This window comes from Muscardinus avellanarius (genome assembly GCF_963383645.1).
Source record: "Muscardinus avellanarius genome assembly, chromosome: 3".
In the NCBI taxonomy this organism is placed as follows: domain Eukaryota; kingdom Metazoa; phylum Chordata; class Mammalia; order Rodentia; family Gliridae; genus Muscardinus; species Muscardinus avellanarius.
Genome location: NC_137788.1, coordinates 18,994,105 through 19,135,522, shown reverse-complemented (window position 1 = coordinate 19,135,522; position 141,418 = coordinate 18,994,105). Strand labels below are relative to the sequence as shown.

General features: G+C 53.1%; 3 protein-coding genes across 3 annotated transcripts; all 3 read left to right on the top strand.

The window, feature by feature from the left end:
* Positions 1-45,099: 45,099 nt before the first annotated feature.
* Positions 45,100-68,312, top strand: IFNLR1 (interferon lambda receptor 1; the record flags this gene model as incomplete). The annotated part of the gene is made up of 8 exons (XM_080691350.1): positions 45,100-45,157; positions 49,704-49,827; positions 54,847-55,031; positions 56,650-56,798; positions 57,358-57,517; positions 57,710-57,840; positions 58,616-59,403; positions 68,252-68,312. The coding sequence occupies 8 exons, from the start codon at positions 45,100-45,102 to the stop codon at positions 68,310-68,312; spliced, it is 1,656 nt and encodes a 551-aa protein (XP_080547476.1).
* An 845-nt stretch (positions 68,313-69,157) lies between these two features.
* On the top strand, positions 69,158-82,838 carry IL22RA1 (interleukin 22 receptor subunit alpha 1; the record flags this gene model as incomplete). The annotated part of the gene is made up of 7 exons (XM_080691179.1): positions 69,158-69,200; positions 73,380-73,506; positions 74,163-74,341; positions 74,765-74,940; positions 76,838-76,976; positions 80,422-80,543; positions 81,888-82,838. The coding sequence occupies 7 exons, from the start codon at positions 69,158-69,160 to the stop codon at positions 82,836-82,838; spliced, it is 1,737 nt and encodes a 578-aa protein (XP_080547305.1).
* Positions 82,839-92,499: 9,661 nt separating this feature from the next.
* On the top strand, positions 92,500-141,013 carry MYOM3 (myomesin 3; the record flags this gene model as incomplete). Its single annotated transcript, XM_080693059.1, has 36 exons — positions 92,500-92,657; positions 93,007-93,087; positions 93,668-93,827; positions 94,369-94,526; positions 99,113-99,208; positions 99,910-99,998; positions 102,777-102,821; positions 103,273-103,413; positions 104,729-104,890; positions 105,747-105,888; positions 106,948-107,147; positions 107,707-107,760; positions 108,043-108,170; positions 111,848-112,031; positions 114,375-114,549; positions 116,180-116,301; positions 116,643-116,830; positions 117,117-117,243; positions 118,476-118,654; positions 120,182-120,296; positions 121,696-121,852; positions 122,916-123,025; positions 125,221-125,265; positions 125,671-125,807; positions 128,882-129,026; positions 129,133-129,192; positions 129,421-129,488; positions 131,297-131,407; positions 133,748-133,835; positions 134,318-134,356; positions 134,586-134,694; positions 136,319-136,482; positions 136,677-136,713; positions 136,867-136,889; positions 139,364-139,419; positions 140,750-141,013. The coding sequence occupies 36 exons, from the start codon at positions 92,500-92,502 to the stop codon at positions 141,011-141,013; spliced, it is 4,317 nt and encodes a 1,438-aa protein (XP_080549185.1).
* Positions 141,014-141,418: the final 405 nt, after the last annotated feature.

Sequence of the window (141,418 nt, the reverse complement as noted above, 5' to 3'; positions counted from 1 at the left end):
GGTCACAGACCCTACTCTGATCCCACTTAGCCGAGGGATCCTGGGCATGCTACATAATCTATCTCTCTGTTCCTCGGGCTTCTGGCTTATAAAATGAGGACCAGAAGCCCTGCCTGTGGAGATGTAGTGAAATCCTACTGTGCTCTACACACAATCTTCCCGTAATGGAAAGAGTGAGGCGCAGGTAACCTCGCTGCTTGACTCTGCCCACGACAGACATTGCTAATAGATTACAGAATGCTTCCCCAGCAAACCAAACGCATTCAGGGTTCCAGATGCCTGTTTGAGGTGGCTGTCCCAGTCAGCCACCTCCAATAGATCAGAGTTGACATGTGTCCCAGTAACCTTTTACAAAGTTGGTGGCTTAAGACAGCATTTATTACATCTCATGATTTTGTGGGTTAGGAATTTGGGGAGGATCAGCTGGCCAATACCTGGGCTCCACAGGGCATTGCCCAAGGTTGCTTGGTGCATGTGGCTGGCTGCCAGGCTCATCTGAATGGCCACTTGCTTCCTTCCCACTGTGGACAGCCTGGGCTCAGGGAGGCCCTCTGTTTCCTTCTGCTCCCACCAGCCAGAGTCTGCTCCTCACGAGGGAGTCTAAGCCTCCAGGGGCAGGAAATGGGGCTGGGTCTCTCTGGGCCTGCATCGGGACCTGGCCAGGGTCATGTCTTGAGCTAAGCACTCAGAGGTTAGGTTGAAGGGAGGCCTGTAAGGACGCTGCAGCCATCTTCAATCATGGCAGCAGGAGAGATGATCTGCGTGTGCCCCTTAAGCAGTCGAGGAACACCAGGCCCCCCTTTCCCTGGACACCTCACACCCACCTGCATTTATTCAGAACCTTCTTTCTGCCGTGTTCTGTAGAGTTCTGGAAATAAGCCGGACTTGCCAGACGTGGTGGGCACACCTGTGATCCCAGTACTTGGGAGGTTGAGACAGGAGGATTGCAGGTTCAAAGCCAGCCTTGGCAACTTAGTGAGGCCCTCAGCAACTCAGCAAGACTCTGTTTCAAAACAAAGAATAAAAAGAGCCGGGGGTCTAGCTCAGAGGTAGAACACCTCTGGGTTCAATCCCCAGTACCAAAAAATAAAAAAATAAAAAGAAGCAGGACCCACCTTGCCCTCCAGGAGACAGGCCTAATTCTGTAACGTGCTGATACCACGGCCAAGCGGCTGAGCCCTGGGAGAGAAGGACTGGGTTCTTCCGGCTGGGGAAGGGCAGGGGCAGGTGACAGCCGGCTGTACACTGAAGATGGGCAGTCCTGGAAGCTGGGCCGTGCATCCCCGCATCCTCACTGGATGCCTACTAGATGCCGGACACTGACTTTGGCCCCAGGTAACAGGTGGGCAGGGTGGGGTCCCTGGCACGAGCAGGTGACCGTCTGGTCAGGGAAGGCTACAAGCAGGTGAAGATGTAAAGAAAAACACAGAGCGGAGATTCCCTGCGTGATAAAAGCTGCAGAAAGAGCAGGATGGAGAAACAGAGGGCCGTGGGGTGGGGGAGCTGGAGGAGGGGACCAGATGGGCTCCCCAGGAGGTGGAGGGAGCAGGGACACAGGAAGTGCCCATGAGGACAGGCATGCTGGGCCAGGCTGAGTGGTGAGTGGCGTGGTGAAGGAGTGGGCCCGAGGGGCGGGGTGGGAGCGGAGCAGTGCGCAGGCTCAGCAGCCTCAGGAGTCAGGGAAGGGCTGCACTGGGCTTGGGCTCAGAGGCAGCACCCAAAGCACAGGGTGCTGGTCAGAGGCAGGTGTAGAAATCAAAGGAAGCTCCAGAGTTTGGGGCCTGGCTGGCCTGGCTGGGCAGAGGTGCCAGCGGCTAAGGTGGGAAAGCGGGGTGGAGAATTGCATCATACTGGTATAGATGTAGCTTTAGCTTGTCAGGCACCAATTAGAAGCAAGAAGTCAGAAGCATTGGTGCATACCTGTAATCCCGGTACTTGGGAGGCCGAGTCAGGAAGCATCAAGATTCTCAGAAAACTGAGATCATTTCAAAAAATAAAGTCAGGTGGGGCTAGGGGTATATTGCAGAGGTAGAACACCCTTGGGTTCAATCCCCAGTACCACAAAAAGAAAGTGTGCATGTGTGTGTGTGTGTGTGTGTGTGTGTGTGTGTGTGTGCACGCAAGCACGCAAGGCATGGTCCTTCACAGCAGCTCTCCTTATAAAGAGCATCTGAGGCGTCTTTCTCGTGCTCGCTGTGCAGCAGGGAAGCCCAGGCCCCGTGGGCAGCCCCTCGCAGTGCCCCGGGGAGCAGAGCAGAGCTGGGCTGTGAACCCCCTCCCGGACGCTGTGATCACTGGGAACTGTCCCTGAGGCACGAGGCACGCTTGGCCCCGGCTGCAGACACTGCTGATTGTCCAGCTGGGGCGTTGTTACTGGTCTCCAGTGGGTAGAAGCCGGGGCAGGGGGCTGGACATCCTAGAGTATGCACAGGGTCTCCCCTGCCCCAAAATGAAGAGTACCAAGGCTGGGAAACCCTGCCATGGACCATCCAAAGAGGCGGGAACAGTGGGGTGGGGTGGCGTGGGGGGACAGTGCCAAGGCCCTGGGGCCAGATAGCCCAAGTTGGGGTGGGAAGGGGAAGTCCAGGCTGGCTAGGGGGGGCCTGCGGGGCACGTGTAGTGAGAGCAGATGCCAATGGGGCAGCCAGGCCAAGGAGCCTGGACTCCTCTCAGCTCTGAGCCCCGGGGAGGGCGGGCTGATGAGGGACAAGCCACAGAAGGGAGCGTGCCACCCCGTCCTGCGCTATCTCCATTTAACTAGGGCAAAGTCTTAGGCTAAAGAAGGGAGCCAACAGTGGTGGAATTCCTGGCACCACGAGGTTGCGTCTGGGTGCAAAAGGTGGATAATCACAGCCAGGGACAAGGAGGCTGGAGGCTGGGGGCTGGAGGCTGGCGTAAAGAAGTGTCACGGTTCTTTTATCTGCAGCGCCCACGGTGCACCCAGGACTCTGCCCCGCACAGGCCCCATCGGCCCCACAAACGCATTGCAGGTGGCTTCTGCTGTAGGAGAGACCCCGGGAGCCGGTGGAGCCAGCCCTGGAGCGGGCAGTGCCGTGCACTGAGTACGCGTGGCCTGCTTGTGCCTTTTATTCAGGCCACCATCGCCCTCATTTCAGTTTAGGAGACTGAGGCCCCGGCGGGCAGGAACTTGCCCGCGGTCCCCGGGCAAGTGGGCTGCAGTTGGGCTGCAGTGGCCTGGGCCGCTCCAGAGCCAGGCCAGCCCCCAGCCCCAAGGAGAAGCTGGAGTCCAGGGCTCCCCGCCCTGGGGAGGCTTCCTGAGCTGCTCCACCGGGGACCTCACACACCGGGGAGGGTGGCCTGGGAAGAGACCACGGAAGAAGATGTAGGACACATTCTTGGCTCCAGGCCAGTTGTGAGAGTTGAAAAAAAAAGCCTAGAAACTCCCGGCCGGCTGCGCGGTCTGCAAGGTATCGCCTTTCTTCTACACTGCGTTTGGCTTTGCCGAACTGGAACGATTTTCTCAACCACAGCACCCTAGGGAGGCCCAGCTGTTTTCTGGGGAACAGAGTCCCGGCAGGAGGGAAAAGGGGTTCCCCCATCCCCGCCAGCTCTGCATCACCCCAGGGGCCTACCTAGAGGAAGGGCTTTCCCAGAGAGATGGGGAGCCCAGAGCACGAGAAAGGCAGAGAGCACTGGGCTGGGAGTCCTTGTCCCTTTCTCAGCTGATTATTCCCTACTGTGCGCCTCTGGGAAGTCGCTCCCCAGCCAGCCTGGACTTCTCTACCACTCGACCGGGCTGCTTGGGTATCTCAACAACACCCCACACTGATCCCCCCAGACTTGCTCACGCCCAGCCTTCCCATCCCAGCAAAAGGTGGTTCCCACCCAGTGCTCATCCCAGCTCCTCTCCTTCCCGCAGGCCCTCGCCCTGTCCATCAGCAGCCTCTGGGGGCTACTGTCAATAGGTCACCCCTCCCCCAGCCCAGCCACCTCAGTCACCAGTCACTTCTAACCTGCCGCCCCGGCCACCCTTGTCCCTGCCCATTCCCTCTGCACGGCAGCAGCCAGAGCAGCATTTTAAGAATGTGAATCAGACTGTAGGACGGCCCTGCTCAGACCTTTCCCCGGGCTCCCTTCATGCTGGCAGTAAAAGCCGCTCTTCTCACGCCAGCTTCCAGATCCTATCTGCTCTGACCCCTGCCCACCTCTCCTTCTACATCAGTCTCCCCTGTCCGCCCTGTCCACCAGGCACTAGGTGCTCGGCCTCCTGTCTGCCCACTGAATTAATCATCTCCTCCCTCTGGAACACTCTCCCCCCAGAACTGCCCATGGCTCCCTCCTTTCCACCCTTCACGTCTCACTCAGCTAAAAATGTCTTCCTCAGAGACGCACCCGCTGATCACATCATCAATCACTCCTTTTCCTTTTTTTTTTAAAGGCGCAGTGGCACACACCTGTAAGCTCAGTACTTGAGAGGCTGAGACAAAAAGATCCTAGGTTAAAGGTCAGCCTCAGCAATTTAGCAAGGCTCTCAGAAACTTAGAGACAATCTGTTTCAAAACAACAACAACAATAGGGCTGGGTGTAGCTCAGGGAGCCGGCTGTGGTGGTGCACACCTGTAATTTTAGTACTTGGGAAGCTGAGACAGGAAGATCACAGGTTCAAGGCCAGCCTCACCAATTTAGTGAGACCCTCAACAACTTAGGCCAATCCTGTTTCAAAAGAAAAAAATTCAAGCCAGGCCTGGTGGTGCACACTTGATATCCCAGTACTTGGGAGGCTGAGACTGAAGGATCGCGGTTCTCAGACAGCCTCAGCTACTTAGTGAAGCCCTTTGCAACTCAGTATGTTTCAAAATAAAAGATAAAAAAAAATAGGGCTAGGGTGTAGCTTGGAGGTAGAATGCCCCCGAGTCAATCCCCAGTAACACACACACACACACACACACACACACACACACACACACTTCTTCAAAACACATATATTCTGAAGTCGTTTAATTTATGCACTGTACTGTCTCTCCCCTGTAGACTGTCACCTCACTGCAATCGAGAACTGAGTCTCTTGTTGCTGCCGTGTTCTCCGCGCTGAGGAGAGTGGGCAGCAAGTGTCAGGCCTGCCGCGCGCTGCACTCACTGGGTTCATGAATGCACTTTGAGGGGTCACCGCGAGCAAGCCGGGGGCACGCAACACCCCTAGCATCTGCTTACGTTGTTCCTGATCTTACTCCTTCCAACAGCAGCACAAGGAACATCTTTTACACAGATCTTTGAGCTTTCGTGCCAGCAGCTCTGTGTGACCAAACTGTCGAAACAGAGCTGCCTGACCGGTACATCTAAACATTCACTCAGATGGCCAGACGCTGCCTTCCTGCCTTCCTTCCTTCTTTCCTTCCTTTCTTTCTGGGATTGAACCCAGGAATCCAGGGGCATTCTACCTCTGAGCTACACCACCATCTTGTTTGTTTATTTACTTATTTATTAATTAATTTATTTGAAGCAGGCTGTCACTACATTACCCAGGAACTGGGCTCGAACCTGCAACCTGCGATCCTCCTGTCTCAGCTTCTAAGGACTGGGACCAGGCCACAGGAGTGAATACCTTCCCAGTTGGAGGCCCAGGCGCCCAAGGCGGAGCCTGGTGGTGAAGGCCCGCCTTCTGGTTCACAGATGGCGCCTCTTCCGGGTGGGCGGGCGTTCCAACCGGACAGGAGGGGAGGGCGCAGCAGCAGTCTGAGGCTTGCTCCCAAGGGCCCTAAGCAGTGCTCACGAGCACTCTGCCCACGATCTGATCACCCCCAAAGCTCCCCGTATCATCACACTGGTGCTCAGTCTCCATCGTGGGACCCTGGGGAAGGACAAACCCTCAGAGCACAGCGAGATGGCTTCCCCATCAAGCACCCTGCTACACTCCACTGGCCTTGCCTCTCCAGCACCCCTCCAGCGCCATCACCAGCCCCTCGCCACTGCTCACCCCCACTCACAAAGCCAGCGGTCAGCAGACTGCTTCTCAGTCCGGGCTTTATGTATTTATCTATGTGTGGTGCTGGGGATTGAACCCAGAGACATTATACTTCCGAGCTACACCCCAGCCCTTTTTGTATTTACATTGTTTTGTTTTGTTTTGGTGGCACTGGGGATGGAACCCTTCTACCTCCGGGCTACGGTCCCAGACCTATTTTATATTTTTTATTTGGAAACAGGGTCTCTTAAGCCAGCAAGGGGCTTCGAACCTGCACGATCCTCCTGTCTCTGCCTCCCAAGCACGAGGATTACGAGCACGCGCCACCACGCCCGGCTTGTACTCACCTTAATATTACTATTATTATTATGGTTTGAAACAGGGTCTCGCTAGGTTGCCGAGAGTCTCGCCGAGCTGCTACGGCTGGCCTCTGTCTTGCGATCCCCGTCTCAGCCTCTCAAGTCCTGGGATTATGGGCGTGTGCCATCACATCCCATTTAAAGTTCAGATTTTAGAACAGCTCTTTAGAACACAGACATAGAATATGAGCCACATGTATATAATTTTAAACATTCTTAGAGCTACATCCAAAAGCAAAAAGATAAAGATGAAACTGATTTATATATATTTCATTATATATATTTCAACATAGCTAAAATATTTTACCATATAATCAGCACAAAAAGCTCTTTACCGCATAACTAGAACAGAAGCTGCTCTTCGGTCACACCTGCCTCCCCACCCGTGTGTACTGTGCGCTCTCAGCACGTCTCAGCGTGGACTGGCCCTGTCTCCGGTGCTCAGTCTCCAACGTACACGGGACGGCGCAGCTTCGCGACCAACAGTGCAGATTCGTCTCCCAGCTCTGCGGCGTGCCCGTGGGCCGGTCACCCAGCTGCTCTGAGCTCAGTATCCCCATCTGCAAGAGGGACTGAGAGCAGAGTCATTGTGAGGACAGAATGAGTTAACACGGGTCCGGCTTCTCCTCCGTGCCCGGCACGTGGGCAGCTGCAGACAATTAGCTGAGTCCTTCCTCCAGAAACCTGCAAGAGGCCCGGGGTCCTGGCTTCACAGGCAGAGGGAGGAGGCTTCGCAAGGGACCAGAAGCGCTCTGAGCTCTGTGGAGGAGAAGGGGATCCAGTCAGCTCTCAGCCCGCAGGGAGCACCCGCGATGGAAGAGGACGGTGGGAGACTCCATGGAGGAGGGAGAGGAGGGGAGCAAGGTCAAAGTGGGCCCTGGGTGATTAAGAAAAGGTGTTGGTTGAGCTACAGAGGAGGAATTGGGTAGTGCCAGACGATGGGAGGGGGGTGGAGGAGCAGGGAGTTGCAGCACCCTCATCTGACACACTGCGGTACTGAGGCGGGCCTTAGAGACACAGTGAGCACCCCCCCTCGCCATATTCGCTGCCCCGGTTCAGTGATTAGCTCCCGTCTGTCCACCTCCTACCTCTGAAGCTGGATGACACCTCAAGCCAGCTGAGCGGGGCAGGTGTCGCTTCTCTTCTTGACCATGCAGAAGGAATCGTGTGACTCCCCAAGGTTCCAGCCCAGGCTCTGAACACTCCCAAGAAATGCAAATCTTCTTTAAATCAAACTCAAAGGCCTCTAGCTGCAGTTAACAGCGAATGCTTGTCTCTTTGCAGGGCGGGCAAAGAAACTGGCCTCAGGTGGCACTGGGCCTGGACCGTGCAGAGGCAGGAATTTATTTTTTTTTAATTTTTTTTTTATTGGTGCATTATATTCATACAACTTATTGGGGTAAAAAACTTGTGTGTACAAACATGTACTCATCGCTGATTTAACCCCTACCCAAATCCCATCCCATTCCCTCCCCGTCCCTCCCTCCCTTGCTTGGCTTAGTGATTGACTTCGATATGTTTAAGTACATTGTGAGCTTTAGAGATTTTCCTCTTCCCCCCTCATTTCTCCTCCTTTAGGTTGACTTGTTTGCTCCTCTTTTCTCCCTAACTCTCACATATTAGGGAAAGCATCTGATTTCTTATTTTTTGTGCCTGACTAATCTCACTTAGCATAATGTCCTCCAGTTCCATCCATTTCCCTGAAAATGATGTAATTGAGTTTTTTTTTTTTTGATGGCTGAGTAAAATTCCATTGTGTACATATCCCACAGTTTTGTAATCCATTCATCTGTTGATGGACATCTTGGCTGGTTCCATAGTTTGGCTATGGTGAATTGTGCAGCTATGAACATAGATACACATGCATTAGTTTGGTAGTTTGGCTTCCTATCTTTTGGGTAAATACCCAGAAGTGGTATTGCTGGATCAAATGGTAAATTTGTTCCCATCTTTCTGAGGATTCTCCATTCTGTTTTCCAAAGTGGTTGCACTAATTTGCAATCCCACCAACAATGTCTTAGAGTTCCCACTTCTCCACATCCTCGCCAGCATCTGTTGTTGTTTGTGTTTTGAATGATTGCCATTCTAGTTGGAGTTAGGTGAAATCTCAGGGTAGTTTTGATTTGCATCTCTCTGATTGCCAGTGATGTTGAGCATTTTTTCATGCATTTATTGGCCATTTGAATTTCTTCTTTTGTGAAGTGTCTATTTAGTTCATTTGCCCATTTTGTCATTGGATGCTTTGTTTTCTTAGTGTTGAGTTTCTTGAGTTCTCTGTATATTCTAGATATTAGTCCTCTATCAGTGGTGTAGGTGGCAAAAATCTTCTCCCATTCTGTTGGCTCTCGATTGAGATTCTTGATAGTTTCCAGAGGCAGGAATTTATTAATGCCAAGGTTTCCGTGAGCTCCGTTCTTGGGTCAGTAATTAACCAGGTCTCATCCGGCAGTGAGAAGCATGCTGGGCCCATTAGCTGGGAGCATGCCGAGCACACCACTCCTCTAGGGGTCACCCCCGATGATCCAGGAAGTGGGCAGCAAGCCTGGACAGGCTGACCCCCACCCCCAAGAGTCCGGTCCTGAGGCAGGCACTGTCTGGACGGAGGACCCAGACTTCCGGTGACCTGGGCCGTGGGCGGGAGGCAGGCAGCTCACTCACCAATGGCCGAGGCCATTTTCACTGAGAGGATCCTGGCTGAGGCCCCTCAGGGGCAGACATAGCTCCTGGCTGGGAAGGCCTTCTGCAAATGTCACCCAGAGGGACTGCTGCCTGCTTTTACCATTTGGAATAACCTGCCTCCTGTTTTCTAAAGTGTGCACGTTCTTTCCAGAGACCATCTCACAATGGATAAATACCTTTTCAAAAATTGTCTTTGTCAATGAAGTATTTTTAGCAACAACACAAATATTTTTAGGAATTCTTCATGTTGACTTAATATGATTATGATTCACTCAGATTATCTGAGTCTGGTGAGGAGATCTCTTTCTCTCTCTGTTTCTCTCTCTCTGTTTCTTTCTCTCTCTCTCTCTCTCTCTCTCTCTCTCCCTCTCCTTCCTCCCATCTCCTTCTCTCTTTCTGATGCTGGGGATGGAACCCAGTAAATACCTTTTGTGTTGATTATATGGTAAGATAATATTTTAGCTATATTGAAATATATATATATATATATATATATATATATATATATATATATATATATATATATGGCTACACGGCCAGCCCCAGAGCCGTCCTAATGCATGATAGTAACTCAGACCCACAGAAGCTCAAGCAGCAGCTCTGTAAGGCGTGACAACCAGTGTAAGACTGATCCAAGTTCTTGCGGGGCCGCCTGCACAGGCTCAGGACGTTGCTGAGTTCTAACTGGCTCAACAGCTAGGAAATCTGGATATTGACACTTTCTGACTGGGTAACAGCCAGGGATTTAAAAAAGAAGTCAAGATCTGATTGGTTGACAAGTACAGATCAGCACATTGCTGAACTCTAATTGGATGCCCTGTACAGGAACAGTTCATGCTAAATCCTGATTGGTCAACCGTACTTCTGTCCAGGTATCCCGGTATCAAGGCATGAAGTATCTCTACAGGGTGGCCCGCTGCAGAGGCCAATCAGACTCGAAGCTTCTCCCGGTCATATTTCTCATAATATGTTTCATTTTCAGTGTTCTAATAAATGTATAATGTCTGACAATATCTAGACAAATTAACTGAGTAAGTAAGTCCAAAACCTGTATCATCTTCCTCAAAAACAGGCTGAAAATAGCCCACCATTTTGTTGATAACAAACACTGACTGTTCTTACTGGTGAGAGCTCCCATTTTTGTTTGTTTTCATGCATTTTCTTTTTATTTTAGTAACTTTTTCAAGAATCTGCAAAGATAAGATCAACAGTGGGTAGTTTTAGGTTATTCTGGCGAGCCAAGGGTAAGGGGTTCTTTCTCCTGAAACATCTTAACTCTGCAGGATGGGGGAAGAATCACAGCTCTGGGCTGACCGGATGTGTCCAACTCCAACTCACCGGCAGATGTACAAGGAATATCAGGCTGTAAGACTGATTTTTTTTTTAAGTTTTTATTTAAAGATAACTATAGATTTCACAGGAAGTTGCAAAATAGTACAGAGAGATCCCGTGCACCCTTCAATTAATCCAACCCCCTGCAATGGGTATGTTATGTAACTACGGTACAATTTCAAAACCGGGACATTTCTATTGGCACATGTATGTGCATTACCCTTTGTATTTTATCACATGTTGATTCACAAAACCACCACCACAATCAACACGCAGCATTATTTTGCCACCACAGTTACCACTTGTCCTGCACTTCATCACCATGCCTACCCCTACTGTCCCCAGCCATCCTTAAATTCTGGAAACCGCAGATCTTACCCATCATCTTACCACTTAGAGAATGTCCTAGAAATAGAATCACTAAGTATGTAATCGTTGGAGACTGGCCTTTTAAAGCTCAGGACAATGCCGCTGAGAGCCATCAGAGTCACTGCATCTATAAACAGTGTGTTCCTTTGTTATTGGCAGCAGTAGTCCATGATGTGACCATACCAGGCTTTGTTTAACCACTTGGTCCTTGGGGGACATTTGTTTCTATTTAGAGCTATACAAATAAAATTGGCCACTTACATTTAATATAATTGTTGAAACGCTAGGACATAAATAACTTTTGAGGTTTCTTTTCCTGTTTATTTCTGTTTTCTCTTTTCTGCACACCTATGCATAACAGAAAGATTTGTTAAAATTCTACTTTATCTGCAATGTTTGAGTAGATTTCTCTAAATAAATATTTTGTATAAATTTCAGCTGTCGGAGGCATCTCATTATGTCTATATTAACGTCTCATAAGCCATGGGTGTCCACTTAGAGGGAAAGGTAGAGACTGTAAGCCTTTTAGGTAGTAACATTTTTGTCTTTACCTATATGACTATAAACTTTCTGAATGTCCCCTCTACCTATAGTTTAAAACCACACCAAATATTTTAAAGAGTCATTTTCACACACAGGCAAAGTGAGTCCATGAGGTAAGTCATGCACTTTATTATCATGTCATGCTTGGGCCACACTGCTTGGCTCCCAGAACGTTTCCTACGCCACTCTGTCTTCTCCTGACTAAAGACCTCTCTTCAGAGTCCTTTATTTCTGTTTGCTGATTAGAATCCATGGTCTTGCCATAAACTGCTCTGAGAAGATGCTGAGTGCACCCTCCACTCTTGCTGGGCATCTGTGGCCATGGAGCTGGGTGAAAACAAGCTGGAAGGAGGCCTCTCTCGGGAGGAGGATGTCCTCCTCGTCGTGTTCATCTCTTCCTGGGCCCGGGGGCATTTCTGCAGGCAAGGCCCATGCTGGTCCTTCTCCATCTTGGTTCTCCAGCCTCTTGACAGGATCTAGGAACGTGTGCATAGATCCTCAGAGTTCCTCTGCCTTTGGAAAGTGGCTTCACTTTGTGTCTAACTTTTTCCACTCGGGAGGCTTGGAGCTGCCAGGGTGGTGTCCAGCAGGTTGTCACTGAGCCCCACTTCCTGGAGCTCTTTCTTCAGAGCACCCGGGAGGAGGGGGGGGCACACTGTCCAGGTGGTTCAGGCCCACATTCACGGTCCCGCTCTGTCTGAGTTGATTCAGCACCACTGACAGTTTTCTGGGGTCAGACTGTTGCTGAGGTTAAGGCAGTGCAGGGTGGCCCTCTGGTTGAGGGACTCAAGGAACTAGTCAATGTAGCTGCGTGCAGATCCAGAGAACTAGTCAATGTAGCTGCATGCAGATCCAGAGAACTAGTCAATGTAGCTGCGTGCAGATCCAGAGAACTAGTCAATGTAGCTGCGTGCAGATCCAGTCAGTGGAACCTGTAGATCCAGGGATTCTCCTGATTGGACTCTGGCTAAGATTCAGCTCATCCACATCCCTGAGTCACAGAATACACCTGGGAAAGGTGGTGATTCGCATCTTGCTCAGATCAGAGTGACGTCGAAAGTCACTTTGATGCAACTTTTGGCCACCCTGAGGGTGTTCTTCTAGCCCTTGGAGCCTTTCAGGCCGTGGCCATGCTCTTTTAGTAATGAAGTTTTTCTGTTTTGTTTTGTTTTTGTTTTTGTTTTTGTTTTGCATTACTGGGAATGGTACTCGGGGGCATTCTACCTCTGAGCTACACCCCCAGCCCAATTTTTTTTATTCTTTATTTTGAAACAAGGTCTCATTTAGTTGCAAAGGGCTTCACTAAGTAGCTGAAGCTGTCCTCGAACCACAGTCCTCCTGTATCAGCCTCCCAAATACTGATTACAAAGCACGCATCACCAACACCTGGTTCTAGTGATAAAGTATGTTTAAAGAATGTATTTGTGATTGGATGGTGGCCAGTTCGAGAAAGAACGCATATGAAACTCATAGATGATAGACCCTGCCAGCACAGTGAACACTGCTTATCCAGCGCTACTCACACCTCTGCACTCAGTCCGCGTGGCCCAGCCTCTGGCCCTAGGAGTCCGCACTGCGCATGCGCCCATGTCATTGCGCAGGACCCTGCCCCTAGCCTCCTGATTGGCCCGTGTAGCAGCCCCGCCCCTGAGAGCTCTCAGGTATAAGGCAATTACCCTAGGCCTGAAGCAGGGCTCCCCTGAGGTGCGCACCCTGGTTAACCCCTTGTTACAACAGAAGTTCAGAGAGTGCCAGAAGCTTGCCCAGGGGCTAGGAAGAGTCTTCCTCTGGGATCTGTACACAGACCTGCCTGATTTCCAAGTCCTCACTCTGGTCTTTAGGCTTTTTCTCAGTTTGCAGATGAAATCAAAGCGTGAAGCTGGGCAGTAACCCGCATTGTGGCCCCGTGCCCGCTGGCAGAAAGGACGTTTATTGTGGTTCAGTCAGGGTCTCAGCACCCGTGCGTCTACAGAGCTGGCCAATATTGAAACCCTAACCAGCTGCTTGGTAAACAGTCTGTGTGTTCTAAGCCCCCAAGGACCTCTCTTCAACCTCCTTGACAAGCCAGAGTTACTATCCCCAACCCTCAAGCCTCTAGACCCCCCACACACAATCCAGTGAGTCAGAAGCCAATGCCCGGCCCCTCCAGGGACCTCAGGAACCCAGTGCATTGCTCTGGGCTCCGCTTTATGGGCCCATAGCTATTTGAATATCACTCCTAATAATAGCTTGGCAAGTTATGGTCAATTAACTCACCCAAGTGGCCTGGACACTCTCCCTCCCAGAATGACGCGCATCTCACTAGTTGGTTTGAGAATTTGCCGAGATCTAGCATGCGAAGTCTGACATGGAACAAGCTCTCAATCCGCGGGAGTATGTTCTGTTCTTATAAGTCATTACTAAGCTGGGTCTGCCCTTTCTAGAATATTTTGTATCCCAACAATTTTCAAAGGATGCTCGGTAGCACTCTAGGCCCCCCATGGGGGGGGGGGAATATATATATATATTCACACACACACACACACACACACACACACACGTATAATCTCCAAGTAAATTTGTGAAACTGCAGATGCTGGGAGATTTACAATGTTACAATGTACCTTAACTATTCAAGGATGGGAGAAGGTCTGCAGTAAAGAAATTGTATTAGCATCAGTGAAGCACCACGTTGTGTGATCCTAGATCTATTTAACTCCAGGCCTCCCTTGTTCTGGAGGCTGTCAGGTGGCTAAAGGATCATCGATGGACATCCTCCAGAATTTACTTTGGAAACATCTGTTCCTAGCCAAAACCAAGATAGGAATAACAAGAAATGATAGGGGGGTGCGTGTGTGTGTTTTACTTGCAAACTGGTCCTGAGGGCCATTTCCCAACAGTGGCACTGAGCATGGGCTGGTGGGCCTTCGGGCTGTGTTAGTTTGCAACAGTGAGTTCACGCCATTCTTAGTCTTGTCATCCCCCACCCCATCTTCCCTTAAAGAGGATGCAAATTGATGCCAGGCAGGTGGGTGGGGTCAGCCAGAGAAGGCTTCCTGAAGGGAGAGTGTGAAGCTGGCTACAGAGGAGGGTAGGGCCCAGGTGGCGACGAGGAGGGCGGAGGCGAGATGCCACACCCCGGGACAGTTGGCTTCAGCACCGTGCAGTGTCCTGTCAGACAGCTGTTGGCGCTGGGCCCGGGCACTAGCTCACGGGCTCCTTCCTTCTCCTCCTCCCCTCCCAGGACTAGAGCCATCTCCTGAGTCAGCTCTGGGCTTCCTCCTGGGAAGGGGTCAACCCTTCCCTGCCGAGGGATGCCAGGCCAGCTTCGGGCCTTCCTCTGGGGTAGGGACACTGCACAGCCCCAGGGGAACAGAGAGTGTGGGGCTATCTGTAAGCTCATCATGGGGTCCAACTGAGATGCTGCGCTATCTCTTACAACCACCTACCTATGAGAAGGGGCAGGGGTCTGGTACTCAGGACTAGGGGAAAGCCCCAGGAATGGGACCCTGTAGAGCTTGGCTGTGAGGTGAGCTGGGAGCGGCAGGAGGTGGGAGAGGCAGCTAGCAGGGCTGGCCGCTCCTCCGCCCCAGCCCAGGGGAGCGGTGTGGATCCCTCCCTCCCTCTCAGCTGACAGGGCAGGGCCCCGAGCATGCAGGGACCTGGAACCGAAACTGTCTCACCTCAGGGACCCTCGCCCAGGCCGAACCCCAGCAAGCCTCAAACTACTATGGAGCCTGCCCCACCCAGGGCCGTGCCTCCCCGGAAAGGGGCCAACGTCCCCATCACAGAGCCATCTCGGAGCAATGGCAGAGAGGGAGGCCATGGGGACAGACAGACGCGGTTACGGAGTCCCTGTTACATTTCAGGGCCTGGGCTTGGTTCCAAAACACAATGGGAGACCCTAACCAGACTTGGCTTCTTACAGGCTGTGTGACGTTGACCAAGTTGCTTTGCCTCTCTGAGCCTCCACCACCTCTTCCACAATAGGGGCTCCAAACCCTCTATTGCCTGGGTTGCTTCCAGAATTCCATGACCTAAGCCTTGTGCTGTAAGGGATGTGACACCCTGCAAAGAGCAGGTGTGCCACAAAGAAAAGACTAAGACAACATGGACTGAGCGGAACCAAGGTCCCTTTGCAGAGGGCCGGCTGGGCCCTGGCTTGCCCTCTGCTGTAGCCAGAGCTTAATCCCTGTGGGCTCTGGATGACCCCAGCAGGACCTGCCCTGCCCATCCTAGTCCTCAGTTTCTTCCCCTTAGAAATGGGGTCACAGCTCCAGAGCTGCTAATTCCTAGGATCAAACAAAAAGGACTTTAGGCCCTTAGAAAGGGCCTCTCCCTGGGTGGGGGCAGCCAAGTGGCGGAGCGCTTGCTTAGCACGCTCAAGACCTGGGGTCTGATCCCCAGCACCACCAGAGAGAGTGGATTAGAAAACAATATATACAGTATGATCTCATTTTGTATAAGGAAAAAAAAAGTGCATGGTATGTGTGCCCCTCCCAAGGTGTCCCAGAGATGGCTTCCAGGTGGAGAGTGACAGGTGCACCTTGGCTTCTTGTTTGTTATAATTATCCTACCGCTAATGTGTATTACTCTTATGGGAAGAAAAAAAAAGAGACATTTCTATCAACATCAATAAGAGCCACTACCCACCTCGACTGACTCATGTGACCTACTAGGTCAACACGTGGGCTGACCCCAGGCCGCCCTCCCCAGAACCGCCAGCTGTGTCACTGTGGTTCAGGCCACGGTGGCACCAAGGAGCAGCCCAATTTTCATTTTGTGTTTCTTCTTTGTTCACAGTGACAGCGGAAGACCACTGGTGGCATTTTCTAGTGTGACAAACACATGCTAAAGACCACATCTTTCAGGCAGGGGAGGGTGGGACGGCTCACAGATGAGCCATAATGAGCCAATGAGCCAGCATCTCCTTCCTACACAAACCAGGTCGGGCACAGAATGTGGAGAAGGCCGGGGACAGGGAGCCTTGAAGCTTCCAGTACCAAACCAGGAGGAGGGATGAAATAAGTGGAAGGGGTGGAGGGCAGTGGAGCAGGAGGGGTGGGGAGAGGAGGAGGGGTTCAGAGCTGGGCCCCAAGTGACTGGCCCTCTGCCAGGGCCTTCCTCTGAGGCCATTTCATCCTAAGTAGCAGGAGTGTGTGTGTGTGTGTGTGTGTGTGTGTGTGTGTGTGTGTGTGGCAGGGGAGGCAGGAAATAGATGCTCTTTGACCAAGAGAGGGATGCCAAGGCTTTCAGGGCAGAGGAGGAACTCATTTTAAACACCGGATGTGGGGAAAGGTGGACGCTTTTAAAAAGGTACAAGCTGCTGGGTGTGGTGGTGCCCTCTCAGGTAATCCCGGCACTTGGGAAGCTAAGACAGGTGGATAGAAATTTCAAGACCAGCCTCAGCAACTTAGTGAGACCCTGTTTAAAAATTAAAAAAAAAAATAGAAAGGTTTAGGGGTGTAGCTTAGAGGTAGAACACTGAGCACTGGAGTTCAATCTCTAGTACCCTCCCACACACACACACAAAAAAAACATAAATAAACTAAGTAAAATAAATAAATTAAAAAGGCACATGCTTTAATGAGGTTGTGGTCTCACATGGCACCACTGGCCATCCTGCTGGCCAGCACACTGGTCACCTATAGCACAAACAGCACCATGCGTACCCTACCACGATGGCACCCTGTCACCCACTCGAGCCGCATCTCAGCCTCCCGGGCCTGGCACCCAGTCTTCCTCCCTCTGGCCTTGCCAGGGCTGGCACTGCCGAGAAGCCGGTGTGTGGTGCTAAGCCAGGGACCGGGAGGTCTGAGTGGCAAGCGTCTGACCTGTGCCTCAGGTGGGGACCGTGTTCTAGTTCCTTATCAGTTTGCCTGCGAGCCGGGCATGGGTGCAGGATATGGGACACGTGCCTTCCTTTGGTTCCATCTGCACAGCGGGGCTAGCCCTACCTCCACTCCATCTCCAAACAGGAGCAGCCTCAGGGAAGGGCGCCTACAGGGTGAAGGGGATGCAGGACATATTCCAAAGGGCCACAGCCTTTGGGAAGGCTGCCCCACACGCGCCTGGTCACTTTGGGGAAATTGGCAGCAGCCGGAAGGCAGGGCGGGAAGGAAATGGTGGCTATGTGCTGAGGGCCAGATTAGGTGGCTTGGCTTGAGCTGATGAGCAGGAAGAGGCCACGAACCATGTCCAAGAAGAGAGGTGCAAATCCGTGGAAGGAGCTGGACTCTGTGGTTTGGGAGGAGACTGGAGTCCAGTTTATTGTACCGGGAAGGAGAGCCAGGCAGCTGCCAGGACGATCATCGGAGGGCATGGCTCAGGGGAAGACTGCTCCCCGGTCCCAAATCTCTTCCAGAAATAGGGGGGGAAATGGCAACAGCACCTCCTGCTGAACATCCCAGTGTTACACAATCTGTTAGAGAATTCAGAAAGAGCCCTAGATCACTTCTAGGGTGTGTGAGCTAGAAGAACACAGTCCAGCAACTGTTACGCGGCTGTGGCCTTTATTGATTAAATGACTGCTGTGTCCCTAGAACAAGATAACTACTTTCTTTGGATGATCTCATTTAATCTTTGAACAGCCCTATATTGATAAAAACATTAATTCCGTTTTTCAGATGAAGACACTGAAAAAGGGGGGGGGCAAATCTTTTTTTTAAGATCTCAAATTATTTGGTAGTAAAATTAGCTCTCCAGCCAAGGTCTCTCTGACTCAGAAGCCCATAGTATTAAGCACATTCCTGGGCCTCCCATGAAGCCCAGGCTGCCTGGAGCTCTGAGTTGAGAAGGATCTTGAGCGCCACAATGAATTAGTGATGTCTGCCAGGAGCACTGGAGGGGATGTGGCTGAGTATATATCAGGTTGGGATTTTTATATATATTTTTTAATTTGGAAACACGGCTGGCTTCGAACCTGCACGATCCTCCTGTCTCTGCCTCCCAAGCATGGGGATTACAAGCATGTGCCACCATGCCCGGCTATCAGGTTGGGTTTCATCTCCGATCTCAATCAACCTGTCAGCTATTGTGACCCTAAGTAAGGGATCGAGGCTCAGTCCTCTGGCCTGTTTTCCATATTAACCCAGTGGCCTAAAAGATATCTCAAATTTATTGTATCCAAAGACGAACTTTTACTTTGCACCCTAAACCCATCCTCGGGACAGAGGTGTTAGTACCTCCTTGGTCTTCTCTCTTCTCCCTCTTTGAACTGAGATCCAGAACCCAACCACTTCTGGTCACTTCCCAGCTGCCACCACCTGGGCTTCGCAACAGCACCTTCCCAGCCCGGGACGTGCACCTGGCCCCGCAAATTAGGGCCAACACCATATACTTCCTTAGCCCTCTCGAGCTTTCAAAGGACTTTTACACACACACACACACACACACACACACACACACACACACGAGCAGGACAGGGAATTCTCACTTCTAGTTGACAGGTGAGTAAAATGATAATACAATTGGCCCAAAGAGCCACAGCGGGACATCTGCAGCACGGGTTCTTAACCCCAGTGCTGTATGCCACACTTCCCAGCATGCTCCTCTGACTCCCAGAGCTTCCTGCGGGCACATCTGAAGCCCCCCCCCTCCGAAAAAAATGCAGGAGGTAAGGTAAGAAAGATGTCAAGGAAGCAGAAGAGATTGTCTTCTCTGTGTCATGGAGGGCCCAAAAAAGGGCTCACAACATGGGTCACTTTCCCTTGGTGTGTGGCGCCCCCTCGTGTGCACTCTTAGGAAATGCAGTTGGTTATTAAGGCCTTTAAGAGAGGGGCAGGCCTTTGGAGGAGGTGGTGGTGGGGTTCTCTGACCACCCTCTCTAGCCAGAGTGGGTGTCCAGCGGGTGAGGGCCATGCTAGTCCTTTTGAAACTTACTACTCCATTACTTCTCCTGGAAATCCAGATCGGAACAGACTTTCTGAAAGCAATATTTACAAAAATAATAAAACTAAGATTTCAAAAATGATTTTCAATGGCACACTCATTACATATACTAAGTGAAAAATTAGCACAAAGTGCTTATAAAATAATATCTATGTTACACGTCTTTTTTTTTTTTTTTTTTTTGGTGATACTGGGGTTCTTGGAAGCCCTTCTACCTCCGGGCTACTCTCCCAGACCTTTTTTTTTTTTTTAATTTGGAAACAGGGTCTCTTAAGCCAGCGCGGCTGGCTTCAAACCTGTGTGATCCTCCTGTCTCCACCTCCCAAGCGCAGGGATTACAAGCGTGCGCCACCGCACCCGGCTATGTTACACACCTTTTAAGGCTACACCAACAAAGGATGACCGGGAGTCTCTCTGGGGAACATTTTATTTTTATTCTTTATCATTTTCTATGTTTATAAAATTTTCTGCACTGAACACATTTTACCTTTACCTTTTTTTTTTGGTGATGCTTGGGATTAAATCCAGGGGCATTCTATCTCCGAGCTACACCCTCTTTATTTTGAAACAGGGTCTCACTGAGTTGTGGAGGGCCCCACTGAGTAGCCGAGGCTGGCCATGAACCCACAATCCTCCTATCTCCACCTCTAAAGTACAGATTTATAAAGGGAAAAGTCATAAGATCCAGGCGTGGTGGCACACGCTTGTAATCTCAGCATTTGGGAAGCTGAGACAGGAGGATCCTGGTTCGCAGCCAGCCTCAGCTACTTAGTGAGACCCTCCAAAACTCAGTGAGACCCTGTTTCAAATTAAAGAATAAAAAATAGGGCTGGGGGTGTAGCTCAGAGGTAGAATGCCTCTGGATTCCATTCCCAGGACCACACACACAAAAAAAGAAGATGAAGAAGTCATCCTAAAGCCCTTCCCAACCGTGTCCTGCCCCTTTTCCTGCTGTGAACTGGCTGGACCATCTGCTCCAGAGCACTGTCCAGTTAAAGGTGTGACCTCCAGTGGGCACTTGTGTGTATTGCAGGGGCTTCTGGACACCCTGCTTTACCTGGGTATCTCACCGACCCTGCAGGTGGGGCCTGTGGGAAAAACCGGCTCCTCTGAGACAAGAAAACAAGGAACCTCAAAGAAAGTTCATGATCACGACGCATGGGCAGAGAAGCACGGGATGCAGTGATCGTGTGAGTGCGTGCGCCCAGGACCAGGGAGGTGACTGGCTGTGCCCAAGATCACACCGCAGATGGCAATATAGTTGGGTCTAAAGTCCAGATGGACAAATCTCACTTCCTGAGTTCTTGCTCCCACGCCAACCACCTGAAATTTCAAGAAAACGCCCATGAAAATACAAACTACCATAACAATTTTAATTTGATGAGCTTAAAGGTTGACCAGGAGCTGGGTGTGGTGGCGCACACTTGTCATCCTAATACTTGGGAGACTGACACAGGAGGATCACAGGTTTGGGGGCCAGCCTCTGCAACTTAGTGAGGTCCTTTAAAACATAGGGAGACCCTGTTTCTAAATAAAGGATAAAATAGGGTTGGGGGTGTGGCTTAGAGGTAGAGTGCTTCTGGATTCCATTCCCAGTACCACCAAAAGAAGAAAAAAAGAAAAAAGAAAGAAAGAAGGAAGGAAAGAAAGAAGAAAAGGAAGGAAGGAAGAAAGAAAGAAAGCCAGGCATGGTGGTACATGTTTATAATCCTAGCATTTGGGAGGCTGAGACAGGAAGACTGCAGTTCGCAGACAGCCTCAGGTACTTAGTGAGGCCCTTTGCAACTCAGTGAGATCCTGTTTCAAAATAAAGAATAAAAAATAGGGCTGGGGGTGCAGCTCGGAGGTAGAATGCCCCTGGGTTCCATCCCAAATACAGAAAAAAAAAAAATGGTCAGGGTGTTGGGAAAAGGATGTTTTCATGTGTTGAACTAGTAGGAATTAAGTTGGCTGAGCCACAGTGGAGAGTAATTTGCAATATCGGTTAATTTTTAAGTATGCACGCCCTGTGAGCTTGCAGGTCACTTCTCAGTCTTATCTACACCAGAGAAACAGATGCCCAGGCGCGCGGGGGCCGAGTACAAAGGTGACCACTGGTAAGTTTTGTCATCATGAGAAACTAAGAATACTCCACACATTCACCAGCTGGGGAGCAGTTAACTAAAATATGCCACCAGGGAGCCATGGAAGAGCGTGAGCAGTGGAAGAGTGGTCCCACGGTCCGATATGGAAAGTTCTCCACGACAGCGTGAGAACACCCACGTGTCCAGAAACAGGAAGCAGAATAACACACGGGCGTATGCATGGGGGAGGTCCAGGTTCCATCCTGAGACTGCAAAAACAAACAAATACATATATAAATAACAACCAGGGTGAGAGAATATGGCATAATTTACACAAAAGCCACACACAGAGATATGTCATGTGCCATTTTTTATGGGACCGTGGAAAAGCCACTTCCGAACTGATAAGAGCAGGTACTTCGGGGCTGGGGAAGAGGAGAGGGGAGCCAGTGACTCAGGACTATATAACATGCTAAAAGAAACGTGTCTTTATGTATAGCTAGAGTCATTAAAAAATCATCATTAGAAATGGGGCATGGTGGAGCAAGCCTGTAATCCCAGCATTTCAGAGGCTGAGGCAGGAGAATCACAAGTTTGAGGCCAGCCTCAGCAACTTAGTGATAATCCTTTTCAAGATACAGTATAAAATACAGCTGGGAGAATGACTCAGAAATAGAATGCCCCTGGGTCAACTCCTGGTACAAATTTTTTAAAAAAGTATTAGAAATATTAGTGGTAAGGGGAAGAGAAAGAACAAATAAATGGAAGGCAGGAAGGAGATTCCTGGAGGCTGCAGCACACAGTAGACCCACAAGGACCAGGGCACAGGGACCGAGGCCCCCTGAGCTATGGAAGCGGGGACCAGAGGCGCCCGGGCTCCAGGAGTGCACATCTCGGGCCCCAGCTGCTGGGTTCCAGCAAGGCCTCGGCTCTCCTGTGGCCTCTGATCCTGCAGGGTCTGTCCCTGCTTGCCTGCTCCACGGCCAGCACACCTGGGGACCTGTCAAGTGCCCGGGGGCTTTCCCAGGCCTGGAGTAAGAGATAAGGTTTGGAAAGTGTCTGGCTATTCTTACTGGGAAGGGAGAGGGATTTTTTTTCCCAGCAGAAAATGATCCTCCCCCTCCTCTCCCATCCACTCTGGGCCACAGTTGGAATCCTCTGCACCAGGGCCAGGAGGGAGTGTCCCACCCCACCCCCACTGCACCCCAGACTGAGGCCAGAAACTAAGAAGGAAGAGGCTGCCCACGGTCAGGAGCTGAGCCAAGAAAGAAATCGCAGGCTCTTCCTAGGCTGTCCTGTATCACTGAGTTCAAATCCCAACTCCACCAATTCTCAAACTGTGAGCCCATAGGCTCCCCCTTTAACTAAGATATTAATTCAGCTACCATAAAAAAGTACTTTAAAGTACCATTTTAGCCGGGCGTGGTGGCGCACGCTTGTAATCCCTGAACTTGGGAGAGGCTGAGACAGGAGGATTGCACGGGTTTGAAGCCAGCCTCAGCTACTTAGTGAGGTTCTCAGCAACTTAGTGAGACCCTGTTTCCAAATAAAATTTAAAAAAAAAAGGTCTGGGAGTATAGCCCGGAGGTAGAAAGCCTCTGGGTTCCATCCCCAGTACCACCAAAAAAAAAAAAAAGTACCGTTTAATATAGTCACAAAATTATATAATCACTACTATCTAATTTGAGATCCTTTCCATCACTCAGAAAAGAAACTATATACCTACTTTTGGCCACATCCCCTCCCCTACCTGGCTCCCGGAAAACACTAATTTACTTAGTAGTACCCCCATAGGTTTGGACATCCCATATGGACGAAAGCTAGCCAAACGTGGTCTCTTATATCTGGCCACTTCTGTTTAGCACAAAGTTCTCACAGTCCCCCCACGTTGACCAGCGTCCGTACTTGACACCTTTCACTTCTGAGTAGTATTCCATCATATGGACAGACCACAATTTGTCTGTTCATCAGTTATGGAAGTCCGATCGCTTCTACTTTTTGGCTATTTGAGTAATACTATGTGCGCACTACTAGTACTCATAGCGCTGATTCTGTGAGTATTCATGGATGGTTTTTTAGTAGAACCTATATTCTGAGATCTCTTGAGTATACCCCGAGAGTAAAATTGCTGGGTCATGCGTGAACTCTGTCTAGCTTTTTGAAGAGGCTGAACCAGTGTACATTCCCATTCCATGTTTTTCCTGAACCCTTGGAACCTCAGCTTCCCTTTGGTCAGGCCTCAGATATCGATATCCGTCTTACAGACTGGCTGTAAGAATTAGATGAGGTCAAACCAAAAAGGCATCTCACACACGGCAGGTACTGAGGAGGCAATGTGATCGTGATGATCTCAGAGCCTAGAAGAGCCCAGATCTACTCCTTGCAGTTCTCTTCAAATTTGAATGAACATACATTCTTTATTCTTTCTTTTATTTATTAATTTAATTTTTTATGATGGTGGTGGTAGTGCTAAAGATTGAACCCTGGGGCTATATACCCTCAGGTCTATTTTATTTTATTTTTTTATTTTGTTGTTTTTGTTTTTGGTGGTACTGAAAGTGGAACCCAGGGGCTTTCTACCTCTGGGATATACTCCCAGATCTATTTTATATTTTATTTGGAAACAGGGTCTCACTAAATTGCTGAGAGCCTCACTAAGTAGCTGAGGTTGGCTTCGAACCCGCGCGATCCTCCTGTCTCAGCCTCCCAAGCATGGGGATTACAAGCGTGCGCCACCATGCCCGGCTTTATTTTTTTATTTTGAAACAAGGTCTCACTATATTACTGCACACTGACCTTGAAAATTTTTGGGGGGATGGTGGTACTGGGGATGGAACCCTTCTACCTCCGGGCTACACTCCCAGACCTATTTTTATATTTTTTTTATTTGGAAACAGGGTCTCTTAAGCCAATGAGGCTGGCTTCAAACCTGCGCGATCCTCCTGTCTCCGCCTCCCAAGCACGGGGATTACAAGCGTGCGCCACCACGCCCGGCCAACCTTGAAACTTTGATCCTCCTGTCTCAGCCTCCCAATTACTGGGATTACAGGTGTACACCCAGGACACCTGCCAATTCTTCCCTCTCACTTACTTAGTTCTTAAATTTCCCTTGATGGTTGTTTGAATTCAGTTTACTGTGTGTCTCAATCAACGTGCTCACTGCTAGAACCTGAAGTAACTGACCGCACAACTTAGAGGAAGATTTATTTTCTCGGTTTCCCGGAGATTCCAGCTTCAGTCCAGGTGAAGCTGGCGTCTGCATAGCTCAGCAGAGAAAGGGAGAGAGCAAGGTTCTGCTCTTACATCACAGAGGCTGGAGGCAAGAACAGGGGCTGGTGGCGCACACTTGTAGTCCTAGTACTTGAGAAGATGAGACAGGAGGATCGGGGTTCGCGGCCAGCCTCAGCTACTTAGGCCCTCTGCAACTCAGTGAGACCGTGTTTCAAAATAAAGAATAAAAAGTACGGCTGGGGGTGTCACTCAGAGATAGAATGTCCCTGGGTTCCATCCCCAGGACTGCAAAAAAAAATTTTAAAGCAGGATGGAGGGAAGAGGAGCTTATATAGCCCAAGACCACACCCCCAGGACCACCCCCCTTAGCAACCAGGCTCACTTCCAACTTGGCTACCTGTTTTCATGAGGGCCAGGGGGTCTAAATCCAAACCATCACCCTGTGGAATTAAATTCCTGCTGCCTGGGCTCAGGTGCAGGTGCGCACGTGGACACACACTGCGTCATCCCTAAAGGAGAGGGGGATGGTAAAATGCCACGTCCCAGACGCCTCCTTTCTGCCCCCCACCCATACCTGGCCAAGTGAAGGGAACAAGGAGAGGAGCCCGGCGGGGAAGGTCGCCGGCTCCCCCAGCACACTAGGGCCGGGGTGAGGGGGGAGCAGTGTCCCCTGCAGAAGCTCCTTCCTGGCTCGTGCTCCAGGCTGGTGCTCTCGGGCTGCGGCCCCATTAGCAGACTAAGCTAGCTGAGGCTGGAGATGTCACCGCTCCTGCAGCCGAGCAGTAAAACCGCCTCACTGAGTGGGACGGACGCAGACCCAAGGCCATTGTTGAGAGGACGCATGTCACCTGTGCGGCCGGCCACTGACGGTCGGGGCACCCTGAGGGAGAGGAGGCGCCCCTTGGCAAAGCGCCGGGAGGAACAGAGGTGCTACCTGGCAGGTCAGCCTGTCACCCAAACTATTCTGGAGCCATCACCAACCTCTTGCAAGCTTCCCCGGTAAGCCCCGTGTCCCACACGCCGTCTCCGGCACTTTTCTTGGCCTGGCTGCGATCTACCCCACCACCCTAGCACACCTGGGCTGTGGGTGGGACAATCGGCAAGTTGGGCTGGAAGCCAAAGAAGTCCCATGAGTCCCATGAGACTCCAGCAGTCAGCAAGGAGAAACTTGCAAGGCAGGGAGGGAGGGGACTCCCGGGATGGCCAGCTCTATGTGGGAGGAGTGGTGACCATTATGGGGCCCCCTTGTGATTATGGTGATGCATCAGACACCCCAAGGATCAGGGGAAATACTGTTACTTGTGAGCGAGTAACAGTCTAAAGAAAAGAGCTGTGTGAGCGGCAGGGGCACCAGTGCCCGAGGCAGCCGCAGGCCGCGCCTGCGCCAAGCGATCGCGGGAGGAGTTAAGGCTGCCACGTGAGGCACGGTTGGCTCAAGCCGGGCCCTCTGAGCAGCTCCTCGCTGTGCACGCGAGGGGCGCCGCTGGACACTGGGAAACTCTGGCCGGCAGCTTTGCCAACCTGAAAGGTGAACATTTAGCAGGAGCTGGAGTAAAGGACTGGGACCCCATAAATGGTACCCCTGAGAACTCAGCACCTCAGAAGAGGTGGAGGCCCAGGATGAGCCGCTGGAGGTGCCAGGGCCAGGGGCCAGAATGGACATCACTCAGAAGGTAGAGAGACCATCCTTGCCTGGCAAGAGGATGCTGAGGGCCGGCCCCTGGCCCTCGCACAGGTGTCTCCAGGAGTGATTACTCTGCAGCTGAGTTGCAGTTAAGTTCGGGGGGGTGGGGGGGTCACATGTCAACAGAAAACCAGGCAAAATGCTGCAGAATGCTGTCTTGGCTTTAGGCACCGGTGCTGAAGGCTTGCTCCTGTCAGGGACACCTGAGTAAAATCACCCTATCACCACACAGCCGCCCGCAGCGACATCTGTCTGCAGTCAGGGAGAACCGGGCCATCTCTTTATTATCTGGATGATAGCTGTAAAATGCTTGGCCCCATTTGGGGAAGTTAGCCTGCCTCCTCCCATGATGGCGATCTTGGAGGGAATTGTAAGTCAGTGAGCGAGGTGGTCCTGATAATGAAGCACCCACAGCAGGAATGAAGGACCCTACTCTCCGCACAGCTCCCGGGCAATGTTAGGGCTCTCTGAATCAGCCCTGAGCCCTGTCGTAGACCTCCCATTTTTGCAAGCAGCACAGGCTATGGCTGATAGGTGGAAACTAAAAAGAGTAAGACGCAATGTAGCCCGGCTAGGTGGCACAGGCCTATAGTCCCAGGGACTCGAGGCTGAGACAAGAAGACTGGGGGTTAAAGACCAGCCTCAGCAACTTAGTTAGACTCTGTCCCAAAATAAAAGATAAAAGAGGTTGGGGTTATTAGCTCACTGGTAGAGCAGACCCAGGCTCAATCTCTTGTGCCACAAAAGAGAGAGGGAAGCGAGGAATTCGGAGAGTAGATCAGAAGGAGAGAGAGGTGGTGGTGGTGGGGAACACAAGAGTTCCCAAACAGAAATTCAGGAGCAGCCGGCTCTCACGTGGGCAGGACAACAGTGGATTTTCAATGTTCTTCCGCAAGGACATTTGCACAGCCCCCTGCCCGTGCCATGAGATGGTAGTGGCAGATCTGGCCCAGTGGACAACATTTGACAAAATATCAGTGTCTCATTATACCGATGGTGTGATGTTAACTTCTGAGTTTTTTCTGCCCCTAGAGGAGATAGCTCAAACAGCAGTGGACTCCCCGTGGGAGGACCCAGCCATGCCGGGCACCCTGGGGCTATCTGGTAGGGCACTGCTGTTGTACATAAACCCAAGTTACCCCTCCTCCCAAATAGGCACAGGCCCTCCCAGGAGTGTGGAGATGCTGGTGTCCTGAGCACCAATGTGAAAAACCTTTGCTTGACTGAGCAGAGAAAAGTCTGGCGGGACTGGAGGCTGAGCGCCCTGCGGCTCTTTTCTCAAATAGAAATGGCCATAGAGCAATTGCGAGCCTTAGACGTATCTGTGCAAGGGATGCCCTGCGCACTGGGCGATTCCAGCTGCCCTGATGGCTTTGAGCAGGTCCTGAGGCAACAGCAGGACAACACACAGTCCCTTTAGGTCGCTGCTGACCGCTACAGAAGGGAACAAAGATACGGAAAGACGTTTAGAAACGACTGCCACCCTGGGGGTTTACCACGTACCGCGTGGCACCGCACAGCCCTGCTTCCCGGCCAGGCAACCGAGAAGCGAAAGACATACTAGAGTCACATGGCTGGAAGATGTGGGTGCTTGGCTCCACGGGGAGACGGTCACAAGAAAAGAAAGCTGTTGGCCATAGTGAAGGAGTGTGTGTGTGTGACTCTTCCTGTCCCACGCAGCAGCCGTGTGATGGGGTGTGCGGCTCGAGGGCGGAGACCCACACAGCCGTGGTAGGTGACCTCATCAGATCCCTGCCCTGACAGGCGTGGACGTCCACCCTGGACGACCATCGGCATGCACTGGCAGAAGCTCCTCACAGAAGACAAGCCACACATGGCCACAGACACGGACAATGACAAGAGCGCACACCCTACTAGCCACGTGTGCAAGAATGGCGGACAGTACTGATAAGCACCGGCATTTCCACTAACCTAAGGAAGATGGGTCATTTATGGTGCGGACCAAGTGGCCGGATGGCCGTCAGGACATCGGTGAACAGGACCGCGGCTGGTGCCCCCAAGCTAAGCATAATGTCGATGCCTTAAATAATACACACAGAGCCAAACTTTGCTTAATGAGGAAACGAACTGCCCAAACGTGGAAGGTGGTAGGCACTTCAGAGTAGGCACTCTAGACACTAGCTGCAGCCCGAGTAGGTGCCTAAACCCTCATTAAAACTGAACGTCATTTACGGGTGTGGCTTGGTGGCACAAGCCTGTAATCTCAGTACCTGGGAGACTGGTGTCGGGGCCCACTCGGCTGGACCGAGATGGCACCCAGGCTTGTTGCCAGCGTGGCTTCAAGATGGCGCCTAGGCTTGCAGCCAAGTCGTGAGACTCACAAGAGGGACGTCTCCTTGAGCATGCGCAGTGTGCCATGTTACGTGCCTGCAGTATGATCAGTGACGCAGCACCTCGTGCTACCACCAGCCTGCCTATGAGAGAGTCAGAAGTGTGCATGCCCTAGCTGTGGGAAGCTTGGGGTTGGTAGGGAATAGAGGGAGGGATTATGATGCTGATATATATTGTGCTTGCTGTACGCATTGAAAAGGAAGAAGAAACATATTATTGAGACATATTAAGGATCCATTAAAGAAGAATTCATATTTCAGCTGAAGAGGTGTCTGTGTCGTTCTCTAAGCCCCTGCGGGTTGGAGTCTTAGGGGACGATAGACTGGGACAGGAGAATCGCAGTTTGGAGACGGCCTCGGCAACTTAGCAAGATCCTGTTTCAAAATTTTAAAGAAGCCGGGCGTGGTGGCGCACGCTTGTAATCCCCGCGCTTGGGAGGCGGAGACAGGAGGATCACGCAGGTTCGAAGCCAGCCACGCGCGCTGGCTTAGGAGACCCTGTTTCCAAATAAAAATGTAAAAATAGGTCTGGGAGTGTAGCCCAGAGGTAGAAGGGCTTCCAGGAACCCCAGTACCACCAAAAAAAAAAAAAAAAAAAAAAAGTTTAAAGAAGTTGAAACTTTTTTTTCAAAACTTTAAAAAAGTTTTTTTTTGTTGTTGTCAAATGGCTTTTTATTATTTATTTATTTATTTATTTTTATTCTATTTTTTTTATTGGTGCACTGTATTCATACATCATAGTAGGATACATACTTTTGTAGACATACATGCACACTTTTCCCAGTCAGCCCCCACCCAATCCCCACCCCATTCTCTCCCTATCCCTCCCTCCCATGCTTGGCTTAGTAGTTGACATCTAGTATTATGGCAATTTATCTAAAATTAAAAATGATAATCTCACATAACAGTTTCATTTGTCTGATACCAAGCTTTTGATGACTTAAAGATAACATTTTAATATTTCTTTTTGCTTTCTTTCTTACCAGAGAATATTTTTTCTATTTTTTAGGTGAAACTATCATATATTTATATATTTATTTTTCAGAAAAAAAATCTATCCTAATATGGAATATGGACTCTAGGTACCCAAAACGATCTTGAAAAAGAACAAAGCTAGAAGATATATATTTTCTGATTTCAAACCATATAAAGCTACAATAATTGAAACAGTGTAGTACTATTCTAAAGGCAGATATATAAACCATTGGAGTTAAATAAAAGCCTAGAGCTAAATTCTTCCCTATATTGTCGTTATTTTTGACAAGGTTTCCACGAACATTTGGTGGTGGAAATATTAATCTTTTAACTAAATATTGTTAAAAAAAAATAATAATTACATGGAAAAGAATAAAATTGGACCCTTACCTAATCCCATATACAAATATTAACTCAAAATAGATAATAGACCTAAATATAAATCTTAAGACTATAAACTTTTAGGAGAAAATCTGGGTCATAAAACCACACAACACTGAAATTGGCAGTGATTTCTTGGATATGATTTCAATGGCACAGGCAACAGAAGAGTATACAAACTCCCTAAAAAATAAAAAAAAATTGTATATCCAAAGACAATGTAAACAGAGTTAAAAGTTACTAATAGAATGGGATAAAATATTTCCAATTGCTATATCTGAAGGTCTATTAATATTCCAACTAGAAATCCTAAAAATTAACAACAATAAAGGCAAACAATACCCTTTAGAGATAGGTAAAAGACTAACATAAATAATGAATCTCCACAGATAACCAATCTTAGTTGTCTGTTGGATGGAAAATCTTGTTTCTCTAGTTCTGGAGTGTGTTACCTATTTCTTCTTTGTAGTTGATCTCTTTGAGTATTATCTCTAGTGCTGGTTTTGAAGACATAAATTCCTTCAGTTTCTGTTTGTCATGGAAGCTTCTTATTTCTCCATCTAATTTGATAGAAAGTTTTGCTGGGTAGGAAATTTTTGGCTGGAAGTTGTTTTCTTTCAGAGTTTGGAATATGTTACTCCAAGCCCTTCTGGCTCTCATAACTTGGTTTGGGAAGTCTGGAGTGATTCTAATTGGTTTGCCTCTGAATGTCACTTGGCCCTTTGCTTTTGTTGCCTTTAAGATTCTCTGCTTGGCTTCCACATTGGTCATTTTGACAATTATGTGGCGTGGGGATCCTCTTCTCCGATCCTGTCTAAAGGGAGTTCTATAAGTTTCCTGGACCTGTGTATCGACCTCTTGCTCTATGTCTGGAAAATTTTCTGCTATTATTTCCTTGAAGAGATTGTTGATCCCTTTGGTTTCACTTTCTTTTCCCTCCTCTATTCCAATTATTCTTAGGTTAGCTCTCTTAAAATGGGCCCATATTTCTTCAATATCAGATTCCTGCTGTCGGATATTTTTTTCTAGATTAGAAACTATGCGTTCATTTTTGGATTGCTCATCTTCTAAGAGCGAGATTCTGTTCTCCATGTGTTCTAATCGGTTGTTTGTGCTTTGAATTGAGGCCTTTACTTCATTAATTGCATCCTTTATCTCTTTTTGGCTCTCTCTGAGTTCTTTTCGAAGCACCTCTATTATTTGTACAGTTATTTTCCTGATTTGATCTTCTAGAAATCTCTGATTTCTGTTTTATCGGGTTCTGATGTTGTGGGGTTGTGGGCATTTATTGCTCCAGTATTATTCCTCTTTCCCATGATTTCGGATGTTTGTGCCTTCTCTGGGTTCTTCCCTTGGGTCACTATGACTTCACTTAAGGTGTTCTGGATCTCGAGTCAGTAGTATCTCAGACCCCACTACTCCTTTACTGGGTTTTATCACAGAGTCTCAGACCCAGAGTCTATAGAGGCTGCTTTAGACTGTGGGGGGTGCCAGGTTGTACGTTCTCCTATGGTGTGATATCTCTGCCACCGCCCCTCCCCCACTGGGTCAAGTCCCAGGTAGTACAGTACTGGGATTTCTCCTCTGTGGCCCGCAATTTGACTCACTGTTCTTGAGTACGCAGATGTAGCTGTACTGGCCTCGCTGAATTCAGTGCTGCTGCCGCCGGTGGCAATATGGCACCGCTGCTACGCCCTTGGCTGTGGGGCTGGCGTTTTTCTTCTTGGTTTTGATCTCTACTCTGAATCCCTGTAGCGTGTGCTGAGCTCGGCCACTGGGAGCTTTAGATGCTCTCTGCGCGGAGAAATCCTGCCTGGCTGTTCCGCAGTGGCTCACCTCGGCTTGCTGTAGCCGTCCCGTGAATTTGCCGGTGCCACCGGCAATATGGCGCTGCTGCCGCATCTGCAGCGTCCTCCGGCGCGAGGCCGGTGTATCTCCTCTGTGGCTCTGTTCTCAGTCCGCGTTCTCTCTGGAGCCTGGTGATTTTTTGTTTCACTGGTGATGGTGTTTTCTGGCTATGAAAGGCGCTGATTTTGTGGTAATGGAGATTTGTTGTTAGCGGGGCTCTTAAGCCCCGCTTTTCTCGGTCGCCATCTTCCCGGAAGTCTAAAAAAGTTTAAAGAACAGGTAAAAATAAATAAATAAATAAATAAATAAATAAATAAATAAATAAATAAAATGCTCCTAGATTCAATCCCCAGTTTCAAAAAAAAAAAAAAAAAGAATGTTGTGTACAGGTCCCTGATAATGATCACAATGTGTTTACACCAGTTGCAATCCTGTAACACTGCCATAGGCAGGTGCAGTATCCACCTGCTCTGCTTGGCTACAGCCTCTTCCTCTCCCTGGAGGCTGCTGCCTTCAGTCCGCTGCCCTCACAGCACTCCCTTGCCTTTTGTCCTGCTGTCTGGGATTGGGTTATGATGTAAATCCTCATGTGCCCAGAGATGCTGTGGAGGATGGGCACCATAAGAGCACCTGTGAGGGCACGCAGGCACATAGACCAGGGGTGTGTGGTCCCTAAAGAAAAAGGGGACAGTAAAATGCTATGTACCAGCCGGTCCTGGTAGCACACGCTTATAATCCCGGTACTCGGGAGGCTGAGACAGGAGGATCAGCTACTTAGTGAGGCCCTCCATAACTTAGAACTTGTTTCAAAATAAGTAATGAAAAATAGGGCTGGGGTGGAGCCAGGAGATAGAATGCCCCAGGTTCCACCCCTAGTACCACACACAAAACTGCTGTGTCCCTGAATGCTCCTCTCTTTCTGTTCTCCAAAGCCTAGTCAATGAAGGACACAGTGAGAGCAAGCCTGGACCAGAAGGTGCAGACACGCGTTATCTTGAAGGATGCGGGCTTTCACACTGGAAACGAGGGCCGGCATCATCTGTAGAAGCTACAGGACAGGTGGTCCTTGGGGTCTGGTCACACAGGCAGATTAAGTGAGCTGATGATGTCACAGTCCCTGCAGCCATGCCCAGGGGGCTTCCTCAGCTCGCCTCCCCCCTCCCCCGGGCTCAGCCGGCCAGTCCTTATTGGAGCCTCTTCTCAGAGGACTGGAGGAGGCGGCTCAGCCTTGGAGAGAACCAGTCACCCTCTGGCAGCGCCGAGGCAGAGCATTTCCAGGAACCAAGGACTGCCTGCCACCTCCTCAGCGCTAGGGAACAGCAGGGCAAGTTAAGAGGACCCGTCAGATCTAAACTCTTCAGGTCTGCCTGGACCTGTTCTCATTAACTTTATTTATTTATGTATTTATTTTTTTAGGGTATTGGGGGGTTGAACCCAAGGGTGTTCTGCCTCTGAGCTGCATTTCCCAACCCTATTTATTATTTTTTTGAAACAGGGTCTCACTAAGTTGCTGAGGCTGGCCTCAAACCTGTGACCTTCCTGTCTCAACCTCCCAAGTTCTGGGATCACAGGCATGAACCATCGTGCCTGGTTATATTCATGTCTGAGGATTTGTTGTTGTTATTTGTTTGTTTGTTTGTTTGTTTGTTTTGGTGGTACTGGGGTTCCTGGAAGCTGTTCTACCTCCGGGCTATACTCCCAGACCTTTTTTTTTTTTTTTTTTGGAAACAGGGTCTCTTAAGCCAGCACGGCTGGCTTCGGACCTGCACGATCCTCCTGTCTCTGCCTCCCAAGCCCGGGGATTACAAGCGTGCGCCACCACGCCCGGCATGTCTGAGTATTTTGAAATAACTTTTTGTGAAGAGACCAGTGTCGCTGGGGACTGTAGAGAACTCTCTGAAGAGCTCAAAACACCATGGAATCTAGGATCTTCCCATTCATTTATTCAACAAAGAGGTAAGGAGGGACTGCTCTGCGCCCAGTACTGGGTGGGATGTCCGACCTTGTCGGATGAGGATGAACAGGTCTTGCTAAGTTGCTGAAGGTCTCCCTAAGTTTTTGAGGCTGGCCTGGAACCTGAGATCTTCCTGTCTCAGCTTCCCAAGTACTGGGGTCACCACCACACCTGGCTATTATCTAGAGTACTTTTTTTTTTCTCTCTCTCTCTCTCTCTCTGGTGTAGTACTAGGGATTGAATCTAGGGGCATTATATCCCCAGTCATTTTTTATTTTTGTTTCAAAACAGGGACTTGCTAGGTTGCTGAGTCTTGCTAAGTTGCTGAGGCTGTCTTTGAACCTGCAATGTTCCTATCTCAGCCTACCAAGTACTGACATCACAGGCCTGTATTCCAGCTCTCTTTAACGGAGCTTACTACCCCGAGAATTCTGACGGATCCCTCCCCACCCTTTGCAACATAGAACCAGAAGCACAGGGAGGCCTAAGAGCCCGTGTGGAATGGACAGTGAAAAAGTGTCTGCAGGGAAGCCCTGGGGAAGGGTCAGAGAGGCTCCCCACAAGGCTCAGGAAGGGGGCTTGGGGCAGGGCTAGGACTGACTGGGCCAGGAGGATGGAGAGTGAGGCAGCCCAACAGCAGGGGTCCTGGAGAAAGGCAGAGAGGCTGGAAAGTAAGGAGAATTACCTGGTGGAGGGTGGACCTGTTGGCAGGGACTTGTCAGGGAGAGCAGGGCCAGAATGTAGGGGCCCTATGTACCAGGTGGGGCGGGGGAGCCCTGGGCATTCGAGGGCGTGGCAGCCTGGAAGCCCAGCCCCTGCATCAGCAAGCCTGAGTGGGCAGATCCTGCCGGGAAGCCTCTGGCTGGATGGGTGTGTCCACAGGAGAGCCGGAAGCACTCTTCTACCCTGCTTGGGAGCTCCACTGTTAAAGGGGAGGGTGAGGGCGCCACCCCGGGCCGCAGGATGGCGCAGTGAAGGAGGACGGCCAGCGTGCTGAGGACGCTGGACAATGGGAGGCTAAGGCCCACGCCGCCCTCCTGGAGCCCTTGAACCACTCTCCACCATCTTCGCTGTCGTCCTAGAGCCACTGAGCCCAGTCTGGACCCACACGCCCGGGCTGCATGTTCAGTAGTCAGTGTCCTGCCGAGGCCCCTGGCACCTGGCCATCCCACTGGAATCGAACACTCCAACAACTGGTGAGGGAGCCCCTCTGGCTGGCGGCCATGTTCCCACCTCGTGGGGGTCTTTCCTCCAGGGGAAGCCGACCCAAGAGAAATGGAGAGCTTTTACCATATCTGTGTCCCACTATCACTTTTTGGTTTTCTTTTCTTTTTGGTTATTGTTTTCTTTTCTCTCTCTCTCTTTTTTTAAATTTTATTGTTTTCTAGTTCTCTCAGTCTTTTCTTCATTTAGTGTTTTTCTTTTTAGTGCTTATCTATGTTTTTGTCACCAGGGATTAAACCCAGGGACATTATACTTCTGAGCTACTCCGCAACCCTTTTTATATTTTATTTTGGTACTGGATATTGAACCCAGGGCATTTTATCTTCATGGTACACCCTCAATCACCTCCTCCTTTTTTTTTTTTTTTTTAAATCTTGAGACAAGATTTAAAAAAAAAAAGATTTTTAAAGACAAGATTTTTTTAATCTTGCTAGGCTGCTGAGATTGGCCTAGAACTCATGATCTTCCTGTCTCATCCTCCCAAGTACTGGGATCACAGGCATGCACCTCCACACTCAGCTTCACTTAGTGTTTTTGAAGGAAACGTATCACTGCCATAAACAAAAAACCAGGATCATTTACTACTATACAAAATATATAAGAAAATATATAAATTGAAATCAATCTTGAAAATCAGTAACACCAAGTACAATGTGGTATCCCGGAATGGATACTGGGACAGTAAAGACATCAGTGGGGAAACTGGCAAAGAAACTCTATGCTTTTTTTTTTTTTTTTTTTTTTTTTTTTTTTTTTTTTTTGCAGGTCTGGGGATGGAACCCAGACCTCCGAGCTACACCCCTGCCCTATTTTTTATTCTTTATTTTGAAACCTGGTCTCACTGAGTTGCAGAGGGCCTCACTAAGTAGCTGAGGCTGTCCGCGAACCGCGATCCTCCAGTCTCAGCCTCCCGAATGCTGGGATTACAAGCGTGCGCCACCACGCCCGGCTGAAAGTCTATGCTTAATCAAAAGTCCAATACTAGTTCCTTAGTCTTGACAAATGTACTGTGGTTACATAAGATGGTAAGATTGGGAAAAACAGGGTGAAGGGATAATGACTCTTAGATAAGAACCCTCTGGGTTATCTTTGCAACTTTCTTGTTTATCTAAAATCCTTCCAAAATGCAAAGTTTACTAAATAAATCACAACACAATAATTATATCCTTATTCCATATGGCTGAAGGCTCTGAGCTAAGGCCAGCTTTCCTTCATTAAAAAGGTTAGCAAGCCAGGAGGGGTGGTATACACTGTAATCCCAGGACTTGGGAGGCTGAGACTGGAGAGTCACAGGCTGAAGGCCAGCCTCATCAATTTACAGACCCTGTTCTTCTTCCTCCTCCTCCTCCTCTTCCTTCCTTTTCAGAATTGGGGGTTGAACCCAGGAACAGGGTTCAAAACAAGGTCTCATTAAGTTGTGGAGGGCCTCACTAAGTAGCTGAGGCTGGCCGTGAACCTGCTATCCTTCTGGTGGCTTTTTTATTTATTTATTTATTTTTAAAAGGAGTCAGGTGTGTAATCCCCGCGCTTGGGGGGCAGAGACAGGAGGATCGCCCAGGTTCGAAGCCAGCCGCGCGCACTGGCTTAGGAGACCCTGTTTCCAAATAAAAATGTAAAAATAGGTCTGGGAGTGTAACCTGGAGGTAGAAGGGCTTCCAGGAACCCCAGTACCACCAAAAAATCAATCAATCAATCAATAATAAAAGGGATGGGGGTGTAAGCTCAGAGGTAGGATTCCCATGGGTTCAATCCCCAGTATCAAAAAAATTGTGCATTAATGTTTCATAATTAAGCATTAATGTTTTAGCAGCACCAAACTGCAGCCTCCACAGAAGAAGGGTTGAAGGAAGTAACTCAGCGTGTGAGTCAAGGTGCTTGCCTGCACGCGCAGGCACCAGCCACGGTGTCTCCTGCAGTGATACAAGTTAGAAAATATCAGGTCGGGGAAAGTGCAAAGCACTCTTGGATAAGAAGCAGGTAGAGGTCATCTCCCACACTCTGTGTAAGGGGATTAGCAGGTAGAGGTCATCTCCCACACCTCTGTGTAAGGGGATTAGCTCATCCAACTACAAAGTACTACCCAACACAGGAGCCAACGGCTTTCACTCCAAACCACCGCCAGCTCCAGCTGATGGTCCAGGTAACAAAAAGCTGTTCAGTTCTTTGGACCAAGGATGCCTTGGATACAGAAATGAGATCGTGTGGCAATGCAGCATCCATGGTAACCATGTGCCCTTCATAACACCCTCTACCCTGGCTGTTACGGTTCGGAGGTAGATGTTCCCTGGAAAACATCATGTATTGGCAATGCAAAAACATTCAGAGGTGAAATCATTGAATCAGAGTTCTAATCTCATCAGGAATAAATCCACTGAAGGATTAATACTTTGAATGGATTGACTGGGTGGTAATTTAGGCGGATGGGGCGAGGCTGGAGAGGTGTGGCCTGGGGGACTCCATCTGTTCCCGGTGGCTTCCGGCTTCCCTCTGTGCTTCCGGTTGCCATGAGATCAGCGGCTGTCCTCCGCCACAGGCCGCACCACCATGATGTCTGCCCTGGAGCTGGACTCTGAAACCATGAGCCAAGGAAACCTCTCCTCCTCTGTGTCGTTCATGGCGGCTACTTTGGTCAATGGAAAAGCAGACTAAAACTCTGGCCCTCCGCCGCAGCAGTGCCCCGGCCCTCCCAGGGGGGCCCCGCTTATTTCTGAGGGCGGTTAGGAGAGACGTGGCCATACGCAGCCTCTGGGCTGTTCACTCCCAAGCTCAGCACGACGGCATCACGAGGACCCTCTGTGGGAAGGGATGTGGGGCTGCCTTCAGTGTCACGGCCGCACACTCGGCTCCGTTCAACACATGGCCGGGCCCGACCAGAGCCCAGAGGCAGACAGAACAGGACTCAGGACGGGAGCTTCGCCCATTGGGGACTCATTGTCTGCAGCTCATCTCTGAATCCACATTGACATTTAGGCCCACAGTAGGGTGGGGTACGAGACCCAGCCGGGCCTGGCTCTGCCACCAGTGGCTCAGTGACCCTGACCGAGTTACTCAACCTCTCTGCGCCTCTCAGTTCCTTCCTCCGAGAACCAGGATGAAGTCATGTAAAGTATGTATGCAGAGCACGAAGGGCTGGTTACAAGGACAACACTCCTTAAGCAGTCTTCATGGTTATTTCTATACTTTCTGAGAAAATTGAGTCCAGTAATTTAGTTGTTTCAAACAACAGAATCCCCAGTGGAGCTTGTTAAAAATACAAATTCCTAGCTGGGTGCAATAGCGCCTCCCGTGTAATCCCAGTACTTGAGAGGCTGAGACAGGAAGATTGCAAGTTCAAGATCAGCCTCAAGCCGGGCGTGGTGGCGCACGCTTGTAATCCCCACGCTTGGGAGGCAGAGACAGGAGGATCGCGCAGGTTCGAAGCCAGCCGCGCGCGCTGGCTTAGGAGACCCTGTTTCCAAATAAAAAAATGTAAAAATAGGTCTGGAAGTGTAGCCCGGAGGTAGAAGGGCTTCCGGGAACCCCAGTACCACCAAATAAAAAAAAAAAAAAAAGATCAGCCTCAAGCCGGGCGTGGTGGCGCACGCTTGTAATCCCCCACTTGGGAGGCAGAGACAGGAGGATCGCGCAGGTTCGAAGCCAGCCGCGCGCGCTGGCTTAGGAGACCCCGTTTCCAAATTTAAAAAAATGTAAAAATAGGTCTGGGAGTGTAGCCCGGAGGTAGAAGGGCTTCCAGGAACCCCAGTACCACCAAAAAAAAAAAAAAAAAAAAAAAGAGAGAGAGAGAGAGAGATCAGCCTCAGCCACTTAGTGACACCCTGTTTTCAACACAGAACCAAGTGTTTGAAGTCCTCCCTCACCTTTTCCCAAACGCCTCCTAACGAGAGCAGCCAGCTCCTGACCTTGCTCCTCCTCTCTTCTCCAAAAGCCCCAAACTCTCTTTTCAAACCTAGTCCCAATGGCTCTTACTCTCTCCTGCTTTTTCTCTTGTCAGCCCAACGGGGTCCTCACCCACGCTAGGCAAATGCTCTCCCACCCCGCTGCACCCGGACAGCCCGGCACAGTTCTCTTGGTCTCCTGCTAGGCAGAAGAGGGAACGCCTGAGGATCCTCACACAGCAATGTGCTTCCTTCCCCTCCTTACACTGTATTCCTGAGGTCAGTGGAAGGTGGTAAAACTCAGCCGGGGAGGGAAGCATGACCATGAAGTCATACTTTCAGAAGAGATACTGAGGTCTTTTAAGCATGAGTCATACTCAAAGTTCAACTCCATAAACAGAATGGCTCCTGGGTGCCAGCGAAGCGTGGGGCTGAGTTGTCTGGGGCCTCTAGAACCGTGTTTGACTGCACCCCAGACACAAAAGGTTTGCTAGTTCACTATTTATATAGCCCTTAATTTACCGAGGATATGTCCAGGAAGATGGATACTATTGAACAAAACTTACTTCTAGAAAACTGTGATTAAATTATCACCAAAGAGACTGTTGTTACGGTTTGAACACGTTCCCCAAAATCCACATGTTGGAAACTGAATCCCCAAGGCAACAGCACTGGGGGGGTAGGGGCCAATGAGAGGCGTTTAGGGTTAATACTGCCAGAAAACAGACCTCTGAAGCTGGGTGTGATGGTGCACGCCTGTAATACCAGTACTTGGGAGGCTGAGATCGGAGGATTGTGGGTTTGAGGATGGCCTCCACATGCAGTGGGACTCTCATCAATGCAACGAGACTCTGTTTTGTAATAAAAATAAAATAGAGCTGGGAGTGTAGCTTGAAGGTAGAATATCCCTGGATTCAACAACCCCCAGTAATACACACACACACACACACACACACACACACACACACACGCGGGCTTGTTGGAGTGGTCTCTCTCTCTCTCTCTCTCTCTCTCTCTCTCTCTCTCTCTCTCTCTCTCTCTCTCTCTCCTCCCCCTCTCTTCTGCTTGTCTCCTTGTAAGGACAGAGCACTCCACCCCTCTGGAGGACCCAGGGTTGAGGGTGCCTTTCTGGAAGCAGAGAAACGGAGCCCTAACCTTTGGACACATTGATCTTGGGCTTCCCAGCCTCCAGAACCGTGAAAAATAAATTTCTCTTGTTTATAAATGACCTAGTTTGTGGTATTCTGCTATATATAGCAGCACAAGAAGACACGCAGAGATACCAGTCCCCAGGGGGATGGGAGCGAATCGCAGGTGGAGGAAGCCTCCCTCGGACCACAGATCTGAGGCTGGAAGCAAGAACAGGGGTGCACTACAAGACGAGCCGGAGGTGAGCCTGCCCGGGAGGTGGAGTCAGGCCCAGGGACCAGAGTTGAAAAGGCCAGGGGCATGAGAAAGAAGGGGACTGCAGGACCTTGTGGCTGGACCACCGGACCCGCAGCGGAGCTTCAAAAGATGGGCAAAGCCTTTGCTGGGGAGAGACCTGGAGCCTCGCTGTGGACCAGAGACTTTGAGCAGGAGCCCCTAGGCCCCTGAGGATTAGGATGTGGTTTGTTTTAAAAGGGGAAAACCCATTTACATGGTGCCTCGGTTGGGGGCTCCTTTGACAGTGAGGGAGAGGGGCTTCTCCCACCCACCCAGTGGTGTGCTGGGACTGGCTCACATGGGCTCCAGGGACCAGGCTGTCCAGGGACCCAGTGCTGACAGCTTCGAGGCAGCCACAGTGGGGTGTTCCCACCCCAGAGGTTCACACCAGTGGTGGTGCTCACGCCACAGACACAGCCAAGTGGTGTTCCACCCACCTGGCCTCGCACCACTGCTTCCGACTGACGTCCATCCCTGAAAGGAGGCTGGCTCTCCAGCGCACGCTCTGCCAGTCGAGAGAGTTTAGTTCCACAGTCTTTGCAAAAGAGGAAGTAATCGAGATTGGGGGATTTCCTTCTCATTTGCCCTTAATTGTCTGGAGTCTGAGTAGCAAAAATTTTTAAATCACACGCTTTGCGGGCAGACAGACCAGGGGCCAAATGTCAGCTGTCACTATAATTAGCTGTGTGCCGGAGCAAGCCGTGAACCCCTTCTGAGTGTCATCTATTAAAAGGCAACATTACAACCAGCGTAGTGGCACAAGCCTGTATAATCCCAGTTCTTGGAAGGCTGAAACAGGAGGATTGCAGGTTTGAGGCTAGCCTCAGCAACTTAGCAAGACCCTGTTCCAAAATTTAAAAAAATTAAAAAGGGCTGTGGAAGTAGCTCAGAGGTAGAATGCCCTTGGGTTTAAAAAAAAAAAAAAAAAAAAAAGGCCAGGGGCAATATTAGCAATATTCACTATTGAGAATTAAATCCTGTAACATACGCACTGTGGCAGACTGCAGTGTGGCTCCATGCCAAGGACTCAATTCAAGAACTCATAAATGCTACTGGATGGTTTCAATAAGGAGGTGTGGATGGAGATATATTCCAAAAGGGATTTACCATCTGTGTTTGAGATGCGTGGAAGGGACTAGAGCAGTTTACCGAGGACCAAGGCAGAGCCTAGGCCCTGCAAACTGGCTGCCGTTTCCTGCCTGCCATCTATACGACGTCTTAAAAAAGGGTTTCAGAGCCGGGCGTGGTGGCGCACACTTGTAATCCCTGTGCTTGGGAGGCTGAGACAGGAGGATTGCACAGGTTCGAGGCCAGCCTCAGCTACTTAGTGAGGCTCTCAGCAACTTAGTGAGACCCTGTTTCCAAATAATATATTAAAAAGGTCTGGGAATATAGCCCGGAGGTAGAAAGCCTCTGGGTTCTACCCCCAGTACCACCAAAAAATAAAAAAATTTAAAAAAAAAAGGTTTTCAGAGATCCAGCTTGCCCAAGTCTGCAGCCACAAAAGATCCTTTGAAGGACCAAGGCATCCGACGCACAGTCTACCAACTTGAAGTTATGGGGTGAGGGAGGGGAACAAACCTCCCAGGAGCCAGAAGCCCAGCACTCGTGGTAGCGATGAAGACACCCCTGTCCCCCGTCCTCCGCTCAGCGGGGTTCCCCCCTGAAAGGGGTGCAGCTGCTGGGTGGGGATGAAGTTGGAATTCCCAAGAGATCCCAAGACCCCGGTTCCGTTTCCAATGAGGCCCATTCTATCTTCCAGGCCTCAAGGCAGGGCCCACGTCTGAGCATGACCTCTGTCCACGGCTTTTCAAGCATTGCCTGGGTGGAAGGCATGCCACAAGCTCCAGAACCATCTTGCAATGACCAACTGTCTGTTGCCCCAGCCAAAATTACAAGCAACATTCAGATCCACCAAGCCCTGTAGAAACGCCTCCTCTCTGAAAACTGGCAGGATCCAGCAGCTGGCTCAAGGGTCAGGCTCCCTCCGCTCCGTGTCTAGACTTCATTTATGGCTCGGTCACACACCTGACCAACTGTCACAGCTGCCCAGAGAAAGACCAGAACCCAGGGGGTAGTGTGGTGTCAGCATCAGACAGGCCAGTGAATGAACCCAGAATCCAGCTCTCACTGACTGCACGAGTTCACTGGGCTCTCAGAGGACAGTCTCCCTCTCCGCAAAGCAGAGGCAATATCATCTTCAAGAATTCAAAGTAGAGGTAGTATCTCTTTCAAGTAAGGCTGGGCGTGGCGGCCCACACCGCAATCCCAGTACTCAGGAGGCTGAGACAGGAGGATCACAGGTTCATGTCCACCTTCAGCCTCTTAGTAAGAATCTCAGCAACCTAGCAAGACCCTGTTTCAAAACCAAAAATTTAATAAGGGCTAGGGGTGTAGCTCAGAGTTACAATACTCCTGGGCTCAATCCCTAGGACAACACACACACACACACACGAATTGTTTGAAGACAGAAAATATATTTAATAAATGAAAGCTAATAAAAGAAATTTTCTCAGTGGTATAGAACTTGCCGGCATGCATGAGGTCCAGGTATCCAACCCTAACATCACCAAAAAAAAAAAAGAAAGAAAAGAAAAGAGAAATTAAATATGTAACAAAGAATACTATTACATATAATTATAATGCACCAATCAAAAATTAAGAAGATGCCAAGCAAGGTGGCCCATGCCTGTAATCTCAGCACTTGGGAAGCTGAGACAAGAGGATGGCAGGTCCTAGGTCAGCCTCAGCAGCTTAGGGAGACCTTATCTGAATATCAAAAATAAAGTAGAGGTATAGCTCAGAGGTAGAGGACCCTGGGGCTCAATCCCTGTACCACCAAAAAGAAGGAAAGAAAGAAAGAAGAAAGAAAAAGAGAAATCTAAGATGCCTTAAATTTAATTACCAAGATCCATAGGATGGGGGGTAAAGAAGTGAAGACAGTTAACAATTCAGGCAAGACTAAGAAGTTTCACCTTCTCGGATGTCTGGGATGACTGGGCCTGTTTACATATAAACCTTCTGGGCTGCTAACCCTAAACAATTCGGAAGCAACACTTTCCCTCCTGGACTGTCCTATCCCAAAGCTCTCCTCGCCCTCCTACCCATGGCCAAGGTGGGTTCAGTGTAAACAACTTACAGTTTCCTTCCCCAAATTTTCATTATAAACATATTTGTCACCTGCTATCCAGCCTTGCTGCTGGTAACTTCTGGAACCTTCCCAGGACCTGATCCTTTTCTGGCTGACATCTATAATGGCTCAATAAATATTTTGTTTCAGAGATCCTACAGTCTCCAGAGTTTTGGTTTAACACAGCTGTGATTAATTTTAGAATAAAGATTACTTCGCCAGGCATTGTGGTGCGTGCCTGTAAGTAATCCCAGTACTTGGGAGGCTAAGGTATGAAGATCTCAAGTTTGTGGCCAGCCTCAACTACTTAGTGAGGACTTCCCCAACTTAGTGAGACCCTGTTTCAAAAATAAAGAATAAAAAATGGGGTTAGGGGTTTAGCTCAGAGGTAGAAAGAAACTTAAAAAAGAAAACCTCCATTGCCCAGAGAGAACAACCATTAATGGTATTCTTCTATACCTGTATCTATGCACACACATGTACACATACTTTCATGTATGTGTGGTACTGGGGATTGAGCCAGGGCATTCTGCCTCTGAGCTACACCCCGACCCTATTTTTTATTCCTTTTTTTTTTTTTTTTTTTTTTTTGCAGTACTAGGGATGGAACTCAGGGGCATTCTACCTCCGAGCTACACCCCCAGCCCTATTTTTCATTATTTATTTTGAAGCAGAGTCTCACTAAGTTGCACTTAGCAAGGAACTGCCAGATTCTGGGTCTTACTAAGTAGCTGAGGCTGTCCGTAAACTGTGATCCTCCTGTCTCAGCCTCCCAAGTACTGAGATTACAAGTGTCCGTCACCACACCCGGCTCACACACACTCTTTTTTTTTTTTTTTTTTGCAGGTCTGGGTATGGAATCCAGGGGCATTCGACCTCCGAGCTACACTCCTTGCCCTATTTTTTATTGAGACAGGGTCTCACTGAGTTCCGGAGGGCCTCACTAAGTAGCAGATCCTCCAACCTCGATCCTCCAGTCTTAGCGGAACCACACTAGAGTTTCCGTCACCAAACTGAAACTAAGCTGTTTACCTAACCTTTCAAGAAACCAAGAGAAATGAGAGAGAACGAGTTTTCTCAAGCTGGCCAGTTTTAATCGGCAGGATGATGACGCTCCCTCTGCTTAAACCTTACACAAAGCAAAGGCAGCCAGGAGTCATCTGATGGTCAACGAATCAGTCATTCTTCCATCTTGTTTTCCTGTCCCCACCTTACAAGGAAAATAACTTCGAAATGACCTGTGTGGTCTTGGGTTCTGCTCTCTGGAATACCAACGCGTGCTCTCTGCTCCTGAGAACCCTTGCCCTCTTTTACAGGAGGAACTGCCAGATTCTAGAACCAGAGTAAAGTCCCTGTAAACTACACTTGGGAATTTGTTTCAGGACACTATTGCCTTCCGCAACATCCTTTTAAATGGTTGCCAATTATTCCGCGTGGCTCGTTCCATTCTGTGGAAGCTATTGCTATTGTGCGGGTTTATTCCTGTCCCACACCCAGCAGCGATGACTATTTTAAGGCCCCAGGCTCTGGTGGCAGAAGGTCAACATCCCTTCCCCCCATCTGCACCAAGTTCCAGAAGCTCCGGATTCTTTGGGAGATTAAGACAGAAGCGCAAGGCTGGGTTTCTGCGCACAGGACAGACACGCTTGGACGCCGCCATTGGTGTCTACGGTGCTGGCCTCAGTCCGCAGCCCTAAAGGTGATTTTATGGAAAGCTTCTCCCCCTCCCCCCCCACACCGGTGCAAAACAACTCCGGGGCGCTGCCGCGGGGCGGCCCCTCCCGCGGGGACGGCCCCAGGGGTGTCCCCGCCCGCCCCGCCTCCCGGGGGCGGCGCCGGCACCTGCGCCAGGTGCTGGAGCCCGAGCCCGGCCGCCGGGCCGAGATGTGGGGGCCCGGCCGCTGGGCGCCCCTGCTCCTGTGCCTGCTGCAGGCCGCTCCAGGTAAGGGGGGACCGCGCGGGGGCCGCGGCCCAGGCCTGCTCCCGGCCGAGCAGACCCCAGGCTTTGAGATCCTTCCGGGAGGAAACGTGTCCAGTTTCAGGGGAAGGGCGGTGGCAGCCGACCAGAGAATATATTAAGAAAATGCTTCTTCAGATGTCCTAAAGCGCTGTCCCCTGCGTCCACGCGGCCCCTGACCCCCGGCCGGGCCAGCCCCGCGGCTCCGCGCCCACCTCCGTGGGTCAGAAGCCCCACCCAGGCGGCGGCGGGTGCGGCTCTGGCCGAGGCTGCAACGTGTAGTTGCAACGCGGCGACTTCTCCCCGCGCCCCCACTGGTAGGTAAGGTGAGGGTAGGAAATACCTCCAGCGGGGGCCCAAGGCCAACCCATCCAGGGAGGAGAGGGCCCCGAAATTGCCCACCCTGCCCCTTTCTTCCAATTTTAGACTCACAATTAAAACAGAAGGGAGGCTGAGACAGGAGGATCGCGGGTCCCCCGCCAGCCTCAGCTACTTAGTAAGTGAGGCCCTCCCCAACTTAGGCCCTGTTTCAAAATAAAGAATAAAAAATAGAGCTGGGGGTATAGCTCAGAGGTAGAATGCTCCTGGGTTCAATCCCCAGTACCACAAAAAATAAAAAATAAAAAGATAGAAGGATCCTTAGACATAATCAAATAATTATAAAAGCCAACGGGGTTTTTTTTTTAGCAACTTCTTTGCGCTGGTCATTACATTATCCTGCATCAGCTTTGCCACCCAGCTGTCCCAGAGGTAGATATTCCCCTTTCTTATTTTATGTATTTATCTATCTATTTATTTATTTATTTATTTATTTGCGGGTCTGGGGATGGAACTCAGGGGCATTCGACCTCTGAGCTACAGCCCCTGCCCTAGTTTTTATTCTTTATTTTGAAACCGGGTCTCACTGAGTTGCAGAGGGGCTCACTAAATAGCTGAGGCTGTCCGCGAACCGAGATCCTCCAGTCTCAGCCTCCCGAATGCTGGGATTACAAGCGTGCGCCGCCACGCCGCCCAGCTTGATGTTACCCTTTTTTAGGTGGAGAAACAGGCTCAGAGCAATGAAGGGCATTGCCCAAGGAGGACAGCAGAGGCTGGTGGCCACCCTGGTGGGGGTTGAACAGCTGGAGCAGGAGAGCATCCCCTAGGCCGCCCCGTCCCCTCGAACCTCCATAGCAGTTTAGCTTATACAACTAAAGAGGAGTGGTGCACTGAGGGCGAGTCCTCGAGCCCTTTGCGTGAATACACCTGCCTGAGGATTGTATGAGGTTTTGCATATAAAGTGGCACGCCGGTGCCTGGCACCCTTTGAAGGCTCAAAGTGTGGCCACTTCAGCTGTCATTGTTCCACATGGACAAGCTCAAACCTGGGCCTGTGCTGCTGGGGCCTGACACTTCACAAGTGGCTTAAGGACAGACTAGCCGCCTGCTGGCCGCCTGCCAGGCAGTCCTGGGCTGGAAGTCGTGACAGGGTCTGCCTCACCACCACCCGGTTTCAGCTAGAGGACACAGGATGGGTGGGGGGAAGCAGGCACCCACATTTGGATCTAAAATGTCAAGGGGAATTGTAAGCGGTGGTACACGCCTATAATCTCTGCCACTGCGGAGGCTGAGGCAGGAGGATCACAAGTTCAAAGCCAGTATGAACAAGTTAATGAGACTTCGTCTCAACATAAAAAATAAAAGGCTGGGGGTGTTGGTCAGTGGGAGAGGACCCCTGGGTTCTATCCGTAGTTCCACAGGAGCAAAAAAAAAAAAAAAAAAAAAAAAAAGAGTCCGAGAGGGAGCCAGAGCTGGGAAGCTGAGCTGAGGGTCATCAATAGAATTCGGCCCGCCCTCTCTACAGGGCTCAGAGTTCTCCCTGGACCATGAGTACCCATAGGGCAGGAGGTGGAGCTTAGTTCCCATATGAAACCTTTGACAAACCGTGGTCAGTGGAAGGAAGAATAAGACTGACCAGGCCCCGGGAGATGCTAGCGGAGGAAGCCGGTCAAGAGCTTTGACTATGGAATTAGTTCAGCCTTGGTTTGAATCCTGATTCTCAACACGTTAAGTGAGAAGGGCCTCAGTCTTCCCCTCCTGAAAATGTGATTATAATTAGCACCTGTCTCCTGCACCCCTGTGTGTCAAGGATTCAAAGAGAAAATTCAGGTACTGTGTTTAGCACAGCCTCTCTCTCTCTCTCTGCTATCGTGCAGCACGTATTAGCTACGATGATTATTTTTATCATCACTTCTTAGAGATGTCAAGGAAGATTCCCAGAAGAAAATGACATTGCATCAAATTTTTCAAAGATAAGATGCTGAACACTGGGCAGTCTAAGACATCTTGGTCCAAAGACATTCAAGGGAATGTGAGGGAATTGGGGGTATCAAGAAAGGAGCCTGCCCGCAGCCTGTGAGCCTGTGGGGAGCTGTCAGGGAGACGTCTGCCAGATGCCCAGGCTGGGCCCGGCCACGCTGGCCAGGCCCTCACACACCAGGATAAGGAGCGTGGACCTTATGCCAAGAGTGGGGAAAGGCAGGCATCTGGGGAGAGGTGTAACCAGATGCAGATTTCAGAAGAGGAGGGCCAGCAGCGGGAAGTAGGAGGTGCCAGGAAGGGAGCATAGAGGCCAGTAACAGTCAGGTCTGTGTTGCCCAAAGAGACAGTGACAGCAAAGAACACGACAGAAGCTGGCATGGTGGGGCTTTCCTGTGAGCCCAGCACGGAGGAGGCTGAGACAGGACGATTGCAGGTTTGAGGCCAGCCCTAGTAACTTTATGCGACCCTGTTTCAAAATAAGAAATAAAAAGGGATGGAGTCTAGCTCAGAGATTAGAATGCCCCGGGTTCAATCCCCAATACGAAAGAAAAGTGTGATGGACCTTGAAGTGAGCCACCCAGGCAGGCCTGCCTCCAGGGGGAGGACCACCCAGGCAGGCCCACCCTCCAGGGGGAGGACCACCCAGGAAGGCCCGCCCTCCAGGGGAGGACCACCCAGGCAGGTCCTACCTCCAGGGGAGGACCACCCAGGCACTGCCAGAGCCCTGGGAGACCAGTCCTGGGGTGCTCCCGAAGAGCCAAGGTCTGCATGGCTGCAAAGGGGAGAGGAGGGGAGAATCATGGAGGATGAGGACTTTGGAGTTCACCTGGGTGAGATGCCTGGAGAGGGTTTAAGCAGAAGAGGACCTAGTCTGACTTTGGGTTTTCTGTTTGGTTTGGTTTTTGTTTTCTGGTGCTAGGAATGGAGCCCAGGGCCTAGCCCATGCTCGGCAAAAGTGTGTCAGCCCTTTTGTTTTAACCCTTGCTGCTGTGTGGAGGGTGGATGAAGGGACAAGGTGTGTGGGAGCCCCCGCTACATCGAGGCTCCTAGCTTCATGGGAAGCGCAGGGAGCTGGGCAGGATTGCTGACCACGGGCCTTTGACGGGATACTTCCTTTACCTGGTGGAAGGCCTAAGGCCTAGTTGTCTAGACTTTGACCAGGGGCCCCTCACACTGGAGACTTGTTTATGCTGGCTCATGGGCGGCTCTTGTCTCACCCATGTTCAGCTTATGCCAGTCTGACCATCACCGCAGCACGGGGTGGTTCCTCAGATCAAGACACAAATTCAATATACCACCATGTAGGAAACAAGATCAAGGCTTCATCGCCGATGGATCCTGAGCAGGGAAGGCTCAGTCAGTCAGGAGGGCAGCCCTTCACCACCAAGCAGGAGAGAAGTGCAGAGCCAGGCAGAGAGAGAAGCGACTGCAGTGTATTAAGGAGAATGGAGTGGGATCCTCTTCAAGTTCCCAGGCAAATACCTGCACCGTCCATTTAAAGGAATCGCAAGCTGGGCGTGGCGGCGCACACCTGTAATCCCAGTACTTGGGAGGCTGTGTCAGGAGGATCCCGGGTTGGAGTTTAGCCTCAGCAATTCAGCAAGGCCCTCTGCAACTTAGCCAGTCCCTTTTTCCCAGTGAAAAATAAAATAGGGCGGGGGGCGTAGCTTGGAGGTAGAACGCCCTAGGTTCATTCCCCAGTACCACAAAAACAAATAAATAAACAATAAAAAGGAAATAGAGGACAAACAGGAGCTCAATCTGCTGGGTGGAAGAGATGCCTGTAAGTTCTTATCTCTGGCCCCAGCTTGGGTCCTGGGGGTGTATTTCTGCTCCTAACATCTGGGTAGCAATCTTTTGCAGTATTGCCCCAGTGCACCAGGTTAGAAGCAGGGAGACCAGGTAGGAAGCCTTTCAGTGGTCCAAATTACTGTAATATTTGTGAACTCAATCATGCACCTACAGTGTGCAGAGGCCATTCCAGGCAGGTGCTGAGGGGTCATGGGGGTGCTGCCTCCTGGGGTCTGCTCTGTGGTGCACTAGAACGCTCCGGTGCTTGCACAGATGGGGCACTGGGGCCTGGGAAGGAGGGACAGCGTTACAGCATTCAGTGGCTCTTGGATCCTCAGGCTCGGCGAGCGCTGGCCACCAGGTGATCCGCTCTCCAGCCCCAGTGGCCTGCGGCAGAACCGCCAAGGCCCCAGGCCTCATGACCTCTTTGTCCCCCACAGGGAGGCCCCGGCTGGCCCCTCCTCGGAACGTGACGCTGCTCTCCCAGAACTTCAGCGTGTACCTGACGTGGCTCCCAGGGCGCGGAAACCCCCAGAACACAACCTATTTTGTGGCCTTTCGAGGGTAGAGGGGGTCTCTGGGCTGCTGGGTGGGAGGGGGGTCTCTGCGCTCCGTGTGCCTCTCCAGGTCCCTTTGGGAGATGGCGTGTGCGTGGGAAGGGGCTTCTGATAAAGTCTGGAGGTGGCGGGATGGTGCCGAGGAGAGAAGAGCGTAGAGGTGACAGGCCTGTGGGGGATGGAGTTGGGGCTCAGAGCATCCTGGGAGCAGGGCTTGGGTGGGGCTCAGATCCAGGCGAGGACAGAGATAGGGAGCACAAGGTCCACTGGAGTAATTCCAGCTGGTTAATGAGGGCCAGTACTCTCTCCTTTGGAGCCTGGGAAGGGGTAGCCACGCTCTCCCCACGGAGCTGGACCGAGGCCCTTCTCAGTGGGGAAGCCCAGGCAGACACTAGTAACCCAGGGGAACCTGAAATGGAACCAGGCCTTGAAACATAGAGGGGAATCTATTGAGGTGTGTGTGTGTGTGTGTGTGTGTGTGTGTGTGTGTGCGTGCGTGTGTGTGCGTGCGCTGGTTTGCTTGGGGGTTTCTGGCGCTGGGGATGGAACCCAGGGCCTTGCGCACGCTAGGCCAGTGCTTTCACTGAGCTACATCCCACCTCTTTTATCCTCAATCCCTCCATCCCCTTTTCTTGTGGTATTAGAGATCGAACCCAGGAGCATTCTGCCTCTGAGGTACGCCTCCAGCTCTATTTTATTCATTTATTTTTAAACTGGGCCTCACTGAGTTATGGAAGGCCTTGCTAAGTTGCCAATGCGGGCTGCAAACCTGCAATCCTCCTGTCTCGGCCTCCTAAATACTGGGATCACGGTGTGCCACCACGCCAGGCTCTGTTTTTATTTTTTATTTTGAGACAGGAGGGTCTCACTAAATTGCCCAGGCTGGACTCAAACCCGCAATCCTCCTGTCTCAGCCTCCCAAGTAGCTGGGCTTACAGACTTGTGCCACTGTGCGTAGAGGCACCTATGGAGTTACTTAGGAAAATGTTAGAAGCAGATATTCAATCAGGGATATTAATCTAGACTTGGCGAAAAGGGAGAGCAGGAAGTGGAAGTTTAACAGCTTGAGATGCCATTGTGGGATCTTGTTCTTAGCTAGTTTAGAAAAAACAGCCAGAACTACACTTGTGTAAGCTTAAGCAGTTTTATTATTACAAAGGTAGAAAGAAGGGACAGAACAGTCAAAGCGCTGCGTCAGAGGGACACAGTGGAGCACCTTGAGAGGGAGGCACTGAGACGCTGAACACGTAACACTGTTCATATGAGTTCACTGTCTTCTCTCCCCACCTGCTTAGCCAGTTGTCCTCTTTCCAGCAGTTGTCTCTGCTGTGTGAGGCTTTTCTATTAGCCCTCTTTGTTCAACCTCACAGGGACACACGGGTCTGACACCACTGACCAAACTGTGCTACTTGGTTAGCAAGGCCGGGGCTGCATGTGGACGCTTGCTTTGTCTTTGGTTTTATTTTTACTCTTAAAGTTAAAGCATGTAGGCCGGGCGTGGAGGCGCGCGCTTGTGATCCAGCACTTGGGAGGCGGAGACAGGAGGATGGCGCAGGTTCGTAGTCAGCCTCGCTGGCTTAAGAGACCCTGTTTCCAAATAAATAAATAAAAAGTCTGGGAGTGTGGCCCAAAGGGAGAAGGGCTTCCAGGAACCCCAGTACCACCAAAATAATAATAATAATAATAATAATAAGTTAAAGCATGTACTGTCCACCTGTATCCTTAGTGCATTCTCAGCCTCTCCTTACCTCTATGTGCTAGAAGTTACTTAATATGTAGCAAACTTGTTTTATAATAAAGAAAAAAAGACACAAGAATGTAGTCTTTTAAAGCATAGGGGGTTGGGCTATAACTATTTTGTATTATTAGTAATTGATATTGGGTTAATATAGCTTGCTTTTTATCTTATAGCTTTAGTCTAAACTGTCGTGATACTCTATATAATTCTTTTCCTAAGGGCAGGTGTGTTGTGTGTGTGCGTTAACATTCAGTGTTTATCAGGGCTAACAGCCAACTTTTAGCTGACCAAAGTTGCAGCTCTCGGCTAATAACTTAGAGAGACAGAAAAAAAAGGATTTTATTGTTTTGCTTAAGTGTGAAAACTTGTTCTTATTAGCAATTAATCCTGCCCTTATAAGCACTCAATACAGGCTCAGTCTACATCAGGAAGGAGCCACTGGGTCCTCATGGCTCCTGATTGGTGCCTCAGGGGAAATATCTTACACCCCACCTCACCAGGAGGGCACTAGAGGGATGGAGATTGAGCTCAGAGCCTCATCCTAGGAGGCCCGTCATAGAAGCCTTTTCATCTGCAGTATTCAGTGAGGAGAAGGGGCTCCAGGCCTGGTCAAGGAGAACCCACAAGAGAGTTTTCAAAATCGAGGGCCTTACCAGGAGGCAGGAGGCATCTGACGCTGACTCTTTACTGTGTGTCGGTTCATGACTATTGTTTCTTGTTTATTCTTTTGCTTATTTTGTTTTTCTCTTTTTCGTGGAAACTAGCTTCCCCCAGCCCTATTTCATTATTTTTATTTGGAAACAGGGTTTCACTAGGTTGCTGAGGGCCTCCCTACGTTGCTGAGGCTAGTCTTGAACTTGTGATCCTCCTGTCTCAGCCTCCCGCGTACTGGGATCACAGGCATATGCCACCACGCCCAGCTTTGTAGAGCCTCGGCGATTTGATCACTGAATTTTTAACAGTACAAGCAAGGGCCAGGCTGTCTTCCAAAGAGGCTGCTCCTCTGCTCATTCTCTCGGGCCTGTACGGGGGCTCCGGCGACTCAGCGGGCTCCCCCACACTGAGCACTGCCGGCCGCGGTGGTAACCATTCCGGGGGTGTGTAGGAGAATCTCATCACGGCTTTAATTTGCATTCCCCTAGTGTTGAGGGTGTTGAACTCCTTTTCTTAAAATTACTGGAAATTTATACAGCTTCTTTTGGTTGTATTTCATAAGTTTTGGGTTGTTTTGTTGTTTTATGGTGCCGGGGATCGAATCCAGGCCCATGAGCATGCAAAGTACACACGTTACCACTGAGCTACGTAGGTCCCCAGGAACCCAGGAGTGCTCTACTTCCAAGCTACTCCCCCAGCCCTATTTTATTTTGGAACAAGTTCTCACTAAGTTGCTGTGGGCCTTACTAAGTTGCTAGAACTGGTCTCAAACCTGCCATCCTCCTGTCTCAGCCTCCCAAGTACTGAGATTACAGGCATGTGCCACCACAACTGGCCATGTTTTTTAAATACATTTACTGATTTTTTTTTCTTGGTCTAATAATCAGTTACCATGAAAAGTATATTAAAATTTCTCATTATAACTGCAATTTCTCATGGTGGTACAAGCTTGTAATCTCAACATTTGGGAGGCTAAGATGGGAGGATGAGGTTCGAGGTTCGCGGACAGCCTCAGTGAGACTCTGTTTCAAAGACTGGGGCTGTAGCTCAGAGGTAGAATGCCCCTGGGTTCCATCCCCAGTACTGCAAAAAAGAAAGAAAAGAAAGAAAGAAAGAAAGAAAGAGAGAGGGAGGGAGGGGGGCGGGAGGGAGGGAGGAAGGAAGGCAGGCAGGCAGGCAGGCAGGCAGACTGCAATTTCTATTTCTTCTATAGTAGGCATATATAAATTAGAATCTGTTATGTCTTTGTGGTGAGTAGAATTAGTTATAATTAGGTAGTGACTCTTCCATCTTTAGGATTGCTTTGGACTTTGAATTCTGTATTTTGTCTTATGTTAATATAATCATATGAACTATGCCAGTTCACATCATATAATTCCACCAAGAAAGAAGACAGACAAATAATTTCTTCTCCAAAATCTGTTTTCTCTATCATCCCCAGCTCAGCCAGGATTTTCCACTCAGCCATTGCTCAGCCCCAGACCAGGAGCAGCCTCGACTCTCCTCTTTCTCGAGTCCTGTCAGTTTCACTTGGAAGCCTTTCCTGAATTCTACTCTTTCTCCCTGTCTCCACCATCTTCTCTCCTGGACCATGGCCACAGCCTAGCCGGTTTACCAGAATGCTCTTTAGAAAATACAAGTTGACTCAGGTGTGGTGGTACACGCCTGGAACCTCAGTACTTGGGAGGCCGAGACAGGAGGATCACAGGATCAAGGCCAGTCTCGGCAACCGAGTGAGACCCTGAGCCTTTATTTTTTAACCTCTTTTATTAGAATATATGTATCCTAATAAAATAGAATATACATACATATATACATATGTACATAAATTCTAATAAAAGAGAATATATCCTAATAAAAAAGATTATATATATATAATTTGTTGTGGTGGTAGTGGTACTAGGGATTGAATCCAGGGGCATTCTATCTCTGAGCTACACCCCTACCCCTATTTTATTTTTATTTTGAAACAGGGTCTCACTATTTGCTGAAGCTGTTCTTGAACCTGTGATCTTGTCTCAGCCTCCCAAGTTCTGGAATTACAGGCGTGGGCCGCCTCGCCCGGCTCCTTACCCTGCTTTTCACTGCACGTACCAGCTTCTGAATTTATTTTGTGTGGTTACCAACCTTTGCCCCCCTCCCATCAGATCTAAGTTCCTGAGGAGTGGAATCTCATCTGCCACGTTGCCCATTCACCAGGGCCTAGAAGGACGCCCAGTGTGTAGGTCTCTTGTTTGACCTCTGTCTTCCAGCAGTTTGGACCGTGGGTCTGCAAGTTCTCCTCTGAATTCCATGTTACACCCATCATAGTGTCCAGCATCCAGCAGGTGGCCCATAAATGCCTAAATAAATAAATGCATGGACAATGTCCATTAATACTAGCAAGAGCAGCTACCACGACAGCCCCGCGAGGAAGCCATTGCAGGTGGAGAGACAGATGAGGCCCAGGGCCAGTGACCTGAGGTCCCAGAGCTAATGAGAGGCAGGGGCAGGATCCTAACCCACCGCTCAGTGGTTGCCTGGCTGGACAGGTGGACGGGTGGACAATGGGCTGGATGGAGGGACGAACGGTCACGGTTCTCTGAGTTCCTGGGAGGCTGCATCCTAACACACGCTCTCCTCTCCCCCACCCAGCTCTTACATCCCAAGTCGGTGGCGGAAAGTGGAGGTGTGTGCGGGCAGCAGGGTCCTGGTGTGTCCCCTGATGTGCCTGAAGAATCAGGACCTGTACAATGGGTTCAAGGGGCGTGTGCGGGCAGCCTCTGCCGGCGCCAGGTCCCCCTGGGTGGAGTCCAACGCCCTGGAATACTTTGACCAAGGTAGGTCTGTGAGTCCCTGAGCCCCTCCACCAGAGCTCAGCTCGGCCACTCTCTTCCGTACCTCCTTGTCAGGGTTCTCCAGAAAAACAGACCAGTAGAATCCGTGCAGTGATAAGGGGGGACACTTGAGTGGCCCCCCACGGCCACAGGGCTGGCGAGTCCACCAGGGCCATGGGCAGGCTGGAGACCGGCTCAGTCCAGGAAGCCGGAAGCCTGGGGTGAGGGAAAGGCCAATTCAGGGGGCGAGACCTGGGACCCCCACCCCAGGGAGTCCCACCCCAGGGAGCCCCACCCCAGGGCCACCCATGCAAGTTCAAAGCCTGAAGAAGTGACTCTGATGTCCACAGGTGACACGGGCGAGCGTCCCCACTCTTCCCCTCCTGGTTATAGCAGGCCCTCGACCTGCTGGATGGGGCCAGCTGGCTTCCAGACGGGTCTTGCCCACTCAGCTGCTGACCCAGGCGCCAGCGTCTCTAGAAGCACCTCAGAGACACATCAGAAATGTGCTGGGCCAGTTCTCTTGGGCCCCTCAATGCAGTCACATTGATGCTCAGAATCCACCATGGCACCATCTGTCTCTGCTTCCCCAAAGCAGAGGGCACCATGTATGCCAGCCTGCTGTGGCGGGGCTGGGAAGGGAAAGTAGCTCAGAGGTAGAATGCCCTTGGGTTCAATCCTCGGTATCATTAAAAAAAATTTTTTCCAGAGAAACCAAACCAATAGATTAATAAGAGAGATATAATAAGAAGAGATTTATTGCCGGGTGTGGTGACACATACTTGTAATCCCAGCATTTGGGAGGCTGAGACAGGATCGCAGTTCGTGGAGACCCTATTTCAACATAAAGAATAAAAAATAGGACTAGGGATGTAGCTTGGGGGTAGAATGCCCCTGGTTCCATCCCTAGTACCGCAAAAAAAAAAAAAAAAGATATTTATTATGGGAGTCTGTCTCCATGACACCCATAGGAGACCAGTAAAGTTCTTGAGAACTTCATGTCCACAGAATTCTGCTAGCTTGGACTCAAGGGGCGGAGAGGGAGAGGGGATGAAGTCGTGCAGAGCTGTTGTACTTTGGCCATGTCCACTGGCAAGGTACAGATAAGATGGCTTTGCTGCAGATGCCAGCTGCCTTTGGTGACAGAGGAAGGACTCAGAGGGTGAGGCCATGAGTTTCAAGGGCTAGGAGCCAAGGAAGCTAGACCTGGAGTTTCCTTGGCTGGAAATGGAAATGATCTGTTTGTAGTATTCAAAAAAAAAAAAAAAAAAGCACCTGGGCATTTGTTACAGCAGCGACAAGAGACTGATACACATGGCAGGAATCTGACAGGCTAGTGGCATGGCACGGGCACCCGGGCGGAAGAGGCAGATCACCTGTGAGCTTAGCCGGCACATGTCACCCCACTAAGCCTCAGTTTTCCTTCTGTAAAATTAGGAATTGCCATCCCTCCCTCTGGGCATCCGTATGAGGCTTAAATAAACTGACCGTGAGGCACTCTGCACATAGGAGGTGGTTAACAGATGCCAAGCGTTGTGTTTCCCCTTTCACGGGAGCTGCCTGGCTGGATGGGGGCAGCATGGCCTCCAGAGCGTACTGACGGGCGCTCTGTCTCCCCCAGTGGAGCCCGCCTCGCCCACCCTGGCCTTCAACCGGACTGAGAAGATCCTGAGTGTCAGTGCCACGTACCAACTGCCCCCTTGTGTGCCCCCACTAGAGCTGAATCTGAAGTACCAGGTGGGATTCTGGAAGGAGGGCACCGGAAACAAGGTGGGAAGTCTTTTCTGCCCCCAGGCTGGCTTTCCTCTCCAGGGCTCCACCCAACCCCCATGATCCTCAGCCTCCTCCAGGAAGCCTTCACAGTGGGCCCCAACACAGAAGTCAGCCAGGGCCTGAATACAGCGAGGTTGGCTGTGACCCAGCCCTGCCCCTTCCACCAGAGACACCATGCGCAGGGACCCCTGCCCTTCATGTACAGGCCGCACCATAGTTCTCTACCACAGTTTTTAAATTATTATTATGCGCCGGGCATGGTGGCGCACACTTGTAGTCCTAGTACTTGGGAGGCTGAGGCAGGAGGATTGCAGGTTGGAGGCCAGACTTGGTAACTTAGCTGAGACCCTGTTTCAAAATAACAAATAAATAAATAAATAAAAAGGGCTGGGGTGTCTCATGAAGGTAGAGTTCAATCCCCAGTACCACCACCCTCCAAAAAAAAAAAAAAAGGAAAAGAAGGCTTGAGGGTTCCCCCCAGACTCTGCCCACGCCGCCCTTCCTGACCATGTAGAAGAGCCCCGGGTCCTCCACTCATCTCTCTTTCCCCAAACAGACCCTGTTTCCAGCTACCCCCCTGGGCCAGCCAGTCCAGGTCCCCCTCCAGCCCGCCGCCAGCGGCCGCCACTGCCTCAGCGCCAGGACTGTCTACACCTTCATTGCCCTCAAACACAGCGACTTCTCTGAGCCCATCTGCTTCTTCCTGGAGGCCCCGGGTAGGTGCAGAGTGGCGCCGCGGTGGGGCTTCTTTCAGCGCGTGGGGAACCTCCGCCTCCTTCGCTGTGTGTGTTGGGGGAGCTTGCATAACCTCCCTGAGCCTTGGTTTCCACACGCGCAGGGAGCACTGGCTTCGTGGTAGAGGGCGCGTTGTGGTGTCTGTAATTGTTACTGTTACTGCTCCTCCGCAGGGGCCAGCTGGGCAGTCCTGGCGCTGCCCTCAGTTCTGCCACTGCTGCTAGTGATGGCCACGGGGGGTGTGATCTGGAAGAGCCTCGAGCGCAGCCCCTGGTTTCAGCCAGTGAAGATGCCACCGGCCCTGGTACAGCAGCTCTGCGGGCGCGGCCGGCGGGAGGGCAGGGAGGAAGGAGGCGGGGCTGGAGTGCTGAGCTCAGATGCAATACTGAGCTGGCCCAGTCAAACACCTCCTAGCTTCGTGCCTACAAGTCCACCATCAGTGATGCGTTACCTCAGCACCAACTAATACCACCATCTGTCCATGAGGGAGAAGCGACCTTAGTCCCCTGCAGCGGAACTGTTTCACTTCTGCACATCCATCGGGTGCTGAGCGCTGAGTCCCCAGAGGGGGCTGGAAGGGGACAGGGAGAGGGGAGCGCCAAAGCGGAGGTCTTAGAAGGCGAGCAGTCTTGGTTCATGATTTAACCAGGGCTGAGCTCGGGCTGCTGTGGGGTGGGGGCTGGGCCACCCCTTAGGGCCCAGGGCCCAGCGCCTGCTCAGTGAGGGCCTGGCTGTAGATAAGGCTCGCCCCTGGGTGGGGGTGGGGGGGCTGGAGGATGCGTCCCGAGTGTCCCTGTGTCACGCGGGGCGGTGAGGTATTTTCCTGGCTTCAGGCTCTGTGGGAAAATCCTGCTAATCGCCTAGGCTGCGGCCTCTGGAGGACACCCCTGTGCCTCACCCCACCCCTCCACAACTGCCCCTGGGGCTTCAGTACCTGTCAGGGAATTAGAATGGGACTGGTGGATTAAGACTCAGGTTCCTCCCTCGCTGGAATGGTGGCTCCCGGGAGACCCCAGTCCAAACAACTACCCTTCCCTCGGGAACCCTGAATCACTGGCTCTTCTCCCCGCCCCCATCAGGACTTTTCTGGCTACAGAAACCCCGTGGCCACCTTGCAGCCCAGTGGACCAGAGTCCCCAGACAACTTGCTCCTCTGTTCCCGGAAGGAGCCGGCCAGGAGGGTGAGGGTGCCAGCCCCGCTGCAGGCAGAGCCAGGGGACATCGCAGAGGACGAGAGCGAGGACGATACAGACGACAGTGGCAGCCTCCAGCCCTACATCACACAGCTCAGCTCCCTGGGACAGCGGCTCCGGGCCCGGGGCCACTCTGAGGCCAGCGAGTCGGGGGTGGACTCGGGGGAGCCCTGGACGCCTGTGACCCCTGGAGAAGGCTGGGACTCCTCAGACAGGAGCTGGCCCAGCACCGGGGACTCCTCACCCTGGGACGAGGCTGGGTCCTCGGGCTATCTGGCCAAGAAGGGGCCGGGCCGAGGACAGGGTGAGGCTGGGCCCCAGGAGCCTCCCCCACAACCGGAACTCAGTGAGGAGCTCCTGCAGGCCGACCTCCCCCCCTGGACCACCTGGGGCTCTTTGTCCCCAGGGCGGAATCTGGTCCCTGGGGAGCCCCCAGTTTCTCTTCAGACACTGACCTTCTGCTGGGACAGTGGCTCTGAGGAGAAGGAGGAGGAGGAGGAGGAAGAGGAGGAGGAGGAGGAGGAAGAGGAGGAGGAGGAGGAGGAGGAGGAGGAGGAGGAGGAGGAGGAGGAGGAGGAATCAGACACTAAGGGCAGCAGCATCCATGGCTGTGGGGCTAAGAGCCTCCAGGGGGGCAAGGCCCCGAGCAGGGTGTCGGGGCATTACATGGCCAGGTGAGCTGCCCCCCACCCCCACACAAGCTGGCTCAGCCAGTATGGCTGCCAGGCTTCCCAGAAACCCAAGATGCCACCAAGAGCCACGTCCCTGGCTGAGGCGCAGAGGAGTCTTACAGCACTTCCGGATCCCTCCCAGGGGCCGTTGGCCTTCTGGGGTGAGCAGTAGGATGCCAGCCTTTCTGTGAGCCCCCAGCTTTAGGTGGAGACCAGGGTAGCTGGAGCTCAGAGGCCGGCAGGTGTCAGATCCGCCCATTGGCCCCAGGGCCAGGGCCAAGGACAGTCATCCCTGGGCAACAGGGAGCAGGTGAGGTAGGGTCCCTGTGGGCGCGGAGGCTAATGCCACCGAGGGCCAGCTGGGATGGTGGCAGGGGAAGGGGTCCAGCTGTAGGCACAGCCATGTGTCAGAACCACACCCACAGAGCCCCGCGCCACCTCAGCCTCCGGTTGATGGGCTGGGGTCCCCTGAGGAGGGCCCTAATGAAGAAGGACCCAGCTGGCTGAGGGGGTTGGCAGGAGGGAAGGGGGCGTGCTGTCGAGTCGTGGCACCACGTAGCTTTTGGGGACAGGCAGAGCCGAGTCGTCTCATCCCCCATGGGACTAAGTTTTGCCTTTTTCATGGCTGAGGATGTGAACAACCTGGGTTGCATGGCCTGGGCCCGGCCGTGTAACCTGCAGAGTCTGTTAGACACGTGGCCATTTTGGCCTTAGAGCGGTGCGGTTTTGAAGCCAGCGGGAGGGGCGGTGTTCTAAGGCTGATTCAGGAGGCTCCTTACGGGCCTCTGGTCCAGGGCTCTCAAAGGCCTTGGGTGGTGGCGTAGGGGTAGGGGATCCCCCTCTTTGAGGCGGAGAGGCCTCACTGAGCCCTGATCTATATACAGGGGCCTGGCCCTGAAGTTCATTAGGGGTCCCGTAGCTAAAAAGAAAAGTTCAGCGAACTGCAGACTGCTTTTTTAGTTGAACACCTCTCTTGTTTCAGAGAGGCTGAGGTCCAGAGTAGCACAGGCACTCGTCTGAGGTCACCCTGCAGTGCTTCCCTAATGACTTACTGGGGTGTTCCCAAGATCCTCGGCCTCTGCCCTTGACCTCTTGGCCCGGACAAGGAATAGATCTAGGCCTCAGCCGGGAGCTCTGGGGTCACAAAGGTGGCAGGCACCTTTGCCGGCACAGGTCTCCCTGGGGTTTCCCCGCAGGGAGGCTCGTCCACATCTTTTTTTTTTTCTGTGTGTGGTGTGTGTGTGCGTGCATGCGCACGTGTGCGTGTGTGTGTGTGTGCAGTGCTGGGATTGAACCCAGGGACAGTCTACCTCCGAGTTACACCCCCAGCCCTATGTTTTCTTCTTTATTTTGAAACAGGGTCTCACTAAATCGCAGAGGCCTTACGTAGTAGCTGAGGCTGACCTCAAACCCAGATCCTCCTGTCTCGGCCTCCCAAGTACCGAGATTATAAGGGTGTGCCACCACGCCCGGCTCTTGTCCACATCTCTGAGCCCAGAGGAAGACGAGACTGGAACCCTGGTGCTGCGCTTGGGGCCAGGGCTGGAAATGCCCCGCTGAGTTGCTCAATGGAGGTTACTTCAGAAAACTCCAGGTGTCACTGCTATAGCCTTGTCTCGGGCTTCAGTGAAATCCCTTTGGTTTCTTTGTGATTTTAAGATTTTTTTTCCCCCTTGAAGTTTACATTCTGACAGACTAAGGCTTTATTGTTGTTGTTTTTTGTTTGTTTTGTTGTTCATTTTTTGATTCTGGGAATTGAACCCAGGGGCATTTCTACCTCCAAGCTACACTCCCAGCCCTTTTCATTTTTTATTTTGAAATGGGATGGGGGGAGGGTCTCACTAAGTTACAGAGGCTGGCCTCGAACCTGCGACCCTCCTGTCTCTAAATTCCAACTTCTTTCTAGACATCAGGTCACCAACCAAAAACTGTGAGAAGCAAGAGAGAGAGAGAGAGAGAGAGAGAGAATGAGAATGAGAATATGAATGAATGTGTGTTCTGGTGGCCAAAGCAGCGTTGTGTCGTGTGCGCTCAGCACCTGGGTGTTTACAAAGCCCTCTCACGGACCAGGCCACTAGCCGCCATGGTGGGGGGAGACGCCACCTTAGGTCAGAGCCACGTGAGTCTCTTCAGAGTGCTGACGAGACCATGTGTCCTTGTTATGTATTTGTATTTATGTCTGATTTGTTCTATGTTTATATCATATTTAAATAATACCCTAATGCCTGTTGGTATATTACCCCAAACGGTTAAATAAAGAACTTTATTTTTAAAGGAAAAGGTAGAGTTGAGTAGAAATGTATGTGTTCTTACCTCCCAAGGAGCCGTGTACTCTTATCTTTCCTCAGCTCTGATTGTTAAGATGACTGGGGAGCGGGGCGAGGTGTACACACCTAGAATCCTAGTACTTGGGAGGCTTAGACAGGAGGATCGCAGGTTCAAGGACAGCCTCAGCAACTTAGGCCTTCAGCAATCTAGCATGACCCTGTTTCAAAATAAAAATAGAGCTGGGGGCAGAGCTTGGAGGGAGAGTGCCCCAGGGCTCAACCCCCAGTGCCAAAAGGGAGACCCAGACAGACAGACAGACAGACTGACTGACTACGGGACCTTAGCCTAGGCCCCCCGCAGCGGACCAGGGATCAGCGTCTGAGGCGTGGAGCAACGTATGACTCCAGGTGACTGGGGGAGGAAGCCAGTCAAGGCGGATCTTCAAACAGGTCCCTGCTGCTGTGTGTGTGTTGAGCCACAGCGAGGCCCAGCACCTCTCCCTGCACCTCCATGGAAGCATACTCAACAGCCCGGAGTGTTTGGCCTCGCAAATCCAATCTCACCCCTCAGCCCTCCGCTGGGGAGGGTCTCCCAGCCTCCCGCGAGGCTCCCAGGGACGCGCGCTGACTGTCCGGCACTGTGCGCACAGCTGAAGCTGAGCCTGAGCCGACCCCTTTCCCTGGGTGCAGAGGTCTCCCGGCTGGCTCCCCCCTGTCCCGCCCCATCTCCCGCTCTGAGGCACGGGAAGGCGGGTCCGCAGAGGAGACAAGGACGGGGCCACCCATGAGCTGCCAGGATGAGACAGCTCATGGGTGATCACCTCTGGTTTGGGTCCATTACTGAGTCCAGCCCTGGCCTTGGCTCTCCTGGTTATTTAAGCCTTTGGTCACTTATAGAAGTACCAAGTCACAAAAAGAGACAGTGAATGCCACAGCTGTGGCCAGGGTTCAGGTATATTTTTCAGAAAACAGGACGGAGCTTCCTCTCCAGGTGACCGGGTCCCGGCCTCCCGACCTGCGCTCCTCCGCTGGGCACCTTGGCGGGGCTCCTGGCCCCTGTGCTGCCGCCTGCTGGACAGTGGTGGGATGGCAGGCTGCCCGGGCCTTCTCACCCGCGGAGCTCAGGAGAGCTGGGGGAGGAGACAGCAGGCGGACATCAACTCCTGAGAACTGCTTTAGGGAAGGGACTGTTCTCCCCTGGCACCAACACCTGGCAAAGAGTGGACGCGTGGCATTGAATAAATGAGTGAAAGAATAAAATAGCGAACTGATGTTTGAGCCGAGGTCGGCGGCTGGCTGGCGGTGGTGGTGGTGGTGACTTAACACTTAAGGTGGCCAGAGACCCCCAGTTCCTGTCACGCAGGGTCTGTCCTCCCTCCCCCAGGGTCTGCTGCAAGTGGGCAGTGAGCCAGGGTGATGGGGTCCTGAGGAGACTCACTGTTCTACGACTTCCTGATGCCCACCGACCTAGGTGGGCAAGCCTGCCCGTCCACGCTGCCCACAGCTGGCTCTCGTGCGTGTGCACCGGGGCCAGCTGAGAAGGAAAGGGTGGGTTCTGTTTTGTTTCCTTGTTTCTTGTGGTGCTGGGGATGGAACCCAGGAGCAGTCTACCTCCACGCTACACCCCAGCCCTTGTTATTCTTCATTTTGAAACAGGGTCTCACTAAATTGCTGAAGCTGCCCTCAGATCTGGGATCCTCTCCTCTCACCCTCCCAAGTACTGGGATTGCAGGCGTGCACCACCACACCTGGCTTAGACGGTTTAAAGAAGAGAGCCTGAGCCGGGCGTGGTGGCGCACGCTTGTCATCCCAGCATTCTGGAGGCTGAGACCAGAGGATCGCGGTTCGCGGGCAGTCTCGGCTACTTAGTGAGGCCCTCTACAACTCAGAGACCCTCTTTCAAAATAAAGAATAAAAATAGGACTGGGGATGTAGCTTGGAGGTAGAATACCCCTGCATTTCTTCCCCAGACCCGCAAAAGAAGAAGAGTGTGTGAATTCTACCTACATATAATGAGTGAGTCAGCTCTGGGTCAGTTACTCACAGGATGCTGGTTGGCACAGGGCCCCATGAAGCCCAGAGAGCCCGGGTCCTCAGCCTGAGAAGACACAGGAGAGTGCCGGCTCTTCAGCAGCCTTTCTCCCCTTCCTTTCTGCCTCTTTGGGTGGCTTTGGAGAAGAAGGCGGAGTAGGAGGAGCCTGTCCCTGAGGCCGTCTCTGGGTGCAGGGGCCTCTGGGTGTGGAGATCCCAGCCGCTCTAAGCCTCCGTTTCTCTGAACACTAGATGGGCCAACCGGGAAGCCAAACTCCAGCAGGGGCTTGGGGCCTCGCACTCCCGTCTAGGGCCCCAGGCCCCTTCGTGGACCCTTCTCTAAGTGACCCCAGCTCACCTGGAGGCCCCATATGCAGGTGGGGTTTGGCCTCAGGAACCACTGCCAACTGGAACTGTGTCTGTTTGTTTTAGTACTGGGGATTGAACCCAGGGACATTCTACCTCCAAGCTACAACCATGGATGCTTTGATTGGCTGATTGATTGATTGATTTAGTGTGGTTCTAAGGATTGAACCCAGGGGCATTCTACCTCTAAGCTATACTCTACGCCCTTATTTATTTACATCTCTATTTATTTTTGGTTTGAAACAGGGTCTTCCTAGATTGCTCAGAGTCTTGCTAAGTAGCTGAGGCTGTCCTCAAACCTGCGATCCTCCTGTCTCAGCCTCCCAAGTACTGGGATTACAGGTGCCAACTAGAACCTCTATGTGAACACGTATCCCCGTCCTCATCGCTCCCTCCATCCCCACAGCTGCGCGCTCAGGGGTAGGTTTTTGCAAAGGTTTTTAAGGGGCCTCGCTGAGTTCTGGGCTCCTCATTTTGTAAAAGAAGACACCTGCTGCATGAGACCTCGTCCTCCATAAATGTCCAGCTAGCAGCAGGCGGCCTGAGGAGTGGGAAGTCTGTTTCCATGTTGTAGGATGAGGTTTGGGGAGCGGGACGGGGTGTGACCTGCCCACAGCTCAGCTTCCGGTCGGCTTCCCTGCATCGGCCTCCCCTCCCACGCCCTTCCCCATCCCGGCATGGGCCGCAGTCAGCTTCTGGAACTTCAAACTCCTGAGACAGCGCTGAAATTATAAGCAGCATCCACAGAGGCGAAGCTGAACCTGTGAGCGTCAGTGACGCCGTCACCGAGGGAATTCTGGGACATTGGGGGAGGTTTCCAAGCCCAGAGTGCAGAGAGGCCGAGGCCATTCGAGCTCCGAGGGCCCTAGGGGATTTCTAGTCCAGCCTTTCTTCACAAAGAGAAACTGAGGCCCAGAGAGGGGACAGCACCTGCTCATGGTCCCTGCAGCCAGGTGCAGGGAGCGGCCCGGGCTCCTGGGACATCCACATCCGTGTCCCTGCCTGACACCGCCCGGGCCTCCTGTCAGATCGCCTTCGGGTTAGACCCCAGTGTGTCTGATTCTCTAAGAAGAGGCTTTGGGAGGGCTGGCTGAAGCCTCACCCGTGTTCTTCCTGTCCAGGAGAGAGGGGGGACACCTCCAGGGTCCCCCGTGCTGAGCAGCCAGCCATGAAGACAGCCAGAGACTTCTGGGAAACTTCCCACTGACTCTCAGTGTTCGGCAAAAAAGGTTCCGGCACCCTAGGTATTGGGAGAAGGGCAGGAGCAGGGAATTCCTGAGTGTTTGTCACTGGGGACAATGTGGTGTGTTTTGTTTGCTTGTTTGTTTTTTTGTTTTTGTGGTACTGGGGGTGGAACCCAGAGGCTTTCTACCTTTGGGCTATACTCCCAGACCTGTTTTCTATTTTATTTGGAAACAGAGTCTCCCTAAGTTGCTGAGAGCCTCACTAAGTAGCTGAGGCTGGCTTCGAACCTGTGCGATCCTCCTGTCTCAGCCTCCCAAGCGCTGGGATTACAAGCGTGCGCCACCATGCCCATCAATAAGGTGCTTTTTTTTTTATAGCTCAGGGATGATGTTTAATATGGTAGCAGAGCAGCCGGGCGTGGTGGTGCACACTTATAATCCCCGCGCTTGGGAGGCTGAGACAGGAGGATCGCACAAGTTCGAAGCCAGCCTCAGCTACTTAGTGAGGCTTTCAGCAACTTAGTGAGACCCTGTTTCCAAATAAAATAGAAAATAGGTCTGGGAGTGTAGTGTGGAGGTAGAAAGCCCCTGGGTTCCACCACCAATACCACCAAAACAAACAAGCAAACAAATACAGTATCAGAGCCTTGGCCAGCCCTCAAGCCCACCCCTGTACACTTAGTCAGTCAGCAAACACTACTGGGGACCTGCTCAGGGTCAGCTCGTGTCAGCAGCAATGAGAGCAAGTCGCAGCCTTGTCCCCTTAGTCAGCAACTCGGGGAAATAAAAATCCAGTGAAATGCGCACAAGGGCGTGAGAGCACAGAAAGGAGTCACTGAGCAGGTGAGCGGCTCACACCGGGAAGGCTTCCTGGAGGAAGTGGCTTTGGGAAGAGGTCTAAAGAGTTAGTTAGGAAGAGGGACTGGAAAGGGAGCTCCAGGAAGCAGAAAAGGCTCAGGCAGAGGCTGGGGGTGGGGGCAACGCAAGGTGCATTGCAGAAACTCATCAGACACAAAGGAGATGCTTCTGCCCCCAGCCCAGGCCCGAACAAGCAAGACAAAGCTGCCGGAGAACCATGGCACTGCAGAAGCCCATGTTGGACGCCTGCTCTGTAGACAGCCACATGCAGGGAAATACAAAAGCCATCAATTTTAAAAACCAGAGAACAAGGATAGCTAGGGAACCTCTGCGATTGGTCACAGCCTTGTCTTGAATACCTCCAGCCACGGGGAACTTTCTACCTCACAGGCCGCCCAGCCTACAGCCAGCCGCGCCTTCACCAGGAGAGCTATTTCTTTAATGCAGAAGAGAGATGCTTCGCTGGGCGTGGTGGCGCGCGCTTGTAATCCCCGCGCTTGGGAGGCAGAGACAGGAGGATCGCGCAGGTTCAAGAGACCCTGTTTCCAAATAAAAGTATAAAATAGGTCTGCGAGTGTAGCCGGGAGATAGAAGGGTTTCCAGGAGAGAGAGAGAGAGAGAGAGAGAGAGAGAGAGAGAGAGAGAGAGAGAGAGAGAGAGAGAGGAGAGAGGTAGAGAGGGGCTTCCCTAACACGTCTCCCAGGGCCCCTGGCTTCCCTGTCTAGAGGAGGTCACACAGAAAGGGGCTGGAGTCTTCCACACACACGCATTGTGGCCTCCCAAATATCTGCAGACGGTGCTCCTGTCTCACCTGTAACCTAGCCCAGACCTCTGTCTTGAGCTTGTAACGTGATTGAGAATATATCGGGCGATGCAAGATGCTGGGCATCTGGAAGACTTGGTCAAGGGAGACCGGAGCGGGCTGAAGTTGGCAAGAGTGCTCACATTGCAGGAGGAGAAACCGTTCCAGGGGCCTTCAAACAAGAGCGGGTTTGGCCAGGGGACAGGAACCAGCTCTGGGGTAGGGGGCACTAGCCCGGCAAAGGCCTTCCTGAAAGCCCATTTGTTTTGTCCAGTAACCTTGCGTTTCCTTAACATAAATTAATGTTTCTGATAGAAACATAAGGAAAGTGCAGACATGCCAGGAGAAGGGAATAAAGGTCGCCGATAAAACCACCGCCTCCCCGAGCGCCCCCCTTAGTCTTTTCAGACACAGCCTTCAGGACGGTTTCTCTGCATGTGCAGCGTGAGCTCTAACCAGGCCTGTGCTGTACGTAGGTATCCCGTGCTTCTTTGCATTTAAAAATATTTGGCGGAACCGGGAGTGGTGGTGCACGCCTGTAATCCCAGTACTTGTGAGGCTGAGACAGGAGGGTCGCAGGTTTGCAGCCAGCCTCAGCTACTTAGTGAGGCTCTCCACAACTTAGTGAGACCCTGTTTCAAAATAAAGAGTAAAAAATAAGGATAGGGGTGTAGCTCTGAGGTAAAATGCCCCTGGGTTCCATCCCCAGTACTGCAAAAAATAAGATAAATAAAATAAATAGTGAATCTTTATCAGTCCACAAACCATTTTTTTTTTGCTGACATTATCTTGAAGGTTGTATTTGTCTTGCTTTGAGTGAACATACTTATGCGTTTAACCAAATCCTATTATTGAACATGATTCTCTCTATGTCTGTCTCTCTCTCTCCTGGAGATTGAGCCCAAGGGGATCCTACCTTCAAGCAATACCCTCAGCCCTTTTTATATTTTTATTTTGAAATAGGGTCTTACTAAGTTGTTGAAGCTAGCCTTGAACCTGTGATCTTCCAGTCTCAGGCTCTCAAGTACTAGGATTTCAAGCATGTTCTCCCTCTCTCCCTCTCTCTCTCTCTCTCTCTCTCTCTCTCTCTCTCTCTCTCTCTCTCTCTCTCAAATGAATCTGGCTGTTTCCAAGTTCTTTAATAATCCGAGCCTCTCCCGTCCCACGGATTCCAACATAACTCTCAGGCTGTGCTCCTGTGACCCGTCCCCTTGGCCGGCCGCGTTGGGCCTCTTCTTGGCACTTTGTAACATGTTCCTCTGGTTGCCATCTCCTCAGCACTTCTCTCAAATTATCAAACACTCCACGTCTGTCAGAACCCTTTCACGGCATCTACCCTATAGGGAGCCCATGCCCATCCAGCTCTCCATGGGGACCAGCAAAAAGGAGAAACCGATTTCCTAAACCCCTAACACCCATCCCTTCTGACCAGGAAATCCACGTCCATCCCCATAGACGCTGCTCTCCCTGGCAGAGCACCAGCCTGGGATCAGGCTCCATCTTCCTTGCCCCCAGCCAAAGGCCCACGCTGCATCCTGCCCCTCTCGCAGGCACAGCAGAAAAATCCCTGAAATATGAGACCCATTACTTTATTTCTAGCCTTTTGCAGAAGCCAGCCTCAAAGGCTCAAGGGTGGGCTTCCCATCCCAGCACCGCACCAGGAGGGAAGCTATTCCCAGCCCACTGTCCAGCCCAGGGGACAGGATGTGGGCACGAGGAAAGGCACCTGACACCCTTCATCTCCTCCCGCCAGAACGAAGTTAAGGAGTTGGGCTTCCTTCTCCTTTGCTGCAAGAAACATTAGAGATTTTTTTTCCCTTCTCCCTGATCCCGTTATTTGCTTCAGGGTAAATCCCCTAGGAATAGAATTCCCGGGGCAAAAGATACACACGTAGGGCAGGCTTTGAGCTGGTGCCAGTGGCTCTCCCAAAGGCCTTTCCTGCCTCTCTGCTCCCTGATAAACCACTAAAGAGTCTTGGGATGAATCAGCCACCAGACCTGATAAACAAGCCAGCCTGCCACTCTTGCTGTTTGCTGCAAGTTAGAGGGAGGGGAACTCCCTTGGGTCCCACCCAGGTCCTGGGATTCCAGAGCACAGGACCAGGCACCTTTGTACCCCTGCCCCCACCGCCCGGCCCTACCCTGCTCTCCCCGCCCTGTGCCGGGCGGAGCCTGCTGCCAAGGCGGCAATTCACAGCCGGCCCATGCGCCAGGCCGGAGTGGAGCCCAGGGGGGCCCTGGGCCGGGCAATGAGGATGCTGCTGACCCTCCTGGCTGTGGGGTCCCTGGCCGGTGAGTGCCCCCTGCCCTGTGTTACACGCCCCCCACCCCCAAAGCCCACCATGAGGGTGGCCTCCCTCGCCCGGTGCAGCCCCACACCTGGCCAGTTTCATTTTCTTCCCTGCTTGGGCTGACTGGGTTTTCCTGGAGTGGCAGATGACCAGCTCAGGTGGCTGGGGAGGACGAGAGGTGGCTGGGACCCTGGGTTCTTCCAGGGACTCAATCTGGGGGTATATGGCCAGCTGTCTGACCTGGGGTGCCAGGTCTCCTGACTCCAATGGACAGATGACCAGCCTGGGAAGGCAGTGTCCTTTGACCCCCTCATGGGTCTAGTAGGAGCCACTCTTGCTCTGCTCTGACGGGAGGGGAGCAGGGGGTGCCAGCTGGGTGAGTCAGGTTCAGCTTCTGTCTCTCTGCAGCCCCTGGCTGGCTCTGAGTGGGCATTTCCTCCCAGAGCGGCCTGGTGAGCTACACTATGGGCCTCAAGACACCAGGGCCCCTTGAAGACAGGTCTAGTGGGCATTGCTGTCAAATCCAATAAAGTGGGCTTTGGGGTTCATCACTGAGGAGGACTTGACTGACCCAGGGAAGTGTCTCTGGATAGAGTGCGGTCCTGATGGGAAAAGGGAGGTCTGGCTCCATGAGGCCCCTCGTGCTCCAGCACAGGATGAGGCCCGTGGAGGGACAGGAGCTGCCCCCTCTGTCGCTGTCCCCGGCCAGTGCTGACGGGATCTTTGCAGCTTCCAGTCTGAGCACCACTGGCAAGAGCTGGGCGCTCTCCAGCTGGGGAGATTTGCCGCAGCCTCTAGACGCTCCAAAACACGTTCCTCTAGGCCCACCCATTCTGGTGGGAAGCTCTGGAGCTCCAGGGCCTTGAAGATGCAAGAAAAAGCCAGAGAAGACTGTTGGGGTCGGGGGTCGGGGGTCAAGGGTCAAGGGTCAGTGGCCTTCTCTGCAGACTGGGCCCCTCCCGAGTCCAGGCACTGGAGCTGACTCCTCTGCGTGTGATTTGTCGTTTGTGTTTTTCCTTGGCTTTGCTGCCAGTTGATCTATCGATTTTCCACACGGATGTGAAAAGTTGCTTTTTCATTGCCAGCGGTCAGCCGGGCTCTGTGCAGCAGGTCTCCCGGTCCCACTGCGCAGACTTTCAACCAGGAAGTGCAGAAGAATGACGGCTGTGGGGAGGAAAGGGGGCCCGCGGGGTGGGAGGAGAGGGTGGGCCCTGTTACCCCGACGCCCCCTAAAGAGGGGCCAGCCAAGGGCCACCCGCCCCACTCCAGGAAACCAACTTCACCTCCCTCTCAAAAGCAGCACCGACCTTCACCCAGCCCCAGCCGCCAGCTCCCCTACACAGCCAGCAGCCTGGGACATGGACCCAACAACGACCTTTCCTACTGCAGCCTCTGACTTAACCACCAGGGGAGGCTGAGCCCACCCACAGACCACCGCCCTCAAATCACACCCTCTCTCCTGCCCTTGGCCCCACCTGCCAGGGTGCACTGCGCAGGTCTGGGCCCCTTCCTCAGCTGCAGCCCCAGCCCTGAATCCACACACTCTGTCGCTGAGCTAAACTCCCACTCTCTATTGTGAACTTTTTTTTTTTTTTTTTTTTTTTTGGTGGTACTGGGGTTCCTGGAAGCCCTTCTACCTCCTGGCTACACTCCCAGACCTATTTTTATTTTTATATTTTTATTTGGAAACAGGGTCTCTTAAGCCAGCGAGGCTGGCTTCGAACAAGCGTGATCCTCCTGTCTCCGCCTCCCAAGCGCAGGGATTACACGCGTGCGCCACCACGCCCGGCTATTGTGAACTATTTAGAAGCCATCTCATCCCTCTCGTCTCCAGCATCCTCCCTAAACCCCGTCATTTTCCCAGGGGCTCAAATCACTAAAGCCATTCACCCCCATAGTAAAGGGTGACCAGGGCAGCCCCTTCCACACGGTGGGCCCCCTGCTTTCCCTTGTCCCTTCCCCTCAGACTCAACACATACATAGGACCTACTGCGAGCTAAACACCTTCCCAGGCACCGCCCCACTAGATCCACTCCACAAACAGCCTAGCATTGTGATGAGTGCTGCAGGCTCTGTCACAGGTCGGCTGGGGCGCGGGGCAACAGCCCTCCGCTCGCCTCCGCTTGCCCCGTCTGTGGAATGGGGTGGCAGTGGTAACCATCACATAGGCTGCCTTGCGGGTTCAGCAAAGGGAGAGGCCGCCCACACTCACTCCCATCTTAGAGAAACTGAGGTGGGATTGCTTGGACAGTGTCCCCGAGGCTGCCCGCCCCGTGTGCGGCCTCCGCCAATGTCCTGCCCCACTGTGAAGTCTGAGTGTGGGAGCCCCTTTGCCTTCGAAGGACCGGCGTGCTGGGGGAGCGGGCGGGGGGCTGGGGAAATGCCAGGATGCACACGCGGCGCCCCCACCTTTGTGCAAAGTGGCTAACTTTGGGCAAGTTGCTTCTTTGGCATTTCGGGTGAAGATCTCTAGAATAAGAGTCAGGACGCCAAGCTCAGATGGTGTCAGAAAGTGACTGAGAGGGAACGTGTCAGCCGGGATGGGAGCGTCAGGGCCCCTCAAACACTGCTGGCGAGGACTTAAGATGGTGCAGCCGCTTTGGAAAACAGCCTGGCAGTTCTTGAAAAAAGTAAGCATAAGGCCGGGCAGGGGGTGACTCCTGGCATCCCAGTATTCGGGAGGTTGAGGTAGGATGGCAGGCTCAAGGTCAGCGTGTGGTAATTTAGTGAGATCCTGTTTCAAAATAAAAAGGGCTGGGGTATAGCTCAGAGGTGGAATATTCCTGGGTTCAATCCCTAGTACCAGCAAAAAATTTTTAAAAAGTTAAGCATTCACGAAGCCCTGGGTTCCATCCCCAGCACTAAAAAAATAAAAATAAAAAGTTAAACATGGAGTTATCCAGCAATTCCATGCTAGAAGTCTACCCAAGGAAATTGAAAACATAGCCACTTAAAATTTCTGCATCATTATCCACAGCAGCCCCAAAGTAAAAGCAGTCCACATGTCCACCGATTGGTCAACGGATACACAAAATGTGATATACTCACATGATACCGTATGGATAGACCTTGAAAACATCAGGCTGAAGGAAAAAAATATGCCAGACACAAAAAGAAGTCAAGACTCTACAGAAATGGAAAGTCCAGAATAGGAAAGACCACAGAGACAGAAACAGAGCGCCAGGGACTGGGCCAGAGGGGGCTACAAAGGGCCGCTAGCGGCTATGACGTTTCTCTGGGGGTGATAGGGTGTTCTAGAAGTAGACAGTAAGATGGTTCCTCAACGTTGTGAATACACTCAGAAACTGCTGAATAAAAAGACTTTAAAATGGTGGGTTTTTATTTTTTATTGGTGCATTATATTCATACATCATATTGGGGTAAAGAACTTGTGTGTACAGACATGTACACATCGCTGAATTAACCCCTACCCAATCCCCACCCCAGTCCCTCCCCGTCCCTCCCTCCCTTGCTTAGTGGTTGACTTCGATATGTTTAAGTACATTGTGTGTTTTAGAGATTTTCCTCTTCCCCCCTCCCATCCTCTCATTTAGGTTGTCTTGTTTGCTCCTCTATAGGATCTCCTTTTTCATCTAGAGTTCCTCCTATGACCCATTTCTCCTTAGCTTTCGCATATTAGGGAAAGCATCCGATTTCTTATTTTTTATGACTGACTAATCTCACTTAGCATAATTCACCATAGCCAATCTATGGAACCAGCCAAGATGTCCATCAATAGATGAATGGATTACAAAACTGTGGGATATGTACACAATGGAATTTTACTTAGCCATTAAAAAAAACTCAATTACATCATTTTCAGGGAAATGGATGGAACTGGAAGACATTATGCTAAAATGGTGTTTTTTCTGGGGTGTGAGTTACAGCTGAATAGGAAGCAGGAGAGATTGAGAGCGGGCGAGGCGGGGGGCAGCGGGGTGCCAGTCTGCACCCCCTCGCATTGGAATGTGGGGGCCGTGGAGGCCGGAGTCTGGAGCCGGGGCTCTCCCGCAGCATGGAGCATTCTCTATTGTGAACTCTTTAGGGCCGCCTCATCCCTGCTGTCAACTCCATCCTCCCCAAACCGGTCCTCTCTCAGGGGCTCAGATCACTAAAGCCATTACCCCCATACTAAAGGGCAGACAGGGCCGCGGTTCATCCCATTCCCACCCTCCCGCAGCCCAGGAGGAAACCACCAATCTCCTTCAACACGTGAAATTCCAGTCCAGCAACTTTGAAAACATCCTGGCGTGGGATGGTGGGACAGAGAGCACCCCGGACACGACCTACAGCGTGGAGTACAAGACGTGAGCACCCGCCTCGCCCTGCCCAGGCTCCCTCCCCGCCAGCCCTCCGGTCCAGAGCGCCCTCTGGCCCAGGCCCGGCCTAGGTCCACAGACCTGGGGTCCTTCCTGGCCCTGCCACCTTGTCTTGTGGCAAGTCACCTGTCCTCTCTGAGCCTCAGTTTCCTCCTCTGTAAAATGGGGGTAACAGAGCTTGCCTCAAAGGGCTATGACGAGTCAGGCACAATGGTGCACGCCTGTCATCCCAATACTTGGGAGGCTGAGACAGGAGGACCGCAGGCTGGAGGCCAGCCTCAGCTACCTTGTGAGACCCTGTTTTAAAAACAAAAATAAAAAATAAAAAGGGCTGGGGGTGTAAGTGGGAGGTAGAACGCCCCTGGGTTCCATCCCCAGTACTACAAAAAGGCCCTGGTGACCCTGAGACCAGAGAGTGCGTGTGGTGTCCAGCTCACCACGCACACTTCCAACCCTCGGGCACGTTTTAGATCTTTGGGCCTCAGCTTCTTATCTGAAAAAGAGAGAAAATAGCGTCCACACCCCGAAGGGTCACTGTGAGCGGTGGCCGAGGTCCCCGGGCCTGGGGCGCAGAGCGTGCTCAGTCAATATTGGAGGTGGTTATCGTTGGTAGTAAGCCCTGGCCCTGCCCCTGCCCGCCGCAGGTACGGAGAGAGCGGCTGGCTGCCCAAGGCCGGCTGCCAGAGGGTCACGCGCAAATCCTGCAACCTGACCCTGGAGACCGGCAACATGACCGAGCAGTACTACGCCAGGGTCACCGCCGTCGGCCCCCGAGGCCGGTCGGCCACCAAGATGACCGACAGGTTCAGCCCGCTGCATCACAGTGAGTGGGGCGCCTCAGCCCGGGCGGTCCTGGGGTGGGGGTTCCCCCTGTGGAGCGGGCCGAGGGCTCTGCGTTCCAGGTACGCTGGGGGTGTGGCTTTGGGGAGGGTGACGGATGTGTCATGGAGTCCTCAGTCATCGACATGCCCAGCACTGTTACTGCCAATAGACTAGAGGGAGGACGTCCCTGGCAGACGCGAGGCGGGGACGCCGGGGGGGGGGGGGGGCTGGGATGCACGGCCCACCAGGGGTTCTTCCCGTCCACCCCGGGGACCGAGCTGCTTGCGGGCCTCACCTCGACTTCGCTGACGCACTCAGGAGCGCTCTGGCCGTGAAGCGGGAGAGAGGAGACGCAGTGACACCTCGCCGTCCAGGCGCCCTCGGACCCCGCTGGCCCTTCTCATTTTCCTCTCCTTCCTCTCAGCTACCATCAAACCTCCCGATGTGACCTGTATCCCCAAAGTGAGATCCATCCAGATGATTATCCATCCCAGCCCCACGCCCATCCGCGCAGGGGACGGCCGCCAGCTGACCCTGGAGGACATCTTCCAGGAGGTGTTGTACCACGCAGAACTTCAAGTCAACCGCACCTACCAGATGGTAAATGCAGGCTGCACCCTGGGCTTGCCTGGGAAACCTCTTCCTTCTCAGTTACATCTATGTTGCTCCAGGTAGAAAGGGGTGTGTTACATAAAAGAGCATCACGCGAAACATGACCACTGGCAGGCTCCTTGAAGCCTAGTGGACAGCACGGACCACAACCTCCCTCTCGTAGGCTCACATACCCACTAGCATGCTAAAGTCCTGCAGAGCCAAGCCTCCAGTTTCAAACTGTTTCATACAACTTTTCTCTAATTTGTTTGACTGGGGAAAAATGTTTTCCCCATAATATAGATTTGAATTAATTATCTTCTCACATCCCGATAAACCGCTTCTATTGACACCCGCAGGTGTTCGCTATAGAAAATGCTGGAGTCGCTGTCTACTGTTGCAATTCTTTTGGCTTCTTCTCCACTATTTGCAGAAACTATACACAGAAAGTGTCTTAAGATGAGTGATAAGGGCCGGGCGTGGTGGCGCACGCTTGTAATCCCAGTACTTGGGAGGCTGAGGCTGGAGGATCACAGGTTTGCTACCAGTCTCAGCAACTTATGAGGCCCTCTGCAACTTAGTGAGACCCTGTTTCCAAATAAAGAATAAAATAGGCTGAGGGTATTACTCTGAGATAGAATGCCCCTGGGTTCAATCCCATTACCACCAAAAAAAAAAAGAGTCATAAAACAAAAGCATAAATTATCAAAAGATATGTCGATATTTTTCACGTGTTCAGAAAATATGTGACATTTTCCCCCAGGAAGCGCCACTAATCCACTAATTGGATTGAATGAGTCATCACTGTTGTACTCTAGTTCCCAGTGCGGAGAGTTGAGTAAACAGAGGCTCAGAGAGAGTAAGTCACCTGCTCAAGCTAATAATAATAGGGTCGGCCGGATTCGAGTCCAGGTCTGTTCAAAGCCCACATTTCTCCTGCCTACACCGCCCACCATGATCAGGGAGAGAAGGGGGGAAGGAGCGGGCATCTGGGAAAGCTCAAAACTGCCCAGTTTGGCTGGCATACGGAGACTTGTAAAGCAGTTTCTCAAAACATGGTCCCAAGACTGAAGGCGTCTGTGGAAGGTGCAGCTCCTCGGCCCCCACCGGTCTTCTCAGTCAGATAGCTGTGTCTCTGAAACCTGATCTTAGTGATCATTCCTGGCGCTTCTCCCTCACGTTGAGGTGGGCGATAGACCTGCAGAGGCTGCCGGGAGCCTAGAGAGGAGGTCTGGGGTGGTGGAGGGGGGAATTTTTATTTACCTTCAGTAGTCAGGGAGAGCAATCCGAGATTATTGAGCGGGAAGGCACCTTATCACAGCTGGCCTTGGTAAACATTTGGGGCTTGGCTAAATATTTCATTATTATTAATTTCTAATTTAATTCCATTTGTGGTCAGTGAACACGCTCTGTACGCTTTCAGTCCTTTTAAATTTACGGAGGTTTGTTTTATGGCCCGGTATATGGCAGGCCTTGGTGAGTGTTCCACGGGTACTTGAAGGCAATGTGCGTTGACAGGTGTTTGGTGGAGTGCCCTACAATTATCAATTAGGAAAAGACGGCTAACCAGGAGTGGGCTGTTCAGATCTTCTGTGTCTTTCTTGATCTGGGGAAGGGTGTTTCTTATTATCCTTTTAGTTGTTGGGAGTATTAAACACTTCTCCCCTTTAATTTTGTGTGCTTTTTTCTTTCATGAGTTTTGAAACTTGAGAATAAAGGAGGTGGGCGAGTGCAAGGCGGAGCTGCAGGCTGAGCCACTAGCCTCTGTTGGGGCCGCCGGTGGGTCAGTCTACCAGTCTACTCCGAGTAGAAAGTAGCCCAGGAGGAGGGCGAGCCGGCCCGTGCGTGGGCTCCAGGTGGAGACTGGCGCGCAAGAGGATTCACTCGGGTTCTCTGTCCAATTCAGCACCTGGGTGGAAAGCAGAGGGAATACGAATTCTTTGGCCTGACCCCTGACACGGAGTTCCTGGGGACCATCGGGATTTTGGTTCAACCCTGGTCCAAGGAGAGCGCCCCCTATGTGTGCCGGGTGAAGACGCTGCCGGGTGAGTGGGGGGGAGACCTGTGGAGGGAGTTACCCCATCCCCCCTCCTGCAAATGAGGCTGGCCCGGCGCTCTGAGGAGCCAGGGAAGGTTATGGATGTGTTATTAAGGTCCGTCTTTGTTTATCCGTGGCTGAGTTATTGGATGGGTTGTCATGGAGAATGCCCAATTCCCCCCCCCCCCCCAGCCTGTGTCTGAAGTTCCTCTCTCTGGCCGGCTTTGTGTGTATCCTGGCAAAGCAAACTCAGCTCAGTATTAACCGAGGTGATATATACTGGGGGAAACCTGCAGGGGGGGAGAGCAGAGAAGATCAAAGGATCCCTTGATGTCTGCCAGAGCCAAATGATGGTGCTGACGGGCATTTCTGTGACGCTAACCGAGGACCATGCACCATGGGTTTTTGTTTGTTTGTTTGTGGTACTGGGGATGGAACCCAGGGGCATTCTACCTCTGAGCTAAACCCCCAGCCCTATTTTTTTATTCTTTATTTTGAAACAGGGTGTCCCTGAGTTGCAAAGGGGCCTCACTAAGTAGCTGAGGCTGTCTGTGAACCGCAATCTTCCAGTCTCAGCCTCCCAAATGCTGGGATTACAAGTGCGTCCCACTATGCCTGGCTAACACTGATCTTTTTAAGACTATACCTTTTTTTGTATAAATCACACATCTTCATGAGTGTTTTTTGCTGACATTTGGGAAGTACCTTATCCTCAAAAGCATAATATATTCAAAACAATTCCTTTTGGGTGTGATGGCACATACCTGTAATCCTAGTACCTGGGAGTCTGAGACAGGAGGATCACAGGTCCAAGGCCAGCCTCAGCAGATGAGCAAGGCCCTCTGTAACTTAGTGAGACCTTGTTTAAAAATAAAAATAGGGCTGGGAGTATAACTCAGAGGTAGAATGCCCCTGAGTCCAATACCAAATAACACACACACACACACACACACTCATCCTACCATTTATTAACAACTATTGCCAAGAATTGTGTCAAATGCTTTAGGTATATTGTTTAATCTTTATGATTACATATATTACTTAGCCTTTCAAACAATCTTGCAAGCTGGGTAGCATCACCCCCATTTAACAGAGAAGGAACATTGGCTCAGAAAGGTTAAGGACCTGACCCATGACCACACAGCTGGACAGCTGGTCCCTCCCCTGCACTGCCTCCTCGTTTCCATTTCAGAGGCTACATCCTGTCCTTGGCCCTGTGTCCTGGAGTCTGCTTTACCCCAGAGCCCAGAATCCCCCCTTCATCTCCTTCAGGATGTCTGAAAGGGTCACAGAGCCTCGTCCCAGCATCTCGGGGCCAGAAAGGGTGAACGCTTGTCTCACCCTGTATATTAATTTACAGATGAGAAACCCAAGGCACTGCTGTGTCTCGGGATGAGCTTGGGAGTTGTACAGTCACCGTGGCTTCTCCACTGAAGAGGTGTGACCTTGGGCAAGTCTCCAGGACTCGGCTTTGTTGTCTGTAGGCAGGGAGCATCTGTATTCCTCTCTTGTCTTGTGGTGTGCTAGGATGACACAGAGCACCCGGCACCCTGCAGCTGGGAAGAGCTCAACAACCATGGCAACCATTAATAATCATAGACCAGAGAGAACCACGAAGCAGGGAGGATGCTCGGCATGCCAAAGGCTGGGCCAGCCTCTAATTTTCCCCAGAGGGTGTTATTATCCCAACCTGCCTGCCCGTGAGTGAGAGGGCGTATGGAAAATACATCAAGCTGGGGGATATTCCAGTCCCTATTCTGTCCCAGTACAAGGGCAGAATTTCCACTAATGCTAAGCATGTCTATAGAGACATCCAGGTCATATCTCCTCCCTGGAGCAGCAGCAGGGGCATCATGTAATGGGAACGGAGCATAACTGCAGTGGGAAGCTGACCCAGAGAGGCCTGAGCCGCCCAGGCTCACAGGAGAGGCTCAGAGGGCCCCTGGGTCCCCGCCATTGCCAAGCCCACCACAGTAGTGAAGATTCATCACACTGAGTCCGCACGCGGGTCAGGAAGGGAAAGAGGGTGACGTGGAGGGTCAGGACTCCTGGATAAGGCAGACTCAGCTTTACAAACGCCCTGACCACCTCCTCCCTCCTGAGTCCACCCAAGCCACCTGGGACTGCTGCCGGCGCAAGTTATATAATATATGCAATCATAAAGAGTAAACAATATACCCAAAGCATTTGACACAGTTCTTTTTTTTTTTTTTTTTTTTTTTTTTTTTGGTGGTACTAGGGGTAGAACCCAGGGACTTTTCTACCTCCAGGCTACACCTCTGACTTATTTTTTATACTTTATTTGAAAACAGGGTGTCACCAAGTTGCTGAGAACCTCACTAAGTAGCTGAGGCTGGCTTTGAACCTATGTGATCCTCCTGTCTCAGCCTCCCAAGCACAGGGATTACAAGCGTGTGCCACCACGCCCAGCTACTGGCTATTGACACAATTCTTGATAATAGTTTTTAATAAATGGTAGGATGAGTGCGTGCGTGCGTGTGTGCGTGTGTGTGTGTGTGTGTGTGTGTGTGTGTTGTTGGGAATTGGACCTAGGGCATTCTACCTCTGAGTTATACCCCCAGCCCTATTATTTTGAAACAAGGTCTCATTAAGTTGCAGAGGGCTTGCCAAACTGCTGAGGCTGGCCTTGAACCTGTGCTCCTCTTATCTCAGACTCCCAAGTACTAGGATTACAGGTGTGCGCTATCACGTCCAACGGGAATTATTTTGAATATACTATGTTTTTTTAAGGATAAGCACAGGAGCCCTGGCTGCCCCTTCCTTCCCTCTTAGAAAGGGAGGAGCCTTCCCAGGCTCCCTTCCTGAGTGCGCTCTTCCCTGATACTCAGCTTCTGGCTCTGGCGGGGAGGACAGGCCCTCTTGCTACCTCTCCTTCCCCCGGCGCTGACCCCCAACCCCCAGAGCACTGTGCCTGTCCCCACCAATCGGAAGCCATAGAGCGAAGGCTCCATCTGGATCCTGCGGCCTTCTGAGTACCCAGGACCCTGAAATCCCTGTCCAGAGGGCCTGAGTCTGCCTGGGGTGTCCGCAGACCTCTTCCTCGGGTCCTTCCTCATGAGGGGGGACGCTGCTCACATGCAGACTCGTGCCCCAAGCGTGACCAGCAGGTGGCTATTTGTGGGGGCACGAATGTGAGCCGGGACCTAGTGTGCACGGGCTTGAGGCCGCCGGCGGCGTGGGATAGAGGTCAGCCTGGCTGGGGCTGCGGGGTGCTCCCCTCCACTCCTCAGACAAGAGCCCAAGAATTCTAAATTCACACCCAGCGTTCCAGGTTTTTATGAAAAGCATAGGATAGATTTGATGTAAACATGTAGAGACTGGTTTCTAAATCCAGTCATTTTCTTGCGGGCTGCGGTGGGCCCTGAAGGCCTTTCCCCACGGGGGGCCGCGGGGTCACAGCCCGCCAGCCTCACACTCCCCTGTCCCCCCAGACCACACGTGGGCCTACTCCTTCTCGGGCGCCATCCTCTTCTCCATGGGCTTCTTCGCTGCTGTGCTCTGCTACCTCAGCTACAGATACGTCACCAAGCCGCCCGCGCCTCCCAGCTCGCTGGTGAGTCGTCCCCGTGGGGCAGGAGGGAGGTGTCCAGGGGAGGCCAGGGTCCCTGGGTCTCCCCAGAGTGCAGGGACCCACGCATGAAGCAGCTTTGCCCTGCTTTTCTCCAGGGCAGCTCACGGTCCTGCTTTGATGCCAGGGCCTGGCAGGTCTCGGGGCACTTGAAGAGGGATAGGTGGGTGACCAGGAACTGTGGACATGGAACGGAACAGGTGCATGGAACGGAACAGGTGGTCATAGCATGTGCCTGCAATCCCAGCACTTGGGAGGCTGAGGCAGGAGGGTCAAAAGTTCGAGGCTAGCCTGGACAACGTAGCAAGACACTGTCTCAAAATGAAATTTAAAAGGCTGGGGATGTAGCTCAGCAGAGGAGTTTTGCCTGGCATGTATCAGTCTCCTGTACTGAAAATACTCTGTGTCTTATATGGCTTGAGAGCCACCAGGGGCAGGTGCGTGACAAAATTTGTGTGAGCAGTGGGGGCCCTTTGGGGGTCCTAGAGTTCAGGCCCCTCTAAATGGGCAGTCAAGCACTGTGCCAGTGGATTAAAGGCCAGTATTGTCTATCTTTACATTCTTTTAAGAGAAGTCAAAATTTTTGGCTATAATGTGAAATCCTAATTTTCCATCACTGACAATTAATTTTAAAGACATAAGCATTATGTAAGCCACACAAATCCCAGCAGCCCCAGCTGGCTGCCAGTGCTGCCCCGAACCCAACCTGGCCAGGGAAGAGGAGTCCCCGGGGCATTTTGATCAATGTTGAAGTCCAGATCAGCCATTGTCAGTGAAACTCTCAGGCTGCCCTGCTTCCCCACCCTTCCCTCTCTGATCCCTATAGACAGCCCCAGGAGCCAGGCAGCAGCCCAGGCCACCTCCAAGCAGCTCCAACTCTGGGTCTCCCACTTCCTGGGTTATCTACCTCCTGGGCCATCTACTTCCTGGGTTATCTGCCTCCTGGGCCATCTACTTCCTGGGTTATCTACCTCCTGGGCCATCTACTTCCTGGGTAATCTGCCTCCTGGGCCATCTACTTCCTGGGTTATCTGCCTCCTGGGCCATCTACTTCCTGGGTTATCTATATCCTGAGTCATCTACTTCCTGGGTTATTTACTTTCTGGGGAAACCAGAGCCTAAATCTATCTCCTAGCGATACCCAGACTGTCGACATGGCCCTCAGAAAAGGGTTGGGAACCCCCAACCCTCCTCAGAAGCATTTGCATTTAGAGAGGGGTCTCTAGGAAGTATGGGGGGGGCGTGTGCGCCCTGAAAGGGCCTCGTGCCTCCCTGTGGAGGGCCTGACCTCCCACATCACCACACGCCCAACTGTTGTCCTCTGCACAGAACGTCCAGCGAGTACTGACTTTCCAGCCGCTACGCTTCATCCAGGAGCACGTGCTGATCCCCGTCTTTGACCTCGGCGGTCCCAGTGGCCCAGCCCAGCCCGTGCAGTACTCCCAGGTCCTGGTCTCTGGGCCCAGGGAGCCCCCAGGAGCTGCACGGCTGCACAGCCTGCCTGAGATCGCCTACCTGGGGCAGTCGGACATCTCCATCCGCCAGCCCGCCAACGTGCCACCTCTCCAGACACACTCCCCAGTGACCTACACCCCAAGGGCTGACCCTGAAGTTGGGCGCCCCTCCTACGCACCCCAAGGGGCCCACGAACCTAAAGCCCCAATCTACGCTCCACAGACCACCTCTCAGGTCCAGCCTCCCTCCTACACCCCCCAGGCCACTCTGGATAGCTGGCCCACTGCCTATGGGGTCTGCATGGGGGGCTCTGGTGAAGCCTCTCCCCCAGGGACACTTCCAAGCCCCAAGCAGCTCAGGCACAAAGGTCAGCTCCAGAAAGAGGCTCCCGCTGGCAGCTGCATCTCCAGTGACCTTCCTCTGCAGGGAGTGGCCTCCTTGACTACGGGGGAGCCCCGAGAGGCAAAATCACCCCACCAGCCTCTGAAACTCTGCACAGACAGGGGGCCCGAGCTGGCTGTGCTCCACCACCGGGAGCCGGAACCGCAGTACCTGAGAGGCCCGCTCTCCCTGCTCTCCTCTGTCCAGATCGAAGGCCATCCCGTGTCCCTCCCCTTGCATGCTTCTTCCCTTCCGTGCTCCCCCTCGGACCCGGAGCCCAGTCCCTGGGGCCTGCTGGACTCCCTCATGTGTCCCAAAGACGAAGGACTGGTATGCAAGGCCGAGGCCCAAAGCCTGGCCCCTGGGACCTCAGAGCAGGAGCAGCCCACGGAGCTGGACTCCCTCTTCAAGGGCCTGGCCCTGACCGTGCAGTGGGAGCCCTGAGGAGGAGCAGAGCAGGCCCTGGCCTCCTCCCTCCCCACCTGGCATCACCACCCCAGCTGTCAGCCCCACACCCGGCCCAGGGCCCTGGAAAGAACCAGAGTAAGGAGCAATGGCCCTGAGAGCGAGGGCTCCAGCCAGAGGCGCCAGCTGTGCAAAACAGCAGAGTTTGCAGAGCCAGAGTGCGGGGAGGTTACGCAGGGCAACCTGCCAGACACGGGGCCCCAGCTCCCTGCACGGTTCGCTGGACTCCGGGCTCACGGGGAGCCCGCCTCTTCTCACCCCTTCCCAGCCAGCTTCATAATCTGCCTCCACTGCGATTGCCCAGGCGAGAGAAGGTGCCTGCAGCAGTCGGCCAGGCAGAACCGGTCCAACCTGCACTCACAGGCCGGCTGGAGTGCAGGGCCTGGGGCTCAGCCCTCGCAGGGCCACCACCTGAAACTGCACGCTTACAACTGCGGCTCCTGCCCCAGTGAGCAGCAGGTCCAGCACCGGGAGCCCCTAAGCCTTTCTGCAGGCGGGAGTTCCAGACCCTTTCCTGAGCAAGGGGTTTGAAAGGAGCACGGGGCCACGGGAGCCCCGAAGCAGACACCCAACAGACGGTACCTGTTTCACAACTTTGGAGACACCCTGGGGTTCCGCCATCGGGTTCCATCCCAGCCTCACCCTCTGCAGCTCCCCAACCTCCAGCAGATGAATCGCTGCTCAGGACCTCAGCTTCCTCATCTGTAAAGTGGGGACAGAGATCTCTGCAGCCTGGTCCCCCCATTCCTGTTAAGCAAGGATGAAATGAGCGTCTGCCAAGCGCTCAATTGGGCCAGGCACATGGCGGCGCCCAATACATGGCAGCCATTTCCTGGTGTGACTTTTAGAAATCCAGTGGCACAAGGAGTGACTCTCTTAATCCAAGTGGGCTTCAGACTCACCTGGAATTTTTTCAAGGGCTAGAAGGATTCAGAATTGCCTCAGGATCCCTCCGGGCCAAGCCAGAGGGCTGGATTTTCTAGAGTGGCCAAGGGGAGGGTTTGTGGGGCTTTCTGGAAGCAAATCCAGAGGCAAATGATCCAGAACTTTCTCGCGGAAGCTGCAGGCAGAAGCTGCAAACAGAGGGCCTCCTTTGCATGGGGTCCCAGCTTCCATCCAGCCCGACACCCCTAGACAGCACTGCACCGCATAGCCCTCTGGCCTGAGCCCGCTCCAGGAGGGGCAGCGCCCTCACACCCTGGCTGTCAGGCTCATCTCAGGCGCCCCTATGATGAGGAAACTGAGGTCCAGAGAGGGGAAGGGGCCCACGGAGGTCCCACCGTGGAGGCTGTAGCTGAGCTCTTGTTCAAGACCAGGGCTTTCTTTCCATTCCTGCTTGGAATTTTTTTTTTTTTTTTTTTTTTTTTTTTTTTTTTTTTTTTTTGGTGGTGGTACTGGGGTTCCTGGAAACCCTTCTACCTCTGGGCTACACTCCCAGACCTATTTTATATTTTTATTTGGAAACAGGGTCTCTTAAGCCAGCGATCCTCTTGTCTCCGCCTCCCAAGTGCAGAGATTACAAGCGTGCCCGCCACGCCCGGCCCTGCTTGGATTCTTAGAGGATGAAGCCAGTGGGGCACAGGTGGGGAGTGCCTCTAGAGGGGTCCCTGAGAAACAAGTACCGTCCCCACTCCAAACTTCTAAGAAATAGGCTCAAACTTCAGCGTCTTCGATGTGACCCTTCCAGGGTGTATGATGTTCCTTCTCTTCACCCAGCTCTCTCCCCTCCCCGCCCTGGGATATGGGGACAGGTGGTTCTTATCTGTATGTCATTAATATTTAACATTATTTCAGAGTCACTTACTCAGTATCTCTAGCAGAGGGGGTCAGTTGTCTTCCTGAATAACCCAGCCCATACACTGCAAATAAGTCTGCTTCCTGTCCCCAGGGCCTCCCGCAGCCAAAGGTTAACTGTCTTCACCTTGTTTGCTCGTGGGAAACAGCTGAACAGCTGGACTCTTCTCACCAGGCCAGTGGGACCTGGGTGCTACAGAGGTGGCTTCTGTTGTGGTCCTTGGTGGCGGCAGCCTCTTTATTCTGTTCTGTTTCTGCAGTGCTGGGGATGGAACTCAGGACCTTAAACACTGAGCTACATACACCCCCCAGTCCCTACAGAGATTTTAAAAATAAAAGCCATAAACATGTTTTCCAATTCACAGAACCACATAGGGCGGCAGACGGTCCAAAACGACCCTCTAAGGGAGCAGTCTGTCTAGGGAGAGGGGTGGGTGGTCTTGAGTCTCGGACCCTCCTCGGGCTGACCCCGTCCCCACCGAGGGACAAGAGCCAGGCTGCTTCATCCCTGAGCTCTCCCCCCGCCCCCGCCCCAACCAGGCAGCTGGAACCAGCTAGAGGACAGGGTGTCGAGTGCTCCAGAAGCTGGCTGGGGCCTTGGCACTCCTGAGAATCCTAGACTCTGACCCTTTACCAGGAAGCTGACATTCCTGCCCTGCCCAGTCTCCAAGGTGTCACCTGTCTATAAGGCATGACGGAACCAAGCTCAGGAATAAATGGAAACGATGTTGATTTCCTCCTTATCTTCCAGAGAAACAGTCTAAGACCACTAGTGGATGCCTAAAACCACAGATAATTTTGAACCCTATAGATGCTAAGTTTCTCCCTATATTTACTTACCTATGATAATTAGAGTGGATTAACAATAATTAATAATAGAATAGAATGATTATTAAGTAAAATAAGGGCTACTTGAACACAAGAACCATACAATGACAGTTGATCTGATAATCAGCAACTACTAAGTAACTAACGGGCGGGTAGTACATACAGCATGGATACACTGGATGAAGGCACAACTCAAGTCCAAGGCTGGATGGAGCAGGATGGCATGAGACTTTACCACACTATTCAAAACTGCATGCAACTTAAAATTTATGAATTGTTAAGTTGGGTGTGGTGGCACAGACCTGTAATCTCAGCTTCTCAAAAGACAGGCTAAACACAAGTTTGAGCCCAGCCTGGGTAACATGGCAAGACCCTGTCTCAAAAAAAAAAAAAAAAATTGTTTTGCCGGGCATGGTGACGCACGCTTGTAATCCCCGCGCTTGAGAGGCTGAGACAGGATCGCATGAGTTCGAAGCCAGCCTCAGCTACTAAGTGAGGCTCTCAGCAACTTAGTGAGACCCTGTTTCCAAATAAAATATTAAAAAGGTCTGGGAGTATAGCCCGGAGGTAGAAAACCTCTGGGTTCCACCCCCAGTACCACCAAAAAAAAAAAAAATTGTTTTAACTTACTGTTTATTTTTAAATTTTTCTTTTTAATATTTTTGGACCCCGGCTGTCTGAAGGTAACTGAAACCACAGAAAGCAAAACCACAGATAAATGGGGGTAGAGGAATAAGAAAGAAGAGGAGAAATGCAGTTTCCAATCTGATCACTTGTCTTGAACAATGTATTACTGGTACTTTGCAAAGGAGAAAAACGTGGCTCAGAAAGGTGACTTGCCCTTGTCAGTTTCCTAAACTTGCCTCATCGTGAAAATCCCCTGGGAATTTTACTAAAAATACAACCCTCAACCCCACCCCAGACCTGCTAAGTCCGCAGCTCCTGGAGAATTTGTACTTTCAAGGACTCCTCAGGGGACATCTCTAGAGCCAACAGCATCCCTACCCACAGCCTTGATTCACACCCCAGGGTCAGCCCGCTACCCCTGGATGGAGCTGTGGTGCGGCAACACCGCGAGTCCTGCAAACCCAGACTTCCCAGTCCTGGCTGCAGAAACACAGAGGTGGCCTGCGTCTCCACCCGGAGAACGGGGCTGAACTGCTGAGAGGTTCACAGAGGTCCAGCTCCTTCCACGGCCCGCCCAAGTCTGAGCGTGAGCCTGGGCAAGAGGCTGTGGCCTTAGGTTGCCCCCAAGGCCTGTCCCCAGCCTGCCTTCCAGACAGTGGGACAGAAACAGTAAGCTGAGGCAGGCATGGCCAGGGACAGAGAGAGAGACAGACAGACAGACAGACAGACAGACAGACAGACAGACCCTGAATCCCTGCTTGTGCAGGAGCTGGGGGACACGGCTCACCATTTTCCTTCCCCACTGTGCAGAGGCACAAGGAAGGTAAGCCTGACCTGTATGCAAGAAAACAGTAGCTAGAATAAACTGGAGCGTGAGAGGGACCAAGGAAGAAGGAGACTGGAAGGAGGGAGGAAAAAGTGCCCGGCCAGGCATTTCTCTGTTTGTGCCATCATCTGACACGGACAGTTTGGTTGCTGTCTGGGCAAAGCCTGCCGCTGAGTGCTCAGAAGGCAGAGCAGGGTTCAAGTGACTGTTGGTTCAGTCATAAGTCAGGGAAGGGAAGGAGAGAGGCGCAAAGGAAAGGAAAGCTCGAAGGAAAGAGGAGTCCGGTACAGCGCCAGTCCTTCTGCAGGGTTTGACTGCGTTTGAGTCTCATAAGCATCCTGCGGGATAGATTGCGATGGCGTGAAGGTTGGTGTCTCCGGAATGCGTGCGTGGAAACCTAGCCCCGTGCAGCAGTATTCAGAAGTGTGACCCCTGGGAGGTGGTGGGCTCACACAGGCGCCGCCCTCAACCCTGAGATTACTGCCCCATGAGAGAGGTTAAAGAGGACAACCTGACCCCAGGGCCCCTCCCGGGTCCTTCTGCCTGAGGTCACGGTGAGAGGCATCATCTGTGAAGCAAAGAGGAGCCTCCACCAGGCACAGAGGCTGCTGGAGCCTCGCCCTTGGGCCTCCTAGCCTCCAGTACTGGGAGAAATGCATTTCTACTCCTTACAAATTGCCCAGCCTAAGGCATTTTGTTATAGCAGCCCAAACAGTATCTATTCATTTCTCCACTCATTTCTATTTAAGCATTTTATTACTTGTGTATTTATTGCAGTGCTGGGGACTGCACTCAGGGCATTATACATGCTTACATACTAGGCAAGTGCTCTACCACTGAGCCACACCCTCAGCCCATTCATTGATTTATTTATGGTACTGGGGAATGAATCCAAGGACATTCTACCACTGAGCCACACCCTCAGTCTTTTTTTTTTTTTTTTTGCAGTACTGGGGATGGAACCCAGGGGCATTCTACCTCCAAGCTACACCCCAGCCCCATTTTTTATTCTTTAATTTGAAACAGGGTCTCACTGAGTTGCAAAGGGCCTCAGTAGCTGAGGCTGGCCACAAACCACGATCTTAACAGTCTCAACTTTCCGAATGCTGGGATTGCAAGCATGTGCCACCACACCTGGCTCCCCTCAGTCCTTTTTATTTTTTTATTTTAAAACAGGGCATCGCTAAGCTACTGCGCTCTAGCCTCAAACCTGCGACCTTCCTGTCTCTGCCTACCAAGTACTGGGATTAGAGGTAGGCAGCACCACAACCGGCTCGTTCATTTTCAAACAAACCCAAATTGAAAGCCCCGTTGCCAGGTTAGGGATAGAAAGACAGGCAGGCAAGTTCCCCGCTGTCTTGGTTGCAGATTAAGACACTGAGGCCCAGAAAGGAGGCCGCGGGCCCCCTTCTCACCTGCGAGTCGAGGAGCCTGAGGTTGGGATTTAAACGGAGCCTCGCACTCCCGGGGTCACAGTGACAGGGAGGGCTCTCATCCAGAGGACACCTGCCGCATGTCAGGCACAGCGCTGGAGACGGCTCCTTTCTTAATTGGATCTTTTATCAGACTGCAACACCATCTTAATGGGTCACAGGATTAGGAAGTGGTGGCACAAATTGGGGGCCGAGGCCAGTTGGAACTGGGGTTCCCCTGACATCGGCGTGTTCCGTGGCTCGTCCCACCGGGCTGCCTGGGGGAGCGGGGCTGCAGGGCCTGCGTAGATGGCCGTCCCGCAGGACAGAGCACTCTTCTCTGTCATGTGTACAGATTCGCACTCGGCCCTCACAGCGGGTGCGAGTCCTGGAAGCCCTTCTTAGCTGGGCCAACGGAAGACAGGAGGGCCACGCCAAGTGCTCCCGGAGCTTAGAAAGGGCTTCACACAAGGGGCAGGGGGCTTAGATTTGGGCTGAAGAGCTCGCTGGTGCTGGCCCTCTCTCCCAGAAGCAGTCCTGGGGCACAAGGAAGGGTAAGGGCTGCAGGCCTGTGGCCACCTGCGGTGCCGGGGGAAACCAGCAGGGGCAGCCGTGCTCTTTGGACCGCAGCTGGCACACCCTTCCAGACCACTCAGCCTCAGAGGCCATGGAGGTGTGCCTTCCAAGAGGCTCCCCAGCTCCTCTCCTGACCCCCACATGACTGGGCAGGAAGGGGGCCGTGCCAGGCACTTCTGGAGGTGACAGAGCCCAGAAGTCCCACGTTTCCACCTTAGCGGGGACCACTTCAGAGCACTACACATTCATTTTTAGGTCAAATTCCCGTCACCGATTTGCAAAGCCTGGGAGCCCGGTGGCACTGTCTCAGAAGGGGCATCGGTTCAAGGAAGCTGAGCGCCTTCCTCGGGCACCCAGTCTGCTGGAGGGAGAGTTCAGATCCGAACTCCCACAGCTGGGAAAACCACCCCTTATCCACCTTGTACACCACCAGCTGTTACACTGTCCACTGGAACAGGGGCTAGAGCTGGGAGGACAGACCGGGGAAGACGGACTGGACGGGGAGGCATTCCACCTGTTGCCGCTGCCCAGCAGGGCTGGAAGGACGGGACTGCCCTCCCTCTGCCCCCCACCCCCGCCACCCATTGTCACCACACCGTCTCAGCGCTGCTATATTTAAGACCGTGCGGGCTCCAGGACCACATTCCCCTCCCAGTCCTTGCTGAGCCGAGGGCAAGAAGACACCAAGGACCCTCTCGCCCTCTGGAATCTTCTCCCCGGAGCCTCCTGAGTGGACACAGCTGCTTCTGTGAGTCTCTTCCAAAGATTAGGGGTAGGGAGGGACGCCCCCCAGAAAGCAACACCCTCGGCTTCTCATTGAGGGTGGTGTGTGTGTGTGTGTGTGTGTGTGTGTGTGTGTGTGTGTGTGTGTTAGAAAGGGGCTGGGAGATTTGTGCTCAGACCGCACCCCAGTCTGAGGGTCCCAGCACCCCCTCCCCTCCCACTCTTCTGTGTGGCCCTGGCTGGGTCTTCTGAGCTGAGTTCCCCGTGGTGTGAAAGCTCCATTAGAAAGACCTTTGGCGATTCCCTGGGAACTGGAGTCTTAGCTGCGACGGAGCGGCAGTCCACCGGGACCAGTCCACCGGGACCGGGCAGGCGGCAAGCCCAGCCGGGTTGGAGTGTGCTGGCTGAGCCCCGCTTGGCTGACCCAACAGGCAGAGAAGAGAGAGCCCCGGGATCCCGAATTCCAGAGTCGGAAGGGATTTCCTCCAGCGCCTGGGCTGACTGGCAGGAAACCGAGGTTCGGCTGGGAAAGGAGTTGCCTCAGCTCCTAGGGCCGGGTCACTCCAGCCCCTCGGGAGCTGCTGGAACCACAGAGCAAGTCTGCTCCCGTCACCCAGAGCAGCTCCTCTGCCATCAGCCCTGGCCCGCCAAGTCCCTCGAGCTTTGTGCATCTCTGTCTCCCTCCTGAGGGACCTGGCAGGCCGCCGTTCTGGGAAGAAGGCACCCTGGTCCTGTGGGAAAAGGGCAGCAGAGGCTGCGAGCTTGTCCCTGCTTAATCCCACGCATCAGTCAGTGCTTTAAAAAGCATCGGTGTCTCATCCGCTGCAGCGGGGGTCTGGTTGCTGGAGGCCTGGAGGTCAGGGATGAGCGCCAGGCGTGGCAGGCCGTGCTAACGAGGACAGAGCATCCCAGGGAAGAGAGCCAGCGGCCGGCGCCAGGGAGCCTTAACCCTTTCTGCCGGGGCCGGGGCCACAGCGTCCCGGGAAAGCTGGGCGCGCTTTGCTAGGTACCCAGCAGCTCTCCTCTTGGGCTGTAAGAAAGAAAGGTGGAATGAGCAGAACAGGCAATCTTGGGGGGCGCAGAGAGACCCTCTGCCATTGGAAGAAGCCAGAAATGAGGCTAAAGTGTGACTCCTGCCACGTTCTGCTGAGATCATCAGCGGAGCCGAGTGAGTTTTAGGGGCAGTGCTTGGTCCTTGGAAGGAGTATGTGCCCACTACGGTTGGCCCTCAGCAGCCTGAGCTCCTGACACTCCACAGCAGCCTCTTCCTGGCAAGGGATTTCTGGGGTGGCTCATGGGCTCACCTCCCCTGTCCCCTAGAGAAAGATCCCCTGGGTGCTGTGTTCACACCCGGGGCAGAAGACAATCAACTTGTGCTCGCTCTCTCTCTCTCCCTCTCTCTCTCTCCCTCTCTCTCTCCCTCTCTCTCTCTCTCTCTCTCTCTCTCTCTCTCTCTCTCTCTCCCCCCCCCTCCTCCTCTCTCTCTCCCCCTCTCTCACCACCTCAAGCAGGCCCTTCTGGAGAGGTAGAGCTGAGGCAGTGGTCTTTCTTCTTCTGCCTCCTCCCCAAGCCCAGGGAAGACCCTCCCGTGTCCAAGGCCTGCAAATCGGATTCCGCACCTAGAGGAGGTGTGAAGCCACCCTGGGGACTGCGCCAAGTGCCTCAGCCTTGGCATCAGAGAGGACCTCAGCTATACAGTGTGACGCTGAGTCCTGGAAAGACTTAGCACAAAAACCCAAAGCCAGCACCGGCCCCCCGCGCCCGCCTGCTCCCGGGCCCTGGCCCAACCCTACTGGGCCCATGGGGGCCTGGACCTGAGCCTCAGGAACGCAGGCGAGGGTCTGCACATTGCGATCCCCTTAGGAGAAGAAAGGCCGTGTGGCCCACTGCGCCCCCAGCCTCAGCCAAGGCCTGGCCTTGAGTATACAGGGGTCAAGAGTGTTAGGCGCTGGACATACCTGGTGCCAATCACAGCCCCCACCAAGCAGCGGGTGGCACCCCCAGCACAGCAGGTGGTAAGGGCACAGCTACCATTGGTGTCACTGCCAGGACCAGGACAATACACGCGAAAGTCCTGGCCCAGGGCCAGCGCCCTCGGGAAGCGCTCACGGTCCCAACTTTTAGTTGCCATGATCCTGCTAAAGAGCCATATTTTCATAGACAGATACGAAATGATTAAGTGATAAAAAGAGACATGTTTCTGGGTTAGAGCAACACCACAGAGTTCAGATAAAAAGCACAAAGGGGATTAGAGGCAAGAAAGTTCCAGGCGGCCATGGATTTCAGCAGAGCTCCTTAAGGGAAAGATACTGGTGCACGTGGTACTAAGCACAGGCCTTCCTGCCGCCCAGGGAGGGATGGCAGACTCACTTTACAGTTGAGGAGACCGAGTCACAGACTCTAGGGCCGCACACGCGCAGGCTGAACAAGGGGCTAGGATGGCAGGGTCACATCCTGCAGGCTGGCCCTGCAGGCTCCACCACTAGCCACGGGCTACATCAGCATCCCCAGGCCGTCCTGGGATCATGGCTGGAGCTAAGCAGGCCGGGAGGAGGGAAGGGCTTCCCCGGGGAGGATGCCAGCAAGGGCTCAGAGGGAGGCCTGAGGGTGGCCTGCGCAGGGAGTGAAGGCCGTGCCCATTCTGAGTTCTAGGCAAGCCTTACTTAGACAGCACGTCCGGGAGGCCAGGGTAGGGGAAGCCCGGCCCCAGTGGAGCAGGGCAGGGCAGGCGGGGGCCTGCTCCCCGACGTGGGCCCTGGTCACCCAGCTGGGGAGGCACTCGGAGGGGCCCGAGGGAGGGGCCTGGCAAAATGACCACGTACCTTGGCCTTGGCAGGTTGTCGCTCTCGTAGCCATGACCCTGCCCCACAGCCCCGCAAGCGGGGAGCCCCAGCCCCCCCAGACCGTGCAGGTGCACAGGCTGGAGCACCGGCAGGAGGAGGAGCAGAGGGAGGAACGACAGCAAAGCCTGCGCATGGGCTCCTCGGTGAGCAGGAGGACCTACCGCAGCAGGTGGGCTCACGGGGTCCCCGCCCGCGGCACCCCTCTCGGTGCCCCCAGTCTCGGGGGGAGGCATAGCCCAGCCCTCTGAAGAATCTGAACTGAAGGGGGAGGCGTGGCCCTGCTCTCCAAAGACCCCAGCCTGCTGGGGAGGCCCAGCCAGCCCTGGGAAGCCCCTGTTTGGAGTGGGAGACACAGCCCTCCTTTCTGAGACTCCAGCCTGAGGAGCGAGGCCCAGCCCTGCCCTGGGAAGCCCCTATCAGAGAAGGAAGGCTGGGCTGCCTGCTGGCGCCTGAGGTGCAGCCCAGCCAGGCCCCCAGCCAATCCTGCAAGAGCCACGAACTCCCTTCTCCCCAAGCAGCGAGGAGGAGTATCAGTTCAGCGCCGCTGACTACGCCCTGGCCGCAGCCCTGGCCCTGACGGCCTCCTCGGAGCTGTCACGGTAAGTCCCAGGACCTGGCTGAGCTACAAGAATCTGCCCAAAGTTGCACATCACGGAAAGGGGCTTAGCCCAGAGCTCAGGAGTTTAACCCAGAGCTGTTTCCCCGCAAAGCCTACGCCACACCCCTGTCCTACAACAGGAAGAGACCCTGTGAGGGGGAAAGGAAGGGGAGCAGGGGATGCGAGCTGGGGAGGAGCCAGCAGCCTCCTAAGGCACATGTGCACGCCAGAAACTCGGGGTGGGGGCGCTCAGGAGGCAGCATCCAGTTGGGCTGGGCCCTGGGAGGGAGCCGGCGTCCTGGTTGTATTGGCCTGAAGCGAGTTGCTGAGCCTCCGTTCTCTGGCCTGTGAAATGGGAGGCCTTTCACTTGACTATAGTGAAAACAAAACTCAGGAAGGCACCCTGCAAACCAGCCATCAAGGGAGTTTATTAAGCCCCAGCTACAAGCAGGATCCTGGGGCGGGAGGGGGGCTCAAAAAACGCCAAGTGCCACGGGCATTGCTGGGCGTGGAGCTGCAACTGTCTGGGATGCCCCGAGTCCCCAGGCCCCGTCTAAGCCCCGCTGGCCTCCGCCATGCAGGGAGGCCCAGCTGAGGCACCGGACCTCCACCGTGGAGCTGGAGGAGCGTGGGCAGAAGCGGGTGGGCTTCGGCAATGACTGGGAGAGGACGGAGATCGCCTTCCTGCGGACCCAGCGGCTGCTGCGCCAACGAAGAGACTGGAAGGCGCTGAGGCTGCGGGTGAGCGGTGGGCTGCAGCCCCGGGCCTCGGGCCTGTGGCCGCCACGTCCCTCCTCACTCCGTCCCCTTCTCAAGAGGTGTCCAGGAAGGTCCCGAGCCCTGGCTTTGAACCTGGTGCCCCCCCCCTACCATGCTGTGCTCCTGAGCTCAGTTTCCCATCTGTAACAGCTGTCAGGGCTAAGGGGGGCATTAAGTGGGCCTGGATCTACTTGCCCAGTGCCTAGAACACAGAAGGCCCTCAGGGAACAGTTCCTGACAAACATGGGGATCTGAAGCCACCCAGCCTCTCCCCGCACCCCTCCCCAGGGCGCACTTCCATGGCCTTTTCCTCGTAGCTATTTCACATCTCCCCCACACCGAGTCAGCTCATCCTCTCTGCAACCTGGTGGGAAAGGTGTGAGTGAAACATTGTCCCCTTCTGACAGGTAGGGAAACTGAGGCCCTGCCTCTGGCTGCACAGCTAGTCAGTGGCAGAGCTGGGCCCTGTCCCCATGCGCTGCCCCTGGGCCGCACTGGAGTCAGGCACGCTCTTCCCCTGCAGACGGAGGAGAAGGTCCGGGAAGCCAAGGAGCTGAGGGAGCTGTGCTCCGGCCGGGGCCCCTGGTTCTGGATCCCCCTCCGCTCCCACGCTGTCTGGGAGCGTACCAACGTCCTGCTGACCTGCACGGTGCGGGGCTCCCCGCCGCCCCAGGTCACCTGGTAAGCTGCCGCACCCCGCGTTCCTGATGGCTGCCACACAGCACAGACCCTGAGCTCTGCCCACCCCACATAGAGCAGCAGCTGCCGGGGAGCCTCCGCCCGGGTTATTCTTAGCCCCTTCCTGGGGCTGCAAGTCTAGGATGCCATGGAGCCAGCCTTGTAAAAATATGATTCTGGTGGTGTCGGGCGGCAGCTGCCCTGAGCTGGAGTCCCGGAGCTGGAGGACGACGGCAGGAGGCAGAATAGTGGGCCTGGAGCAGGAGACATGGGGAGGGCTGGCGCTGCTGGGGGAGAAGCTCAATAACCTTTCTGGTCCTGCCTCAGTTTCCTACTCTGTAGAATGGGTTGAACATGGCCCATCCAGCTTGCATGAGCATGGATTTAAAGCCACAATAGCTGGGAAGGCCTTGGAGCTTAAAAGGGGCTAAGGAAGCAGGAGATGCCAGTCCTGGGAGCAGAACCCCAGCGTCTAGGCCCAGGCATGGTGGGAAGGGGTCCCCTGAACAGGCCTGGTGGAGACCCCGTGGGCCTGGCCACATCTCAGAAGGAGACGCATTGTCTACACAGCGGAGCCACCTTGCGTTAAGTTCCCCAAGTCTGAGGCCCACTGCCAGGGCTTGGGGACGAGGAAGGGGTTTCAACAGGATGTCACCATCCCAGGATGACTCAGGGACTGGGCACAGGAACAATTCAGTCTTGCCCTCAAGAACCGAGGACACAGAGAAGTGTGTTCCTGGGTCATATTGAGATCAAAGAAGAGGTGAAAGCAGGAAGAGGCCGGGTCCAGGGAGGCTCCAAGGAGGAGGTGGCAAGAGCTGGGTCTTGAGGGAAAACAGAGCCTGATCTAACAGGAGCCAGAAGACAACCTAGTGAGACCCTGTTTCCAAAAAATAAAAAAATAAAAAGGGCAGGAGGTGTAGCTCTGAAGTAGAGTGGCATGCTGAGGGAGCGGCCTTGGGGCTGGACATTGAGAGCTGGCACTTGTTCAGAGAATCCACTAGGCGCTGAGCTGGGAGCCGGCATCCGGGCCCCATGGGATGCAAGTGGCCCTGCGTGCAAGTGGCCGCCCCAGCAGGAGGAATGCTGCCAGCACCCGGCTAAGTGGGGTCAGAGGCTCAGCTGTCCCGACCCGCAGCCAAGCCCTGAGGCCCACGTCTCGGGCATTCCGTGCAAGCCTCACAGAAGTGGGCACAGGTTTCCACTCCTCCAACAAGGTTGCCACACAGGAAGCTGAGCGATCCTTGCTGGGGTGGAAGCCAAGGCCCGCCCAGCCTGCCCCAGGGCTCCATCAGCCCTCCCCGTGGGCACGGCCTCGGCCACCAGATTGGCCCCCAGAGGTCCCACCCCGGCCCCGGTAAAGATCCAGCCCTGGGTCAGGTTGGAAGGAAGATCTTGGCTTTCCAGGGAAGGGTATTCACTCAGCAATTATTGAGCACTTTCTGGATGCAGAGGACTCAAACATGCAGCCTCACTCTAACCAGGCAAACAGAAAACACTCAGCTGAACTGTGTCCCCACAAAGGACCCAGCCTGCCGTGGGGCAGGAGGGGTTCAGGGAGCCCCAGCTCCATGAGAGGTGCCGGGGCCTGAGCCAGGGCACAGCAGGGACAGATGAGAGGAGAAGGGACATGCTGGCAGATGCTGGCCAGGGTTGGAGTCAGACTGAAGACCCCTGATGGCCACTCGAGGAGCCCCAAGAGCCAGGGAGGCGGCAGGGCCTGCAGGCCTCGCCACGGGGTAAGGACAAGAGTCGGCTTCCTCGGCACGCCCAGGATGGCGCTACCGTGTTGTACGTGGTTCTGTTATCGGATGCCACTTGGGCCAGACCACACAACCCGGGCCCATCGCAGGCGGCCACACAGGGGAGACGGAGGCTCAGAGACAGGGCAGGTTGAGGCCGAGGGCTCTGCCGTCCAGGCCGCACCTAGAGCTGCTACTGTATCTTCCGAGAAGGGCAGAGCCTGGCCAGTCCGAGGTGTCCGGAATGTTCCTGACAGGTGTGGGGCGGGGGCCTGGGAGAGCTGAAGAGACTGGGTGCCCAGATTAGGCCCCACCCTCCCCATGGATTCCCAGTTGGGCCTCTTTCCTAAGAAGGTGCTGCCAGGACTGTGGGTGCGCCTCTCTATTTGGTTGCCAAAGAGACAAACAGAGTCTGAGAGGGGCGGGGTCCAAGGAGGTCAGCGTCCTGAGGCTGGGGCGCCCTCTTTTGGCAACAAGAGGTACCTTCCTTTTCAACCTCAACCATCAGCACTGGGGCAGAAAAAGAGGTGTTCAAGCGGTCACCCCGTGAGACTGTCCACTCGATGGCTCTGGAGCACATAGGCCCAGAGACGGGGACTGACTTGCCTAAGGTCACACAGCACACTCCAAGAGCCCAGACCTCCTAACTCACACTGACATTTACCCCGACCCCAGCCTTGACCCCTAGGCCTCCAAACATCCCAGGCCGCCCCACTGTCAGGCCCAGGGAGAACAAGACCTTAGAGTTCTCAGAAACAGAGGTGGTATCCAGGGCAGGGTGAGCTGCCTGACCTCCCTCCAGAGTTAAAAGACACCTATGCCCGTGTTCTTCCCCTGAAAGTTCCAATTTCATTGATTTGGGATATGGCCTGGGCATGGGATTTGATTTTGTTTTCAGTCATTTAAATGATCTAAAGGGTTTTTTTTTTCTCTCTTAAAAAAAAAACTCAGCTTCTTCTGGGTCGCCCACCTGCAGCTCTGGTGTTCAGGGTGGAGACACAGCCTTCCTCTTCCAGGATGGAGAGGAGGCGGAGCATGTCAGCAGAAGCGGACACAGGGCACTCTTCCTCCGCTCTGGTTGACAGGCCTTGTATGCGGCCAAGCCCAGCAGGCAGAGGGGAAGGCAGCATTACACACTGGGCGGCCCGGGTGAATGCCATTACTTACAACTAGGGGAATGGCTGTTGGAGAGTTGGTATTTCTGATGTGAAGGTTCAGTCGCTCGGTGTAGAGTCTGGAGGTTTTTTTGGTTTTGTTCTTTTTTTGGGGGGGAGATTGGTTGGTTGTTGTTTTGTGTGTGTGTGTGTGTGTGTGTGTGTGTGTGTGTGTGTGTGTGTGTGTACTGGAGCTAGAACTCAAGCATCACGCATGCCAGGCAAGTGCTCTACCACTGAGGTAATTCTTGGCCCTGTGTGAAAGAGTTTTTAAAGCCTTCTCGGGTAGCCGGGCGTGGTGGCGCACACTTGTAATCCCAGCGCTTGGGAGGCTGAGACAGGAGGATCGCACAGGTTGGAAGCCAGCCTTGGCTACTGAGTGAGGCTCTCAGCAATTTAGTGAGACCCTGTTTCCAAATAAAATATAAAAAAGGTCTGGGAGTATAGCCCAGAGGTAGAAAGCCTCTGGGTTCCACCCCCAGTACCACCAAAATAAATAAATAAATAAATAAATAAATGCCTTCTCAGGTAATTTAAATAAGAGCCACAATTGAGAAGAGCTTATCTGCGCCAGGCATGGTGGCGCACACTTGTAATCCCAGTATTTAGGAGGCTGAGACAGGAGGATCCAGCTTCAGCTACTTAGTGAGGCCCTCTACAATTTAGTGAGACCTTGCTTCAAAATAAAGAATAAAAATGAGGGCTGGGAGTATAGCTCAGAGGTAGAATGTCCTTAAGGTTCAATCTCCAGCACCACACACACACACACACACACACAAAGAAAAGCTAGCCAGGTGTGGTGGCACACACATGTAATCCCAGTATTTGGGAGTCTGAGACAGGATTGTAGGTAAAAGGTCAGTCTTAGCAAGAGTGATATTCTCAGTAACCTAGCAAGACCCTGTTTCAAAACAAAAAGTAAAATAAAATTAAAAAAAGGACTGGGAGCCAGGCTTGGTGGTGCACACTTATTAATCCTAGTACTTGGGAGGCTAAGACTGGAGGATCACAGATTCAAGGACGGCCTCAGCAATTTAGTAAGGCTCTTAGCAACAAGAAATAAAATCAGTCTGGGGATGTAGCTGGGAGGTAGAATGTCTCTGAGTTTAATCCTTAGTACCACAAAAACAACAACAAAAAAAGGACTGAGGGGTGTAGCTCAGAGGTAGAATGCCCCTGAGTTCAATCCCCAATACAGTAGGAACAGAAGTAGGAAGAAAGAGGAGAAAAATAGAAATAGGAAGGAAGAGGAGGCGGAGGAGGAGGAGGAGGAAGAAGAGGAGGAGGACTGTCCTCAGGAGCTGGCAAGGGAGGTAGGGATGAGGATACCATCCCTGGCAAAGCCCTTCAGAGAGGAAGGAAAATTGGGGCCCGGTTCCACCTGGTAGACAGAGGAGCAGCCGCCCCAGGCATGGGCTCCGTCTCTGCCCCCAGAAGGGGACTGAATCTCATTGTTCCACAGTGAGCAGGGCCAGGGAAGGCCTTCCTGCCTGCCCCCTTTCATCCTCACGGCCGCCCCAGGAGGCCGCTGCAGGTACCCTCCCGTTTCACAGGTGAGAAAAGCAGAGGTGCAGAGTAGAGCGCCCCGCCTGGGTGCAGGGCAAGCGCGCAGCCCAACGGGAAGCCGGTGTGCGGGGCCCGGCGGCCTCCCACGCGGCGCCACACCACCGCCGCAGCCACTGTGTCTCTGCAGGTACAAGAACGATGTGCGGATCGACCCCCGACTGTTTCCCGCTGGGAAGTACCGAATCACCAACAACTACGGCCTGCTGACCCTGGAGATTAGGAGGTGAGGCTGCGAGCCCCAAGAAACCCGGGGCCCCCCGGGGCCCACGCAGGACCCCGAACCTGCCTCGGAGCCGTTGCCCCAACTTTGCCTCATCAAAATCTGTTGGGTGCTTGTTAAAATGCTGATTCCCAAGCCAGCCGTGGTGGTGCACCCCTGTAATTCCAGGGCTTGGGAGGCTGAGACAGGAGGGCCACAGGTTCAAGACCAGCCTTTGCAATGTAGCAAGACTCAGCAACCTATCAAGACCTTGTTTCAAAATAAAAAAATACAAAGGACTGGGGGTATAGCTCAGAGATAGAATGCCCCTGGGTTCAATCTCCAGCAACACACACACACACACACACACACACACACACACATCTGATTCCCAGGATGGACCCACCCCTGCCCCCAGAGATTAGATTAAGTAGGTCTGAGTGGGGCCCAAGAATTGCTATTTCACGGACACATCATTAGGCCAGATTCAGACTCAGCTTAGCAGGGAAGACTGAGTACCGGGGGAAAGAACACACACAGGCACACACACACACACACACACACACACACACACACGCACACCGATGCACACACATACGAGAGGAAGAGTTGGAGGGGAGAGAGGGCACCGGCAGCTCCCTCCCAGCAGGAGGCGTCCTGCCCACTGAGGGGCATTCTCACTTCCCACGGAGCCCTGCAGCCCGGGGGACTTCTGTCTTTTTCAGGTGCACCGTTGAAGACTCAGCCACCTACACCGTGATGGTGAAAAATGCCTTTGGCCAGGCTTCGTCCTTTGCCAAGGTCCTCGTCCGCAGTAAGTCCGCCTGTCCCCGGCAGGCCCGGCTGGGCACAGCAAACCCAGGGCAGGAAGATGAGATTGCGGGTCTGCAGTCGGACTCCAGGGGAACCGGGAACGGGGAGCTGGGCTCAGGGACCAGGACAACCCTCACTTCCCTGAGGGCCTCCTCCCCCACACTGGTGTGGGCAGAGGGCCAGCATGGCGTGCTGACCAAGTAAGGGTGGCGAGGCAGGACCCGCCACCTAGCGCACGGGTGTCGGGAGCATTCAGGAGAAGGACAGGGGAAGGGCACACCCTTGCTGCATGCTCACTACGCACCAGCATCACTGGTCCTGCCTTGGGCTCTGTCTGCAGGGTCTTCGTGTTGGTCAGCTTGCTATTGCTGTGACAAAACAGCTGAGAAAATCTACATAACCCGGGTGTGGTGGCGCACGCTTGTAATCCCTGTACTCGGGAGGCTGAGAGGATCGCAGGTTCACGGCCAGCCTCAGCTAAGTGAGGTCCTTCACAACTTAGTGTTTCAAAATAAAGAATAAAAAAGGGGCTGGGGCTCAGAGGTAGAATGCCCCTGGATTCCATCCCCAGTACTGGAAAAAAAAAAAAAGAAAACAAAAAGAAAAAAGAAAGAAAGGAAGATAGTTAGTTGATATAAAGGAGGAAAGGTTTTTTTGGCTCACAGTTTGGGAGATTTAAGCCCACCATGGACTGGCTCTGTTGTTGGCAGAACATCATGATGGAAAAAAGAGAAAGAAAGGCTGAGGGCAAGGTACAGTCCCCGAGTGCCTCCCCCAACGGCCCCTCCTTTCAACTAGATCCAGCATACAGTTTCCACCACCTCCCAATAATTCAATTATGAATCAATGGATGGGTGAAGCCACAGATGAGACCAGGGTCCTCATGATCCGTCACTTCCCCAAAGCCCCTGCTCTCAGCACGACTGTTCTGGGGGCCAAGCCTTCAGCGCAGGCACCTCTGGGGACACCCAGATCTGAACCATCGCAGTCACCCTGGTGCAGATGGTGCCGTCCTGTGCGCCGGTTGGATAAGAAGAGCAAGGGGGAGGGGACTTTCCTCCAAGTGGATGCTGTCCCCACACAAGGGCCAGGGTGGACAAGGAGACCTCAGCCCACCTTCCTCACGGTAGACACCTTGTGCACAGCACAGCCTGCACTACTGTTCAGGGCGACCCTGCTGCCTCCAAAGGCCACACTTGGCCACCAGACCCAGCTGAGGACCCCTGAGAGGTGGTCTGACCCTGCCAAGGGGTCCCCAGCCCTTCAACTCCCTGCCTGGCCCACTGCCCCTCTTGGCTTCCGGTATGCATGTCCCAGTTGGCCTGGGCCCCTTCCAGAGGCTACCCTGGGGGCACAGAAAACACAGTGTAGGCAACGCAGACACCCAGGAGTCTGCATACCCCAGCCCCCAAACTGGCTCTGACTCTGCTGCTGCCCAGCTGTGTGAGCTGGGGGGGTCCACCTCGCCCCCGAGCTGCGGTTGCTCACCTGGGCAACCTCCCTCAGATGCTCATGCTGACTACATGAGATGGTGCAGACAAAGCTAGGCACGTAGTAGGCCCTCGGGAAAGGATAACTCCCCCTGTCCCGCTCTGCAACCAGGCAGAGTACTGCCCAAGGTCCACACCTCTGTACTGCCCTGAGGGCCCTGCCAATGAAAAGCCCCATGTACACACACACACACACACACACACACACACACACACACTCCCAAGCAGCTGTCCTGGGAAGTGGACAAGCTGGGCTCTAGCCCCACCCTTCCCACCTCTCGTGGACCTTACTAAATTTGTCCTTCACAATCCTCCCACCCTCTGCCCTGGTCCCCAAATAGCCCTGGCAGCCAGCGGTCCCAGCTGCTGGGCCAGGTTCTCTGGGTGGAAATTTGAGCTGTCTCTTGGCCATGGCCAGAGCCCAGCCCAAGGTCAGGCATTAGGGTCTATCAGGGTCTCTGTCCACCCATCCTTCCCCCACTTCATCCCCATCCCCAGCCCTCCCTCCATCACGGCCAACAGCTCCAGGCCACAGGGCCAGATTCCAGCCAGCCCTGCTATTGGCGTGTTCCTTCCACCACCACCAACACACACACACACACACACACACACACACACACACACACACACCACCCTCATCGCCTCAGCGACCTCAGGGTCTGAGTGGACAGACCTGGGCTGGAGGCAGGAGCGCTGGCCTCTGAGTCTGAGTCTCCCAGCTGTTCCCTGTGCAACCCGGGCAGCCTCCTGCCCTCCTGGACCTGGTTCTGCTATTCCAGGGACCAGGGTGGCTGCATGACATCGGGCCAGGTTAGCTGGGTGACTGCTACCATTTCCTTGTCTGTATGAGAGCAGTGGTACCAGGAAACAGGGCTCCCGTGAGGAGTAGTCGGGGACACGTGTGCAGTGGCCGCTCGGCCGCTCTCTGGTGGTCACGTCGGTTTCACCCATAAGCCTCTGGATGGTCCCACCAGAAATGCTCACACCTTGGTGAAGACAGCATGCGATCCTGGCAAACCAGCTAGGGCATAGGAAGGGAACCAGCATCTATGAGCACCTACTGTCTGCTCGTTCATTAGTGACCTCACCACCGTCAGGCAGCAATTACTGTCCCTGTTTTAGGGATGAAGAAGCGGAGGTTCACAGAGGTGAAGGAACTGTCCCCAGTGCTACAGCAGAAGCCACAGAGAGCTCAGGACTTGAGCCCACACCCAGGGGCCATGCCTCCCAAGCCTAGAAGGACTGTGGGGTCTGAGCGCTCTCCAACCCCATTTGTTTTGGGTTTTCAGCTTACCTGGGGAAGGATGCTGGCTTCGACTCAGAGAGCTTTAAAAGTAAGTGGGCTGGGAGCGTGGGACTACCAGGGTAGAGGGCATCTGGGCTTCTTGACCAGGCTTGGCCTTCCCGTAGTTCTCTTCAGAGTGGAACCATCCGACACTCACAGAGGGCCGTGTACTCCCAAGCTATCGGTACTTGCAGACCTACTTCCAAGACCGTGCCAGGGCTGCGCCCAGCTGCTGGGCAGAGCTCTCCCCAAAACCGGCTAGGAATGCAAAGCCAAAAGGACTCACAGCTCTGCCTTTGGGTGTTCGCTATTTGGGCTCTTCTGGTCCCCACCTAGACGAGTCCCCTCCCCTAGGGTCAGTCTCCCTCTGCTTGTCAATGCTGTCAGGGGCTGGGAGTCCTGACTCAGATACATGAACAGGGATGCCCGGGAGGGCCCCTAGGCCCCAGGCCAGCTGGCATCTCAGAAGACTTCTGTCCCAAATTTCTGTTCCCACCCAGGATCGATGTTTGGCCCCGATGTGGACTTCACGTCGGTGCTGAAGCCGGTCTTCGCCTGTGAGAAGGAGCCCTTCTCCCTGTCCTGTGTTTTTTCAGAGGATGTGTTAGATGCAGAGCAGAACATCCTGTGGTTCCAAGATGGTGAGGCCCCTGACCTTCAAAGATCCCCCTCTGTAGTTCAACGGAGAGCCAGAGGAGGCTCCCCCATGAGACTCAGCTATGCCCCTCCCCACCAGCCAGGCCGCCCTGCGGGTGCTGAGGAAGTAAAGGGGGTCAGAGCATAGCCAGGTGGGGTCCCAAGCATCTTTGGAGTGCCAGGCCCTGGTGCTAGGGTCTGGGCAGGCTGTGGGCGTAGACCAGCATGCACTCAGGCAGCAGTCTGTCCTGTGGGGACAGTTGTAACCATCAGGGTGAGCGGCAGTGGCTCCCCCTCTGCGCGCTTCAGCACCCCAGTGTGAGCGATGGCATTCGAGGCCGTGGGACCAGAGGCCAGGGCCTGGAGGCAGGACAGCCCCACAGGTGCTCAGAGCAGGAGCGTGGCTTGCTCAGGGCTTTTTAGAGTCGCAGTGAGGGTGCCAGGTACATAACTGTTGGGGGACCCTCAGGGATGTCACAGGCAAGGACCAGAGCCTTGGCTAAGCAGGAGAAGGGGGCCCGGCCGGCGTGAGGACAGCTGGACCTCCTGCCCTATCTGTGACCAGGCCTGCAGCCAGAGGACGTGGAGTACAGCGTCCTCAGCACCCAACTTGGAGCCCGGGCAGGCTGCACCTGCTGGGGACAGGGGTGGAGGAGTGGGGGGGCCACAGGAGGCCCGAGAAACAGCTGCAATAGCAGAGATGCCTCACAAACTTCAGATCATCCGGAATAGAGGCGCTGACAGGAGGAGGAGCCTGTGTGGGGCAGGAGGGTGACTCGGGAAGACAGGCACTCCCCAGAGGCCACATCCCCTTGCTAAGCCCAGTCTCTCCCATAGCCCCTCAGCCAGCCCTCTGCCCTTCTCACGAGGCGACCCTGGCTCTCTCATGAGACCTCGGCCTCTACTGAGTGGGCCCTCACCCCTCGAGCCCCACTTCCTTCAGTAAGCTGCCACTCCCACACTCTGAGCCCTAACCCCCTCTCTGGGCCCCTCACTTGCTATGAGTCCCCTTCTTTGAATCTCCCGGCCTTATGCAGGGCCCCATCTCTCCCGATTCCTCACCTTGCCAACCATTTCCCCAAACCCACCCTCCTCTGATCCCCACCCCACAGGCCCTGCCTCTGCCCCCTCCCAGCTCTCTGCAGAGTTGAGAGCCACCTCGGCAGAGCCCAAGTCCCAACCCCTCTCTGAGCTGATCCTCGTTCCACAGCCACACCAGCCGCTCTCTCTGTCTAGCCAGGGCCTCCAGAACCCCAGTGCCCCTCCAGGCTTCTGGCCAGAAACCCCACAGCCTCACAGTGGACCCCTTGCCCTCCACAGGCAGCCTGCTGAGGTCCATGGGACGCCGGCAGATTGTCTACACAGACCGCCAGGCGTCCCTGAAGGTGTCATGCGCCTACAAGGAGGACGAGGGGCTCTACATGGTCCGGGTGGCCTCGCCCTTTGGGCCCAGGGAGCAGAGCACCTATGTGTTTGTGAGAGGTGAGGGGTGGGCGCAGGTTGGTGGCTGGGACCCAGAGACCAGGGCTCCAACCTGACTTGCTGCAGAAACTTAACCAATTCCCCCAAACTCCTGGGAGCTCAGCTCCTCCCCTATGAAATGGGAGCCTTGGGCTAGAGCCTAAGAATTCCCTGCAGCATCTTATGACCCTCCAAAAGAGCCCAGCTGGAGGGGCAGGCATGTCGGGACTGGGGAGGTGGGCTCATGCAGGTTGACTCCGGCCCTTGGGTGAGTTCTGTCTCCTGAATACTCACATCTGGCATCAAATCCTGGCTTGGTCACTCCACTAGCTGGGGCACATCACTTCGCTTCTGCGAGACTCAGTTTCCCCATCTGCAAAGTGCTCTGGAGCTCAGGGGTTAACTATGCCAACTGTTCACATGCTTAGTATAAAATGGGCTCCTAATAAATTATGCTGCCCGCCAGGCATGGTGGCACACACCTGCGATCCCAGTACTTGGGAGGCTGAGACAGGAGGATCACAGGTTCAAGACTAGTCTCAGCAACTTAGCGAGACCTTCAGCAACTTAGCCAGGCCCTGTTTCAAAATAAAAATAAAATAGGGCTGAAAGTGTAGCTCAGAGGTAGAATGTTCCAGAGTTCAACCCCAGTACCAAATTAATGATAATAAATAAATGAATAAGGTACTTTCACCCTCTCCCCAAAATGCTGCTGTTTGGGGGAGGGGAACAGAGGCCCTGGTTCAGGCCCTGGTTCCCAAGATCAACTGAGTCCCTGGATAACTAATGAGAAGGGGGTGCTGGGCAGGAGAGGGAGGGCTGGCTGCTGAATGGCCACTGACCAAAGAAGAGCCTCCCCTTCTCCCTCCCGGTGTAGATGCCGCGGCTGAGAACCCCGGGGCCCCAGGATCCCCGCTGAATGTCCGGTGCCTGGACGTGAACAGAGACTGCCTCATCCTGACCTGGGCCCCGCCCAGCGACAACAGGGGCAGCCCCATTACCGGCTACTGCATCGAGCGGTGAGTCAGTCTCCAGAGTGGCAGAGCCCCAGAGGAGGATTCCACCTGGGTGAGGGGGGCGGGGGTCACAGGGTAAGGAGACCCTGTGGTCCCGGGGAACCTCCACGTCCCCACTCCTTGGAATGGGCAGGAATTTGACCGTGTTGCTTGATCTAGAGGCAGCTGAGGGGTGACCATGCGTCCAGGTCTCTGTCACATTGATGCCTGCAATTCTGGGCAAAGCAGTAAGTTCCTGAAACCCCATCACTGTGGACGTGTTGGCTGCTCCCGAGTCAGACCCTGCAGGAGACCCCACTCGGGAAGAGGCAGACAGACCGAGCCCCCTTCCAACCTCCTCCACCGCCAGCCTGAACCCCCAGCACCACTCAAGGCTGGCCTTCTGCCGCGTACCTGGGCTGGTCTCCCCTCACCCTTACAATTGCACCCATATGTAAAGGGAGAAGGACATCTATGTCCCTTGCTAGAGATGGGGAAACTGAGGTACCTGAGGAGGTAACGGTGCCCAAAGTCACACTGCTCATTAGCAACAGAGGCAGGACTTGGACCCACACGTGACCACTGCCCCCGCCAGCCATGACAGTCACATGCGCTGCCCCACCGGCCATCTGAGGACAGTGGTACTGACGGGCCACAGAACATCCAGCCAGGAGGTTGGTCGGAAGTCACCAACTTAGAGAGCTGAGAGCATCACTGATGTCCCGGCTCCGGCGCTCACGAGCAAGGGACCGGGACCAGTGCTCCGGCTCTAGCTGGGCCACACCTCATTTGTGGAGGGGATGGTACTCACATCTGGCCTGTGGGACTGCTGGGAGCGTGTGGCTCGGGACAGCATGGTCCCGGCGTGCCCCAAAGCTACAGCAGAGACGCTGGTTCTCCTGACTCGCTTAACAGCCAGGGTGGCGGAGAGGCCGGACAGAGATGGCTGTGACAGAGAGAGCAGGGCCTTGAGTGATGGAGAAGAGCCGGACAGTCCAGTCCCAGGAGTGGCCCCTGCAGGGGCCCAAACTGAGAGGTCGTGAGGTGTGGGCAGAGGCTGACAGCTGGGGCCTGTCTCCACAGGTGCCAGGGTGACTCCGAGGAATGGGTGCCCTGCCACGAGGCCCCCGGGGGAACCTGTCGGTGTCCAGTCCGGGGCCTGGTGGAAGGACAGAGCTATCGGTTCCGGGTGAGAGCCGTCAGCAGGGCGGGCAGCAGCCTCCCCTCCAAGGCCTCAGAAATGGTTGTCATGGGCGACCACGAAGCGGCCCAGAGGGAGACTGGTGAGTGTGGAGGCCCTGAGGAGCGTCCTAGAGCAGCGCAGGGTGTGCTCAGGACTGCCCCCCACAGGAGACAGGTGGCACAGCCCCCGTTCTAAGGAGGAACCAGTCCTCCTGGCCTGATGGGGGCGGTCCAGGCCATCCAGTGGAAAGGTCCACACCAGGCCACAGGATATGGCAGTCTGAGAGGGCCATGGCTGCCTTGAATGCCCTCGGTCTGATAGCAGAGAGCATCCCGGCCTCGGGGGTCCCTGCCCCAGGGGAGTGGGGGACACAGCCCTCAGCCCTTGGGCGTCACCCTGCTTGGCGCCCAGCTGCATCAGGCCCAGGAGCACCGCGCCTCTTCTCTGTCCCCACTTGCCCCAAGAGATAGAGCGCCCCTCGGGGCTGAGAACAGCAGGGCTTCACCGTGGAACCCCGAGGAGCCTGGGCCAGAGAGCACCTGCCGGGGGACACATGGCCAGGCCTGCGGGCCAGGATGAAATGAGCAGGATTCAGAATCCCGGGCCGGGCAGCCCTGGCCAGTCCTGACCACCCCCATGGACTCTGTCCGCCTTTCCAGAGATCCACTTCGACCTGGGCAGCAAGATCACAATCAGCGCAGATGATTTCGAAGGTACGTGCCCCTCCCGGGCACTGGGACGGAGACTGGCAAGGCTCAGGTGCAGGGAGGTGACGGTAGGGAGTCTAGTCAGAGGAAGCCCGAGGGCCGGGCTCACTGTCATGGGAGCGGTGGCCTGTGGGAGGAACCCTGGGCAGGGTCTCAGGTTCTGACGCCAGCACTGCCTGGCCATGCTGGGTGGCCGGGGGCAAGTTGTTGATCTTCTCTATGAAACAAAAGGCTAAGACGAGGGGTCTCTGAGGCCCCCCAGCTCTGCCCTGAATGACTCCTTTCCAGACGCTGTGACCATCCCCTCACCCCCGACCAATGTCCATGCCGGCGAGATCAGAGAGGCCTACGCAGTTCTCAGCTGGGAGGAGCCCAGGCCCCGGGGCAAAGCCCCACTGACTTACTCCCTGGAGAAGGTAGGAGAGCCCTGGGTGGCCTGAGAAATAGACACCCATGGGACCCAGGGTGTGGAGAAGTACAAGGTGCTCAGAACCCCCAGGCATGTTCCTGGAGGGCCTTCGGAGAAGAGAAGAGAATTCCCTGCCTGGAAGGGCCCAAGCTAGCCCTACACAGAGGCAGAGGGATGGCCTTTTGTGGGGACCACCAACCCTAAGATACCAGTAATTACTCACAGCCATTCCTGAGGCTGCTCATGAAATGGGCAGAATGAAGAGACGCAGACAGTGGTAGGAGGGCACCGTGGCCAGACAGGCAGCCAGGCTCGGGTCACAGGGGAGCACGGCTCTGGGGAGACAGCGGCTTGAGGGGGCTCTGAGTCTGCAGGGGCCTGGATCTGGTTTATGCTGTCAAAAGAATCCCTCTGAGATCCCTATGAGAACAGGCTGAAAGGATGTGTTTTAGCCCACTTTTTGTCTCTGTGACAAAATGCCTGGCAAGAGCAGCCTAAAGGAGCTGGGTGTGGTGGTGCACACTTGTAATCCCAGCATTGGGGAGGCTGAGACAGGAGGATCCAGGTTCGCGAACAGCCTCGGCTACTTAGTGAGGCCCTTTGCAACTCAGTGAGACCCTTTCAAAATAAAGAATAAGCCGGGCGTGGTGGCGCACACTTGTAATCCCTGCGCTTGGGAGGCGGAGACTGGAGGGTCGCGCAGGTTCGAAGCCAGTCTCGCTAGCTTAAGAGACCCTATTTCTGCCGGGTGTGGTGGCGCACACTTGTAATCCCCGCGCTTGGGAGACGGAGACAGGAGGATCTCACAGGTTCGAAGCCAGCTGTGCTGGCTTAAGAGACCCTGTTTCCAAAAATTTAAAAAAAAGCATAAAATAGGTCTGGGAGTGTAGCCCGGAGGTAGAAGGGTTTCCAGGAACCCCAATACCACAATAAATAAATAAATAAATAAATAAATAAATAGAATAAAAAGTAGGGCTGGGGGTGTAGCTCGGAGGTAGAATGCCCTTAGGAGTCACCCTCCTTGGCGCCCAGCTGCATCAGGCCCAGGATGCCACAAAAAAAGAAGAATAAAAAGAACAGCTTAGAGGAGGAAGGTTTACTTTGGCTTACAGTTTCAGAGGTTCAGTTCATGGGTGGCCAGCTCCAAGGCAGAAAATAATCATGGTGGCAGGGCGTGGTAGAGAAAAGCTTCTCACCGCAGGGAACTGGAAGCCGAAAGAGGGAGGTGGAGGAGGAGGAAGAGGAGGAGGAGGAGGAGGAGGAGGAGGAGGAGGAGGCAGCGCAGCAGTAGCAGTAGCGGCCAGGGTCAGCTGTAATCCCCAAAGGTACTCCCACAGTGACCTACCTCCTCCAGCTGCACCCTATCTGCCTACATTACCACCCAGGAAATTCATTTAAATTATTAATCCATCATGGATTAATTCACTAATAAGGTTAGAACTCTCATGATTCAGTTACTTCACCTCTGAACATTTTGCATTGCCAATGCATGAGCCTTTCCAGGGAACTGTCTATATTCAAACCATAACAAGGTTAAAGACAGAAACAGAGAGGCCAGTTAAAAGGCTACTCAAATTCTCCAGGAGAGCCGGGCGTGGTGGCACACGCTTGTAATCCCCGCGCTTGGGAGGCAGAGACAGGAGGATCACGCAGGTTTGAAGCCAGCCACGCGCACTGGCTTAGGAGACCCTGTTTCCAAATAAAATGTCAAAATAGGTCTGGGAGTGTAGCCCGGAGGTAGAAGGGCTTCCAGGAACCCCAGTACAAAAAAAAAAAAAAAAAATTCTCCAGGAGATGCTGGCCTGTTACCGACGGGCTCAGTCCTGTGGGGGCAAGTCCACTCGCGACCGGGAGCCTCAGAAAGATGGGGCAAAAGGCAGGTGGAGTTCTGCAGAAACTTATCTGCAGCAATTCTTTCCCCTCTATGAATTCCCTAAGTTTTTAGGTACGGCGCTTGGGAAAGAATCTGAGGTGGACAAAGGCTTCTTGAGCCAATGACACTTTATTACAAAAACTCCAAGAAATTTATACCTTTCACCAGTAAAGTTAATAGTAAGAGGAGAGGGAGGTGGGTGTAATCATTGTGAAATAATAATGAATGACATGTAAACAAAGGTAATAAAACTAGTCCTTCAGCTGGCTGTTGATCTTCGAGAGATTGACTCCTGACTCCTGATTCTTTTCCAAGGTCTTTGCAGATAAGCAGTCCCAGGGGGCCACTTCCCAAAATAAACAAGCATGGCCAAGGCTTGGGGGTTTCTCGGGGAATCTTCTTTGGCTCTCTTGGAACTTTCCATCTTTTGGGCTCAGTTCATATAGCAAGTGTGGGGAGACGTGGTGATTCAGGTGGATGTGATAAAGTTTCTCCAGGTGTTGGCATTTTTATCTCCTAAATCTGAAAGCTTAAGCAAACTCACAACACAGTTTTGCAGACAAAATACCACAAACAACACCACAAAGTTCTTGGTTTTAATTGTCAGATGTATTTCCTTAACTGCTGAGCACTCTTCTTTAGACAATAAGCCTATTAAAAGTCTAACCATCTTTAATAATCCATTTCTCTGTCACAAACCCTCTGCAACCTGCTTCTAACTTTCTAATTCCTTTCTCTCCCAGTTGGGACTTTCTTATGATAAGCTCTTCTTCATGCAAAAATGCTTTTCTTACTCTTACACGGTATTTCCTTTCCTTCATACATATATATTTAGAACGTCTGTCCTTTATTTTGTCATATTCATTAACCATGCGGTCAGCCTCTCTGTCTTCAGGAATATTTACACTGGGCGTAAAAGTCACCAATCTTTCTCCTTGAGTCTATTGTATTTGGGCAACTAAGTTGTTTATCAACTAAATTGCTTTAAGGTCACACACAAGGTTTTTATCTTCTCTGTCTCTAGGCAGGATCTCAAGGGTAAACAAAGTTTCCTTAAACTGAACTACCTTACCGGAGTTAATAGCTTAACCTAAGTTAGTGATAGTGAGGGTCAGAGACCCTTTGTAATTGCTGCAGCTGGAATGCTTATCACAGCATCTGAATTCTGGCCAGTTTTTATTGTTATTGAGCAGAGCCAAGGACGTTTAGGCAAATTATTAGAGAGTTTATTTCCACGGACTCAGTTTCTATTTATAGTCCTGATTTCACATCACTGGAGCAATTCGTGTAGAAAGTTAAAAGGAATCATTAATAGTCATGAAGGGTAAAAGTGGGGGATATTTTGGCCAGAGACGATACCTCTTTCTCAGGGCTTTTTGCCGATTAACTATGTGGAGTGGGGGGTCTCAACACATAGATGCCGAGGCAGCAGGATGTCTTGGCACTGGCCTGGATCACAGTCATGGTGGGTTGTATGCGGTGGTAAGTCATGGTTGGGCTCTGGGAGCATCTTTAAGGCAGAGGCCCCTGGATCTGTTGGTGGAGCTCATTTGCATGTGAGGGAAAGAGCCGAGGATGATCGCGAGGGTTTGGCCTGAGTGACTGAAAGTGGGGTACCACCAGCACCATGGGCACAGGCACGGGAAGCCCCAGAGCTGAGCCCTGGGCCTGCAGGGGGGTGTCCAGGTAGGAGGCAGCGGATGGCTCAGAGCTCAGGGCACAGGGGCACCCTATGAGAACAGGCATGGGAAGAGGCAGCCCAGAGCCGGGCCAGCCACCACTTCACCAACGCTGTTCCCTCTCTGCCTCAGTCGGTCATAGGAAGTGGCACCTGGGAGGCCATCAGCTCAGAAACCCCTGTGAAGTCCCCGAGGTTTGCCCTCCTCGACCTGGAGAAAGGAAAGTCCTATGTGTTCAGAGTGCGGGCCATGAACCAACACGGCATGAGCGACCCCTCGGAGCCCAGCGAGCCCATTGCCCTGAGCGGCAAGCCAGGTACCATGGGTGCACTGATGTGTCGGCATCTGGGGCCCAGGACCCAGGGCTGCGAGGAGGGAGCCCTGCCTCTTCTTGTCCCTGACCCATTCCTCCCCTGAGGAAGCCCATGCAGCCTGGAGAGGGCCTGAGCAGCCCTGTTCCCTCCTGCAGGGGCGGAGCTGACCCACAGACACCTCCACTTGGTCTCCTCCAAGCTTCAAACCTTGCTGTCCCGCCTGCCAGACCCCTGGTTCTGGGGCCCTGGCTCTTGCTCCCACCCCAGCTCCTTCCAGTGCCCCAGCTGCAGCTCCATCGTGGCCCTGTCCCCATGGCCCCTTCCTTCTCTGAAGCCTCGGATCCTGGCCTCTTTGCTCTTTGGTTAGCTCAGATCAGATGGTTCTGACCATTGGCTCAGTCCTTAAAGGAACTGGTGGCCGCAGCACCGTCCAAGAAAGACCCTGGCTGCTGGTCCCATGTTGATGGTTTCACACCCTAGATTTGCTCTGATTCAATGCATAGCACGTATGAAGGAGCTGGCGGGCAATGGGTGTCTTTCTTTAATTCCAGTCTGATTAACATTTGGCTTTGGTTTGAGGCCTTGCTGGTAAGTGGTTTGTGATTAGATATGGACAAAGTCTATAGGCCTCAAAGCAAAGCTCTGTACAGTCCAGAAAAAGAGGAGAGGAGAGGAGAGGAGAGGAGAGGAGAGGAGAGGAGAGGAGAGGAGAGGAGAGGAGAGGAGAGGAGAGGAGAGGGAAATAAAGACATTTCTTTGTATTGTAAAGGTAGATTTATTGTACGAAATGAGAAAAATACAGAAAAGGCGAAAGAAAGAAATAAGGAAGAAAAGAAGAAAGGAAGGATGGAGGGAAGGAAAAAGAAAGGAAAGAAGGAAGGGCCCCCACCCGCCCCCGCTCCCCTCAGGCCCAGAGGCTGTCGTTGGTGACAGGCCCTCCTGAGCCTGGACCATCTACTTCTCGGTACCTGCCCTGGCCCAGGCAGAGGCTGGCTCAGAGCAAGTGTTCAGCGCATCTTAGATACTGGGTTTAGTCTTCTTCTGTTGATTTTTTGGGGGGGCGGGGTTGTACTGGAGTTCCTGGAAACCCTTCTACCTCCAGGCTACACTCCCAGACCTATTTTATACATTTATTTGGAAACAGGGTCTCTTAAGCCAGCGAGGCTGGCTGCAAACCTGTGCGATCCTCCTGTCTCCACCTCCCAAGCGCAGGGATTACAAGCGTGCGCCACCACGCCTGGTGCTTCTTCTGTTGATTTTGAATCACTACCAGAAGACAAAAGAGGTGTTCAGAGGGAGAAGGAACTCACAGCTCTGGAGTTCTGGGGACAGCACAGGTTTAAAGGTGATGGCTGGTGAGAAGTGAGGGTTGAAGGCATGAGATCAACAGGACCTTCAGGAACAGTAAGAAAGGAGAAAAATGGGAGACAGTCAAGAAAAAAAAGGCTTGGATGAATCCCACATTTGAGGCAAAAGGAAGACAGGCAACCTCCAAAGAATGTTTAAGGAGCTTAAGTAAATAGTGAACTAAGTAGATCTGTATACCTGCTATGCATCCAGACAACCAGCTCTCTGTCCATCCCTCTATCCATCCACCCATACATACATACAACCATCTATCCATCCATCCATCCATCCATCCATCCATCCATCCATCCGTTCATACATACACATATATACACATACAACATCTATCCATCCATCCGTTCATACATACACATATATACACATACAACCATCCATCCATCCATCCGTTCATACATACACATATATACACATACAACCATCTATCCATCCATCCGTTCATACATACACATATATATACATACAACCATCCATCCATCCATCTATCCATTCATCCGTTCATACATACACATATATACACATACACCCATCCATCCATCCATTCACCCAACCAACCATTTACCAAATCATCCATTTAGTAAATCATGGTAGCCTGAACCTAAGGGGCTTAGCCTCAGGGAATCTGAAAGCCAGTAGAAAAGTTTCAAGGAAAGAAAATAAAGTTTTATTGAGACTGAAGATAAGGACTGGGGAAAGCTGTCAGATTTGCTGCCTTCTGCGAAAGAGATTGAAGGGAGGGACTGTGAGTGAGACCCTATTGCTTGAGTGAGGAAGCAGGTGCTCAGGGCAGGAGAGTCCTGGGCGCACTTCTGGACCTGGGAAACTGTGACTCAAAGTCCCTCCCCTGGGCCGCCCCAGAACCCTTGCGCTGCCCCCCCCATTGCTGCGTGGCTCCCCCACCTCTCCTCCTGCTCTCCCTGCTCCAGGACCTGTCAGAGCCACAACACAGAGCCCTCTCTGCCTGCGTTTCTGTTTTCCAGCTACTCTCCCTCCCCCCGCTCACGTGCAAGCTTTCCGAGACACGCAGACCTCTGTTTCCCTGACCTGGGATCCTGTGGACGGTGGCGAGGAGCTGCTGGGTTATTACATCTACTCCCGGGAGGTGGGGTCATCTGAGTGGCACACAGTTAACAACAAACCCATTCAGGACAGCAAGTAAGTCAGTCTTACCCCTCCTGCAGTGGCGCAGCCCCGAAGCCTACCACTCGCAGGAATTACCTGGAGTAGGCACTATTCTAAGCTCTAGAGTTTGGGTTTTTTTGTTTTGTTTTGTTTTGTTTTGTTTTTATTCTACCTCTGAGGTACATCCCCAAACCTATTTTAGTATTATTTTTTCTTGAAACAGGATCTTGCTAAATTGCTGAGGCTGGCCTCGAACCGGCGATCCTCCTGTCTCAGCTTCCCAACTACTGGGATTACAGGCATGCGCCACCATGCCGGGCTTGCTCTTTCGTATTTCGTGTCCTCTATCTCTAAGCTGTAATGCTGCAATTAGGACAATTATTTTTACTGTCATTTTGCAGATAGGGAAGCTGAGGCACAGGGAGTGTAGGTAACCGGCCTAAACGCCCATCGCTAGTAAGGGAAGAAACCGGGACATGGGCCCAGATGGCCTGCTAAGGGCGTGTGTCTGCAGGAGGGTGACAGAGATGGCCGCGGGCTGAGAACAGCCCCCTGCAAAGGAAGATGAGCTGCAGGAGAAGGGAGAAAGGGGTGCGCATAGTGGGTTCATCAGGAAGAGACGGCAGGAGGAGGAGGATTTTCTCCAAGCCAGGGTGCCTTTGTTTGCCTTTGGCTGACAATTCTTTGGCAGGGAGGGGGGAACGGGGGGGGGGTCTTTAGAAGGACACCATGTTACCGCGTGATGGCGCACACTTGTAATCCCAGTACTTGGGGAGGCTAAGACAAGAGGGTCGCAGGTTCAAGGCCAGCCTCAGCTACTTAGTGAGGCTGTCCACAACTCAGTGAGACCCTGTTTCAAAATAAAGAATGAAAAATCGAGCTGGGGGTATAGCTTGGAGGTAGAATGCACCTGGGTTCAATCCCCAGCACCACAAAAACAAAGAAGAAGAAGAAAAAAAGGACGCTATGCTTTTGAATCACAGCATTCAACAGCCACTTCTTCAAGGACGAGGCCCAAAGTCCTGGAGCTGTGACACATAGCTCTGGGTCGGGGTGGCTGCCTTGCCGTGTACCTTTTCAGTGTGCACGTACCTTCCCGGCGGTCTCTGGAAGAGCAGACATCCTCCACGCCGTCCATGGCACCTTCAGCCATCATGAATGGGTCAGGGGTCTTTTTTCTTTTTTTCTTTTTTGCGGTACTGGGGATGGAACCCAGGGGCATTCTACCTCCAATCTACACCCCAGCCCTATTTTTTATTCTTTATTTTGAAACAAACAGGGTCTCACTGAGTTATAAAGGGCCTCACCAAGTAGCTGAAGCTGGCAGCAAACCGCAATCCTCCTGTCTCAGCCTCCCAAATGCTGAGATTACAAATGTGTGTCCCCACACCCAGCTCAGATTTTATTTTTTATTTTGAAACAGAGTCTAAGTTGCTGAGGCTGACCTCAAATATGTGATCCTCCTGCCTCAGCCTCCCAAGTACTGGAATTACAGGCGTATGCCACCACACCTGCCTCGGGACAATATTTGAGGGGAAGAACTGGCCCAGAACTCTCAAATCCTATTGCGCTGGTGATCATTTATCCTACAAGATGGTTCTGGAGAGTTCAGGAAGTCTCTCGGCTGCTAGGCAACCCTGAAAGCTACTCTCTTCTCTCCCAGGTTTTCCGTCCCGGGGCTGAGGGCAGGGAAGGAGTTCGAGTTCTGTGTCAGGTCGGTGAGCGAGGCCGGGGTAGGAGAGAGCTCAGCCCCCACCGGGCCCATCAGAGTCAAGCAGGCGCTGGGTGAGTACAGGGGCAGGTGCGGCCCGCCAGCCTGGGGGCCCCTGGGCTGGGCGGGAGCTGGGCTTTTAGGCACATCTGGGAGGGTCTGATTCCCGGGCCCAGTAGCTGCCCCATCTCCCTTTCCTTTGAGGATGGAGTAGCAAGGGCCTGGGGCCACAAGACACAGTGATCCTGGTCAGTTCTCAGGGTGGGAAGGTCCACGTACCTGAGGCTCAGGTGCCCCCCAGGGGGGCAGATGCTGCAGCTCAGGGAGAACCCCTGGGGCAGGGAGAGCGCCCCAGGGGAGGCTCCTGGCTCCACCCTAGTAGGGAGCAGCAGCCCTCACCTCCCGCCTCCCACAGCCACTCCCTCCGCCCCGTACGACTTTGCCCTCCTACACTGCGGGAAGGACGAGATGGTCATCGCGTGGAAACCACCCAAGCGCCGCGGCGGAGGCAAGATCCTGGGCTACTTCCTGGACCAGCATGACTCGGAAGGACCGGACTGGCTCCCCGTCAGCCAGCAGCCCGTCCCAAGCCGGGTCTGCAAGGTGAGGCCGCTGCCTGTGAGACGGTGGGCAAGGCTGGGGCCTCGGGTCTGAAGGAGGCCTCCAGGCCACTGGCCCCCGCCAGCCAGCAACCATCAAGGGGGACCACGCGGACAGCTCTGTCAAAGCTCCCGTGGCTCCTGCTCCAGATCTCCGCCAGCTGAGATGCCTCCCCCCTCCCACACCCCCCTCCCACACCCCCATACCCCACCACACCCCACACCCACACCCACACCCACCCCAGTCCTACCCAGCCAGGCCTTCACTGGCTGTCTTCCGCCTCCTGCAGGTTCGTAACCTCCGCGAAGGCCACTTCTATGAGTTTCGTGCCCGGGCGGTAAACTGGGCAGGTGTTGGAGAGCTATCAGCGCCCAGCGGCCTGTTTGAATGCAAAGAGTGGACGATGCCCCAGCCAGGTGAGAGGCCAGGAGAGCTGAGGTCCAGCGCCTGCCCTGCTGCACGGTGAGCTAGCCAGACACTCCTGTCAGACTCACTCAGTGAGACCCTGCGGCCTTGCGTCTCCACCCACTGACCCTGCAATCCCTGATACAGGCCATTGTAAGCTGGCTTTAGAGGACCCCTGACAGGGCCATCCTGTGCCTGCACCCCAGCACAAACCATCCCCTACCAACACACCAGAGCTCTGACTCTAGCCACGGACCAGCCAGGATGACACACTCATCCCAGTTGCCTAGGACTTTCCCAGCTTACCACCGAAAGTTCCCAGTCCCTGGAGTCCCCCGGATCCTGGACAAACGGGAATAGTCAGCTGACCTCCACGCTGCTCCCGTGACCCCAAAGCTTGTTCACAAATGAGCCCCTGCCCCCCCCCCGGCAGGAACAACCCCAGCCTCCAGCACCCTGCCCAGCTCAGACCTATTTCCCACATAACACTTGGACTCTGTGGTGGGTAATTACAATGCATGGTGCTTTTACCAGCAAGAATTATCAACAGCGCGTGTTTATAGGGTACTTACTATGCACCCAGACACATCCCATAAATTATCTCACTAAGATGGAGGTGGGGGATGCAGGCCTGTAATCTCGGTACTCAGGAAGCTGAGACGGAATCACAGGTTCCAGGCCAGCCTCAGCAACTTAGTGAGGCCCTCAGCAATTTAGCATGACCCTGTTCCAAAATAAAAAATAAGAGGGCTGAGGGTATAGTTCAGAGATAGAATGCCCCTGGGTTCCATCCCCAGTACCAAAAAAAAAAAAATTCTCACTAATGTTTACAACACTAAGAACAGAAGAACAATTATTATCCCCATTTTACACATGAAGAGACAGGAACACAGAGGTCTAGTAACACACACACACACACACACACACACACACACACACACATCACTAGAAAGGGTGGGGCTGGTCTGGCTCTGCCCTTGCGCTGACCCCTGGCCTAGGGTTGGGAGGAAAGGTCAAGGTCAGGAAAGCTCCCCAGAGGAGCTGATGCTGAGCACATTTTGAAGAGTCAACCCTATTTCAAGACTGGAGCCAACTTTGTCATGAAGCCACAGCTGGCCAGGTTTGGTAGTGACCAACAAACTGACCAGTTGCTGATGGGCCACCAGCTCACTGCCCATCTGGCTGGCTGGCCGCTGGCCCGGCTGCCCAGCCCACATCTCTGCCCCACCTCTCCCCCTCTCAGGCCCTCCGTATGGAGTGCGGGTGTCTGAGGTGCGGGCCACCTCCCTGATGTTGCAGTGGGAGCCCCCACTATACACGGGGGCCGGGCCAGTCACGGGCTACAGCGTCAGTGTCCAGGAGGAAGGCTCTGAGGAATGGACGCCAGTCACCCCAGACCCCATCTCGGGTACACACTTCAGGGTGAGTTCCCACCCCATCAGGGCTCAGCCAGCTGGATGCTCTGAGATGCTGAGATTTTGCAGAGTCAGCCTGGGCTGGACAGCCGGCCAGGGGAGCCACACAGGACGGATGGCGGCTCCTCTTCCCCACGTGGCCGGCCTGGGCAGACGGCCTCGGGGACTTGGCTCAGATCTCACCTGGAGAGGGTTGGCCACTCCATTATTCACTAATCACTTTTCGACACCTGCTCAGTGCCAGGTCTGGACCATGTCCTAGACATAAAAAGCTAAACAAGCCACAGTGATTGGGTGACAGGCAGTCGCCATGCTGCCGCTGAGATGTGTCCCTGGGATTCTGGGAACACAAGCCAGGAGTTTCATTGCTGTTTCCTGGGAGCCTTGCGTGTGCCCAGCCGAGAGGCGGAGCCAGCATGGGAGTCAGCTAGACCTGGGCGGGGTGCGGGGCCCAGCTAGGGCAAAGGCAGGGAGGGGCAGTGGCCGGGCACCCTGAGGGAGCCTCGGCGCAAAGGGGTCTATTCAGGAGCCAGAGGAGAGAAGGTGAGGGAGATCAGAAGACACTAGTCCTACGTGCCAAACCTTAAACTTGACCCTGAGTGCTGTTGAAAGATCCCAGCAGCATCGGGTGAGCAGAGAGATTGGAGAGGTTGGTCCAGAGCAGAGATGCCAATTAGGAAACTGTCAGGCTGATGCAGGTGAGGAGAAATAAAGTGTCAATCAAGGTGTGGCTAGGCCACGTTGAAAAGAACACTAGGGACCCAGGCTTGGTGGCACACACCTATAATCCCAGCACTTGGGAGGCTGAGACAGGAGACTAGTAGGCTCAAGGCCAGCCTCAGCAGTTCAGCAAGGTCCTGGGCAATTTAGCTAGACCCTGTTTCCAAATTTAAAAAATAAAATAAAATAGGGCTGGGGTTGTAGCTCAGAGGTACAATGCCCCTGGGTTCTAGCCTCAGCACCCAAACAACAACAAACCACAAAAACCACTAGAGAAATAAAATGATCAGAACTTGGAACCTGGAGATTGGATGGGGAGGAGGGCTCAAGCAAAGGATCCCAGCATTCGGGAGGCTGAGACCGGAGGATCGAAATTCACCAACAGCCTCAGCTACTTAGTGAGACTCTCTGCAACTTAGTGAACCCCCGTTTCAAAAATAAAAAATATATAGGGCTGGGGGTATAGCTTGAAGGTAGAATGCCCCTGGATTCCATCTCCAGTACCACAAAAAAAAAAAAAAAAAAAAAGGAAAGGAAAGGATCCGGGCCTGTCTCTGGGCTGTTGGACGGAAGGCAGTATCTGTGGAGGGACAGGGACATAGGAAGGAACGGGTTTTCTTGTCCAGAGTTGGAGGATGAGCTCGGCTTTGCTCAGGTCCCGCAGCAGTGTCGGGGAGGTGGGGTGGACCTGATGGAGAGGCCCACTGAAAGGCTGGGACTCAGAGAGGGATGTGCCCCAGCCTGCCCCAGCCTGCCCAGCTCAGGAGGGCGCGCCTTTGCCATCCTGAGCGTCTGCTCCTGCCCCCACTTCCAGGTGTCTGACTTGCAGCCGGGAAAGACCTATGTGTTCCAGGTGCAGGCCGTGAACTCCGCCGGTCTGGGGCAGCCGTCGGTGCCCACTGACCCCGTGCTCCTGGAGGACAAGCCAGGTGGGATGGCTGGGCAGTGCCGGCTGGACAGTGCCGGGCTGGGCCGTGGAGGAGGGTGGAGCTCCGGGGGGTGGAAAGCATGAGGATCTCAGGACAGGACTGCTGGGCTCTTCTCCCGCCAGCCACCGGCTTCCTGCCGCCCTCCCCTCCCCCACCCACTCACTTCTGGATCTAGGATACAGTAACACCTTTTCTGTAGGATTTCACAGTGTCTTCCTATGCCATATGCATGAACTCAAGCAACCCTTAGAGATTTCGGGGGAGAAGAGTACTAGAGATTGACCCCAGGGGTGTTCCACCCTCCACCCCAGTCCTTTCTATTTTTTATTTTGAAACGGAGTCTTGCTAAGTTACTGACGGTCTCACGAGCTTGCCGAGGATCTTGCTAAATTGCCGAGGCTGGCCTCAAGCCTGCAATCCTCCCATCTCAGCCTCTCAAATGCTGGGATTGCAGGTGTGCTCCACAACACCTCACTCTTTTAAATAATGGTCCTTTCGATGCCGGCCGGCTCCAGCCCAGACACCAGCGTGGCCTCGCCCGTCCTGCAGTCACCGTCCCTGGGGCTCCTCCCACCACACATGCCAGAGGTCATGCAAGGTCCTCAGGCTTCCGGATGGACTCCGTGTGGCTCAGGGAGGCTGAACGCCAGGGCGCACGGCTAGCACGTCACAGAGTCGCTCGGCCCCCTAACTATAAAGCACAGCCTCTTCCCATGCTTTTCACTATCCATTCACCCAACCAATATGCAGTGATGCCCCCATTGCACCAGGGATCCCGCAGTGCATGAGAAAACAGGTCTCCATCTGTGCTAGGGGAGGAGGCTCAGGGAGTGTGCAGGAGCGGACAAGAAGACTACTCCAGGAGGAAGCCCGTTAAGACGGTGGCGCACACCTGTAACCAGCACTCAGGAGGCTGAGACAGGAGGATCGCAGATTTGAGACCAGCCTCAGCAACGTAGTGAGAACGTTAGCAATTTAGTGAGACCCTGTTCCAAAATTTTTTTAAAAAAATTTAAAGGGTCGGGGGTGTAGCTCAATGGAGGAGCACCCCCTGGGTTCAATCCTCAGTACCACACACACCAAAAAAATGGATGGATGGATGGATGGATGGATGGATGGATGGATGGATGATAGATATAGATAGATGGAAAGAGATAGATAGATAGATAGATAGATAGATAGATAGATAGATAGATAGAGCGTATGCTGCGGTAGGTTCCGCGGCTGTAGCCAGGGCAGTCAGGGACAGCATCTCTAAGGAGGTGACATCTGAGCCCAGGTCATGCAGGGCCTCAAAGGCCACAGCAGGGAGGCTGGGTCCACGATGCCACCCAAGGGCGGCGGGCTCTGAGCTGGGGTGCGTGGTGACCTGGTGACCTCTGCTGAGTCTCGTCCTCAGACGCCCAGGAGATCGAGGTCGGCGTGGATAAAGAGGGCCGCATCTTCTTGGCTTTTGAAGCCCCCGAGGCCCCCGACTCCTCGGAGTTTCAGTGGTCCAAAGACTACAAGGGTCCGCCAGACCCGCAGCGGGCCGACATAGAGGAGGAAGTTAACAAGTAAGTGGGGGGCGGCCACCCAAGGGCCCGAGGTGGGCGGCGAGCCACGTGGCGGGCTGCATGGATGAGGGGCTGCACGGGCTGCCTGGGCCTCCGCAGCGGGCACCGACCGCACCCAGAAGTGAGAGGCGGCGCCGAGGGGCTGAAGGGGCCGCATTCTTTTGCAGTTTCTTCTTCCATGAGGAATTGATGTGGTCTGCCTCCATCCTCCCAAGGAGATGCTCAGATTTTGGTTTCTAACCTGAGTGCCAGTGACTTGGCCCGGCACTTTCTCTGGACTCAGCTTCACTGATAAAATGAAGGGTTAAGCCAAGCATAGTGGTGCACGCTGTGTGTGTGTGTGTGTGTGTGTGTGTGTGTGGTACTGAGAGTAGAACCTGGGGATTTTCTACCTCCGGGCTACACTCCCAGACCTATTTCTTTATATTTTATTTGGAAACAGGGTCTCACTAAGTAGCCGAGAGCCTCACTAAGTAGCTGAGGCTGGCTTCGAACCTGTGTGATCCTCCTGTCTCAGCCTCCCAAGCGCGGGGATTATAAACGTGCACCGCCACAGCCGGGCTGAGACAGGAGGATCATGGTTCACGGCCAGCCTCGGCTACTTAGTGAGGCCCTTTGCAACTCAGTGAGACCCTGTTTTAAAATAAAGAATAAAAAAATGGGCTGAAGGTGTAGCTTGGAGGTAGAATACCCCTGGGTTCCAGCCCCAGAACCACGCACAAAAGAAATGAAGAGTTAAAGAGGTGACCACCAGAGCCCCCGTCCAATCCCCCCGTGTCTCGCTCCTCCTCCTCGAGCGGCTCCCGGCTGGCTGACCTGAGCCCTGGAAGCAGACGGGATGGAGAACGGCCACGGCCATAGTGGACTTCGTGCCGAGAGCCCAGCTGACGGGCCAGGGGAAGCTCCAGACCAGAGGGAAGCCGCAGGGGCACCGCCCCCGCTTCCTGGCCTGGTTGGGGTCTGGAATGAGGCGCGGGCCACCAGAGCCAAGATGCCCCAGTTCCCAGGCCACCAACGCATAAGGCCAAGGAGCCCCCACAGCCTCCGCTCTCCTGTCTGGCAGGTCCAAGGTCATCCTGAAAGAACCTGACCTGGAGGACTTGGGCATCTACTCCGTAGTAGTAGAAGACGCTGATGAAGATATCTCTGCGAGCCACACATTGACCGAGGAAGGTAACGCTCCCCGACACCTCCTAGGAACCAGAGCCCATCCAGGGTCCACACACAAACAGCCACGGGGCTGACACGGAGCCGCAACCTTGAGTAAAGCGGAGATCACCCACCCTGTTGGTCAGTCAGTCAATGAATTTCTACACCCCACATGTCAGGCGCTGTGTGCACCCCAGGGGTTGTGTCAGTGAACTCAATAGGCAGAAGTCCTGCCCAAGCCGAGCGTCGTGGCGCACGCTTATGATCCCAGCATCTGGGAGGCTGAGACGGGAGGATCACGGTTCGAGGACAGCCTCAGCTACTTAGTGAGGCTCTTTGCAACTCACTGAGACCCTGTTTCAAAATTCAGAATAAAAAGTAGCGGCCGGGCATGGTGGCGCACACTTGTAATCCCTGCGCTTGGGAGGCAGAGACAGGAGGATCGCGCAGGTTCGAAGCCAGCCGCGCACGCGGGCTTAGGAGACCCTGTTTCCAAATAAAAATGTAAAAATAGGTCTGGGAGTGTAGCCCGGAGGTAGAAGGGATTCCAGGAACCCCAGTACCACAAAAAAAAAAAAAAAAAAAATAGCGCTGAGGGTGTAGCTCAGAGGTAGAATGCCCCTGGGTTCCATCCCAGTACCGAAAAAAAAAAAAAAAAAAAAAAAAGAACCCTCCCCAGCAGAATTCACATTCTTCTTGTCTCTCTGGTTTTCCCACTTTGGATAAGAGCAAAGATCCCAAAATTAATTTGCTTCCTTCTATAGCATACAAAAGATAAGAATGCAAAAGTTAATCAGACTGCCGGGCGTGGTGGCGCACGCTTGTAATCCCTGCGCTTGCAGGCTGAGACAGGAGGATCGCACAGGTTCGAAGCCAGCCTCGGCTACTTAGCGAGGCTCGCAGCAACTTATGAGACCCTGTTTCCAAATAAAATATAAAATAGGTCTGGAAGTATAGTCCGGAAGTAGAAAGCCTCTGGGTTCCACCCCAGTACCACAAAAAAAAAAAAAAAGTTAATCAGACTGTAAACAGTAGTTGTTCCTAGGGAATGAGGTTGACAATAGGGAGCAGGAAGGACGTGGCTAACCAGAGCATGTCCCCTCTCAGACCTCCGTCCTTCATCTGTCCAAGGGGGTGATACTCCCTGGCTGCCCCATCTGAAATGATGCCGTTACACATACAACTAGGTGATTCTGTGCAAAGCTGAAACCATCCACAGAGCGAGGAGGAGATATATCTAGATAGATAGATAGATAGATAGATAGATAGATAGATAGATAGATATAGATATAGATAGATATAGATAGATATAGAGATATATTTTTTTTATCTGGGGTCTGGGGATGGAACCCAGGGGCGTTCGACCTCCAAGTTACACCCTCTGCCCCTATTTTTTATTCTTTATTTTGAAACAGGGTCTCACTAAGTTGCAGAGGGCCTCACTAAGTAGCTGAGACTGGCTTCGAACCCGGGCGATCCTCCGGTCTCAGCCTCCCGAATGCAGGGATTACAAGCGTGAGCCACCACGCCAGGCGAGGAGGATTTATATTTTGATGGGGCACCTGTCGGGAGTCCTGACTCACTGTGCTACAAACTCTGGGACTTCTCAGGGGAAATGAGGCCTGGGCTCTGGCCCTGCCAATTCACCCTGCAGTACATGTTTACTGAGCACATGCTGGGTACCAGGCAGTCATGTAGGTCCAGAGCTCAGCTCAGCAGGGGATAAAAACCTAACACAAAGAAGCTTTCAGCCAACAAGGCAGTCCCCAGGCGGGCTCCTGTGGACAGAAGTCCTCAGTGCCAGACAGCACGCTACAGTGGGCTCATAACGGGGCTCAGGAGCCCGTGGGCCTGGAGTGCTGCGGGGGAACAGTGTCCCTCGCCCACAGTAGAATGTGAGGACTACTACTGGCACGCAGTAGGTGCTCCTCCGGGGAGCCTGGCACACAGTGAGTGCTCCTGGGGGGGTGGGGTGATCAAGGCCTAGAAGGGCTAGGAGAATAGGGAATCTTGGAGTAGCCAGCAGCAGCCCCACATCTCTCAATGCCCCAGGGCCAAAGCCCACACTGCTCATCACCCTCCCCTGCAGAGCTTGGGACCCCAAGTTGGGGGGCAGGGAGAGGGTTTCTTGGGACTTCACCCATCAGAGGACCCTAGGGTGGCTCTGGCCAGCCCCTCTGGCCTGGATAGCCCATTCTCTGTTTTCCTCCCTGCCCCAGAGCTGGACAAGCTGAAGAAGTTGAGCCATGACATCAGAAACCCAGGTAAGTGTCCAGGCCGCCAGCCTGGCGCCGCCCCTAAGGCCCAGGCCAGGCCCAAGAAGAGCCCAGTCCACTGGAGAGCCACGGGGAACAGGGCGGAGGATGGGGAGCCACAGGGCTGGAGGCCAGAGACCAGGGGAGTCCCCGAAAGGGAAAAAGGCAGCCAGCGGGGAGCTTCTGAAAGTCCTGAGGATCCAGTGTCCAGCCAGGAGAATCAGGGCCCGGGGCAGGAAAATGCTATGCCAAGATTATTTAAAACTCAAGAGAGCTTGCAGAAAAGCCTCCCCAGGCCCCCGCCCCAGGCCAGCCTCCCGCCGGGCTCCAAGTCTTTGCGCCAAGCGTGGGTGCAGGTGGGGCTGGCAGGGTGGGGGCTCCCCGTCCACACCGTGCCCCACCCGTGCCTCCCAGTGATCAAGCTCATCTCCGGCTGGAACGTGGACATTCTGGAGCAAGGGGAGGTGCGGCTCTGGCTGGAGGTGGAGAAGCTGTCCCCGGCCGCGGAGCTGCACCTCATCTTCAACGAGAAGGAGCTCTCCACCTCACCGGTAACTGGCGCTCAGTCCCCATGTGACCCAGGGTGGCCTCGCCGGGCTCGGGCGCTCCGTGAGCTCGTACCCCCCTCAGTGGGCACCCCAGAGATGGCTGTCGCCCTGATGCGGTGGGGATGGGGGCGCCTGGCTTTGGTACAGGGGGACAAGGGGTGGCAGCGTGCTGATGCTGGTAAAGCAAGGGACATTTCTACAGTGCTCCATGTGCCCTACAACTCTCAAATGTCCCAGCAGACGTTCCCAAGATGGAAAACCTATATTCCTGTGGGTAATTATCCAAGTCAAGACCCTAATTCTGCTCTAGGTGTACATACAAAGCACCTTTGCACAAGTCTAACATACACCGAGGGGGGAGTTGTTATTCATCGTTTGCTTTGTTTCTGTTCATTCCTTTGTTTTCCTGTTCTTGCAGGGAGTAGCTTTGGATCTTTTTGCTTTTCTCCTTTTAAATTCAGAGTAACTCGAGCCAGGCGTGACGGCACATGACTGAAATCCCACTACTTAGGAGGCTAAGACAGGAGGATCGCAATTCGCGGCCAGCCTCAGCTACTTAGTGAGGCCTTCAGTAATTTAGTGAGGCCCTGTTTCAAAATAAGAGAAAAAAAAAAGGCTGAGGGTGTATCTCAGTGGTAGAATGCTCCTGAGTTCAATCCCCAGTACCACAAATAAATAAATAAGTGAATAAATAAACCAACAAACTAGCTCATTACAAATCAGTGCTGCATGAGTGAGGTTATGTCCAAGTGCTACATATTAAAATATACATTTATTTGTTTTATTTTTCTTTTCTTTGCAATGATGGGAATTGAACCCAGGGGCATTCTACCTCCGAGTTACAACCTCAGCCCTATTTTTTATTCTTTTTATTTATTGTGTGTGTGTGTGTGTGTGTGATACTGGGGGTGGAACCCAGAGACTTTCTACCTCTGGGCTATACTCCCAGACCTATTTTATATTTTATTTTGAAACAGGGTCTCACTAAATTGTTGAGAGCCTCACTAAGTAGCTGAGGCTTGCTTCGAACCTGTGCGATCCTCCTGTCTCAGGCTCCCAAGCACGGGGATTACAAGCGTGCACCACCACGCCCAGCTCTATTCTTTTTATTTTGAAACAGGGTCTCACTAAGTTGTGCAGGGACTCACTAAGTAGCTGAAGCTGGCCGCAAACCTCCAATCCTCCTGTCTCAGCCTCCCAAATACTGGAATTACAAGCATGCACCACCACACCCAGCTTATTATTTTATTTTAAATGATTTTAATTTCTTCTTTATATTACAGTGAGAGTATTACATGTTTTGATTTGAATTCACAGATAGATATGTTGTGTTAGATTGAGCCACATAAATTGTTGATACTCAACTGTTTTTACGAGCAAACAGCAATTTCGGTTTCATGAAAGACTCAAGTGTATGTTGCGATCTCACATTTTTTGTAAATTTCCTCTCCACATGGGACACAACCATTGGAAAACATGGACTGGGGCCAAGGTGTAGCTCAGTACTTACATGAACAAAACCCTGTGTCCAACCCCTACAGAGAGAGAGAGAGACAGACAGACAGACAGACAGACAGACAGACAGACACAGGAGGAAGACCAAGAAGGAGGGGAGGAGAGCCGGGCATGGTGTACACACTTATAATCCCAGTATTTGGGAGGCTGAGACAGGAAGATCTCAGGTTCTTAGCCAGCCTTAACTACTTAGTGAGGCCCTTTACAACTTTGTGAGAACCTGTCTCAAAATAAAGAATAAAAAAATAGGGCTGGGGGTGTAACTCAGAGGTAGAATGAACCTGAGTTCAGTTCCAAGTACCACAAAAAAAAAGAAAGAAAGAAAGAAAGAAAGAAAGAAAGAAAGAAAGAAAGAAAGAAAGAAAGAAAGAAAAGGGAGGCAAAGGGAGGGCAAGAAAATATGTATATATTTTATACATATATTTACTACAGTATATATTTACTACAGAGAAGGGGATGCTGGTTCTGACAGAGGGGAAAGAGCGCTGAGATAGATGTCAGAAAATTCACATCCAGGTCAGGTGCTGGCACAGGCCTGGAATTCCAGTACTAAGGAGGCTGAGACAGGAGGGTCACAGGTTTGAGGACAGCCTCAGTAACTTAGCAAGACCCTGTTTCAAAATTTAAAAAAAAAAAAAATCTGGGTGAGGTGGTGGATACCTGTAAACCCAGAACTTGGGAGGCTGGGGCAGGAGGCCAGGTTTGAGGCCAGTCCCAGCAACTCAGCAAGACTTTTGGCAACCTAGCGAGACCATGTTTCAAAACAATTCAAAGAGCTGGGATGTATCTTGGAGGTAGAATGCCCCTGGGTTCAATCCCCAGTACTAAAATATAAAAAATAAATTCCCATCCAGCCCCATGGGTTGCCCGATGGTGAGCAGGCCTCTACCTCTCTGTTCCTCTCTGTCTGCATCTTTAAATTGTGCCCGCTTGCCCCAGGATCAAGAGATGCAAAGAAGAAAACAGAGTTGAAAGCCCTGTATGAGATCACGGGCTGACCTCGCCACACCAGCTAGAAATATTATAAAGTCCAGGGTCTCTAGTGTCCAGTGCTCAGACACTCCAACGCCCCTATGCAAAGCTAAAATAAAATTAGGTCACTCCCTCGACTCAGATATACAAATAAAGCCAGCGGGCCTAAGGACCTACATGCAGAAAATAAAACTTTTCAAATTGTTAGAATGTGGGGAAATGTACATGAGTGAGTTCCGGACATATGTGGTTTTGATGTTATCTTTACCTACTTTCAGGGAGTTTCTAGTAAATTGTAAAGTAAAAAAAAAAAAAAAAAAAAAAAAAAAAAAAAAGCAAAAATGTGGAACAGGAGGGGTGAGGGAATAAGTATTAAATCATAACTACTTGAACCTCAGGGAGTGTTCCCAGGCGCTGGGTGCAGGGAGCCCCGTCTCTGCAGCAGGAGAGGGTCACCAGGGCCCTCCCCAGTCTCTGAAGGCTGGTAACATATGGCCCCCAAGTTCCAGCTACACACTGAGGTGGGCCCCATCTACCCCCAAAGGCGGCTCTGGGATTCCCAACAGAATCTGGGCCTTTGTTCTCCCCAGAACCGCAAAATCCATTTTGAGCGAGAGAAGGGCCTGGTGGAGGTGGTCATCCAGCACCTGAAGGAGGAGGACAAAGGGTCATACACCGCTCAGCTCCAAGACGGAAAAGCCAAAAACCAGATCACGCTGGCCCTGGTGGACGACGGTGGGCGCCCCGGCCTGCCTTCCCTTCCCTCCCCTGCCGGCTCTCAGCGCCCTGTGCACCCCGAGCTCCGCTCCGCTCATGCCATTCCCTCCCGATGTGTTCACAGATTTTGACAAACTTCTGAGGAAGGCGGACGCCAAGAGAAGAGACTGGAAGAGAAAGCAGGGTAAGGAGGTGCTCGGAGCGGAGTCCCAGAGCCACAGGAGCGCAGCCAGCCTGGACCCCAGCCCCGTCCCAGGGAGCCGCAGCACTGGTCCCGTTTTGTCCCAGGGCCAGAACAAAGCAGCACCTCAGCGGCTTCCTCTCCCGCTGGCTTCCCAGCTCTGGCCACCAGGTGGCGCCCTGGCTGAGCCTGGCGCTCATACCGGCGGGTGTGTTTGTTTTGCCCCCACAGGTCCCTATTTCCAGGAGTTTTTGCAGTGGAAAGCCACCGAGGACTGCCAAGTGCTGCTGACGTGCAAGGCAAGTCCCGGCCCCGCCTCCAACCCGCAGGGTGAAACCTGTGGCTGGCTAGTCCCCAAGCTCCCGTGTCCCCACCGGCCCCATCCCCATAGTCCCTTCCCCATGGATCTTGCCGACCCCATACCTAGGAGACCACACTTAACCCCAAAAGCTGGCTGCCCGGCCAGAGCCCAGGCATTAGGATTCCTATGAGGGGGTCAGCCTTAGGCCAGCTCGCCCATCTGCTCCAGAAGGGTTCCTGCGGGGCCAGGCGGGCTGGGAGCCAGTGAGGGCTCTCGGTCTTGAAGGGGCCCCTATTTATTATCAGCTTTGCCCGACGCTGTGCTCAGTGGACCACAGTACTATTTTATTTCACTCAAGTCCCAGTCATGCGTGAGAAATGCAGTTCAAGTTCCACTTTCTTTATGAGAAGGCAAATGGGGAAATAGCCCAAGACCACAGGATTAGAATCTCTAAGCCTGGCTCCGAGGCCCAAGGTCCTTCTCAGCGCCCTGCAGCCACTTCAATACCAAGGGAAGGACAGGGTGGGTGACTGCTTCCTCCCAGAGGTGTATCCATTCAGTGAGCTCAAGGCACCTACCAGGAAATATTCTGCAGGTACAGGGGGGACAGTTTGGTCTCCTTAGGTCTCTGGGAGCCCAAGGTCTGAGGATCGATAGAAAGCAATGTGCCTCCTGCTTGACATGTGCAGGGCCAGGTTAGTCATGAGGGGAGGGCACTCGGGTGATTCCAGTAAGGCTTTCTGGAGGAAGTGACATCTAACTGAGTTTTAAGAAGTGTAGGTCCAACTGGGCGTGGTGGTGCAGGCTTATAATCCCACAACTTGGGAGGCCGAGACAGGAGGATCACAGTTCACAGCCAGCCTCAGCAAGTTGTGAGGCCCTCTGTAACTTAGTGAGGCCCTGTTTCAAAATGAAGAATAAAAAATAGGGATGAGGATGTATCTTGGAGGTAGAATGCCCCTGGGTTCAATCTCCAGTTCTTAAAAAAAAAAAAAAAAAAAAAGTAGGTGCTGAGCTGGGCATGGTAGTGCATGTTTATAATTCTAGTGCTTGGGAAGCTGAGACAGAAGGATCACAGGTTCAAGGCCAGCCTCAGTAATTTAGTGAGACCCTGTTACAAAATTTAAAAAAATTTTTTTAAATGGGCCAAAGGTGTAGCTTGAGGGTAGAATGTGCCTGGATTCAATCCCCAGTAACAACAACAAAAGTGTAGGTGTGGGACATGGTGACACTCACCTATAATCCTAGTACTTGGGAGGCTGAGACAGGAGGATCACAGGTTTGAGGCCAGCCTCAGTAACTTAGCAAGGCCCTTGGCAATTTAGTGATACCCTGTTTCAAAATAAAATAAATAATAAAATAAAAAGGACCAGGGTTATAGCTCAGAGGTAGAATGCCCGAGTTCAATCCCAAGTAACAAAAGACAAAAGGAAGTGTAGGCACAGGCTGAGCATGTAGGCACAGGCTGAGCATGTAGGCACAGGCTGAGCAGCACAGGTAGAGTGCTGGCCTAGCCCTGGGTTTGGTCCCCAGCACTAAAAAATTTTTTTTTTAAATTGGCCCTAAGCATTTACAGGAAAAAGAGTAGGGAACGAACTAAGAGACAGAGGATACCATGAGAATAAGTTCAAATTCCGGAAGCCAGCAGAGGAGACTCAAGGTGTGAGGTAGGGGTCAGGATCTGGCCAGTGTGTGTGTCTGCAGGTTGGGCCGTAGGAGAGGAAGTCATGTTTGCAGAAAAGCTCTGCTGCGTTGAGTTTTCACTTGAGAAAGCCTGCTAGAGCCCCTCACACCCCACCTCCCCAGGTGACCAACACCAAGAAGGAGACTCGCTTCCAGTGGTTCTTCCAGAAGAAAGAGGCTCCAGATGGCCAGTACGACCCACAGACGGGGGAAGGGCTTCTCTGCATTGAAAAGGTAAGTGTAGCTCGCACCCTTCGCCAGCCGCCAGCAGCAGTGCCAAGAGCACTAGGCCGGGAGTCCAAGCAGGGCCGGACAAGGTGTGACGGGTGAGGTACTTATGTTGGGTGCAAAATTTAAGGGGCACACAAGAAAACTCGATAGCTAAGATAAATAAGAGTTTGTGTACCGCTTTTAAAAACCAAAATTAGAAGCCGGGCATGATGGCACGGAGGCTGAGACAGGAAGGTCCCATTTCGCAGACAGCCTCAGATACTTAGTGAGGTCCTTTGCAACTCAGTGAGACCCTGTTTAAAAAAAATAAAGAATAAAAAATAGGGCTGGGGGTGTAGCTCAGAGGTAGAGTGCCCTGGATTCCATCTCCAGTTCCGAAAAAAAGAAAAACAGATCCAGGCACGATGGCATGCACTTGGAATCCCAGTACTTGGGAGGCTGAGACAGGAGAATTGCAGGTTCTCAGCCAACCTCAGCTATTTAGTGAGGCCCTCCACAACTTAGTGAGACCCTGTTTCAAAATAAAGAATAAAAAAAAAAATAGGGCTGGGCATGTAGCTTGGAGGTAGAATGCCCCTGGGTTCAATTCCCAGTACTACAAAAATAAATAAATAAATAAATAAATAAATAAAACAAAGCCGGGCATGGTGGCTCATGCTTGTAATCGTAGTACTTGGGAGGCTGAGACAGGAGGATCACACAGGTTCGAAGCCAGCCTCAGCTACTTAGTGAGGCTCTCAGCAACTTAGTGAGACCCTGTTTCCAAATAAAATAGAAAATAGGTCTGGGAGTGTAGCCCAGAGGTAGAAAGCCCCTGGGTTCCACCCCCAGTACCACAAAAATCAATCAATAAGTAAACGAATGAATGAATGAATGAATGAATAAATAAATAAATAAATAAATAAAACAAAATTAATAGCAACAAAAGACCATAAAGAAAAACTAGTAACATTTTAAATAAACACAGGACCAGTGTTACTGCTTTTTCCCTTTCCCAAGCTTGGGGCCTGGCTGGTGTCTGTCCCTCTCTGACCTCAGCTTTCCTGTAAGACGCACGGTTGTCTCTGCTGTGAGTGTCCAGGCACGGCAGGTCCAGGCAGCGCGGAGCAGGCCTGGAGCTCAGCTCTCCCACCAAGTCCCCCACAGCCTTCGGAGCCCCGAGTGTGCCTGGCGGCACACGGCTCCTCCCTAACCTGGCCCTGTTTCTCTGCTCTGCGGTGATTCCTGTGGCCTTGCTGGGTGCCAGGGAAGACCAGAGCAACCACAGGAAGGAAATCATGATTCCAGGGCCTGTTCCCAAATCCTGGCAGGGGAGCGCCATGACGCCTGCCACTGCTGGGAATGGCGCGGCGTTGGTAGGTGCTTAGTGGTCGTGCAGCTCGTTATTACTGGCACAGAGCTTTCTGGCCTCTGAAGAGTTACCCCTGGACCCCGCAGCACCTGTGGCTCATGGGCAGAGCAAGGACGTCACTGCCGGTTTGCAGATGAGTAAACTGAGGCTCGGTGAGACTTGGTGCTAGGGAGCCAGGTCAGAGGTCACTCCAGTCACCTGCCCCAGTTTGGTGGAGACTTGGGCGCCTTCAGTGTGCGCAGGGGAGGAAGGGGACATAAGAAAGGCTTGTTGGGGTTCAGCTCCTCGATTCCCAGGCTCCTCCGCCGTGGATCCTGCCCCTAGAGCTGCCTGTGGAGGTGCTCTGGGTGGGGGCGCCGTTGAGGCAGTGCTGTGCAGAGACAGGTCACTGCCGACCCCTCGGCCCGGCTGCAGCCCAGAGGTAGAGCACTGCCTAGCATGCAGGAGGCCCTGGGTTCAATCTCACGCCATATAGATTAAACATTATATATATATATATATATATATATATATATATATATATATATATTTATATGCTCTAAGTTCTGGCTTTGCCAAGTGTTGGTTCAAATTTCACCAGAGACTGGAAGCATGTTCCCCTTGTCCTGGGCAAAGGAAGCATAACCACGCTTCCCGGGGAAGGGCAGGGTCCCCCATCCAGGGCCCCCAGGGAGTGGGGCAGCTCAGCCGAGGGTGTGCCGTGCTCAGACAGCGCTGCACAGAGCGCTCTCTGTGCTGTGAACCATTCGAGGTGTCCTTGTCTGTCCTCAGCCACCCAGCCCTTCCCCGGGCTCCCATGAGCCCTGACCCAGGAATCATCAGGCTCTGGGCCGCCTTGGAGGCCAGATGGGTAGGCTGAGCCCCCGGGGAGAAGGGTCTGGCCTGAGGTCACCGAGTTAGGGACAGGCCTGGCACCCAGGCCTCCTGACGTGCTGCTCAGCTCTCCTGCCAGAACCCATGCCCACACGGCCACCTCTCACCCTTCTTGCCAGTTGTCCAAGGAGAACGCGGGGACTTACCGAGCAGTGGTCTCTGATGACCGAGGGGAGGACGACACCATCCTGGACCTCACGGGGGAAGGTAGGAGCTGACGAGGCTAAAGTTGACCAGGCGGGATGTAGGCTCGCACAGGACTGTGAGATGGCCTGTGGGGTAAGATTGTGGAATCCCCGAGTAACTTAGGGAAATCAAGGCACAGAGAGGTTAAGTAGCTTGCTGGAGGTTGCATGGCTGGTCAGTGCCGGGGACCTGGTGTGTGTGCGGTTGACACCCATGGTGCCCACGGTGCACCACAGTGAGCCTGGGCGTGGAGACCCAAAGCCCAAGTTCAGTCCTCTGCCCCACAACGGCCCAGGCGTCTCACTAACCTGGCTGCCCCACCTGCCAGAAACTGGGTTTGGACTCTCTGTCCTTCAGACCCCCTCCCACTCCCAAGTCACCTGCAGAGCTCCCTCTGCCCCAAGAATAGCTCAGGAGCTCCACCAGGCTTTTCCAAGGCATCCCCGCTCCAGGATGCCCCTCGGGAGCCACACACCAGCTGACCATTCTCTGTCTCCCTCCAGCCCTGGATGCCATCTTCACTGAGCTGGGCAGGATCAGCGGTAAGCTAGCCCAGCCCTGCTCTGATGCCAAAGAGCCTCCAAGGGGCCCCACCCCAGCCTCGGCTGCCGGGGGTGGGTTCAGTGTCCAACCTTAAAGACAGAAGCCCCTGCTTCCTGGCCGTGCTGTGCCCCATCACACCACCCTCACGGTGGGAGCAAGCTGCTGGCCCCAGAGAGCAATGCCCAAAGGTCCTCGGGGAAGACTCACCCCTCTCCTCCGTCTCCCTAGCCCTCTCTGCAACCCCACTGAAAATCCAGGGGACCGAGGAGGGCATCCGAATCTTCAGCAAGGTCAAGTACTACAACGTGGACTACATGAAAACCGCCTGGTTCCACAAGTAGGTCGGCCTTGCCCGGGGCTCTAGCCAGGCTACAGGGCTCCCCTCCCTGCCCCCTGCCCAGTCCTCCCAGCAGAGCCTAGTCCCCGGTTAGCAGAGAAAAGGGTCTCACACTGGCCCTACTGTCCTCAGATAGAGTTAGGGGCAGGGGTTAGGAAGCTGAAGTGCTTTCTCCAGGTTCTCCCAAGGAAGATGGGGATATGGTAGTAGGAAAGTTTTTCTGGAATATCCATGGCCACAGAAGGATCATGGTTTCAGAGCAGCATCTGGAAAATGGAGGAAGAAGGGATGCAGGAACAAGGAAGAACCAGCTGGTTAAGTAGGCCATGGTGCCTTTGTGGCCTCCACAGCCTTAGCAAACCCAGGCAGCCGGGCTTAAGAGAAAAGTGCAGGCAGAGGGACCAGCAGGGCTGAAATGAACTGAAAATCAGCGCCCGTAATAGATAGGGATCCACGGAGACTCAGCCAGGAGCTAAGTCACCCCAGAGAGTTTGAGAGCAGAATTTTCCCAGAGCTTCTTAGCAGGTGCATGCCTCAGCTTTGGGGGCAGACATTCCTGCACCCATTCTATAGGAAAGGCTAACCGACTTGGTCAGTTTTGCCCAATGAGTGAGAGCCAAGGCCAGATGGAATCTCAGGACAACGGGGCTCCTCCTCTAGCCAGAGTCTCTGAGCCCTGTGGCAAGAGGCTTAGGCAACAGAACACTAGGGACATGGCCAGGTGTCTCTGGGAGTGAAATTCAAGTAATGAAGGGAAAGAGTATAACCTTATCTGGTTTCTAAAGCTTTGGGGTGAAGGAGTGGGGAAATAGCCGTGGAGGGCAGAAGCAGCAGCCACTGCCCTGAAGCGAGATTCCCTCAGGGTCCCAGACTGTAAGGTACCTCATAAATTTAGACAACATTTGCAGATAGTTGATAAGCTACAGGACTGGATGGATGGATGGATGGATGGATGGATGGATGGATGGATAATTGGGTAGATGGATCAGCTGATCAATCAATAATGAGAAGGGAGCTGGGCGTGGTGGTGCACGCTTGTAATCCCAGCATTCGGGAGGCTGAGACAGGGGGCTCACAGTTCCCAGACATCCTCAGCTACTTAGTGAGGCTCTCTGCAACTCAGTGAGACCCAGTTTCAAAATAAAGAATAAAAAAATAGGGCTGGGGGTATAGCTCAGAGAGCAAATTCCCCTGAGTTCCATCCTCAGACCTCTGAGAATACCCCTGAGTTCCATCCCCAGTACCACAAAAAAAATTAGAGGGATGGATGGATAATTTGGTGGATGCATAAATAGATGGATAGATCAATGAATAATTGGATGGATGATTGGATGGATAGGTGGATGGATGGATGGATGGATGGATGGATGGATGGATGGATGGATGGATAATTGGGCATATGGATCAATGGATCAATGAATAATTTGATGAATGGATGGGTGGATGGTTGAATGGTGAATGAATGGTTGGCTGATGGATACAGGGCTGATAATCAGTGGATAAGTGAGTGGATATATATCAAGTATCTCACAGGTCTGGAAAGACCACCAGAGGTGGGGTCGGAGCATGGCGTGTGTAGATATGCCAACAGCTGCCTTAACCATTTCTCTGCCCTCGTACCCAGAGACAAGCGCCTGGAGAGCGGCGACCGTGTGCGGGCAGGGACTACCCTGGATGAGATCTGGCTCCACATCCTGGACCCCAAAGACTCAGACAAGGGCAAATACATGCTGGAAATAGCTGCTGGGAAGGACACCCGGCAGCTCTCAGCGGATCTCTCAGGACAGGGTGAGCCCTCCACCTGTCTGTCTGCTGAGACACCTGTTTAAGAAAATCCTCTGATCTTTGGGGGACCCCCTTCTCTGCATGCAGTGTCACTGCCCCAAGAGAATATCAGAGTGGGGGACATTCAGGGCTAAGCCCTGTCCCAGGGCCCCACGGCCGAGGCTCTGACATTCCCCGCACCCCTTTCCTTCTCGCAGCCTTTGACGACGCCCTGGCTGAGCACCAGAGACTGAAGTAAGTCTCCTTGATGTTCCTCCGTGTGAATCATGGGCCCCCGTTGGGGGTGGCGTAAACCCTGCTCAGGACCCCCTCCTGGGATCCCCCAGCTCCACCTGTCCCTCACGCCGCCCTTGGCCAACTGCAGCTGTTGCGGTTTCTGTCTTTCAGAGCCCTGGCCATCATCGAGAAGAGTAAGTCCCACGTTGGTTTGCTCCTGCCGGCAGTGGGCTCCCCGAGCTCAGGCCTCCCGCAGGCTGCTGAAATCCCCGTTCCCCAGAGGGGTCTGCGGAGCTCTGGGGTCTCACAGAGCTGCCGGGGAGACCCGGGAGGCAACTGTGAGAAGACAGATGTGTACGGAGCCTGAGGATTCCTGAGACCTGGGTGTGGGCGCACCCAGCGCGGGCAAGCCTGGTACCGAGCAGGCATTTGGCAATGTCGGTGGGATCCGAACTGAAAGCAATGAGGCCAGGCTGTGGGGAGGGGGCCACAGCAAAGCCCTAGCTGCTGGCGTTGGGGACTCACTAATCCCAGATGCAGCCCCAAGCCCAGAGGGATGAGGCGTAGCTTCCTGGTGCAGGGAACCAAGTCCCTGTGCCTGGTAGGCTTGGCCTGCCCACTGGGTCCCCCCAGCCAGCTCTAAACAGCCCAGTGTGAGGAGTCTGACCCTCTGGTCTCCCTTTGATGGCCCATTGATGGGAAGTGGGAACTTCAGTGAGGGACAGACCGGGGCAGCAGAGTCCCACAGCCCCGCAGGCCCAGCCACGAGGAAGGGGTCCGGGATGGCTGCAAGGCCACCAGTGTGGGGACATCCATGCCCCCGCTGGCATGGTCTCATCGTCCCCGAGGTCCCACCTGACAGGAGGTGCAGGCCTTGAGTCCATACCTAGGGTCTGGACAATCACAAGGTCTAAGTGGTCATGCCTTGAGAAGCCCTTAAGGGGGCGCCACCACCCCAGACCTCACCCAGTATGAGCCTCCCCTCCTGCTCTGGAAAGCCAGGTCCCTGGGCAGGATGCTGGTCCAGGACCCCAGCAGAGGGAAGTGGAACCACCCCACCCACCCCCACCCCCACCCCTGCGTGGCTGCTGGGCTGGTGGAGTTAGAGCCAAGGAAGAGGATCATTTCTTCCCGCCATGGAAGGACTGGCCAAATTCCTGCCCACAGCTGTATCCACCCCCAGGGCCTTCCTGCCCATCGGGGTCCTGCTCCCCACTCATCCCCTGGACAGATGCATCGCAACAGGCTCCTTTCTTCCCACAGCCTCTACCGCAGCCTAAGGAACGCATCTGGCGTTTGGCTTGGGGATTTATAGCTGGCCACACTCCCCTCCTGCCCACCCATCATGGCCACCACGTCCCTCCTCAGACCAGTCAGGGTGTCCCAAAGGCTCTGGTCCCACGTTTTCTGGCCTCCTCCGAGTTCATCGTCTTACGAGTTGGTCACTTAAGGGAGGGCCATCTCTCTGTCACCACCCCCAACCCCGGGGACAGTCAGTCATCAGGACTTCATACAGTGGTAGATACACACCATGTTCCGTATTTTGTGCTCGTGACGATGAGGAAGCGTATCATAGTTTTAAAGGTTTCCATCCAAAATGATGAAAATCAAAAAAGAATCCTGACTTAAAAATAAACCTCAGCCGGGCATGGTGGTACATGCCTTTGACCCCAGTACTTGGGAGACTGAGAAAAGAGGATCACAGATTTGAAATCAACCTCAGCAATTTGTAAAATTTTCAGCAACTTAGCAAGACCCTATTTCAAAATAAGACATTTAAAATGAAGAAAAAAAAAAAAAAAAAAGGTAGGGCGTGGCGGTGCACACTTGTAATCCCAGCATTTGGGAAGCTGAGACCAGAGGATGGCAGTTCACAGCCAGCCTCAGCTACTTAGTGAGGCCCTCTGCAACTCCATGAGACCCTGTTTCAAAATAAAGAATAAAAAATAGGGCTGGGGGTATAGCTCAGAGGTAGAATGCCCCTGGGTTCCATCCCCAGTACCACAAAAAACAAAAACAAAAAAAAAAAAATGAAAAAAGGGGCTAGGGGTGGAGTTCAGAGATAGAATGCCCTTGGATTCCATCTTAGTACCACAAAACAATAAATACATGAGTAGCCAGGCGTGGTGGCGCACACTTGTAATCCCAGCATTCAGGAGGCCGAGACAAAAAGATCACGGTTCGAGGACAGCCTCAGCTACTTTAGTGAGGTCCTTTGCAACTCAGTGAGACCCTGTTTCAAAATAAAGAATAAAAAATAGGGCTTCCAGGCATCGTGGCGCACGCTTGTAATCCCCGCGCTTGGGAGGTGGAGACAGGAGGATTGCGCAGGTTCGAAGCCAGCCACACTGGCTTAAGAGACCCTGTTTCCAAATTTAAAAAGTATAAAAATACATCTGGGAGTGTGGCCCGGAGGTAGAAGGGTTTCCAGGAACCCCAGTACCACCAAAAAAAAAAAAAAAAAAAAAAAAAAAAATATATATATATATATATATATATATATATATATATATATATATATGGCTGAGAGTAGAGCTCAGAGGTAGAATGCCCCTGGGTTCCAATCCCTAGTACCCCCACCCCCCCAAAAAAAAAGCAAGTAAACCTCCACTCTGGGATGTAGCTGGCAGGGCAGTGGTCACACCGCCATCTTCTCTTTCCCTTCCAGATCGAGCCAAGGTGGTGAGGGGCCTGCCCGATGTGGCCACGATCATGGAGGACAAGGTACTGACCCTGCCGTCCGCGGTGTCCACTCAGGGAGCTGTCCCAGAGCAGAGCAGGAGACCTGCGCTCTAGATTCAAGAGCTGAAGGGCAGCTGTGCGGTCACAGGCTAGGTCTGCTGCAGCCAGCCCCGCGACACACACGTGTGGGGCTGGACCGGTTCTGCCCATCTCTGCAGTCAGCCCTGGAGTCACAGACTGCCGTTGGTGACATCAGTTTCCAAAAGAATTTGACTAGAATTATCCAAGTCTAGCATCTTCAAAAGTCCCAACTCCCCTTCTTACAGTGCCTTCTTCGTAGCGGGCCCTATTCCAAATGTGTTACTGGATTCACCATCCGGGCAAGCTCATGAAACACAGGGTATTATAAGTGTCATACTTTATAGCTGAGGGAACTGAGACCGTGATTAAGGAACTTATCTGAAGGCCACACGGCCTGAAGGAATACAACTAGGAGTCACACGCCAGCAGCGCAACCCCAGAGCTTGTATGTTTATTACATTATCATGCTTTGTGTTAAAACTTGTTCAAGAATTTTCAGACTCAGCCAGGCATAGCGGCACACACCTGTAATCCTAGTGCATAGGAGGCTGAGACTGGAAGACTGCAGGTTTGAGGCCAGCCTCAGCAATTTAGTGAGGCCCTCAGCAACTTACTGAGACCCTGTTTCAAAATATAAATATAAGCCGGGCGTGGTGGCGCACGCGCGTAATCCCCGCGCTTGGGAGGCTGAGACAGGAGGATCGCACGGGTTCAAATCCAGCCTCAGCTATTTAGTGAGGTTCCCAGCAACTTAGTAATATCCTGTTTCCAAATAAAAATATAAAATAGGTCTGAGAGTATAGCCCGGAGGTAAAAAAAAAAAAAAAGCCCCTGGGTTCCACCCCCAACCCCAGTACCACGAGAAAAATATATAAATATAAAATGGGCTGGGTGGGGATGTAGCTCAGAGGTAAAACGCCCCTAGGTTCAATCCTCAGCACCCCCAAAAAAATTCAAAATCAGTTCATCAATATTTCATTAGAATCTTACTTGCGAGATGAAATCATCACGAGATGTATAGAACAAAAAGCAATGAAGCCAAGCACAGCCCGTGCTGCGGGGGTCATCGCAGGAGCGCGCGTGGTGTAAAATATGACTCGTATGTGTTCCTGTAGAAAGGCTGGGCATGGAGGTTGTGGGTCTAAAATAAAATGTCCCTCCTCAGCATCAGTTGCAATAAAACCCACATAATGAATTTACCCTGGACGAGGAGCTCTGCGGGCACATTAAGGCGATGCCAAGTGCCGGTCACAAGGAGCTAAGGCTGTTCTCTTCCTGTCCATGGAAACAGACGCTGTGCCTGACCTGCGTCATCTCAGGGGACCCGGCTCCTGAAATCTTCTGGCTAAAGAATGACCAGCCGGTCACCTTCCTCGACCGCTACCACATGGAGGTGAAGGGGACGGAGGTCACCGTCACCATCGAGAAGGTCCACAGCGAGGACAGCGGACGCTATGGAATCTTCGTCAAGAACAAGTACGGCTCCGAGACGGGCCAGGTCACCATCAGCGTGTTCAAACACGGGGATGAGCCCAAGGAGCTGAAGAAGATGTGACGGGGCGTGTTCAGCCCCTGCTGAGATCCAGCCTGCACGGGCCAGCAGGTCCAGCCCGTGGGTCACCACCCGGCATAGACCATGAGGGGGACTCAGGGAAGGGACAGGGTGGGACCAGGACATGAGGGTGGGGGTAGAGTGGACACACCCAAGGGGAGAAGCAGCCAGGCGTGGTGGCACACACCAGTAATCCCAGTACTTGGGAGGCTGGAACAGGAGCCTCCCAATGGTTTGAGGCCAGCCTCAGCAACTTAGTGAGACCTTGTTTCCAAACAAAAATATAAAAAGTGCTGAGGGTGTAGCTCGGAGGTACAGTGCCTCTGGGCTCAGTCCCCAGTGCCAGGTAAATAAATGGCAGAAGCTGAGGTCTCTCTGGAGTCTTGAGAGGCATTGGGACGGCGGGTT